Below are 144,179 nucleotides of genomic sequence, written 5' to 3'. Positions count from 1 at the left end.
CAAACTAATACAATGACCAAATTCTAGGACCATGGCTGGCACTGTTACTATTAAAAAATGTAAATATGAGATATCTATAGGCATGCTATAAGAACATTAGGAGAAAAAGAAATGTTGAGAAATTCATGTTACACTAACTTCTACTGTAATTATAAAATGAGGTACATACTACACAACTTATCATAATTGCAAGTACTTCTATGGCAATACAAGGATAAAAGAAACTCAATTATACAAAAGGGATCATTTTACAGCACACATGGAGAAGGACTAAGTTGCTAGGGATGGTTCAGAAAGCGGTACTTTAAATACATACTCTTTAGGATACAAACTTTCCAAAGTGATTTACAGAATTCAATTTTTGTTTTTAATAATAGCATTTCAAGTGATCTGCAGAGGGATTTCCCCTCTACCTCTTCCACTGATAGAACCAAGCCTTGGTCAGATAGAGTCTGAGATTTGAGGGCTACTAAGTCTCACTGGGTGGTACAGGGATTCTTCCTCCACTGGCTAAATGTTCTGGAGACCAATATAGGACCCTAAGGCCAAGACTGAGAGCTTGGCCTTTGGAGATGAACTCCAGGAAGAAGTTTCTTTTACTTACCTTAACAGATGAGCTAAGACTTCCCTATCTTTCAGGCTAGGGAAGAGTCAGAAAACAGAGATCCCTTAGATGGGCCAATAGCTTGTCTTGGTAACCAAATCTGAACCCAAAATTAACTACCTAACAAAAAAGCCACAGCATCCAGAAAAGAATATGTGTGTTAACTATTCAGTTAAAGGAAGCAGTGAACACCTGGAAAGAAAAAAAGAGAGGGAAACAGCAAGCAACTAGACACTATCCATATGCAACATACACAAAAAAGACCACTTTTCCTAGCTTCAAACCTGATTGATATTTAAGCTGAGGAATGAAAGGGGGAAATGGCCATGTAAGAAAGCCTCATTTGTGGAATGGAATAACAAACCCAAGAAAAATCTCTACTCAGACCAGGGGGAAAAAAAGACGAAAATCATAAAAAATGAGAGAACTGGAGGTTAAGATCCAAGACACCTATCATAAATGACTATCTCAGAGGTAGAAAAAGAACAAATGGAATGGCAACAATTACATATAAAGAAAAATGCATGAATTCTTTCATATTTTTCCCTACAGGAACTGGAACTTGAATTACCTCCCCTTGGGTGTGGGCTGGATTAAGAAATTAGCTTCTAAAAGTGGAAGATGCAAAGGAAAAAACAGGATATTTATAGTGGAGAAACCTAGCAGACACGACTTAACCAGGTTATCTAAGTTAACATCACCAGTACTAGGATATATTGACACAATATACCCTTCCTCCCACCACGGGATACTATGAGGAGGATACGTTACCTCTGTGGTATTCTTTCCCAAAACTCTAACTTCAGTTTAACTATGAGAAGACATCACGCAAACAAAAATTGAGGGGCATCTTACAAAATGCCTGACCAGTACTTATTGAAATGTTAAAGCCATGAGAAACAAAAAAGATGAAGAAAGTCACAGCTTGGAAGAGACTAAAGAGTAATGCAACTAAATGTTAATGTTGGTATCCTGGACTGGATCTTGGAACAGAAAACGGACATCGTGGGAATTTCAATGAAATTCAAATAAAGTCTGTAATTTAGCTAACACTATTGTACCAATGTTAATTTCTTAGTTTAGATAAATACAGCATGGTTATGTAAGTTGTGGAATTAGGGAAAACAAAGTAAAGGGAGTAGTAAAGGGTACACAGAAATTCTATACTATCATTGCAACAGTTCTTTAAATCTACAATTATTTCTAAATAAAAAGTTTTAGAAATTTATAATAAAAAGTTAGAAAAATATAACTAGACAAAACTTCCAAATACCAATTATCATATAAATAATATATTGCTGCAGACACATGAAATTACAGAGATGTTTCACAAGGAATTCTTATTTCTCTCTGCACTGTTTAAGGATAAAAGCATTACTTAAATTCCATTCCAAAATGAAACATACCAGACTATATTTTTTATTCAAAAAAAAGAAATACATGGCGTGCACGTTTCAAGAAAAGACAAGGTTATAGATGAACAATGCTGGAGTAGACTAACTGAAGTTTAAACATCTAATACATTCAATTCCTAAGGAAAATTAATGATTGCCAGGAATGAAATCTGCATAGGTGGGCCTACAGGACTGGAAAAACTCACAGAGCAAGGGTAGTAACAGATGGATAAAAACTCCAGCTGAAAAAAGGAAAAAAGAAATCCAGCTGTTTAACAGTCTGAGCATTTGCCCAGAACTGTTGGGCACTACCATATACCAACATAAGCTTCTCATGTGCACTGTTAACAGCAATATGGTAGATCTTTTTGCATTAAGAGAGCAACAGACAAAGAATGTAAAGGAAAACAGACCATTTCTCCCCTGATAACAACAAACTGAAAACCAAATAATCATTAGGAACAGGACAATGATTATGCTTTGGGAATAGAAGTTCTATTTTTGGAATTCCAATTTTTAAAACTTTTGTTTCCATTTTAATGAGGCTTGTGCTGGTTTGAAAAGGTTTATGTACTCTAGAAAAGACATGTTTTAATCCTAACCCCATTTTGTAAAGGCAGCCGTTTCTTCTAATCCCTATTCAGTACTGTATGTTTGAAACTTTAATTAGATCATCTCTCTGGAGATGTGACTCAATCAAGAGTGGGTGTTAAACTGGATTAAGTGAAGACTTGCCTCCACCCATTTGGGTGGGTCTGGATTAGTTTACTGGAATCCTATAAAAGAGGAAACATTTTGGACAATGGAGGCGATTCAAAGAGAGGAGAGAATGCTGCAGCACCATGAAGCAGAGAGTCCACCAGCCAGCGACCTCTGGAGATGAAGAAGGAAAATGCCTCCCGGGGAGCTTCATGAATCAGGAAGCCAGGAGAGAAACCTAGCAGTTGACAATGTGTTTGCCAAGTGCCCTTCAAGCCAAGAAACCCTGACTGTGTTCGCCATGTGCCTTTCCACTTGAGAGATAAACCCTGAACCTCATCAGCCTTCCAAGGTATCATACTTTCCCTGGATGCCTTAGAATGGACATTTCTATAGACTTGTTTTAATTGGGACATTTTCTTGGCCTTAGAACTGTAAACTAGTCACTTATTGCATTTCTATAGACTTGTTTTAATCGGGACATTTTCTTGGCCTTAGAACTGTAAACTAGTCACTTATTAAATTCCCTTTTTTAAAATCCATTCTGTTTCTGGTATTACATTCTGGCAGCTACCAAACTAGAACAAGGCTTTAACATTCTTAATCCTTTACATGATCACATTACAATATGTAACTACTCCAAAGATTCTAGTGCCCAAATATGCATTTATAAAATAAAGTAGTACTTCAGGTTTGAGAAAAGAACACATTCTTAACATATAAATTATTCATTTGTGCCAAACAAAGATCAAATAACCCCAAAGCGCACCACACAAAGCAAAGTTAGGAAGTTCAAATAGAGAAAAGTGGAGAACAGACATCACAAAAAGTTTAGGCCGCTCAAAAAAAGAGAATAAGAACATGGTTCTACTAAATTCATGCTTTGAGTGGTGATTTATTTTCAACAAAATAATATCATACATCATATTACGTTAATTTTTACGCAGAGTTTTGCTTTGGTTTTTATTGTTTCCACTTAATTTCATGTTTAAGTAACTTAATTTCATGGTTAAGTAACAGCATATTAAAAGTAAAAATTTCAAGAAAAAACATTAAGATCAAGAAGCAAAAAATAAGAACAGTCTCTGTCTAGATGGGGTGAATAACTAGAAAATTCTAGAGATGTTCTATTAGAACTACTAGAAATAGGTGAATAGTCACAGGATACATATAAAGGTCATACATATAAAAAAATCAATTCTATTTCTGTAATTTTCAAGCAAACTAGAAAATAAAAACTGAATATATAATTCCATTTATAATGGCACCAGAAAGTACAAAATACTAGGAACAGAATTAACAACAGACATGCCAAGTCCTCAATGCTGAAAACTACAAAACTACAAAATGTTAAGATAAATTACATGTTTATCTTCCCAAGCAAGACAGAGCTCTACAAAGAAAGGGTATTTATCTTTGGGTGCCTCATTAGTAATCCTTAATATCTACCTGTTGAATGAGGGGACACAGTATTATAGCTTCTATAACAGTTTTTTCCATTCCCTAATAAAATATTACTTTGAATCCAACAGAAAGCATATCAATATCAAATTTGCAGAATGTATAAGATACTAGGCAAAACATCTTAAAATACATTCAAAGTTTTGCCAAGAAACAGTAGTCAGTTTTACTCAGAAACTGGAGTACAATATGATTAGTAAAGTCTAATGGGGATTTTCTGCAATGAAGAGATTAACTTAATGTCTGGTAAATGGTACACTAACTTGCTACAAACCACATATGCCAAATTTTATGCTGATTATTTCTTACTGTACTAACAAAATGAAAAAACAAAACAAAAAACCCTAATAAAACAAAGGTTTTTACTAGCATTCACATATCACAGGAAATTGAAAACAGGGATTCACTTATTTCAAAAGTGACAATTCAGAGTACCGTTAACTTACAGACATAAATATGCAACCTCACTATTTATTTAAACGTATAATATCTTATGCTGTAAATGACTACCAAGTCCATCTCAAAAAAATTTACTTCAACTTCTTGATACTCCCCCTAAGTTATATGAATTCACCAGGGATAAAGATCAAATTTTTAAAATTAAATAAATGAGGCTTTACTCTAATTTTTCAGTTAAAAATAAAAAGATTAAAGACATGATAATTATGAACAATACTATCCAGAATCACAAATTCAAGTTACATACAATAACTACTGCCAGCTATTACCTACTTAGTATGTACGCTTTGATGAAGTGAGCTGCTATGTGGGAAATGCTCATGTGGCAAATGACTGAGGACAGCCTCTGGTCAACAGCCAACAAGCAACTGAGGCTTCTCAGTCCTACTATCCTTAACCAAATCCTGCCAACCACAAGCATTTGGAAGCAGATCCTTTCCCTGTGAAGTCCTCAAAGATCCCAGCCCCAGCCTATAACTTGATTGCAGTCTTGTGACTCTGAAGCCTAACACTCAGCTAAACTGTGCCTAGGTTGGTGATCCACAGAAATGGTAAAATTTGTGCTGTTTTAATCTCAAGTTTTGGAGAAATTTGCTATGCAGCAGTGGATACCTAATACAATAATTCACAAGAGACGAGCACTAACTATGCTCATCTGATCAATCAATAGCAATGCCCTCAGTACTTAAATTTTGGCATAAATCCAGAATTCTCAAGGAAAATAACTATGAGAGCTTTCTCTAACTTTGTCAATAATCCTTGCATGAGTAAAGGTGACATACCTTTATAGTAGAGAGCTTTATAGTAAAAAATATTATAAGCCACTCCAAGAAACAGGTAAAGTCAGTTAAGTACCTCAATTTATACTTACTGAAGAATTAATCTGTTCTTCAATAGCTATGGCTTTCTTTTCTTGGACAAACCTATTCTAAATTAAGAAACTGCATGTCACACTTTTAAAATAAACAAGAAGATAATTCACTATCTTAAAGTTTCTTCCTGAAATTTAAGGTATTTTAAATTTACATTTATGCTTAAGTCATCATGTATTTCTTGCAGAAGAAAAATACTTAAATGAAATCATTAAATGCCGTTCAATTTAGCAATGACTGTTTATTATTACAGCACAGAAAAAAATACCTCCAAGAGAACTATGATTAATCTGGTAAATTGGACAGAGCTCATTTATTAAAGGCTCATAAAATTCTTAATCAGCATTGGACAATACAAGCAGCACTAACTCTCCTATGGAGTTTTTTAATCAAAGCACCTCCTTTCCCACCTTGACTCATAAAGAATATTTACTGAGTTCAAAAAAGAGTATTACTGCAACAAAAATGGAAATCATTGACTATTCCAACTAAATACCATTCAGTGTTTTATCAGAGAATAATTCACTTAAACATGTAATGTAAAAGTTTACATAGCACCTTTAAGTGTTTTACATTCTAGGCCCAAAACTATTTCCAGAGAAACATTCTATAAAATTTTACAATGAAAACGGAAAATTAAGATTTTATATACTGAATTTGTTTATCATCATCAACTGTGATCATAGATAAGCTTACCAAAAGGTAGGCAAATAGAGACTTCAACTCTCTCTTGTTCCTAACAACTGTACTCTGACTAGTGGGAACGCTGAAAATGTTCCACTTAAGAAAAATAATAACTGTCATAGAAATGCTTATTGTTGCAGGGATAATTATTGTTAAAATAATTTCTTTTATGTTAACAACAAACATGGGCACTTCAAGAAAGATTTCACATCATCTCAACTTAAAATCAAAGTTATTTCAAATATGCAACAACAACAAATTATCAGGTACAAAAATTTACTCTTTGGAAATTATTCTTAACAATATAATGATCACATACATGATTGAAATAGTTTCTAGAAATTAATAACAATAGTTAGAGGAAGTTTAGCATAATTATGTGTAAGCTGTGTAAGCTGCAGGACTCCATCTCTTTCTGGGAAAAAGGCACCTGCCATGCTTTGGAAGCTCATCATAAAGTTACAAGTAATTGAAAACTCTTAATTATTCTTATGTAGAATTAAAACAGCTCATTAAATGAGAAATGTCAAATGTTTATTGATCAAAAAGGATTTTAAGATGGAGGACTGAATGATGCACTGACTGAGAAGTAGACTGGCAAACAATGGTGTATACATATGATCCAATATTGTGCTGCTACAAAAAGAATGAAATTGTGAGGCATGCAACTCTGTGAATGAATCTGTGGGACATTATGTGACACAAAATAAGCCAGAAACAAGAGTAAACATTGTATGGTCTCATTTAGAAAATACTTCCAAGTAAACAGGGGCCTAGATTGTAAGCTCTTATAGCAGTCAAATTAACTTTGGAGTGGTAATTGTTATTTCTGGACTGTAAGAGGCTGTTTTATATATGTAAAACCTGGTATTTAGAGATAAGAACAAATCAGGTAGGGATTTAATTCCAAATACAGGGGTAAGGAAGACAGGTCTATATTTTAGAACTTTACTCTTTGAGAAGTAGAAAGAAGGAAGAAAGATTTATTTTGTTTAGAACCTAAATTTTCTGTAGCACATAATCTAACTCAACCTGCCTGGATATATCAGTTAAACAATCCAAACACAGGGAGCCCATTATAAGAATGAGGGCCTTTAATCCTGTATAGCTTAATGTAATGCCTGGATACAATTCAGAGTACATTAAGCAGATAATAAAAAACTATTGGCAAAGTCCTGTGAGGGATGGGAGAAAAAGTATGAAACCATTATACTTTACTTCTAGGGGAATCTAATATTGTGTTAAACATTAGTGACCCCAAATCAATAGGTCAAGCCCTTGATCTTGAGGCTTGCTCTTGTAAAGCTTATGTATGTAGTAGAAAAGCTCAGCCCACCTATAGATATGCCTAAGAATTACTTCTGGAGAACCGCTTTTGTTGCTCAGATGTGGCCTCACTCTCTCTAAGCCTGACTCCGCAAGTGAAATCATTGCCCTCCCCCTTACATGAGACATAACATCCAGGGATAAAAGTCTCCCTAGGGGCGTGGGAGATAATTCCCAGGGATGAGTCCAACCCTGGCACTGTGGGATCAACAATGCCATCCTGACAAAATGGGGGGAAAGAAGTATTTCCCCCCATAAAAGGTGAGAGAGTTCAAACAGAGTTGAGAAACTACTCTGGAGGTCATTCTTACCCAAGCTTCAGTTAGACATCGCTACCTAACATAGCTTGCCAAACTCTAACCAGAACCATTCCTGTCAACCCTAAAGAACATCTAGGGCATTATAGAGGATTCTACAAAGGTTCCACGTACTAGGGTAACTTTCCAGAAACCTACAACCTCCAGATGGGTCCCTATACCAGGTAAGTCCTGAAATGCAGAGGGGTCAGCCTTTCTAGAATATCAAATAGTTTCATCCCCCTATTCCACACTACTAACAGCCCCTTCCAATGTGAAAAAGTTAGAACGGGTATAGCCCAAATACCCCTAAGAAGTGGAGGAAAAATCAAAGGTGATGGTGAAGTTATACAGAGAAGGGAGAGTTTAACAAATGGAGTTTAACAAATGAGTACGATTGTTGAATCAATTTATTGATATTTCTTTTAGTCTCCAGTATCTCAGTGCAGCTATAAGTAAAAACCTAAAATTGCGGAACTGTAAACCACACAAAATTTTGAAATCTGTTCCACAACTAATTTCTGTGCTGTGTTTTGAAATTTACTGCTTCTTTGTACATATATTTTTCACAAAAAAGAAAAAAAATTGATTGTGATGATAAATGCACAGCTGTATGATACTATGAACCAGTGATTGCACACTTTGAATGACTACATGTTATATGAATATATAATATATATCAATAAAAAATCAGAACTTTAAAAATAAAACAGTTCAGTTAATAACTGTTTTTTTAAAAAAAGATTTATGAAAATGAAAAGATATTATAGGAGCCAAATGACTCACACTCAGTAAGCAACAGTAAGACTTCATTAAATGAATTATCTAAAATAAAAATAGATTCTAACTGTGACAAAGATGACCTGAATTCATACCGGACAAAGATGCAGAGATTCTACTCATTCTTTCTTTCCTTTCCTTTATTTTCCAATTTTACTGAAGAATACATACATACAAATAATTTTGTCTCTAAGTAAGTTAAAGAGAAAATGTAAAGATCCACTTTCCTCTAATTCTATTTTAACTTCTCTGATGGGTTACTATCAAAATTTAAATAGCATACTAAGAGATAATTATCAATTTAGACACTCAATTCTCCATTGTATATATGTCCTTTATCACACTGAATTTACTTCCCCATTTCTTCTCCCCCTCCTTATACTATTAACCACACTATTTTTCATTCTTCTAGTGGCTGCCCTTACAATTTAAACAAAATGCTTAAGGCACTAATCAATGGTTTATTAACTTTAAACAAGTTCTTATCTTTACTTTCAGAAAGATAAGAAAATTAATACATTTGCCCTTTTTCAAATGGCCTTCTCATTCTACATCACAACATTCTGTTCTAAATGTAATTATATCTTTTATATTCTATTGCCCATTTCTACAAATGGAAAAACAAAACAAAACATGAAGAGTATTTATGTAACTTGAATTATCAAAGAAATAGTTATTAAAGAAAGTACAGTGATTAAACCCATACGGAAGGAAAGCTTCTATAATTTTCAAACTTGGCAAAAGGAAACATTTTTCAAAGCATTTACTCATTTAACAAATGTTTACCGAAAATTCTATTTAAAGTTCTCACCTGCTTTGCAGAGACCTGGGTTCGATTCTTGGAGTCTGCCCATGCCAAAAAAAAAAATCTATTTAAGTGCCAGTTTTCTAGGTACTGGGAATACAGGAGAAAACAAGGCAAGCCCTGCTCATGGAGCCTATTTTTTCCAATAAGAATAAAGATTATCTGGAAATATTTTCTTCTTCTTTTTATTTTTTTAGTTTTCTTCTCTTCAAAGTCAATGGTTCCCAACCAAGGATCCATTTTGTTGGTGAGGAATGAAGGACCATAGTGGTTTTCAGTAGACAGGGTAAGAAATACTATAAGTTCCCAAATGCACCATAGACAATGAGGAGCTGTCTAATTCTGAATGCCCAACAGAGCCCCTGTTGAGTTATACGTTCTAGTATACGCACCTATCGGTGCATTATACACGGTGTTGTGTTTGTTGAATTTCTTTCTTGTTCTTCTGAAATATCTCTTCAAGTAATTTTTTTTTCATGTAAGTTAGGTTCCACATTTGAAAAATTCTTAATTTTGAAGTTCTGAAACTCTCATGCACTCATACTTCACTGATTTACTCTACAATCATCTTTATTGATATGATTCTATAACACACTCCTCCTTCCCCTCAACTTATTTTTTCTTTTGAGTATTCAATTCAGGGTGGTAGAAGACAGAATTCTGTGATGACAGTCTTGAGTTTTCTTTTGTAGATAAATAGTGTTTTTTTTTTTCATTTTAACTATCCTGCTGGTCACATGATGAAGCCCATTCCATCCAAAAAAGTATGCTCTGTAGCTCTAGAAAACTTTCTTTACTAATTTCCCCTTTAATTTTTTTCCCCCTATATTCTTTCTCTTTTTTGGCATGGGCAGGCTCTCCCCTATATTCTTTTAATGCTCCTCCAGTGAGATGCTTGAACACCTCCTTCCTACCACACCACATATTTTATATTTTTCATTTCTATTATTCCACATTTGGGAAATCTCTTTGATTTGAAATTCCAGATTATTGACTGGATTTCATTTATCTGCTTGCCACTGATTTTTTTACTTTGTCAATCACATTTCTAATTTCCAAGAATGCTCCAAAAATTTGCTACCATTTTTACACAGGAAACTTCTCTAAGAACACAAATTACACTTTTGTATTTTAAGTTATCTCCTATTCTCAAATCCTCTATTACACTTACTAGGCTTGTCTGTCTTAATTGTTCTTTCAATTATAATTTACTGAAATATCAAAATTACCTGTTCAAATCTAATAAAAACAAAAAATCTACAAAATTCTAAAGACAACTGGCATGGAGATCCTCTGCAGTTGAATCCCTCACCTAAAACAGAGGGGCTGACATTCTAAGCTTTATTTAAGTGTACAGGACAAATCATGCAGTCCCCTTGATGAGAAATTAATTGGCAAGACAATCCAGGGATCTCTTCCACTGCCAAAATAATCATGAGAAAAAAGTTGGTCCATAGAAACAGAAGCAGTGCTGACAGAACAGATGCAATTAAATGTTTTAAACTGCTTACTTGCTATTATAACTATGCTCAATAAATTCAAAAAAAAAACATGAACATAATGAAAAGAGAAATGGAAGAACGCTACAGTAATCATAGAATAAATAAAAACTTTTAAACTACAAAACTTTCATGAAAAGCCAAGGAAAGAGAACCTTGTCAATATTAAAATGGCAGAGTGAGAAACTTCAGGGCTCCATACACTAAAGAATCTTTAAACAACCAGCAACAGCTGGGAGTAACATCTTTCCAAAAGCTTCAGAAAACAGCTAAGGGACTGCAGTAACAAGTGAGGTGCCAAATAAAGAAAAAGGCCATGGAAAAGCAGTAGAATCTCCTATCACCCTGACTGGTCCCTCCTTCACTCCTCACCAGCTTGAGGTAGAGCCAGCCCATGCTCCAGTGAAGGCCACTGGTGCCAGTTTCAGAGGGAGGAGAGAAACTCTCACGCACATACTAGAAGCATGAATGTCTGGTCCAATCTGCCTGGGATGGCTTTAGGGACTCTCTGTTCCAGAACTCGCCCTGAGTCAGGAAGGCGGCTCACAGAGCTCTCCCACAGAACGTTGTGCGACAGAAGTCAAGTGGCTGCTTGGGAAAAACCACAGGCCATAAGATATATAAATGCAGTGCCTGAAATTGTGAGAAAACAGTTTCCTAGGAAAGAAGGGACATTTTTATCTGTGTAACTGGGGAAATTCCTATACGCACAGGTGTATGCCTAAGACAAGACAAGACACGACACATGCACAAAAAGCGATTAGAGAGGCCCCTACACTTTTGGCCTGAGCTACTTCCTAAATTTAATGTATACATAAGCTCTGGAAGAGAGCACTTTCACAGGTTAATCTGCAAAGCCTGGGAAAGGCATCTTATTTTATTTCTTTTTCTTTAATTTGTTCCTGGTATTAAAGGAAAGCTCTGTCATAACAGGAGCGGCACACAATTTTAAGGAATAGATGCCTTCAAATGTCAATTCCAGTGATAGCACATCAAAATACCAAAACATTCAGGTCTCAACAAAAGATTACAAGAAATAAAAAACAGAAAGTGACAGCCCAGGCAAAGGAGAAGATTAAAGCATTAGAAACCAACAATGAGGAGGATCAGACTGGAGCATACCAAACAAAGACTTTTAAAAAACAGTCTTAAACATACTCAAAGAGCTAAACAAAAAACTAAAGGAAATCAGGAAAATGAAAGATGAACACAAAGAGAACATCAGTAGAGAGATGGAAATTATGCAAAGGAACCAAACAGAGTTGAAGACACAGTAACAGAAATTAAAAATTATCTAAAGGAGTTCAAAAGCACACTGAAGCTGACAGATGAAAGAACCAAAAAACATGACGACAGACAACTGAAATCAACCAATCTGAAGAGATGAATGAAGAAAAGTGGGAATCTGTGGGATACAATCAATGGATCAATGTACAGGTTGGAGGGAGTTCCAGAAGGAAGAAAGAAAGGGCCAGAAAAAACATTCAGATAGGAATATACACATCAAGATGTTCAATGAACTCCAAAGAGGATAAACACCAACAGACCTACACCATGTTATAATCCAACCATCAAATGCCAAAGATAATAAATTTCTGAAAGCTACAGGAGAAAAGCAATGTGTCACATACAAGGGACCCTCAATAAGATTAAGTGCTGATTTCTCATTGGAAACCATGGAGGCAAGAAGGCAGTGGCAGAACATATTTAAAGTGCTGAAAGCAAACAACTGCCAACCAAGAATCAGGAATATAGGTACACATACATATCCAGCAAAACTGTTTTGTATTTTGAAAGGAAAGGGCACTAGACAGTTGACCAAAGTCACATGAAGAAAAAAGCATCTCCAGTAAAGATAATGACACAATACTAGGACTACTGTACAGTATTTTTTGTTTGTAACTCCACTTTTTACTTCCTACAGAATCTAAAAGGTAATGCACAAAATGCAATTACGTATCAGTGGATTGGGACTCACAATATATAAACATGTACTGTGTGACAAGAAATACATAAAGGTGGAGAAACAGAGGGGTACAAGAATCCAGTTTGTGCATACTATTGAAGTTATTTGGGATGTTAAACTTAAGCCACATTTTGACCACAGAGAAAATACCAGAGAACATGCAAACTTATAAAGAAAGTAGAAACAGGCTACCAGAATGTGGGCAAGAACCAAATGGGGAGTTTAATGCAAAATAAAAGCAGAGTTTCAGTTTGGGGTGAAGGAGTAGTTCTAGTAGTAAATGGTGGTAAGGTACTGCAACACTGTGAATGTGATTAATCCCTCTGAATGGTATACTTGGAAGGGATTGGGAAAATACATGTTGCATCTGTTTTCACAATTAAAAAAGAAAAACAAACTGAAGAGATAATGACAGTTAAATGCAAAACATGATACTGGATCCAGGGATCTAAAAACTGAGCAGAAAAGGTTCAAGATCATTATTGGGACATAAGAAAAAATTGGAATATAGAATGTTCTGAAAACGGAGGGAGAGAGGGAGAGAAAAGATGTCAAAATACTAAAATTGTTGGATCTGGGTATCCGGGGGATGGGGATATGATGGAGTTCTCCATATGGAGTCTGTATTATTTTTGCAACTATGATTAAGTTTTAAGTTATTCACAATAAAAAGTTAAAAAAAACATAAAATAAAAACAATAAAAAATAAAATATTAATACTATAAAAAAAAAAGCAAAGGAAAAAATCTTCCCAATCTTGTGGAAGGCAAAGATTCTTGAAGTCAGGTGTTATTTTATTAAAATAAAAAAAAATTTTTATTATTTAAAATTGGGCTGCCCTAGGTCTTTTACTGATCCTAGCTTGTATCCTATACTTGAAAGAATAAAGGATATAAAATTGTAAATCAATTGAGAGAATACTGTAGTGATTTAAAAAAAATATCCTTAATTCATGGGAAATAGATCCTGAAGTACTCAGAAAGAGTCATAATGCATGCAACTTACTTTCAAGTGGTTCAGAAAGCAAACGGCCAAAAATGTTACTAACAGCTGATTCTGCGTAAAAGGCATATGACTATCCTACATATTATTCTTATTCTTCCTAATAAATTTTAAATTCTTTCCAAATAAACAGATGAAGTAAAAAAAGATCCACCTACACCAGTGCACAAAGCTTTAGTTCAATCATTTCCCTATATTACTATATGACCAATATATTTATCCATTCTCCTGCTGGTGACATTTGAGTTGGTACAGTTTTTTGCTATTATCAATTGTACCCCTAAGAACATTTTGCATATGTCTTCTAGGATAAACGAGAAGAGTTTCTCTTGCATATATAAAGGAAGAGAACTGCTAAATTTTAAGGTTCCACTTTATAAGAATATGCAAAAATGCCTTCCAAAAGTAGTCATATCGATTTATACTACCACCTGCAAATGCATGAGACCTTGTTGATCTATCACCTCACCAACAGTTGTTACTGTCAAATTTCTTAATTTTTCCAGCTGAATGGATGTAAAACAGTATCTCACTACAATCCCCTAATTACTAATAAGGCTGAATATCTTTTTTTACACTTATTTGGCAAGATATTTCCTCTCTCATCAAATACGTATCCCTGTCTTTTGTTCATTTTTCAGTTGGACTATTTTTTAAAAACATTATTTCATAAGAGTTCTTTATATAAACTATGATACTAATATTCAGTTAATTGTGTTTCAAAATTCTTTCAGTACCTAATTTGTCTTTTTACTTTTTTAAAACTTCTGCAGCACAGAAATTATGAATTTTAATTTAATCAAATGTATCAATTTTTCTTTAATAGTTACTGCTCTTTGGTGTCTTAAAAATCCGTACTATAGATCTGAACAGTGAAAAAAGTAGTATTTGCAAATTCCCCTTAGGGGAATGGCGAGAAGGGGAAAATTCAACTTCCCTATTTGTAGAATTCCTAATATTCTAGCAATCAGCGGAGACAACCAAATCAACAGGTTGAACCCTCAATCTTGGGGTTTCTTCATATGAAACATATGCCCACAAAGAACAGGCTAAGCCTACTTAAAACCAGACCTAAGAGTAGCCCCCAGAGAACCTCTTTTGTTGCTCAGATGTGACCTATTTCTCTCTCAGCCAACATGACAAGCAAACTCATTGCCTTCCCCCTCTCTCATGGAACATGACTCCCCAGGGGTGTAAACCTCCCCTGGCAACGTAGGACAGAAATCATAGAATGAGCTGGGACTCAGCATCAAGGAATTGAGAAAACTTTCTCAACCAAAAGGGGAAAAAGAGAAATGAGACAAAATAAAGTGTCAGTGGCTGAGAGATTTCAAACAGAGTCAAGAGGTTATCCTGGAGGTTATTTTTATGCATTATAAAGATATCCCCTTTTTAGTTTAAGGTGTATTAGAGAGGACAGAGGGAAGTGCCTGAAACTGTAGAACTGTGTTCTGGTAGCCATGTTTCTTGAACATGAATGTATAATGATACAGCTTTTACAATATGACTGTGTGATTATGAAAATCTTGTGTTTGATGCTCCTTTTATCTACGGTCTGGACAGATAAGTAAAAAATATGGGTTAAAAATAAAGAACAGGGAGAACAAATGTTAAAATAAATTGAATAGATGGAAATACTAGTGATCAATGAAAGGGAGTGGCAAGGGGTATAGAAAAAAAATGGGAAACAAAGGTTAAAATATATGGGTAGTTGGAAATATTAGTGGTTAATGAGAGGGAGGGGTAAGGGGTATGCTATGTATGAGTTTTTCTTTTTCTGGAGTGATACAAATGTTCTAAAAAACGATCATGGTGATGAATATACTGCTATGGAATGATACTGTGAGACTGTACACCATGCATGGAATGTTTATATGTTAAGAATGTTCGTATTGGACTCCCAAGGGTGTGGACCTTTCTGGCAACGTGGGACAGAAATTATAGAATGAGCTGAGACTCAGCATCAAGGGACTGAGAATACCTTCTCAACCAAAACGGGGAAGAGTGAAATGAGACAAAATAAAGTGTCAATGGCTGAGAGATTCCAAACAGAATCGAGAGGTTATCCTGAAGTCATTCTTACGCATTAAATAGATATCACCTTGTTAGTTAAGATGTAATGGAGAGGTTGAAGGGAACTGCCTGAAAATGTAGAGTTGTGTTCCAGTAGCCATGTTTCTTGAAGATGATTGTATAATGATACAGCTTTCACAATATGACTGTGTGATTGTGAAAACCTTGTGTCTGATGCTCCTTTTATCTATCTTATCAACAGATGAGTAAAACATACGGAATAAAAATGAGTAATGGGTGAACAAATGTTAAAATAAATTGAGACTGAAATGCTAGTGATCAATGAAAGGGAGCGGTAAGGGGTATGGTATGTGTGAATTTTTTTGTTTTCTTTTTCTGAATAGATGCAAATGTTCCAAGAAATGATCATGACGATAAATATGCAACTATGTGATGATATTGTGAATTACTGATTATATATGTAGAATGGAATGATCAAAAGTTAAGAATGTTTGCACTTGTTTGGTGTTTTTGTAATTGAAAAAAAATTAAATAAAAAAAGGAATGTTCGTGTTAGTATGTTGTTTTGTCAATAAAAATTAAAAAACAATAAAAGAATCCCTACTATAGTTATGATTCTTGAAAATGATTACATAACGATACAGCTTTTAAAACATGACCGTGTGAAATGAAAACCTTGCATCTGCTCTTATCCAGGGTATGGACAGATGAGTTTAAAAATATGGATACAAAGTAATAAAAGGAGGATAAGGAGTAAAATAAGTTGGGTAGATTGAAATACTAGTAGTCAATGAGAGGGAGGAGTAAGTGGTATGGGATGTATGAGTTTTTTCTCCTTTATTTCTTTGGCTGGAGTGATGCAAAGTTTCTAAAAATAATCATGGGGATGAATACACAACTACGCGATAATACTGTGAGCCGCTGAGTGAACACCATGTATGGACTGTATGTGTGTGAAGATTTGTCAATAAAAATATTTTTTTAAAAAAGATACAAATTGCAGAGGAACTTCAACAACATTTGCAATTGCACATGAATTTGTAATTTTCCTTTAGGATTATTGAAGATGATTTCAATAGCATAAAATGTGTCAATATGTATAATTAAGAAATTAGAGGACATCTTTTTCTCCAAGTACTCTAAAAAAAAAAGAATCCCTACTGTACCCCAACATCTGAAAGACATTCACCTGGGAAAAGGTAAATTTTCAACCTGTTTCCCTTAATTCCACATAAAAACCAACAACCCAGACCTGTGACTGCCTCTTCCAATTTCTCCAAATTTCATTTCTCAAGCTTAGCTAAAGCCATTTTCTTTTTCCTTGGAATGCCCTCACTTAAAATACACTTTTCTCATTTTCTATTAATTATTTCATGACCCAACTCAACTGTCTCATGTCACTCTGATTTTTCCCCAATTTACATTCACTCCCTGTTGATGCTTCCAACACATTTTGCTCATATCTTTATTACAGAATTTATTTAAATACATGGTTTTACTGGCTGTTAGAAAGAATGGTATCAGGACAAAAAAAAATTTCTTATTAATAACTGGACACCTAACAGTGCCAGGTAAATAATTCCTTTAAGTTCGTAGAATTAAACCGCTTATGGTATAATTTAGCAAGAAGCATTTACATGCTCTATAAAATTAAACATAAAATACAAGATTAAAATACTCAACTTCAAAGTTATGATAATAGACCTATAATCACTGCTAAATTGTAAGAAACAATATTGTTTACCAAAGGTTGTTAGATCACACTGATATTTATTAAAAAGAAATCTCAATATGGTTATTAGAAGTAGGATAATAGTATACTAATATACTCACTTTAGATTAGCTATTTGACCTACTATTATTAAGGAGGCCTATTTTAAGTATTTTGTTGCTCTTAATCTTAAGGCCTGTTATAAACATATTCATGTTTTAAAAATTTAACTAAAGCATGACAGAATTACTGTTCTAAAATACTGTCTTTCATCTCAAAATTCCAATAATTCACATCAGTGAGAATCAATGGTCAATGTCAAAAACTCAGTTTAAAACTTGAATCAGTTAACACATATAAATGAACAAACGTAACATTTTCTCATGTTTTATTACCTTACTCTGTAGAGTATGATTATGAATTTTCTCATATCCATTTGTTCATCATTTTTCATCCAATTAACAGAACCCAAGTTAGAATCTATTCACCTGATGCAACCAGATGAAAATACATATAATTTGAATCTTTTCTTGATCACCGTGTTTTATTCTCAGATGTACAGTTGCAGAGCAAAACTAGCAATAGTTTTTTGTCACTAGAATGCATGAATTGCTATTGCTTTATTTAAACAGAATAATGAATTCCATGGTACAAAAGATTAAAGTTATATGAAATCTCAAAGTAGAAACTACGTGAGCAAAAATATTGTTCTTCATAGAGGGATGTTCAGTAATGCTAAATGAAAAATGCTCCAGAACTGAAAAACATTTCTAGAAACTATTCTTTCATGCCTATAAAATATAGAGCCACTGCAAGTGAATACTTAATATATTCTAATTCTATTGATCTTCAAAGGACAAATAATTTAATTTCAGAAGCTGGATGTAACAGCAATATCTTTTTTTTTTTTATAAAAGCTTGACTTTTTTTTGAGAAGTACTTTTGTTTCTTATTATAATTTATCAGCCTTCTACTGACCAAAGTAACTACAACTTTTTTTTAATTTGTATGCACTGATCCACACTTTGGGTGTGGTGGGGGGTGGTGGAAGGAGAACACTGGAATGGAAGAGTATGAGCACGAAAGTTTTTGAAGGTATTACTCAATATATTCACACAGTCCAATCAGCAAATAGTTACTGGGACCCTGCTCTGGACAAGCTGCTTATAACAAGTGAAGCTACTTACTTAAGTGATCTTTTATGAACAGTGTTTGCAACTTTAAATAATCTGATAGAGTATCGTGTGAACACAGGTACTAAAAATGTGCAACAAACTCGCTTGTTCAAGGGCCAGACAAGGTGCTGAATAATTTCATATCTCATTTTCCATTTTAGCACACCTTATAATTTCCATATCATATTAATGATCAACTGTGTACTGGTTTCAACAAACTCAGAGGTTAAGAAATCTGAACACGGTAACATAGCGAGTGAAAAGTTCCAAGTCCAGTATACTTTCCAGTGAGTGTAGCTAGAGGGAACAACAACAAAAAACCATAGAAGTCCTTGTGAGACACCAAAAATAACAATCCATCCTCTGGAAAGCAACTTCTTGGCACAAAGCCTTAAAAACAAGCCCTCAAAAATAGTTACAGTAGATACTACAGAAACAGATATGAGGGTAAATGGGTATTGCCCACGTACACAAAACATTTTAGATTAGAATACTGACTAAAGAGTTTTATATGCTGAAGACTATTCCTTCCATTTACTTGGATTAAAAAATATATTTCTCAAAAAAATAAAAGTGCATTATTCCTGGGCACAGTTCTTTCTGAAAGCTTTCTATTAGAAAAAATTAAATTTATACCCAGCAATCCATTTAAAACGTTCATCAAGGCCTTAGACGTTTTTAGTATTCCAAGGCAAAGTTTCTAACAATTCAATATAGCAATCACTAGCATCAAAATCACTTGGGATGTTTGTTTAAAATGTACACTACCAGATCCCATATCTAATACAATGACTCAGATTTTCCAGGGTTGGGTCTCAAGAATCTATTTTCAAGAAGTACCCCAAGGGATTTTTACATATCCTAAGATTTTAAAACTACTCTTCTAGGATCATTATTTCAACTTGCCTCACCACTGAGCACAGACAGCTAAGAAGGCACAAAACTTATAAAGTTTACAAGCAGACATGAATCAGGTATCACTGACATTTTACATTCAGAGAATTAAGTTTCTGTTTTATCTTATTTTCTATACAGGAGCTTGTCACATAACAAAGGTTACTTGCTAAACGAGCTTCTAACTATACCCCTGCTTCATCTGAAAAGAAAAACCTGCTAATTGGTTACTTACTGTATATCCATTTCTCCCTTTCCTCCTAATAACAGGACCTCAATTTTCTCTTATAGTTTGAGAAAGAAAATATTCCGCAGCCTACCTTGCCCCTGTGTGGACCTATTATCAAATTCTGACAAACCTGATACAAGCATAAATGGTATGTAACTCCCAAGCAAGTCTCCCCAAGGGACTTACAGAGAGTATATATCAAACTCAAAAATCAAACTGCTATCAAATTCTAAACCAATACTCTTCTCAACTCTAAGGTGCCATCCTAAAATAATCAAACCCTCACTTTATTTTGTACAAGTTTTATGACTGCTGAGACTCAATTAAGAATAGGCAGGATACAAATTCAGAATAAGGTTTACCCTGGGAAAGGAAGGGGTAAACAATTCAGAAGGGACATACTGAAGTCTTCAAGGGTGTTTGTAGAATAGTTTCTTAGACTAACTGGATAGTTTCCTGCAAAGTTCTAAACTCGGAATGTAGTATTGAAAGGATTAAAGAACACTAGTCCACATGCCCACACCCAATAAAAAAAACCTACATGCAAAAATAAGTGTATTCTTACCCTACGCATGGCTTCCTCCTCTTCTTGACGCTTTTCATAATGTGCAAAGTCATCAAAGATTGAGGTGGTATGCTTGAAAGTGGCAATTATTTTAAGCACTTGCTTAGCTTTTTCTAGGGGTACCTCTTGAGTGTCCCTTGAATTGGTAACTGGTTTGTTGTCATTGTTTTCTAAACGAATATGCCGTAATTGGTTATTGGGAACATCTTTGACAAAGATCCATTTAACTTCAAATTTGCCCTTCCACTTATCCTGAGACCAGACACCAGCATATGCATTATAGTCCACAACAGACTTCATCTCAGCCACTCCACAGAAATGTCCACTACCATTCACACTGAAGAGTAAATAGAGTGGGCCTTTCCCATTCAGGGAACGGTAAGCTGCATCCAAACGCTTATTACCATGCTCAGTACTACACCAGATAGAGTACTTAATGGAGCGATGTATGTCATCTTCAGAATAGCTTTTGATTATAAACACACGCCCATTCTTCAGGTTCCAATCAAAGTCTTTGGGATTGTAGTTGTTTATGGCCTTTAGCTTTTCCAGTACTGGATGCACTTCCACACTAGAAGGTGAAGCGCTGACAGGAACACCACCTAAACCAAAGTTTTCGCTGCCCACTCCATTGTTCTGGTTGAAGCCTGCTCCCCTGTTTCGAGGAGCTACCCAGCGATTCTGCAGTTGTTGCTGTTGGGGCTGCACTTGGTGAGGCTGGGCCTGTGGCTGAGGTCCTTGTTGCTGCTGTGGTTGTGGTGGCTGAGGCTGCTGTTGAGGCAGTTGGCTTTGTACCAATGGTGGTGGCTGAATTAATGGCTGAGGCTGCTGGATTATAGTTTGAGGAGGCAGAACTGGTTGGGCTGGCGGAGCTTTTACCACTGACCCCTTTTCATCCCAAGTTCCAATATTCATATTGTGTTTTATAGGTGGTGGTGGCACAGCAGAACCCCCAATTCCCACATTGCCCTTGGGTTTAAGTTTCGGTTGAGGTTTGGCAGGCTTTCTGGCAATGGCAGCCCAGGAGGTTGGTTTAGGTGCTGCACTGCTAACGGGGGGCACACTATTGGTTGCAATGCTAGTCATTCCGGTGCTGCTCAAGGCTGTACCTACAGTTTTTGTCACTGCAGCTGTCAGGTCACCACCAATTTTCAGTCCAGTCATGCCTTGCTCAATACTGCTAATGCCAGGCACCTTACTCAAAGTATCATTGCCAAATCCAGCCTGTCCATCAGTAATAGCTCTCCCAAGAGAACTAGGTGGATAGCCATAACTGCTACTGTAAGCAGAATTTTGTGTTGATTGTCCCTGAGATCCACTTGTCCCCCATGTAGAGAAATCAGCATTACCAGGAAAAAAGTTAAATCCATGTTGACCAAGAAATGGAGGTGTATTTCCTAATGCTCCAGGTTGACTAAACACACCATCTGGTATATAATGATGTTCTCCATTACTCATTTGTCCATAAGTTGTCAGATATGGCATGGGTTGGTCTCCAGCTGTGGACCATGCTGCTTCCCCAAGAGAATATGGAAATCCAATAGATGGAGCATAGTAACTAGGCATGTATGGATCTGACATTGGTGGATAGCTGTTACTCTGGAAAACAAAAGAAGGACATCAGTAGCGAAATGTCCTCCTAACAGTAGGGAAATAATCACATGAAAGATTAAAAGCAAGCAGTTTTTTTTTTTTTTTTCACATGAGTAGGCACTGGGAATCCAACGCAGGTCTCCAGCATGGCAGATGAGAATTCTGTCACTGAGCCATAGTCATGCTGTCCCAAAAGCAAGTGGTTTTAAATACATGTTCTACATAAACCGTTCTAGATAAATAGAAGTAAAATTTCAAATCCAATCATATCAAAATAAAAATTAGTTGAGTATTCATATTTTTTAAAATGTTACAAAATTATTTACAGAGATTTTTGGGAGGGAGTGAATTAGGGTTATTTTGGTTTTAAGAGGCAGCTCCTCTGACTTAAAACTGCAACTTGAAAAAAATGCAATTTCTATAAATACTGATTTATAAACTTTGCAGGCACAAATTTATCATTTAAACTCAATTGTATTTGAAGCAACTGATATACTAAAAAATTTACAGGTAAGAATTTTCAAAAACCTGAAGACATCAAATAGAAGAATTATTAAATTATAGTTTATCATGAAAAAAGTTAGAATGAGCATAATCTAAATATCCCTAAAAATTGGGAGAAGTATCAAAGGAGGAGGAGTTATAACAGAGAAGTTAGGATTTAACAAATGAGTATGACTACTGAACTATTACAGTGATATTTCTTTTTAGTGTCCAGTGCCTTGGAGCAGCTAGAAGGAAAAACCTGAAATTGTGGAACTGTAACCCATGGAAAACTTTGAAATCTGTTCTGTAACTACTTCTTAAAATATACTTTGAAATTTATTGCTATTTTGTATATATATTTTACAATATAAAATTTCAAATAAACCCAAATTTATCTATGTGATGGAATCCAGTTCAGCAATTAAACAGTGCTTTCATAAAGAAAAAGTGTGATAATGTTAACACTCTGAGAAGAAAACAGAGATTGAAGATAATGACTATCACAAGATCCCAATTTGTTTTGTTCTGCTTCACTCACTTTGAAAAAGAAACAAATTTAGTATGAAAATCCTTACTATGGTTTCCTAATGGTGGAACATCAGGTGCCTTTTTTCTTTGTACTGGCCTCTACTTTCCAAATTTTTATAATAAACGCATCTTCCTGTCCAAATTAGAAACAGGAAACTTGTGTATCATTTTTTCAGAATCACTGCCGTTAGAACTTTCAGTGAGTAACTATGAATGGTTATGCATCTAATAATCTGCCAAAAATCAAGGCAGCAAATTCTATTAAAAAAAAAAATACAACTCAAATTTGTTACTAACTTTGCCAGTCTGAATCTGTTATACACCCAAGAAAAGCCAAGTTCTTTAATCATCATTCAAGACTGCTAGGTGAGAGCTTTTTGATTGTTTCCATGAAGATGTGACTCAACCAACTGTTAGGTGGTAACTTTTGATTAGATGGAGATTCATCTCTACCCATTCAAAGTGGGGTTGCTTACTTTTACGAAGTAGGTTCCTTTAAGAAGGAACCATTTTGGAAAAAGCTTTAGAGCCCATGAAGACACCTCTGGAGATGAAGGAAAACGCTCCCAGGGGAACCAAGTGAAACAAGACGCTGGGAGAGAAAAAGCTAGTAGACTTCGCCACGTGTCCTTCCAGCTGAGAGAGAAACCCCAAACTCCATCAGCCTTTCTTGAGTGAAGGTAACCTCTTGTTGGTGCCTCTATTTGGACATTTTCATAGCTGTGTCTTAATTCGGACATTTTCACAGCCTTAGAACTGTAAACTTGTGACTTTAATTAATTCCCCTTTTAAAAAGCCATTCCATTTCTGGTATATCTGCAGCTTACAAACTAGAACACTAGCCAATGTAAAAACTATTTTAAGTATTTCCTTTGAAAGTACGTTTCTTATTCCAAATAAGTATCTGATAATAGATTTTCAATCTTCAATTCAGGTGTAATAGTTAGATTCAGGTGTCAACTTGGCCAGATAATGGTGCCCAGTTGTTCTGTTGCTGTGGACTTACAGCAACGGCATATGAAATTCATCTATGGCTGATTACATGTGTGATCGTTAGGGGGAATGCCTTCAGCAGTCCCAGCACACCTCAGTTCAAAGCACAAAACCAGTGCAGACATTTGGAGATGCAGGAAAGACACCCCCAAGGAAAGCTGTTGGAACTTAAAAGCCGGGAGAGAAGCTCAACAGAGGTTGCGATGTGCCTTCTCACATTAATAAATTTTACCTAAATAAATCCCCTTTACAAAAGCCATTTCATTTCTGGTGTACTGAATTCTGGCAGCCTTAGAAAACTAAACATTAGACATGACCTTAAAGCCTAACTTAACAACTTCAGAACTTGTACTTAAGCAAAGCGAAAATTTTAGCTAATATCCAGTCAGGACAACCAGTACTTCCTTGCAAAAGTCATTATCATTTTACAGGCATATGCTTATTATTCACTTAATTTATGCGGACTTTTTTTTTAAGTTCCCTGAAGCAAAGTTCTCAACCCATTTTTCTGTTTAACACTCTTTTGGGACTATTCTGCAGCTGCTTTCCTACTCAAGAAAATGTATCAATCCAAACATGTGATAACATCACAGATAATATCTGGAGTTCATTCTAAATTATTTTTTTAAAGGCTTATCACTGAAAACTGAGATGCTTTATTATTAGTAATAAACCACCAGTGACCTGTTACAAGTGTCCACTGTGAGAAAACTAATATTTTCTCTTGTTAGAGGATTCTGATATAACTGAACTAAAACTAACGTAAAAGAATCAAATAAAGGTTGCTTTTTAAATAAATCTGAGTTAAAAATCTAGAAAGCTGACATTGTTTTACTGGGTACTTCCAGCGGACTTGGACTTAACAAAACAAATACTTCTGTGACGTACTACTGTTTAAAGAAAACGAAGCCCAAGATGAATTTTCAATACATTTGATATTAACTGTATTTTACTGCATTCAAAACTGAGAACGGCTGTGTTGCTAGTAACTAATTTAGTTGAACACGTACTGTATTTGAAAATACATTTTTAAAATGTTCACAACATTAGTATAAAGGGTATATTAGTATTCTCTACTTCCAACAGCAACAGTGGCATCAGTTTTGGAAACTGATTTCTAGTGGCATCAACATTAGAAATACTGAGTGATGTATATACAACTACAAAGGAAAGCCTAAAGGAAGCCGAAAAGTCATTAGCAGTGAGTTTTCAAAGAAAAAATACTCAAGAGAAACTAATACTAAGTGAACCTTAGTAGCCATAAAGATGATATACACATACATTTGTGTGTGTAAATCGATCACTAATATATGATAAACCTATTCATAATCTAAAGTATTCATAATCTAAAGGTCATGACTATTGATCTGAGTTGTTTTAATACAACTCAATTATAACGAACAATCTTTCAGTTATAACAATATACAATTTTACCTTATAAATACCCATCAAATTTCCAAGAACACTACAATATTTTTAAAGATCAATACCACAGGGTAAGGCATTATTCAGCAATAATAGAACTTCTGAACAGAGAAAAATGAAAGCTGTTTTCCATTAAAAAACTAAGGTACTACAAGTTTCTGAACTGACTTCTGAATTAACATCAAAAAGTTCAGTGATATTCATTAGCTTTAAATGTTTATATGTCTTTTCTTCTAATCTTTCAAAAATATCATACTTTGGATAAGTATCACCTGTACATATCTAACCATAAGGATGCCTTAAGGAAAAAAGAGGTGTTTTAGTAATACTCAACCAGAATATTTCATCAACCTTAAGTATTTATCCCCTAATGCTGTTATAAATGAACCCACTCATTCATTTAATACATAATAATTGCTTTCTATATGCCAGTAATAGTGCTAGTATTGGACAAAAAGAGGAAGATCATGGTCTTTAACCTCTTTTCTGAAAAATATGACTGGGAATTTACTTCTTCATAATATATACAAAGACAAGCTGAGCTTCATTCAGGTCTCCCACTTTTTCTTCAAATACATATGTACAAATTACACAGCAACTAAAACAGTGCCAATTAAAATCTGAATTTTACAATCAACTTCAAATTATTCTGACGACCTACAGAGGAAACCTATTTTTAAGGCCTGAAGGACTGACATTTACTTTAACTACTGTAAAAGCACTTCACAGTCTAGTGGGGAAGACATAATTATCCCAATGTAAAAGGTGCTGTAATCCAAGTACAAACAAAGCAAAACAAGCAGTACATTAGTATGAAAGAGGAAAGAACAAACAACTGGGAAATCAGAAAAAGAGTTCATGGAGGAAATAGCATACATGACTACATATATACAAAACATATTTATAAATAAGTTAGATCATGAAAGAAAATATTTAGAAATTTTTCAGAAAAAAAATTATAGTTTCTATATCTCAGAATAAGTTAGAGGGGGAAGCTGAGGAAAAGATGAGGGTAGAGTAAGGACAGAGTCATTTTAACGACCTCCAAATAGTAAATGAATCCACAACAGGAAGCTGTGGTTAATATTTAACAGGACAATTGACACAATCAGAAGAGTTTGAAGAAGAAAATGGATAGGAAATTTTTGCAACAGGCAGATAATGAAAACCTGAACTAAGGACAGTGATAACCGAGGCAGAAAATAACAAAATTTAAAAAGTTACTGTATTTTAAACATTTCTTTAAACCTCTTTTCTGATAAATGTGACTGGGAATTTACTTCTCCATAATATATACAAAGACAAGCTGAGCTTCATTCAGGTCTCCCATTTTTTTCTCCAAATACATATGTACAAATTACACAGCAACTAAAACAGTGACAATTAAAATCTGAATTTTACAATCAACTTCAAATTATTCTGAAGACCTACAGAGGAAACCTAATTTTAAGGCCTGAAGGACTGACATTTACTTTAACTACTGTAAAAAATTACTCCCTAAGAAACTAAACAGTATACAACAGGAGAAATACTCTGCCACAGAAGCAGAAAGACCAAAAAACTTTTTAAGTATCCTTGCATTCGATGCAAAGCAAATCTGAAGTACAGAAAACAATTTAAGTCACTAATGAAAACATTAAACACCTTTCCCTTTAACATTTTCATCTTTGTTATTTATAATTTTAAAATCAGAGGGAGATTTAATTTTAAAGGCATACTGTATATGTAGCTCAAAAAAAATTTTTAATTAAAAAAGTACTTAAACAGTATAAATCTGCACATAATTACTTGACGTATTTCACCAAAAAAATACACCACAGTATACTTCAGCACTAGCAAGAAAAGAAAGGTAGGCTATAGACTAACTGGAATCAAACTTTAAATCTTCTGTTTAAATATCACATGAATGTTGATTCAAATATATGAATACCACATTAACACACTTTATAAATGTTTCTGCCCCAACACAAGCATTTTTTAATGATACAATTTAAAATATCATTTGGGCTCACTATCTTATGCAGAGTTGTAATACATAAAACAGATAAAAAAAATAAAAAACAGGGCAAGGCTGCAGCACAGCAAGGTAGCTAGGCAGCCCAGAAATATGCAGAAAGCCAAAAAACAAGTCTGCTAAGCCTTGTGGTAAGCAGAAATAATTATAAAATACCTGAGCCCAAGAAAAACAAGACGATTCTTTCAGGTAGTCAATTCACAAATTGTATTTTACAGCCCACTAAAATTCCATGAATGCAGAGTTCAAGCAAATAAATTAGAGGAGCTTCATGCTATATACTCCTCTTAAAAATTCACTTTATATTATAATATTGAGATTTTGAAACCAAGTAATAAAGAAACCAGTTCAATTGTTTAACCCAGATAAATTTTCCAGACTTATATGATCAGGGAGTCCTTTCGGGGGGGGGGGGGGAATCTACTCCTCACAATATCAAAATTCCTCAAAAAAGTTGGAAAACAAAGCCATAAGGGATGTTAACTGAGACTACTGTATGGGTCAGCCTGAATATAATAAAAGTATACATCTTTTAAAGCTTGCTTTACAATACACAATAATGAACTTCTCATACTTCCCAGTGATATATTTTCTCACAACTTTAAGTAGAAAAGTAAATAAGTTATTGAGATCATAAAGTTAGATAAGTATCAAATCAATGTTCTAATTTTAAGAGTAGCCTGACTTCTATACATTGTGTCAACAGTTTTAGTCTTTGTTTATTCATTACTTCCGAGTGTATCCTAGGTATGTAAATTAGCAGCAGACAGGAGGCAATGATTAAGGAAAAATGACCAAAAGGTAGATTACATAACTGTATCTCTTCACAATCCTAAAAATTATCCAATATTTTACAAATCAGACACTACTTTTTCTTCAAATATTCTCTACAATTATACTGTTATGTTCTGTAATAATATCTGGTTCCACATTCTTTTATAGTTTTAAAAAATCTAGAGACTAAAATTTTAAGAATATTTTCTTAGATCATTGTTTAACAAAACAAAAGCAGTTTCAGAAAATTCTCTCTAAAGAAACTGATTAACACTGAAAATTTATTTTTAAAATTTCTGATATTTTTATTAACAGAAACAGTCTACATAGATATTAAAGATTAGCATTGTTTTTCAATGTTTAAAGATTCACTGTATACAAGGTTATGTAAGAAAAAAATCCAAACTCAAGAGCCTTAAAAACAGAGTTCCTCAATTTAATAAAAATTCCCCACATCCATCATAAAGAAACAAAAATGCACATAAAGACTTTAATTCCGTTCCTTGAAGTTCCAAGTCATATTAAAACTTTCAATAATTCTTAATACAATTGAAAGTGGAATGCCTTATAAAATAGAAAACACTACATTTAACCAAAAGTTTCAGGCACAAACTGGCATTTCTCCCACAAATTTCTGGGAAATTAAAACTTGTAATTTGCCTTAGCTATGAAGTTATGGCAGTGACATTAAAAGATTAAAGTATTTCAACATTCCAGAAAAATAAATCTAACCATAATACATACAAATAATGTTCACCTCCAAATTTCTATTTCTTTTTTCAGAGTCTAGTTTTCAGTTACCTATAATTTCTAAAGAAGAATGCTTTTTTTTATTTTTTGACATAAACCTGTAGTTTATGTCATTAGTACAAAGACACACTAGATAGATTAACTCATGTTACAGGTTAGTCTCAATCAAGTAAAATATCTATTTGAAAAATCAGTTAATTCTAATAAGAGTTTAATCTTTTGAAATATGGGATAGTCAGAAGACTTACCTGATTTGTCTGGCTACTTAAGTATGGCTCAAAATCATCATCATTTACAGCATCTTTCTGATGAATCGAACCATTTTGTACTGAAACTAAAAATAACGTCTGAATTAGATGTGCTGTAATTAATCTTTTTTGAAAACAACAGTACAAACCAAAGTTTTCAAGATATTTCAAACAAACTAAAAAAAAAGTTATCCTGGATTATTTTCATATTTTCACTTAAGAACCCTTTCAAGTACAAACTTTATTTTGGATACAGTCTACACAAAAACTTTTAAATCATATCATATATAAACCAAAGTCTATAAACAAAAACTTTATATACACTTTTCATTACCAAAAACATGCATATCAACTTTCAACACCATAGTATGTCAACAGTTACATGAAAATATTGGAAAGGGTTCTCTAATGTTATATTTAAATCTGAACTACTACTTCATACAGTGCTATAGACACAGAGATTTCTGAATATTTCCTACTTTTGTTTAAGCCTCTGTATTACTTAGACCAAGCAAGGCAAGAAAGAAGAAATGACTTTTTTTTTTCTTGGTAGCTGAAATTCCAAAAATAAAATAAATGCCTATAGTTCAAGTAGCTAAAATTTACTTGAAACAGTATCACAATGAATATAATTATGAAAAAAATCTAGATAAAATGAGCCTTAATTTTTAAGCCAAAAATTACAAAGACTTTCACATTAAAATACAAATAAAATTAAGACATGAAATAAAACCATGATTACTTACAACACACAGGGAAACGAGACAGAATAATTAATAATGCCATATTTATTCAAAGGCCATTTGCATGAATATTCTATAAAGTTATTCTCTGGATGCTGCATCTCAGGATGCTTTTGAGCAGAATTCCAAAAGTAAGAAGTTTTCGGTTAGAATCCCAAGTCCACCACTCAGGAGCTTGATGTCCATTAAGTGACTTAGCCTCTCTAACCCTTTACTTAGCTGTTCAAGGAAGTTATTAATAGTACCTAACTCATCTCATCTGAGGATTAAATGACAGTGCCAATAATGCTGGGCATAATTACTACAAAAAAATTATAAGATCCAAATAGAATTAAAAATGATTTTAAGACAATATAAACAGAGAGGTTTTACTAGGCTAAAACTTGATGTATTGGTACTATTCTAAGCTACTCTGGAAACACAAAAAAAGGTATTTCTGATGAACGTCAACTAATCTTTTAGAAACAAAAAAAAATCAACACCTGAAGATTTATTGCTTAAAACACACTGTCACACTGTAATTAAGATTGGGGGTGATGGGTTTAAATTGTACGCTCCTCTATAGTATCATACATTTTTTATTATCCCCAAATTTTCCTAGTGAGTTAGCATGACCTAAGATTTATTTTTATGAGTTTATGGCGGCAATGAGAGCAAATAAATGTTGAAATAATTATTTATCTGCTGTCCATTGAAAGTAGTTGCTGCTCAAAGAACTGATCACACTAAGAAGCAACTCTGTGACGTCCTCAAAGTGGATCTCATGATACCGTACTGTCCCCTCTCAAAGGCCACACGACCAACCTGAAAGTCAACTTAATCCTGGCTCCAATGGGATCATTTTACTGTACTTGATTAACTGCAACAGAGCCAGGGTTAAGCTAACATGGTCACACAAGTTTAAATACTAAAATCACTAAGACTAAAAACAAAGAGGTACCCTTAGGTTATTTTTGGTGCCATTATAAGGCTGGTGCTGATCATTTTAGTCCAAGGGATTCTGACATACCTGCTCTCCTTTACCATTCCTTTAATAAAGGCATATTTGGTCTATTAGCTCTCACAAAAAATCTATCAGATTATTACAATAGTATGTATTAGTCTATATCTGAAACAGCTAACCATTTCAAAATTACAACTATCCATCTCCAATATTCATTAGATTCTCAGAAATCTAATGCATACTGCTACTGCGGTAAAAAAAACCTATTTAAAATTTATCTAAATATATATCGTACTGCCATCCTTTCACGTATCCTTTTGTTCTTTTTTCTTCTAACTCTAAAAGGCTGAGACTGAGAACTCAAAATACTCATATACCAAATAAATGCATTTTAATTACAAACATATCTAAAAATGTCCTAATTTTTCAAGGAATAGGTCAATCCAAGGAAGAAATATTTTACTGAAAGCATTTTCTATGCATACTGACAAGCACTTTGCATTAAATTAGAATTAGAACAAAATGCTAGCCCTTGAGTTACAGAAGCATACCTTTAAGAAATTCAACTGTCTTAAAGAATTTAGTCGGTGAACATTACTTAATGATAAGCTAATATCCTTGAGACTGAAAGCCATTAAATAGTATTGAAATTCAAGCCCGTTCCATAATCTAAAAGTTCTTCAGGGAAAAAAGAACAGATGACTTACATGATCCTTCGCCTGTTTCCTCTGCTCTATGTAGCAGAGACAAATCAAGATAGAACATGGGCCTTAGGAGCCAGGTGATTCTTTGCTCTGGTCCTGACTACATCAAGTTAGGAAAGTCAACAGATCTGTGCATCATGTTTTCCCACCTATAAAAACAGGGACAATACCATATACCCTCTATCTCCTTATAGGAATGTTTTGAGGATTAATAATAAAATAAAACCTAAAATGAAAGTTAAGTGCTTTGAAATCATTTCTGGAGAGGGGGCTGGGGAGGGAGTACAACAAAATATTGCCAAAATACAAGGCCTTTCCACTAATTTTCTGAAACAGTAAAACATACCCAACTTTTAAGCTAATTGTTTTAAATTGCAGTTATATAAAACGATGCACATGTCCCTATACTGGAAGAGGATGGGAGAAGAAGCAGCAAAAGATAAATTTCCCTTATATCAGCCATTTATAAAGTTAAGGGATAGGATACAGCAGACAGCAAAGCCTGAGTCTACAAGGAGTATGGGATCTGACACTTCAATCATTGGTACCCTCAGGGAAAGGATTATCATATTTTTATTCCAGCAAATAAATTTTCTACTTGTTAATAAATAAATAAAATTTATATAGTAAATACTAAATTATGGACCAAGAGAAATAATAATCTCTAGATTTCTTCTATCCTCTGGTATCAACTTTCCCAAGAATAATAAAAATAGTTGTAGGGTACATAGGGACAACTGTAATTAAAAAAGAATTCAAACTTATTAACAAGTAAACCTAGGATATTATTATTTACATCACAAAAGTATTTTTGCTTTACAAAGAAACTGATAGAGAATTTCTTTCAAATTATAGCTCCTTTAGTGCATGTAAGTCAATAAGGATATACAGAAAAACCCTTAGCAGGAAATTAGACACAAAGCCAGGTGTTAGGCTATCACTGCAAAGTGAAAATAATTCAGAAAAGAAATCACAGTATCTCTAAAAAATTACATTAAGTCATCTGAAAAAGATTATGCTTTAATACATTTAACTGACACCAACTTCTCAGGGACATACATTTTCATAAAACTCGGTAAGTTCTGAACTCAAATTTACTACTCAAGTTCTTAGTAAGTGAGGCCATAGTTTAAGAAAAATAATTTTGCTTTCTGTTTCATACAAGTAGACAGACTTTACTAGCTTGAAAAACAAGACTGCTAAGACAGTAATTTTTCTCAAATATACAGCACTTGGGGTGGTGCAATGGTGAATATATATATTCACAGCGCTTGTATCAGTTTACTTAGGAGGTGCTCTCTTTCCCTGTAATTCTCCCTGCAGAAATATAAATATAAAAGTAATATATATGTGGCTCTGGGCACTTGTAAATTTATCATTTTAAAGTAATTTAAATGACTACATACTTCCAACCCAATGGTTTTCCCCTCCTGCCAAGACTTTGGCAATGGACTATATTACTGTACCTTAAAAACAGATGAGGGAGGGAGGTGAAAAGAAATTTGGGAAACATAATGGCTATAAGAACAGTGGACTTACAATACCCCTTACAACATACAATGGGGTTTATGGTTAGAATTACTACTTTTATTTAACAGATAGAGGGAAAATTCTGATAAAAAGGTGAAATATGTTCAAGCTCACTAGGCAACTCAGTAGCCACAGGCAATGTTAGAACTCAAGTCTGGAAATTTCAGTCCATCATTCTATCCATGGATGAAATTATGAACTGAACAATAAGAGAATAAAAGAAAATTTACTGGAATAGAGATCTGCCCTAATAAACACCTCCTGTATGTGTCTAAATTCACCTAACTAGAGTATTAATCATGGGTTAAAATTTTATGTAATCAAAATATACTTATAGTCTATAGGTAATGTAGTTTATAGTTTTTTTAATAAAAAATGTCACTGGGACATACTTAGTGAATTGATCATGCCATAAATCAAACTTATAATTATACACCACTGGCTTACAATGTTGAAGATGCTCTATTGTGTGTAGTCTAACAAGTTACTAAATACTTTATGGAACTTGTTTACTTACCTTAAAGCAGGCAACACAAAACACTTAGCATTTCAAATAGCCTTGCAAAGTGCCACCTCCCCACAGATCTAGGATAAAATAATTTATGCTAGGCAATAATGACCATAGATTTCGCATATCTCCAAGCCTACATACTTCCTAACAGACAGACCAGCAAAAAATAAGTTAATGAATTCATTCTTTTTAAATTTACAAAATAATTTTTTAAATTCATTTAAAACAAATCAGCAGCAAATTCTTAGGTTTATGCTTACCACACAGAAAATTCTAAAAATAAAATTAAAATTCTAAAAAGTACAATACCTAAATGTTTATGTACTGCAAGAAAATACATCCTTAAGCAAAATAAAACAATAAATTTATGTTACCTAATACAGCACAATATATCTTGATACGCACAAATTCTTAAATTGTACAGCACAAAAATTTGAACTAAGCTATGTACACAGAATCTAATTCCTAAAAGGGAATATACTTTCTGATAAATTTCAAAGTAACCAAACTTGCAATAGCAAATAAAAACCCTAAGAACTTAAAGAGCACCAATAAAGTCAATGAATTTATATCTAAGATGACTGTAGATCTTTTCTAAGTAATTATACTACTGAAATTTAAAGAAAAAAACAGATAGCATAATTCTAATTAATGAAATTTCAAATCCTATTACGAGGTGTTATAAATACACAATTTACTGTAATGTTATTTAATTGGCACTGTCCCAAGAAAGCAGCTATTGTTCTATATTTATTAATGTCACATGACTAATGTCCTAATGTTTCCATCAGCTGACTGCACCGGTCCATATCAATAATTAGAAAATACACACTTAAAAATACTGCTCTCAACGGTACTAAAACCAAGGAGTAAATCATATAATCCAGGTGAAAAATTTACAAATAATTTCCTTCCCAGTCCTTTTTAAAATTCCAGATTGAGTCAAAGCTCACAAACAGGATTACATAGCCAGATGAAGGGCCTGTTGAGCTTCGATTCTCGGATACTGTTGGCTCATTGCAACTGACTTCAATAGAATCAGTGATTAACAATGGAACGATTTTTATTGTATATGTGACATAGAATACTATGAGGGTTTATGTTCCAGTATAAACAGACATGTCGAACAAAATGTCCTCTTTAAGAACATCACTTTTCTACATAAATATGTAGAAATTTTGTGGTATATGTTACATAATAAAACAAAGGGAAAAAATTAAACAAATATCACGACGTTCACAGAAATATATTCTTAATGGAAATGCAACTAAGAAAATTGTTTCTTGAACCACTTTGATTTCTACAAAAGTGGCTACAGAGTAAGGAACTACTGAAGTTCCGATAATACTTGGCTGCTTTTGTCGTGATGTTTCTCTACTTTAACCCCACACTTTAGAAATAAGGAGGGAGCAAAACAAAATACCATACATTTCAAAGTAATACCAAGTCAACACTGGGAAATAAGGAAAAATATCCAAACTCACCTTTATTTCCTTGCCCTTTAGGTCTCTGTATATCAGGTCCAAAGGTACGGTAAAGAAAGATAAAAAAAAAAAGGAAGAAAGCGTATTAATCAAAAACACTGCCAAAGACAAGTTATTTTAAACAATCCGCGTAGGAGTAAAACCCACCACATCCTCCACATCCTCCACAGCCACCAGTTTCTCAACCACCCCTCAGCTTTAAACCTCCTACCCACCACTCGGGGCCCATCTCCTGGAGCTCGCCTGGTCTCATCCCCACGTCCTCCGCCCTCAGGATGCATTCTAAGGCCCCTACGAGCAATCCTCCGCTCCACGGCGGCACTCCGCCCGCCCGCCTAGCCGCAGGCCCGGAGCCAGGACGCACGCCCCGGCCAGGCGGCAGCACCGCAGCAACTTGCGCCCATAGCACCGTTATGGGGCCGGCAGCAGCGGCGGCGGGGAGGAGCCGAAGCCTCACGCGAGGGTGGAGCTCCCGGGCTCGGGCCTTCGCAGAGCCTGGGGGCCTCTGCTCCCTCACCTGATCCACGCTAGTGGCTGACATTCTTCACCGCAACCCGAGAGCTGCTGCTGCCGCCGCCGCCGCCGCCGCCGCCGCTGCCGCCTCTGGGCCTCTCCCCGTGCACTCACAGCAGTTGGCTGCCGCCCTCAGCCGAGTGATTGTTCCAGCCGCCGCGCTGCCGCCGCTCGCTGAGAAACCAAAAAAGAGGGACTCGCACTCGTTAGTCGGCAGAAGGGGCCCGTCTATTCCACTTGCACTCTCCTCTTCCCCCCTCGCTCTCCGCTTCTCGGATCCACAATGGCGGACAGACTCCCTAGTCTCACTTCCGCTCCGAGCCTCCCTGACCTTCCGCTCTCCACTCTGACGTCCGCGCTCACCTCGCTCTTACTCCCCCGCCCTCCCGCCGCCGACCTTGGCTCCGCCCTCGCCACGCCACGTCACCGGAGACGGGACTGCACGTCCGGCTCCGGGCGCATGCGCGAATTTACAGTGGCGCTTAGTGGGATTCCTATCGTCTGCGCGAGGGAGGTTACCTCTCCGAGGCGGAAGGTGCAGGTTGGCGGCAGTAAGAAACCGGGCCAGAGCCGGACTTCTTTGCACTCTGGGCAGGGGACTGCCTGGTCGTGTGGGAGCAGCTGCTGGAGAAGTTGGAACCGGGGCCGAAGGCGCGGGGGCCCGCGGGATGGAAGGAGGCCGGGAGGACGCCCCCCGGCTAGCGGGAACCTCGGCTCGAATCGCCCGAGGCCGTCCTAAATCGCGCCGTTAGCCTTGGTGAGTCATCTGCCCTCAAGACAGAGTTGACAAGCGTCCCCAAGAGTTTACGCGAGCAGCGAAAGTGGCTGAGTGAGAGCTTTGTACATTGACACTTGTAAAATAAAATAAGTGCGTCGGCTAGGATTCGTTTTCACCACGTCCGGTGGCCATGATAGGGATAACTCGCAATTCCACCGTTATCTCCGTGACCAAACTGCTACCCAATTCGTGAAACGTGTGTTTTGACTTTGTTTACCTCCCCTCAAGCCGTTGGTTTTGTTCGGTTGATTTTTATGAGTGGATAAAGTTGCCTTGGGGAGGATATATACAGGACCTACGAGGCGGTTTTTCGATCTTAAAAGAGGTAAGAGGTTAGAGTTTCAGTAGAAACTAGTGAAGTTACTTTTTCACAAATCTGCAAAATCGAAAGTAGCCAATTTGCAACATACTGAAATTTTCGTTGGAATAAAACGACTTTGCAATGAAAGTAAAGATTCTTGGCCTTACAAGTGTAATGTTTTGGACCCCAATTAAGAAGATTACTAACCAAGTCCTTTCTATGCCTCGAAGCCATCAGATTAATAATTTAGAAAGTACAAAGTTGCTACATTATAGGATGAACTTTATGGTTTACAATCCAACAATATTTTTAGGAGCACAGACTAGTAGAGCTGAAACTTTCTTGAAGGGACACTGTTAAATGTAAATCCCCATGAGGCATTTTTCTGGTCTAAACAGCTTCCCATCTCTCCTGTTCTTTGCGGCAGGTCCCAGGGACTCAGCCTGATCTTTTTGCTGAGGACATTTGCCATTTCCCAAGACTACCCCTCATCCTCCCATTTGTTGCCCTCAATATCTCCAGTTTCCCTGTCCTCCACCCCTATATTGACTTTTTAGATGAGTTAGCTGTTACCTGCCATGAGTGGGGAAACAGAGAGATAACGTGCAAGAGGAAGTTTATGAAATGTTGCAGGCCTTATCTTTGTTCCTTAATTATCTTAGTTAAAAGCATGACTTTGGAATGCAACCAATCTGAGTTTGAATTCTTTCTAGGACTAGAATTAGTTGTACAACCTTGGGAAAATCGCTTACCTTTCTAAGCTTCAATTTCCTCATGAATAAAATAAGGTCGTAAAAGGTCATATATGTATAATTTCTGGCATAGAGTAAGCTTTCAACCAACTGTGTCTAGACACAGCTAGTTCCTAAGCTTTCAACCAATTGTGGCTATATACAGCTAGTTCCCAGTTCCTTTACTAGATGACTCCCAGACTCATAGTTATTGAGTGCTCATTATATGCCACACACTGTAGTAAATATTTAGATCCTCACTGCCTTCTTGTGTGTTAAGGGATCATAAAAACTGATGTTTTTGCATAAAAACTGACTCACAGGCCAAAGAAAAATTGCCCAAAATAACACAGTCACTGTGAGAACCAGAATTTGAATACAGGCAACTGGCTCCAGAGCATGTATTCTGGCCACTGTTTTAGTATTGCTTGATGACATTTTCTGATAAGCTGTGCTTTGACAAATACCTTCCTCCTTAATGGCTCTTCTTCCCAGTAATGAGGTCTGAACTTGGAGACCGGATTGCTATGATCCAATATAAACACTTTTAATTAAAAGTTAACATTTTTAGAGTGTACCTGGGAACTACCTAAAATCATCCCCAATGCTACTAGATATGCAGAGACACTATGGGAAACTGCTGCTTTAGAGTCTAGAGCTAGGCAAAATTGCTCTCTTCTACAAGGTCTAATATCTCAGCCTCAACACTACAATGCTTTGAAGAAAGTCTGCAGTGTGGATTTCAGTTCCCATCTACCTGTCAATTCTCTGAGTCCCTTTATGCATTGAATTCCACTCTAGGCAATTGAAGGCATTGGTGCACCACTTGTACATGACTCTTTGTATCAGTTTGCATTAGGATCTGCTGCAAGTGATATCATGTCCAAATAACAAACTAAAAATATAAGTTTATTTTTCTCTCACATGAAAGAACTCTAGGTATAGTCACTCCCGGGCTTGGGCTGCCACAGTATCAGGTATCTAGCTTCTAGTTTACTTCTCCACCATCCTCATCAGGACTCTTCCACCAATGGCTCATAATCACATTCCCATCAACAGAAAATAAAACATAAAAAGATATATTTCTCTTCCTTTTTATAGCATTTCGTAGAAGTTGCATTCCCCATTTCCGCCTGCCTCCTATTAGCTAGAACATCATCTTCTGAAAAGATCTAGTTGAAGGTAAACTAAAAAATATATTCTGAATACCTTTATGCTCAGCTAAAATCTGGGGGTTTACCACTACAGCAAAGCATGGGGGAATGCATGGTGAGAGACAACTAGTTAGTCGTAAACTGCATAGTATCTTAACAGATTCACTTGGCCACCTTGTAGCATTTGTGTTATCTTTGAGTTTGCTGGTATTTAAAGCCAAAATTTGCAAGGCTTTTTTTTTTGGTACTGAAATAACATGTTAAGAGAACCAAAGATGGAAAATTCAACGCAAGGACTGATTGATGCATTTTTGTAAAGAAGGTATAATTAAATATCATGCCTACAGTGGTTAAGTAAAATAAAATGGCCGTCTGCATTAGGCATTGCTAGGAGAAACCCCTTTTGCGGAAAGGGTTTTTCCAGAAGACAAAAACAATTGACCTGCAAGAGTTTTTCAAGAGAATAGGAGACATCTTAAAGGGTTGCTGCCAAGCAACATCCAATGATAAAACTAATTTCCTTCCAGTAGAGTTTGCTTTCAGAACAGCAAGCATCCCATACTAATCAAATGTATATCTACTCCCCGCTTTGTAAGACCCCCTGATGCAGTTCACAATAGGTGCCAAAATGCAGTAAACCAGAAATGGGCTGGCTTTTAAAAGTAGGCTTACACATTTACACTTCTGAGTCTGTGAAAATGTCCAAAATTAAGGCATCGGTAGGATAATACCTCCTAAGGAAGGGCTGCTGATAATCCAGAACTCCACTGTCACCAGGAGCACATGATGGTGTCTCCTGGTCTTTCCCTGTTGTTCTGGGTTTCATAACTTTCAGCTTCTGGCTATTCCATTTCTGGCTTTCTTTCTGAACTTCTGTGCGTTCTCTTTGCTTCTGTGCCTCTTAGATTCTGTCTGACTCCTCTCTCAGCTTCTTACAAAGAACTCCACTCTCAGCTTCTTACAAAGAGCTCCACTAGAAGAATTAAGATCCACCCATGCTTCAACTGAAATAACCTAATCAAAAAGCCCCTCCCATAGAACTGACACTTATAGAGACCTTTGGAGATTTCGAAAGAAAAACACCCCCAGGGAAGCTATTTTGAAACCAGAAGCCAGAGGACCAGCAGATGCCAGCCACATGCTTTCCCAGCTGTGCTGGTTTGAAAGGATTTATGTACTCTAGAAAGGCCATATTTAAATCCTAATCCAGTCTTGTGGAGGCAGCTGTTCTTTTAAACCCTATTCAGTAGTGTGTGTGTGTGTGTGTGTGTGTGAATCTGTATGTGACTCACCCAATTTCTTGATTATTTTACTGGAATCCTTTAAAAGAGGAAACATTTTGAAGAGAGCTTCAGAACCACTAGAGAACCATAAGAACCCGCACAGCCAGAATCCTTTGGAAATGAAGAAGGAAAACGCCCCTCAGGGGAGCTTCATGAAACAAGAAGCCAGGAGAGAAAGCTAACAGACTTGGCCCTGTGACCTTCCAGCTGAGAAAGAAACCCTGAATTTCATAGGCCTTCTTGAACCAAGGTGTATTTCACTGAATGCCTTAGATTGGGCATTTCTATAGCCTTGCTTTAATTTGGACACTTTTCATGACCTTAGAACTGTAAACTTGCAACTTAGTAAATTTCCCTTTTTAAAAGCCGTCCCCCATTACTTGCAGGGATGTAAACTTCCCTTGCAACGTGGGATAGAAATTCTAGAATGAGCTAGGACTCAGCATCAAAGGATTGAGAAAACCTTCTCGACCAAAAGGGAGAAAAGAGAAATGAGACAAAATAAAGAGTCAGTGACTGAGGGATTTCAAAGAGTCGAGAGGTTATCCTGGAGGTTATTCTTACACGTTATATAGATATCCCTTTTCAGTTTATGGTGTATTTGTGTGGCTAAAGTGAAGTACCTGAAACTCTAGAGCTGTTGTTCTCCAGTAGCCTTGTTTCTTGAAGATGATTGTATAACGATGTAATGATTACAGTGTGACTGTGTGATTGTGAAAACCTTGTCTCTGATGTTCCCCTTATCTACTGTGTGGATAGATAAGTAAAAAAGATGAATAAAAAATTGAACAAATAATAGGGGAACAAAGGTTAAGATATAATGGGTAAATGGAAATACTAGTGGTCAATTGAGAGGGAGGGGTAAGGGGTATGGTATGTATGAGTTTTTTCTTTTTTCTTTTTATTTTTTCTGGAGCCATGCAAATGTTCTACAAAATGATCCTGGTGATGAATATACAACTATGTGATGACATTGTGAGCCATTGATTGTATACCATATATGGAATGTTTGTATGTTAAGAATGTATGTGTGTGTACGTTGTTTTATGAATTTAAAAAAAAATGTATTTAGATTCTCCCTGAGGGTCTGGGGAAAATGTGGAAATATTAAACTTCTCTACCTGGGGAATTCCTGATATCTCACAAGCATCGGGGGCTAGCAATTTAATAAGCCAAGCTCTCAATCTTGGGGCTTGCCCTTATGAAATTTACTCATGCAAAGGAGAAGCTAAGCCTACTTATAATTATGCCTAAGAGTCACCTCCAGAGAACCTCTTTTGTTGTTTACATGTGGCTTCTCTCTCTAAGCCAGCTCTGCAGGTGAACTCACTGCCCTCCCCTTTACATGGGACATGACTCCTGGGGATGAGCCTGGACCTGGCATCATGGCAGAGAAAGCCTTCTTGACCAAAAGGGAGAAGAGAAATAAAACAAAATAAAGTTTCAGTGGCTAAAAGATTTCAAGCAGAGTGGAGCGGTTATTCTGGAGGTTATTCTTATGCGTTATATAGATATCCCTTTTTAGTTTTTAGTGTATTTAGAAAAATTAGAAGGAAATACTTGAAACTGTTTAACTATATTCCAGCAGCCTTGATTCTTGTAGATAATTGTGTAATTATATATAGCTTTTATGGTGTGACCGTGTGATTACAACAACCTTGTCACTGACACTCCCTTTATCCAGTATATGAACAGATGAGTAAGAAAATAAAGACAAAGAAAATTTAATAAGTAAAGGGGGGATAAGGGATATGGGATGTTCCAGGAGTTCTTTTTTTATTTTTTATTGTTTTGTTTTTATTCTTATTTTTATTTTTTTGGAGTAATGAAAATGTTCAAAATTGTTTTTGGTCTGACTCTCAGTCTGCACTCTTGTTATTTTAGTTTTCTTTCTAATTTTTGTTGTGTAACCCATATGCAACACAAAACTTCCCATTTAAACCGCTTTCATATATACAATAAAGTGGTATTGATTACATTCTCAATATTGTGCTATCATCACCGTCATAAAAAAATTGATTGTGGTGATGAATGCATAATTATGTGATGATACTGTGAACCACTGATTGTATGCTTTGAATGATTATATGGTATGTGACTATATCTCAGTAAAATTGCATTTGAAAAAAAACTTGAAGCAATCAGAAGGAAGGCATTTTATCTGTACTTCAACCTATTTATATCCTTGAATGTAAGGTGAGTCTTTGTAGACAGCGTATAGATGGCTCACATATTTTTATTCATTCTTTCAATCTTTGCCTTTGGATTGGGACATTTACTCCATTAACATTCAGTGTTATTACTGTGATGGCAGTACTTCAACCATTTTATCCTTTGGCTTTTATATGTCATATCTTATTTTTGTCTCTGTTTTTACCCTTGTAGTTACCTTTACTGATAATCTTCATTTCTATGCTCTCCTTCAAACCTCTCTCTCCTGTCTTTTCTTTTCAGCCTGTATCACTCTTTAGTGTTCTTGAAGGGTGAGTATGCTGGTTTGAAAGGATTTCTGTACCCTAGAAAAGCCATGTTTTAATCCTAATCCATTTTGTGGAGGCAGCCCTTTTAATCCCTATTCAGCACTATAGGTGAGATGTTTGATTAGATTATCTCCGCAGAGATGATTTCTGGTAGGTCTCAATTAGTTCACTGGAATCCATTAAAAGAAGAAGCATTTTGGACAGTCCGTTTTTAGAGCCACAAGAGAGCCATGAGAGCCCTATGCAGCCAGAGATCTTTGGAGATGAAAATGGAATACACCCCTGGGGGAGCTTCATGAAACAAGAAACGAGGAGAGAAAGCTAATGGGTGTCACCATGTTAACTATGTGCCTTTTCAGTTGAGAGAGAAACCCTGAACTTCATCAGCCTTTCTTGAGTGAAGGTAACCGCTTGGTGGTACTTTATTTTGGACATTTTTTATAGACTTGCTTTAATTGGGAGATTTTCACAGCCTTAGAACTGTAAACTTATAACTTATTAAATTCCCCTTTTCAAAAGCTATTCCAGTTCTGGTATATCACATTTGGACAGCTAGCAAACTAGAATAGTAGTTCTCTTGTTAACAAACTCTCAGTTTCTGTTTATCTGTGAATGTCTTAAAATCGCCCTTATTTCTGGAGGATAGTTTTGCTGGATAGAGTATTCTTGGATGGCAGTTTTTCTCTTTCAGTATCTTAATATGTCATAGCACTGTGATATATTTCTTGCCTTCATGACCTGATGAGAAATCAGTGCTGAGTCTTACTAGGCATTCCTTATATGTGACAAATTGCTTTTCTCTTGCTGTTTTCAGGATTTTTCTTTGTCAGATGTCTTTGGCATTTGATATTCTGATATGTGTTTTGGAGTAGACTTATTCAGATATAATGAGTTTGGAGTACATTGTACTTATACATGAATATCTATGTCTTTCATAAGAGTTGGAAAATTTTCGGCCATTATTTCATCAAACATTATTTCTGCCCTCTTTCCCTTTTCATCCCCTTCTATGACACCCATGACACGTATGTTTGTACTCTCCATGTTGTCAGTCAGTTCCCTGAGACCCTGCTCAAATTTTTCCATTCTTTACTCCATCTGTTCTTTTGTCTGTTCAATGTTGGATGCTCTGTCCTCTAGCTCACTGATCCTTTATCCTCCTTCTTCAAATCTGCTGTTGTAATCTGTAAGTGCATTTTTAATTTTAACTGTTGTGCCTTTCATTCCCATAAGATCTGTTCTTTTTCTTTGCATGTGTGCTTTTTTGAAAGTATTATGTACCCTGGAAAAGCTGTGTTTTAATCCTGATCCAATCTTGCTAGAGCAGCCATTTCTTTTAATTCCTATTCAGCACTGTAGGTTGGAAACTTGATTAGATTATCTCCACAGAGGTGTCTCATGCCCAATTGTGAGTGACCTTTGATTAGATGAAGATGTGACTCCACGCATTCCAGGTGGTTCTGGATTAGCTTACTGGAATCCTTTAAAAGAGGAAACATCTTGGAGAGAGTCAAAAATGAGAAGCCTCAGAAACAGCAGAGCTGACAGAAACTTCAGAGCAGAGCTGATACAGGTGCCAACACTTGGAGAACAAAGACATGAATGTTTGGAGATGCTTGGAGCCCAGCAGACATTGCCATGAGATGTTAAGCAAGCTAGAACCTGGAGAGACCCAAGGGAAGCCAAGAGATGAAAGCCAACCCTGGAGAAGTAAAGTGAGGAACCCTTATAGGAAACAGAGACTGAAAGCAATGGATCCCAGGAGCAAGGTGACCAGTAGATACCAGCCATGTGACTACCAGCTGACAGAGGTGTTCCTGACCCATTGCCCTTTCTTGAATAAAGGTAACCTCTTGTGGTGCCTTAATTTGGACACTTTTGCTTCCTTAGAAATGTGAACTTGTAACTTATTAAAAGCCATTCTAGTTCTGGCATAATACATTTCAGCACCTTTCAAACTAAAAAAAAATCTTTCAAATTCTTTTATTGTCATGAAGCATGTAACGTGGATGGACCTTGAGCACGTTATGCTGAATGAGATTAGCCAAAAACAAAAGGACAAATACTGTATGGTCTCACCGATATGAAAACATTAATGAATGAACTTGGAGAATTTCAGTTAAGAACAGAGGTCATCAGGAGATAGAAATAGATTATATATTGGATAATTCCAGCTGAAGGGATACAGATTGTGCAATGGGACTGATTATAAAACTCCAGGAATGGCTGGCACAGTACTACCTGATTGTAGCACAATAATGTAAGTACATTGAATGAAGCTGACTGTGAGAAGGTTAGAGGGAGGAGGGCTGGGATGCATATGAAACCAGAAGGAAAATTAGGTGATAAAGACTGAGATGGTGTAATCTAGGAATGCCTAGAGTGTCCAGTGATAGTGACTAAATGTACAAGTTAAAAAATGTTTTTGCATGAGGAACAACAAAGGAATGTCAGTATTGCAGGGTATTGAAAACAGATGGTCATTCATATTTTAAAACTTCAACTTCTGTGTGAGACTAAAGCAAAAAAAATGTTTATTTGGTACAAAATTTATATTTTGACTAGTGCATTTCCTGATATAACTTATATGAACAGGTTAATTGAACACCATAAGTACATGGAACCTTGAATAGGGCATGAGATTTAGTAGGTTTGTCCAGTGTGATGCCCTGATAAATCCCAGAGTGATTTGAACAGTGAATAAAGAAGTATTTGCAAAGTTGCCTTGGGGGAATGGCAAGGGAGAAAATTCAGCTTCCCCATTTTGAGAATTCCTGATATTCTTGCAAGCAGTGGGGACAACAAAATCAATAGGCCAGGTCCTCAATCTTGGGGTTTGTTCCCGTGAAACTTATTCCTGCAAAGGATAGGCTAAGCCTACTTAAAATTAGACCCAAGAGTCACCCCCAGAGAACTTCTTTTGTTTCTCAGATGTGGCCTATCTCTCTCTCAGCCAACACGGCCAAACTCACTGCCCTCCCCCTTTCTACGTGGACATGACTCCTAGGGGTGTAAACCTCCCTGGCAATATGGAACAGAAATCCTAGAATGAGCTGGGACTTAACATAAAGGGATTGAGAAAACCTTCTCGACCAAAAGGGGGAAGAGAGAAGTGAGACAAAATAAAGTGTTAGTGGCTGAGGGATTTCAGAGTTGAGAGGTTATCTTGGAGGTTATTCTTACGCATCATATAGATATCCCTTTTTTAGTTTAAGGTGTTATTACAGAGGCTAAAGGGAAGTGCCTGAAACTGTAGAGCTGTATTCCAGTAGCCATGTTTCTTGAAGATGATTGTATAATGATATAGCTTTCATAGAGTAACTGTGATTGTGAAAACCTTGTGTCTGTTGTGCCTTTTATCTACCTTATGGACAGATGAATAAAACATGGAATAAAAATAAATAATAAGGGAAACAAATGCTAAAATAAATTGAGTAGATTGAAATACTAGTGATCAGTGAAAGGGAGTGGTAAGGGGTATAGAAAAAAAATAGGGGGAACAAAGGTTAAAATATATTGGGTGGATGGAAATACTAGTGGTCAATGAGGGAGCGGTAAGGGGTATGGTATGTGTAAGTTTTTTCTTTTTATTTCTTTTTGTGGAGTGATGCAAATGCTCTAAGAAATGATCATGGTGATGAATATACAACTATGTATGTTATTGTGAGTCATTGGTTATATTTCAAGAATGGAATGTTTGTTCATATGTTAAGAATGTTTGTGTTTATGTTTTATTGTCAATAAAAATATTAAGGAAAAAAAAAAAAGAATCTGTTCTAGTTTGCTAGCTGCCGGAATGCAATATACCAGAAAAAGAATTATATAAAATTGTTATTAATTTTTATATTATTAAATATAAAAAGGGGAATTTATTAAGTTGCTAGTTTACAGTTCTGAAGCCGAGAAAATGTCCCTATTGAAACAAGTCTATAGAAATGTCTAATCAAAGGCATCCAAGGAAATACCTTGGTTCAAGAAGGCCTATGAAGTTCAGAGTTTCTCTCTCAAGTGAGAAGGCACATGGTGAATACAGTCACAGTTTCTCTCTCATCTGGAAAGGCACATGGTGAACACGGCATCATCTGCTAGCTTCTTCTCCTGGCTTCCTGTTTCAAGAAGCTCCCGAGAGGTATTTTCCTTCTCCATCTCCAAAGGTTGCTGGCTGATGGACTCTGCTTCTCATGGCTGTGTCATTCTGCTCTACTCTCTGAATCGCTCTCATCTCCAAAATGTTTCCTCTTTTATAGGACTTCAGAAACTAATCAAGACCCACCTGAATGGGTGGAGACATGTTGTCACGTAATCCAGCCTAACAACCACTCTTGATTAAATCATATCTCCAGGGAGATGATCTAATTACAGATTCAAGCATACAGAACTGAATAGGGATTATTTGGCCTTTACAAAATGTAATTTTGATTAAAACATGGTTTTTCTAGGGGACGTACATCCTTTCAAACCAGCACAGAATCCAATAAAAATCATTACATCAATGCAAGTGTGATGTGAGAAGTGGTGTCCCAAAGAAGTGGCAGTGGGGAGGGAGGATAAGAGAGGAAAAACTATTGCGTTTAAATAATCAGAGCTGAGTAATAAAGACAAGAAAACTAATAATATTGGGAGGGGGTAAGAAGTATGGGATGTTTTGGGTTTTCTTTTCTATTTTTATTTTTTATTTCTGGAGTAATGGAAATGTTGTAAAATTGATTGTGGTGATGAATGCACAACTATATGATGATACTGTGAGCCACTGATTGTATACTTTGGTTGGAGTATATGATGTGTGAATATATCTCAATAAAATTGCATTAAAAAATTCTTTTATGCTCACCCAATATCTTCTTAATATCTTTTATCTTTTTGTCCATCTTGTTGAATGTGCTTGTTTGAAGCTGTTAGATAACCCAGAAAACGCCATATTCTTTTAATCCGTTCCTGGGTGCAGACCTGTTACAGGCAGAAAGAACCTTTTGATTAGGTTTCAATTGAGATGTGGCCCACTGAATTCAAGGTGGGTCTTGATCCTTTACTAGAGTCCTTTGTGTAAGGATAAAAGATAGAAAAAAACAGAGAGCTTTGAGAGAGAAGCATCCAGAGGGAGCTTAGAGAGAAAAGCCCTTAAAATTCTAAGAGAAGACCCACGGAAGCTCAGAGAGGAGGCCACTGGAACAAGGAGCTGAAAGCAGTGAAACCCAGGAGTGAAGGACTAGCAGATGCCAGCCATGTACCTTCCTATATGACAGAGGAACTCCTGATGCCAGCAGCCTTTTCTATAAAGAAGGTATCTTTTTCTTGATGCCTTAATTTGGACATTTTCACAGCCTTAGAATTTTAAATTTGTAAGTTAATAAATCCCCATCACTAAAAGCTGGTTTATTTCTGGTGTATTGCATTTTGGCAGTTTTAGCAAACCAAAACATTGAATTTGTTTAGGAAATTTATTTGAATGTCTTTGATTAGTTGTTCCAAATTTTGAATCTCCTCCAGCTTTTTAATTTGCTTCTTTGGCTGGGCCATATCTTCCTGTTTGTTAAAACGGTTTGTAATTTTTTGTTGATATGTGTCATGAATTATCTTGATGAGTTACTATGAAGGTCAGATTCTCTCTCTTGTCTAGGGTTTTGTTGTTGATTGGCTTTGTGTTAATGCTCTTCTTTGAAACTTAGTATTACCCAACCATCGCAGGGCCAGGGACCCACTAAGGAGGCACACACCCCTTCAACAGTGCCTTAGGGGAAAGGGTCAGGTAAAATGGCAAAAAGTCTTTAATTCCACTTCCCAAGGATGCACTTTCCTGGCCTGCCCAGAAGATGACATTCTTCAGCAGCCTTCTCCCCTCAGTCCTCAGAAAGCAAGCTGTCTGTGTGCTCTCTGCCAGATCCCTGGCCAGTGGGTTGAAATCATGGGACCCACTGTTCCATCCTGCCAAAAGTTGGAATGATGCTGAACTGTGACCCAGTCTGTACTTGGGAAAGTGGATTTCCACAGCCATTTTCCCCAGGAGAAGGATATGGGCGCCTGGATCCCGGGCTGAGGGAGTTATAGTCTGTCACTGTAGTTTCTCTCTTTGTTCCACACTTTCCTAGCTGCTGCACAGCACTCCCCTGATCTCCAGAGCCCTAGAACCACTGTTGCGAACAGTTTCTTCCTGTCCCCTCACTGTTTATCTGGGAAAGAAGTGTGCCCTGCAACCCCTGAATCAGCCATCTTCCTGTGAATTCAAGAAGTTTTTCTTTTATCAAGGTAAAACTACTTGTAACTGAATAAAAAAAAAAAAAGGTTAAAAACCAGTTTGAAACAGAAAAGGTTTACAGGAGTGTTGGGAAGATTGAACAGAGAGGGCCTGTATCACCTTCACTCATCTTCCCCTAATGATAGCAACTTATAAAGCTATGGTACATTTATCAAAACTAAGAAATTGACATTAGTACTATGATAGAAGAAATTGTACCAGATTGTGCTAATCAGGCAAGGATAACTTTATTCAAAGTTATATGTAATAGGAAAGAGAGAACAGAAGGCTAAGGATAGAGGGGAAACCAGAAGTTTATGGCAGTAGGGGAGTGGGGCTGTGGTAGGGTTGGAGTACTCAACTCCCCTGAAGTAGAAGGTAGGATATAACCACAGATTGGTTTATAATTGTTATTGTAATGACTGTTTAATTTAATTACTTGTTATTGTAATGGTAACTCCACCTCCCCTTGTTTGACTGCATTTGAGATTTTTCTTTTTCTTACTCCTGATTCCTTTTTTGGTGGCCAGAAAATAAAGCCTTTTCTGTGTCTGAAACACCAGTGTCACTGTATTGATTTCATTGCACATCAGGCAGCACACCTGCAGTTTTTGGCAACAAGGAGAGTTTTAAGGACTGGGGTGAACTAATGGAAAGTACCACAGTGGGGGGAGTGGGGAGGTCAAGCAATGGGGTATGCCATTACAGGACATTATCTCCTAAATTGTATTGTCAGGCCAGGTGGAACATGTTCTGTCTGCATTCTCTTAAGGGCCAAGGTGAGGGAGCTGAGGGGCCTAGATTCAAGGAGAAGCCTGTCTTTAATTGAGTCAAGCTAAGGAGAAGTTAAGGTCTTGGTCAGTAAACAAGGGTGGTAATCATCTCAACCTACACTGCTTTCCAAGAATGCAGGGTTCAAGTAAAATCCAACATTGTCAGTACAATATCTCTGTAGTAACTAAACTAAAGATTTAGTTTATTCAGATTTCCCCAATTTTTCCACTGTTTTTTTTTTCTGTTCCAGGATCCAGTACAGCCTAAGAAATCTATACTTTGCCATCATGTCTCCTTAGACTCTTCCAGTCTGTGACAATTTCTTGTTCTTTCCTTTTCTTTCATGACTTTGATACTTTTAAACAGTACTGGATAGATATTTTTAAGAAATTTGGGTTTGTCTGATGCTTTCGCATAACTAAACTGGGGTTCTGAATTTTGGGTGAGAATATCACTGGGTGGAGTGTTCTTCTCATCACATGTCAGAAGGTACATGTTACCTACATGACTTAACACTAGTAATGTTACCTGATCACTTTAAGGTACTGTCTACCAGATTTTTCCATTATAAAGTTACTGTTTTTCCCTTCCTACCCTCTTTTCTTGGGGGATGAGTCCTTAAATCCAGACCACATGCAAGGGGAACTCTTGGGACAGGGAAACACCTACATACAATATTTGAAATTCCTGTATAAAGAATTTATTTATATTCATATTGATTGATGGTTTCTCATTTTATTCTTTGGGCTATAATCCCAAACTCATTTTTTTTATTTTGTTATTCAAATTGTTCCAGCAGTTTGACCATTTGGACCTGATTGATTTTTGTGTCCTTTCTACAGGCCTCCATTCCTCCTTCCCCTTACCCAGCACTTGAGCACAACACCTTTTCATTTATTTTCGTATTTACACAAAGAAATACATAATGACAACAAAAACACAGCCAAAAAACATCAGATAATTCTCAGATTTCCCTAAAGCAGAGGTTATTAAAGTGTGGTCCCAGTAATAAGAGTACTAGCATCACTTGGGAGATTATTAGAAATGTAGATTTTCAAGGGCCTCACCTCATACTTAGAAAATCAGAAACGATGGTTGGATCTCAGCAGTCTGTTTAGCAAGGCCTGCAGATGATTCTGATGCACACTGAAGTATTAAAACCACTGCCCTAAATTTCCTCAAGGATGTAGGTCAAAAATCTACCCAAAGAATCCCTTAATTCTGGTATTAACCCTGATGAAATTGTTTCTAAAAAACTTCTGATTATTTGCATTAAAAGTAAGGCAAACAAGACATAAACAGACATTTTACTGAGGAAGATATACAGATAGCAAAGAAAAACAAAATGTGCAAAATCTTTGGCCATTAGAAAAATGCAAATTAAATTCACAATGAGCAATTAATATATACCTATCAGCATGGCTAAAATAAAGAACAACAATACCAAACACTAGTAAGGTTACAGAAAAACTGCATCAATCATTCGTTGCGTGTAGAAATGTAAAATTATACAGACCCTGTGGAAAACAGTTTGGCACTTTCCTATAAAACTATCCAGCTACTATATAACCCAGGAGCTGAACTCTTGAGTGTTTACCCCAGAGAACTGAAAACTTATTGTGGTAGGTTAATAATGGTCCCCAAGATGTCCATGTCCTGATCCCCAAGCCTTCAAAAATACTACTTTACATGGCAAAAGGCACTTTCCAGGTGTGGTTAAAATAAGGAACTGGAGATGGGGAGATTATCCTAGGTTACCTGGATACGCCCATTGTAAGAAGGAGGCAGGAGAGTCAGCAAGAGAAAGAGGTGTGACGTCAAACAGTTCAGATCAGTGTGTCCTTGACGCAAGGAATGCTTGCAACCTCTAGAAGAAAAAGACAAGGAACAGATTCACCCCTAGGGCCTCCAGATGAGAGGAAGCTCTGCCAACACCTTGATTTTCATCCCATGAGACATTCTGACTTCTGACCTCCTTAACTGTAAGAAAATAAATTTGTGTTTTAAGGCACTAAGCTTCTGGTAGGTAATTTGTTACAGCAGCTATAAGAAACTAATATAACTTTATGTTCACAGAAACACCTGTACATGAATGTTTATAAAAACTTTATTCAAATGATCATTTGTCCTTCAGTGAGTGGATGGTCAGACAAACTGGTACATTCATACAGTGGAATACTACTCAGCAATAAAAAGGAAAGAACTACTGACACATGGAACAACTTGGATGAATCTCCAGGGAATTATGATGAATGGAAAAAAGCCACTCCCAAAAGACTATATACTGTATAATTCCATTTACATTATATTCTTGAACTGACAAAATTACAGACAGGAGAACAGATTAGTGATTTTAAGGAGTTCAAGAGAGAATTGGGGGCATGGAAGTGGGTGTGGCTGTGAAAGGGCAACAGGAGGGCCTTTTTAGTGATGGAAATGTCCTGTATCTTGTCTATATCATTACCAATATCCAGCTTATAGTATTGTATTATCTTTTGCAATGTGTTGCCTTTGAGGGGAGCTAGATAAAAGGTACACAGCATTGGGAGAGCTTTTATAATGTATGTAAATCTACAGTCATCCTAAAAGGAAAAAATTAACTGTAAATAACAGTCACACCACTAAAAAGCATATGGCAACCACCTCACACCTCTAAGAATGGCTGCTATTACACAAACAGGAACTATACGTGTTGGAGAGAATGTGGAGAAACTGGGACACTTATGCACTGCTGGTGGGAATGTATAGTGGTGCAGCCACTATGGAAGACTGTTTGGCGGTTCCTTAGGAAACTAATATTGAGCTGCCCTATGACCCAGCAATAGCGCTACTTGGTATACACCCAGAAGAGCTGAAAGCAATGACACAAACAGACATTTGCACACCAGTGTTCATAGCAGTATTATTCACAATCGCCAAAAGATGGAAACAAACCAAATGCCCATCAACAGACACGTGGATCAACAAAATGTGGTGTATACACACGATGGAATATTATGCAGCAAGGCAAAATGATGTCCTGAAGCACATGACGAGATGTATGAGTCTTGAGGACATACTGAGTGAAGTTAGCCAGACACAAAAGGATAGTACTATAAGATTTTACTTTTGTGGTCAGCATAAAAGTATAATCAGAGGCTTATAATACAGAATGTAGGGGCCTTAGAAATACATAGAGGCTAGAGATGGGTGAACCATTAGCTAATGAGGTTGAACTCCAATGTAAGGGAATAAATAGGAGCGAAGGTGATTCTCTAGTGTGTCTAGAAGTAATATTACCATATTGAAGATGAACACGATTGAAAGGGGTTGTATAGACCTACGTGTCCCACTGATTAAAACTAGAAATATGAATGAGTTCTCACAAGAGTTACTTCAAAGATGTGATTCTTGTATAAGATGTGTCTAAGTCCAGGGTACAGGGGGAAAACTGCTATTGCATGCTATGAGCTATATTCAAAAGGAAACCATCAGCACTACCACAGCAACAGCAGAGGTAAATAATGGGGTGAGGAGCAAGAGTTAAGAGGAAGTTTAGATCTCCTATTCAGTGAGGGTATGTCTACTGGTTTTCTTTCTCTTGGGAACAATGAAATTATCTAAAATTGATATGTTGATGGACTGTGGACTTTAGGCCCTCTATGTGATGCCCGATGAATGCGGGTGGCTGAGGAATGCACTAGCAGAGAAATAAATTGGTGAACGATGGTGTATACTTATGAATGAAGGTTGTACTGCTACAAAGAGGAACAAAGTCATGAGGCATGCAACGATATGAATGAACATGTGAAACATTTGGTGAGACAAAATAAGCTAGAAACAACAAGAGTGGTATGGTCACCTTTAGAAAATGCTTATAAGAAAACAGGGGCCAAGCTGTGAAACGGTCTACAAAATGTAGTGTTTTTTTTTTCTTTTTTTAACATGGGCAGGCACTGGAATCGAACCCGTGTCCTCTGGCATGGCAGGTAAGCATGCTTGCCTGCTGAGCCACCGTGGCTCACCCAAAATGCGGTTTTAAATGTGTCTGTGACATTGGGGTCAAGGAAAGTCTCAAGAACGCCCAGGTGGAAGGAGCCCGAGGGAGCAGCGGCCAGATGTAATGGGGTGGCAGGCCTTTCCCTGCGAGAACAGCACCCCAGCCTCGGGCAAAATGCAACCAGGCGCAGGGTCAGGCGCAGTGACGTGCCTAGAGCTGGCTTCCTGGCTCAGCCAGCTGCCCGGCGGTCATGCCCAAGGACAGCCCGCACATAGGGCTACACACTGAGGCAACCGGGAGATGGTTTAGGAAAACGTGTGACAATTTTAACATAGGTAAGACTGGTTAGAACATGAAAAGACCTGTGCATATAACTGCTTTATCTCAACAAAGAAAATATAATACATTGTATCAAATGCCTTTTCAAGCCCCTGAAAAAAAAAAAGAAGAAAAAGGGGCCTAGATTGTCTGCTTTTAGAGCAGATACATTAAGTCCAGAGTGGTGATTATTATTTCTGGATTTTGAGAGGCTGTTTTATATGTATAACCCTGATATTTAGAGAGAAAAACAAAGCTGCACAGGTTGGGGTTAAAGTAATTCAAAACATAAAGATAAGGAAGACAGTGTCTATATTTTAGAACCACACATACTCTGAGACCAATGGAAGAAAGGTTTATTTGGTCTGAAACAGAAATTTTCCGTAGTGCAATAATCTAGTTCAACCTATCGGTATAGCTCATTTGCACAACTGAAACACAGGGAGCACAGGATAAGAAAGAGGTCCTTTAATCCTGTATAGATCATTGTAATGCCTGGATACATCCTAGAGTATATTAAGCAGATAATCAAAAAGTATTGGCAAAGTCCCCTGAGGAATGGGAGAAAAATATGGAACTATTAAACCTTACCATCAGGAATCCCCTGATACTGTGTTAAACTTTAGGGATTCCCAACTCAATAGGCCATGCCCTTGGATCAGGAGGCTTACTCTTGTGAAGTTTACGTAGGTAGCATAGAAGCTTAGACTATCTATAGGCATGCCTAAGAGTTACTTCTGGAGGACCTCTTGCTGCTCAGATGTGGCCTCCATCTCTCTAAGCCCAACTCTGCAAGTGAAATCATTGCCCTCCCCACTACATGCGACATGACATCCAGGGGTGAGCATCTCCCTGGCCACATGGGAGATGACCCCCAGGGATGAATCCAGACCTGGCAACCATGGGATCAACAATTCCATCCTGACCAAAAGGGGGGAAAGAAGTGTAATTAATTAAGTATCCGTGGCAGAGAGTGTTCAAATAGAGCCAAAAGGCTACTCTGGGGATTGCTCTTAGGCAAGCTTCAGGTAGACCTTCCTACCTGTCATAACCTGCCAACCCTCAACCAGGCTCATTCCAGTCAATCCTAAAGAATACCTAGGGCAATATATAAGATTCCAGAAGGGCTCCAGGCAGTAGAGTAACTTGCCAGAAACGTACAACCTCCAGTTGGGTCCCTGGTCCAGATAGGTCCTGAAACCTAGAACATCAGATAGTTTCATCTCCCTAGCCCATATTAGTGACAGACCCTTCCAATATGAGAAATTTAAAATTGCCATAGCCCAAACACCCTTGAAGAGAGGGATGGAAAGATCAAAGGTGATGGTGGAGTTATTACAGAGAAGATAGGATTTAACAAATGAATATGAATGCTGATTTATTAAATTGATATCTCTTTTAGTCTCCAGTATTTTAGAGCAGCTAGAAGTAAAAACCTAAAATTGTGAAATTTTGTAACCCATGTCAGACTCTGAAATATGTTCTACAACTAATTGTGGTGCTGTGCTTGGAAACTTACAGCTTTTTGTGTATATATGTTATTTTTTACAAAAAAAAATGTTGATTGTGATGATAAAAAAATGTTTAAGCCCTCTAGCCTCCTATATTCTGGAGCAGCTAGAAGGAAAAATATGAGAGGATCATATGGTAGCCCATGGCAAACTCTGGGATCTGTCCTGTAACTACTTGCTGAAGAGTACTTTGAAAACTTGCTTTTTTCTTCCTTTGCTTTGTATATATGTTATACTATACAATAAAAGTTTTAAAAAAAATGTATGGCAGATTTTACAAATAAATAACATGTTATTAATGAGATCATGTTAGTAAAGGTATTAGAGTTTCAAAAGTCATTAGGCATACTTTTGAAGGATTTAAAAATATGAAAAAATATTTTTAATGTTTAATGAAAAAGCAAATTCCAATCGGTATGATTCCAGTCTTTTAATTTACTCTGTCCATAAAACAACAAAATAAATCCAAATATTAATACAATATTATTTTATGTACTTGCTATTTTCTCTGTGACCTTCTATATTTTCCTGTAAATTCTTCTGTATTTTTTTAAAGTTTATGTGAATTTAACCTATAGATAGAGAGCAAACAAGACTTGCTGTGAGTTTATAATTGTGGAACCGTGGTGAGAAGTATTTGGGTTTTTAAAATACTATTCTCTCTACTTATGTTTGAAATTTTCTATAATAACAGAACTTTGAAAGAAGAATCAGCTCATAAAACAACTGTAGTTAAAGTGCCAAGCACAGTGATTGACATATGATAGTGGTAATTAAGTGTTCCTCTCCTTTCCTGTGGTACAGACTATAATAATCAGTAAATAAAATTTAATATTAAAACCACAGCTCTGTGAGCGAGTTAAATATATTAGAAAACTATGTAGATCAAACAAGTACATCATAGTTGCTTAAAAAATGGTGATTGGGTCATAAAAAGGGGAAATAATCTCCTCACCTATAAGCAAATCAGATTTAATGAATAGGTTTTGAAATTACAAGGTTTTGTCAGTTCCGAGTCCAACGTAAGCTTGAAGACTGATGTGTTGTTTAAGATTTGTGCTTCCCTGAATTTCACAGATGCACCATGTAAAATATTCTAAAAGAGGAAACTGATCATTTTATGGTGAAAATATTGAAGAATTTCAGTTTCATTTTGCTTTTCAGAAGTGATTCCTTTGAAATGGAAACCTCAAATGAAAAATAGTGAAATTTCTGATATATCTAGCATAATCAATGAAATTAGATTTAGATTTAAAAGTACACAGAGTCCATGTCTTTAAATGTTGTCTTTCAAAAATCACAGAAATCACTGGCTTTTTAATGAGTATTAAATTTCATTGTTTAAGAAAATTGAGTGTGGAAAACTCCTGAAACTGACCAAAAGTTTATTATTACTACTCTCTTAGTAGTAATAATATTCTTATTAATCAACAAGTACTTATTTAATGCCTTTCGTGATGTTAGCACATTTTGAGGCGATTTGGGGGGATGCAAAAGAGACATGAGATGATCCTTATCCTCAAGAGAACTTCATGAGTTTGTGAATGAAACATGCCTACCTTGACACTTCAGTTGGATAGTGACTTACAGTTTTCAGGAATGCTTTTGTATTCATTCTTACACTGACAGGAGTGACAGCACATTGAGAAGTAATAAGTGGGTAACTGGCAATAGTTCACACGTGAATAGAGAATTATGCTCATAGCTCCTTCCATAGAGAGATTAATTTAGAGTGTTTGTGAGGGAATTTCTATTGTGGGGGTTAAGGAAATGACTAACAGGGCAGGCAACAGTGGCTTAGTGGCAGAGTTCTCACTTGCCATGCCGGAGACCCGGGTTCGATTCCCAGTGCCTGCCCATGTAAAAAAAGAAGGAAATGATTAATAAGTGCTCTGGAATATTAATTCTAGGAGCTTTCCAGAAAAAACAAAGCTAGAGCTATAACCAGAAGCATCAAGGTCCTGCACACATTTTGTCTAGATAGGGGCTAATTTTATATGTTTGAAAACCAATAGACAGAATTTTAAAATACTGGAAGGAGATGAGATTTCCTTGGGATTTGTGAAGACATGAGATGAAAGAATATTAACTAAAAGAATGAAAACTTATGTAATGAAAGAGGTGAATGAGAGGGTAGAAATAAAAATATATTGAGGTGACACCTAGAGTTACACTGTCACATTTGGTAGTGACTGCATGTAGCTATTTAAATTTATTACATTTAATTAATTAAAATTTAAAACTCAGTCTCTCAGTTGCACTACCGTATTTCAAAGTACTCAAGAGCCGTATATAGTTCGTGGCTAGCATATTGGACAGCACAGATACAGAACATTTTCAACACCACAGAAGGTTTTGAACACTGGTTTAGAGCCTTTCTTCTCTGTGTACTCCACAGACCAGGGATGTTAGCACTGACCAGAGCTAGTTAAAAATGGAGAATCTTGGGCCTCACCACAGATCTGAATCAAAATCTGCATTTTAACAAAATGTTTCACATGTACATTGAAAACTGAGACACACTGATTCAGAGTAAATGTGAGAGCAGAGCATATTGATGCATCCTGTGGGGTTCTGGCATGTTTTTGCAACATACTAGAAAAAGGGCTGTGTCAAATTGCTAAACAGATAGTCAAGATACAATTCAAGGACAGAGACCGTGTGGCTTAAGAAAAGAGATAGGAAAGGAAACTTTCTCTAGTCCAGGCAAATTTGTCCCCAGTGTCACTGCTATTCCATTCTCTAACCTGGTCAATAGGTGTCTGTCTCCCAGCCCTTATTCCTCTAGCTCCACCCTTGAGAAGGAGAAGAAAATTAACAAATTGAAAGCCAATTATGTAGCTGATACGTGCTGGGTGATTTACGTATTTAATTTAGCCCTCACTGCAAATGTGTATCTCCATTTTACAGATGAGAAAACTGGGTTTGGGAAATATGAAATAATGTGCTTAAAGTCTCTGGATAGTCATTTATTGGTTTGTGATGTGCCAATAAACACTCTGACATTGGTTAGGAATGGTTTAATGAGAACTCAAGCTGCTGGGTACTACAATGAAGAGGACTTCGAACTGGAGACTGTTCAGGAAAGCCTCACCAGATTAAGGAGGCAGTATATAAGTAGCTAGGAGGTCAGGCTCTGGAGAGGGACCACCCAAATTTGCATCCTGGCATTTACCAGCTATGTGACCTTTAGCAAATTCTTTATAATCTCTGTGTTTGGTTTTGTACCACTCTTAGTGTTCATGGAAAGAACACGTGCCCCTGGTACATGATGAGGAGACAATAAACTCTTAGCTACCATCATCATCATTAAATATTTTCAAATGTGCTCTGATGGTTACGTTCATGTGTCAACTTGGCCGGGTTATGTTGTCCATTTGTCTGGTCAAGCAGGCACTGGCCTGATTGTTTCTGTGAGGATATTTCATGGACTTTACTCATCAGTAAATTGATTGCATATATGGCTAATTATATCTACTGTCAACTGAGGAGATTGCTTTCAGCAATGAGTGCTATCTCACCAATCAGTTGAAGGCTTTAAAAGGAGATAGGATGGTAGCTGAAGGAGAAAAATACCCCCAGGGGAGGGAGCTTCATGACACAAGAAGCCTGGTGAGAAAGCTAGCAGATGTCACCATGTTAGCCATGTGCCTTTCCAGTTGAGAGACAAACCCTGAACTTCATCAGTCTTTTTGAACCAAGCAGGGATGAACCATGGTCCCTATACTGTGCTCCAGGAAGTTGGAGAGTGAGCCCTGGAGAGACTGTGCTCCTTCTGCAGATTTCATCTTCACGGACTCCTCAGAACAACGCCCTCTCCCTCCTGGCTACAACAGTTGGCCACAGCTTGAGACAACTTGATTAGTTATGAGAGAGAGAGGAATATAAAAGCAAGTTTGAAGATTGACTTGACAAGTGAAGGAATAAATGACAAAACCCAGTAACCTTATGAAACATGAATTAGGACGCAGGAGCTGTCGCTGAGCTTGCTGATCTGACTGCCGTCTTCCTCCATGCTCGGGGAAAGGAAGAGTTGTGTCACTTCAATGGGCCTGAGCTTTTTGAGGTTGAGACACTTGAGCTTTTGAGGAACTTGGAGCACCTACATGTGTGAGGGGTCCTCACGTTCTCTCCTCACTCTGAGTCATGTCCGTAGTTTCAACTGGGTGATGACTAAATAGCTTTTTAACATGAGAGGGAAACCGACAGGCTCTGGGTCTTGTGTTTCTGAAGGAATTGGCAGTATCTTTAGTAGATTTGAATTTAGCAACGTTTAGAAGGAACATAATCATCAAAAACATTCCTTTGACCGGGAATACAGTCTCTTGACCAGATTCAGCAGGTGAAATACTGTAACATGGGTGTTTTGTTAATTTCCTTGTGCCTGGCAAATGAAAGATGTTGTTTGAATAATTTAATTTTTGAATTTTGCTTATTGGTAAAAAAAAAAAAGAGAGAGAGAGAGAGAGACATGATGATTTCAGCAATCAGAAGGAAAATCTAGCATATAGCCAGCCCGCTTCTGGGAAATTCATTGAAAACCCTCTTTGGAGTTCCCAGCTTTGATCTGCCCTATGGAATTTGGAGTTGCGCATCCCAACAGTCACATAAGACAAGTCTTAAAAAAGTCTAATAATAATCACGGATATCTCCTGTCGGGTCTCTTTTCCTAGAGAATCCTGTGTAATGACATATGTCAAGATGTGAGGCAAGAACTCCAGAAATTTACTAAGAAATTCTGGGTTCATGTCCTAACTCTACCTGTTTAAATGTATGTTATAGGCAAGGATTTAACACTCTCAATTCCAATTTCTTAATTTTTAATTTAGAGGAAGATACATTAGAGTTGTTTTGAGGGTTAAGTGAAGAATCACACGAAAAATACTGTGAAATGATTAAATACTTTACACGTATGTTGTATAATATATTGAGTATGAACTAACTATTTTTTTCAAGTCAGGTATTTTATATACTGCTTACACACTTAGGTTTAAAAAATTGCTAATTTTGTAATTAGCAAAATCAAAGTAAAAATCACTTCTGTTGATGAAAAATGTGAGCTATTTGGGATGGTAATGACCAGTGACTCTTCTGTTTAATCTGTGATGATTCAATCTCAGTTCTTAGAACTTGCCTTATGAATCTCTTTGAAGGATGTCAGAGGCAGAAAATCCTCAGGTTGTTGTGTGTGGGGTCCAAAGAGCCCAGGAGATCTGTTCCTTACATATCAACTCCAGCTAGGCAGGGGGACCCAGAGACAGGAAGTGGCTGTGTGGCGTGATGTGCAGTTGCAGGCTTTGTCGGTTTTAGAGGAGTTCTCCTGGATCCCTGTATGGTACAAGGTAGTAGAATGAGTCACATGGACCCCCAACTGGAGAAAAGTAGAGGAGAGAAACCCTGGCCCAGAAGGGTGGTGCAACAGGAATAAATATGTCAAATGAGTGAGGGGACAAATGACATTGAGGATAAGTGACATTCATCTCAATACCTTGGCTCTACGCAATTGTGAGAGAAAGAGAGGGAGAGACTCTGAAATGGCAAGATAAACATTTCTGCCAGTGTGGTAAAATGATGCTTTGAGATAGAAATTAAGTTGAATTGCAGAAATTTAGTTACATTCTTGCACATCCAAGTTTGTGAATGGAGTTTCTGCCCTGACAGATTTGACATATACTCACCTCAATTTAGTTCAATTAATGTTTACTGAGTGCCAGTCACGTGCCAGGCGGTGAGCCTGCCACAAAAGGTTTACAGCCTCGTGGGGAGGCAAGTTTTAAAACATAACTGCAAATCAAATAAATATTACCCTAAGGGAAATTCATGGAAACCTTTGGCAAAAGAATTTGAGCTGATTTAGTGGTGCAGTAAATGCCTCTTTGAGGAAATTGTGTTTAAGCTAAAATATGAAATATTAATAGAAATGCCTAAATGTGCTGATTTGAAGCTATTATGTACCCCAGAAAAGCCATGTCCTTTAATCCTCATTCAGTATTGCTGAGTGGGATCTTTTTTATTGTTTCCATGGAGATGTGACCCGCCCAATTCTGGGTAGTAACTTGATTAGATGGTTTCCATGGAGATGTGTCTTCACCCATTCAAGGTGGGGTTGCTTACTGGAGTCCTTTAAGAGGGAACCATTTTGGAAAAAGTTACAGACCCAGCAGAGCCCACACAACTAGAAACCTTTGGAGATGTGAAAGGAAGGCGACCCCAGGGGATCCTTATGAAATGAGGGGAGAAAGCTAGCAGACATTGCCGGGTGACTTCCCAGCTGAGAGAGCTGTTCCCAATAGTATCAGCCTTTCTCGAGTGAAGGTAACCTCTTGTTGGTGCCTTAATTTGGACATTTTCATGGCCTTAGAAACTGTAAACTTCCAACTTATTAAATTCTCTTTTTAAAAGCCATGCTATTTCTGGTGTATTGCATTCTGGCAGTTTACAGACTAAAACACCAACTAAGGTGTAAGGGAAGAGAAGTAGAGCAAAAGCAGAGGGAAAAGCATGTTTCTGAATTAAAATTCAGTATTACTGAAGCATAGAAGGCAAAGGAAAAATATTAGTGGCCAGGGCTCAAAAAAACTATGTTTATATAGTATTTCTTTGCCAGGTAAATTGGCTGGAAAATAATGTAAAGGAACATATTTAGGCCTGACATTAAAAGGGAAAGAAGTATGGCTATTATTTAAAGTAGTAGTCTATCATGTGTTATAAATTGGCTTGCAGTGACTGATAGTTTGAGAGTAAAAATATTTTCACTCCTACACCCTGTGTCTATTTCTAGACTTTTCTGTAGCTTTATACTATGTCCAGAAGGGGGTTTTCTTAAGATTTTAGAGACAGTGCTTTTGTCATCATGTCACTATCTTTCACAACATTTTAGGATGTTTACAACTATAATTGAATTCAGAATTTTAGACCACTTGTATCAGAACTCATTGCATCTCAAATGTTTCTTTTAATCAGAATAATTTGATTTACATTTGGGTTGGCAGTCTCCAACAAATTTATGGTGTTTTTTTTTTTGGGAGGGGGAAGCTGAGTTGGAAATTTAGGATTTAAAACACAAATTCTTCCATAAAACTAATACTTTATAAATGGTGGTCTACACAAAGATAACTATCCTGTATATTTCTGAACTAGTCTATTCTTCACTGCTGTTTTATTTTGGCCATCTGGTGTCATTTCCTCGCACATTATTTATTCTCTTCTTTTTGTTTCACTACTTCTCCTCTTTTGAAATAATAAGCTTAATTTTTAGAGTGGTTGTAGGTGTTTAGAAAAAATTGTACAGAAAATAAAAAGAGTTCCCATATTAACCCCCTACAGGTGTATAAACACGCAGTTTCCCCTATTATAAAACATCTTGCTTTAGTGTAGTATCATTGTAACAATTGATGAACTATGATATGTTATTAGTAACTAAAATATCATAGGGTTTTCACTCTTTATATTTACAGTTCTCTGAGTTTTGACAAATGCATAATGTCATGTATCCAGCATTTGAAATCACACAGAATAGTCTCACTGCCCTGAAATCTTCTATTCCTTTTCATCTACATTCCACAAAGTGTCACTTTACCCACCTCTATCAATTCTATCTTCTCACTGCTGCTCAGTTCTGGCTCTCACAAACTCTCCCCTTAACTAATGCCTGTGAACTGCCTCCATGCTTGTACCCTTCAATCCATTCTCCACCCTGCTTCCAAAGCTCTAGATCTTGTTACCATACTTCCCTCTTGGTTCCCCTTCACCTAGAGCAGTTATCTCAAAACTTCATTGAGCCCCTGTCCTTGCCAGAAAAAAACGGTTTGGAGCACTCATCTCCAAAATAGCCAAGTTTGTTTTTTATAATTTATATGTTTGTATTACTAACATTACATCTAATAATAAGCGTTACATCTTAAGAAATTTGTAAAAGATGAGTGAAAAATAAACATAAATAAACATTATGATTTTTCCTACACTTTCACTAATCTTGAACTGGCCCACTTTGCAGATCCACCTTTTCATATGCTGCACCACCACCACCACCACCTCCTACCAAGTACATAAACATGCTCCTACCTTCTAGCCACAATATATCTCTTAGAACAGTCTGAAGGTACTGCAATTCACTCTTGGCTCTAAGTCTTTGCACAGGTTTTCCCACTGTGCCTGGAAATCCTTTAATACCACCATTCCTCCATCCTCTTTTTTGCCTAATTCCCTCTTCCCTCAGGGCTTATTTAAATTACTATCTTCTGGGGTATTTTACTGCAGGTCTTTATTTCTTTATGCTGCTTTGAACCATTGTCTAGTGTCCTTTCCTTTAACATTGCTTGTAGCACAGATCTAGTGCTGAGGAACTCCCTAAGCTTTTGTTTATCTGAGAATGTCATAATCTCCTCCTCATTTTTGAAAGAGAGTCTCCCTAGATATAAAATTCCTGGCTGGGAGTTGTTTTCTTTCAGCACCTTAAGTATTTCAACCACTCCTTTCTTGCCTCCATGGTGTTTTGTGACGAGAAATTGGCACTCAGTCAATTGGAACTCCCTTGTATTTAGCACATTGCTTTTCTCTTGCAGCTTTCAGAACTCTCTCCTTGTACTTTACCTTGATCGTGTAATCAATATATGGCATGTTGCTTCGTGTTTATCCTGTTTGATGTTCTCTGAGCTTCTTGGATGTGCATATTCATGTCTTTCGTTGTGTTTGAAAAGTTCTCTATTGTTATCTCTTTGACTATTCCTTTTGCCCCTTTCTCCTTTTGGGACTCCCATAGCTCCATAGCTATCTTAGGCTATTTTAGCTTTTTTTCTTTCTGCTCCTCAGCCTGACTCATTTCAAGTGTCTTGGCTTCAAGTTCACTGATTCTTCTGCCAGCACCATTCTGCTTTTGAAACCTTCCTGTGTATTCTTTCATTTCAGTTATTGTGGTCTTCAACTCCAGTAGTTCTGTTTGGTTGCTTTTTAAAATTTCTGTGTCTTTGTTTAGACTCTCATATTGCTCATTCATTGTTTTCCTTATATCCTTTAGTTCTTTCTCTGTAATTTCCTTCATATCCTTAGGCATTATTTTAGATCAGTTTTTTAAAAGACTTTGTTCAGTATGTCTACATTTTTGTCTTCTTCATTTGTAATCTTTGTATTTTTATCCTCTCCCTTTGGATGGGCCATCATTTCTTGTTTCTTTGTTCTGTCTTGTACTCCATTGCACACAATACATTTTAATATTTAAAAATGTTGACTCTTGGATTTATTCCCTGAGATGTCTGTTTCTTGGTTTGTAACTGGCAGGTGATAAGACAGTTTCCTTAAGCTTTAGCCCTCCTATCAGGAAGTTCTTCCCAAGATAAATGCAGTGTGCAAGATTTTCCCCATCTTTCTGCGCCTCTGTCTTGTCCTGAGGCTTTTGCTTATTAGTCGTTGTAGAATTTCCCTGTTTACAGGAGTTTGGTTTTCCACTCTTTTCCCAAGGAGAACAGACCTCCCTTTTCTGGGTGTTTGCTGCAGACAGGTCTTTGTCCCAGACTGTCTGCCTCTGTAGTTTTTATGTTCCTTTCACTGCCTCAAGCTGCTTTTGCCTGGAGGGCAAATTCTGGGAGAAGGGTCACCCCAGACAGAACTTTCCCAAGTCAGTATTTCCCAGTATAAACAGGATCAGAGACCCACAAAGGGAGTTCATACCGACTCCAAAGGGAGGGCCTCAGGAAGGAGGCCTAAAGCTTCTCCATAACTTCTTAAAGCTAAGTTTTGTGGCCTGCTTCAGCTAGCTGCCTCCCACAGTCCTGAGGAAGAGCAGCATTTATAAGTTTCCACTGCCACCACCCCTGTCCAGGGAGGGTTGAAACATTGGCTGCTGCCACCTTTGTCTAGGTGTGGGTTGAAACAAATAGCTGGTCTCAGACTGGATCCCCAGTGATCCAAATTTGCTAATCAAGAACCGTGAACAGTGCTCAATGATCTCCACTCCTGTTCTTTGGAAAGAGTGTTTTTATGTCCCTTTCTGTCACCAGTGTGCTGGCCAGGGACTAGACCTTAGGGCAGCCTGCCATGAGAGTTGTGGATAAATGCCAATTGCCACTCTTGCACAGAGAGCAATTTACTATCTTTTACCATAGTTTATCAGCCTCTTCCTCCTGCCCTTCCCTGGATGCTGCACAATGTTCTTCTGGCCTCCAGAGTTTCAAAATAGTGGTTTCAGACAGTTCCTGCCTCTTTAACAGTCATTTTAGTAGAAGAACTGAGTCCTGGAGCTCCCTACTCTGCCATCGTCCCCAGAAGTCTTGTATGTTTTGTCCCTTTATGTCCTTTTATGGACAGATGGAGCCTTGCATAAGATGTGGATTCTTGGCTGTCTCATTCCACCTGCTGTTCTTGGACTTGCCTAGACCACTTGTCAAATAACACCAATTTTAGTTTCTAAATGTGAGCTCTCAGGGAGGAAGAGGGCAGCCACCGTTAGGTACAGAATTTTATTGTTAAACATTTATGCATCACAAATTTTCTTTTATAGAATCCATACATGCATAGATATATGTGTGTTTATGGAAATGTTTGTCTCTGAGTAGGTCATTCCTTTCAATCCAGTAACCGTTTATTGTAGCTTATTTTGTATCAGATGTTTTACTTGCTCCTGAGGATAGAGAGTTGAACAAATTACAGCCTTGTCTTATAGAACCTAGATAGGCCACTAATGTCCCCAAGAGAAGATGAGTAATTGGTAATCACTATGAACTGTGTGGTCATAGATACAAAGTGCAACAGTAGTTCAGAGGAAGCAACATTAACTTAATGTAAGAGAATCAAGGGATGCTTCATAAAGATGGTGAGAGTTTTGAAGGATAAGCAGGGGATCACCAGGCAAATGATGAGAATGAAGGCATTCCTGGCTTGAGAAAAAGTCTGTGCAATGGCAAAGAGGTGTAAGATTGTGGGACAGTTTTAGAGTACTAAGGTTAATGTGTGAGTACCTCAGGAGATGGCCAAGACATTCTATCAGTATCTGGAACATACTGAAGTTTCTATTTAAAGAGAGATGCTAAATCAGTCTATACTGAGAGCTATTTCCCTGTCTTATTAGCAAAACTCCTAACATTCAGCATATTGTTTTCATGAAGTTGTAAGAAACACTTTTTCACTGCGCTGGTGGAAAGGCAAATTGGCATAACCCCTACCAGAGGCATTTCTGAAATATCTACCAAAATTACAAATGCACAAGCCCTTTGATACAGCAATGCCCCTTTCTGATAATTTATCTAATGTGAGTGTGTGTATTCTTTTTCACACTTGGAAAATGGTATATATATTGTAGGTTATTCTTCGTAACATTGTTTGTAATACTTTTGAGATTTGTCCATGCCATCACGTGTATCAATCAACATTTCCTTCTTTAGTGCTGAGTATTTCATTTTATAGATGTAGCACAATTTGTTTATCCATTTGCCAACTGATGACCTTTGGATATTTTCCAGATTTTGGCTATTATGAATAAAAGCTGCTCTAAAATTCATCTACAGGCCCTTATGAATATAAGTTTTTATCTCTCTTTAAGTATTAGGAATGTGATTGCTGCATTACACTGTATGTTTAGTATATGTTTATGTTGCTTTACACTGTATGTTTAGTATATGTTTGTTTTATAAGAAACTATTGAACTATTTTTCTAAACTGGTGGTACCATTTTGTGTTCCCACTAGCAGTGTATGCGAATTTTACTTTCTCTGTTTCTTCACCAGGCATTTTCATTTTAGACATGTTAATGGGTGTGAAGTAGTAACTCATTGTGCTTTCTTTGGGGAAGTTCTGTTCAGTTACTTTCCCCCATTTTGGGGGATTGTCTCATTATTGATTTGTAAGAATTCTTTATATATTCTATATACAAGTCCTTTATCAGATATGTATTTTGGGAACATTTTCTCTCACTCTGTGGCTTTCCTTTTCTTTTTCATGGAAGTGTCTAATTAAGTTTAATTCATCAGCTTTTTTTTTTTTTTGCTTTTTTGTTTTTTTTTTTTATTTTTTACATGGGCAGGCACTGGGAATCGAACCTGGGTCCTCTGGCATGGCAGGCAAGCATTCTTGCTGCTGAGCCACCGTGGCCCACCCATTATCAGCTTTGTTTTTTATGTCCACTTATGCTTATTATGTCCTACTAAGAAATCTTTGTCCAAAACAAAGTCACAGAGATTTTCTTCTGTATTCTTTATAGACGTTTTATAGTTTTAGCTGTAACATTCAGGTCTATTATCTGTTTGCAATTAATTATTTATTTTTTATTTTTTATTTTTTTGCATGGGCAGGAACCGGAAATGAACCTGGGTCTAGGGCATGGCAGGCGAGAACTCTGCCATAGAGCCACCCTGGCCTGCCCTGGAATTAATTATTTATACATGGTGTGTATATTTTAGTTTTCAATAAAAAGTAAAAAAAAAAAAAAAAAAAAAGAAAGGTCCCAACTTTGCTATCCTTTTTTGCGATGTATGTATTGTTATTCCTCCACCTAGTGGATACTTAAAAATACTCACGTATTAAATCTGTTTCTTTGACATTTTAACAAGAAATATAAAAATCATTGCTTTTCAAAAAAAAGCGAAAATATATAGAAAACAAGTATTTGGAAATCATGTCATTTTATTTTTGAAGTGGATATAAATTTATCACATACAAAAATTTTCTTACCATTACACACTTAGGAAACTTGGAAGGAGATTTTTCTAACTTATTTTTAAATCTTCTTCTTTAAAATGAAGCACTTCAAAAAGATTCAACCATTGCTGTTTTTTTTTTAACTTTTTTTATTGTGAAATATAACATATACAAAAAAGCAATAAATTTCCAAGTGCATTTTGACAAGTAGTTATAAAACAGATCAAGCACTGTTTTAATATTTAACAGTGTAGCACCTTCCAATTACTTGTCAAAACCAGTTAATTGAAGTTAACTGATCATTTAGTAACTAATTTTCAATAAAAAACCTTGAATAAATGGGTGGAATTGAAAAATGAGTATCATATCTACATATCTTTATGAAGTATCTTTTTTTAATCTGAGAATTTTATGACCAGGTATTAAAATAAAGCTGAACTTACAACTCAACTTTTGAAGAATTGCTGTATCAAAAAGTGATGACCCATAATTTTTTAAAATGGTGATGCATATTCAGTTAGGGCTCACCAAAAATAGTAAAAGCAAAAAGGGTTTTTTTTGGTACCATTAATAAGATAAAATGATTTTAAGGTGTTTATTTCTTCTTTATATCATACTTTAAAAATGCTTGTCTATTGTATATAATAATTAAATGTGTCCTTGAAAAATTGCTCAATTGCTCTGGTTTTCTGCATTCTCATCTGTAAAGTGAATGATTTTGATTACATAATTCAGTCAACTTGCTTGAAAATACTTGGATTGCGTAATTCTACTCCTAGAGATCCTTTTTTCGCCTGTACGTCTACATTCTTAAAATGATCGGGCTTTTTTCACATCGGGCTTTTTTCACAATCTTGAAAATATATTAAAACTCAGAATTTTCTGTGAGATACAGATAACTCCCTCTCCCTGCCCCAAGTTCACCCTCAATATTACACAAGTATCCTTTCAAGTAAAATTAGATTTTTTTTTCCCTTGGAGATCGCTGGGGGCAAGGAAACCAGTTAGATGGCCCCACTGTGACTGTTTAAGGAATGAGAAGAGGGACTTAATAGAATAAAAAAAAAGTAAATGAGAGACATTTATTTTGAGAAAGAAATAACAGAACCTGGTGACAGGTTGGTGACATAAAGGATGCTGTAGAGAAAAAAAAGTTAATTTAGAAGATTCCAGCCTTAAAGATTAGACAAAGGATAAAATCATTGACAGAAATATAAACATTAAAAAGATGCCAAATATGGTAGGAGAATGTTGAGCTCAAGTTAAATTTGAGGTAATTTTGGTTATGGTTTTTCTCCACTTTTTATTAGAAAATTAATCACAGGTGGGGAAAAAGAGGTTAATACCCTTAATGGATAACAAGAGAGTACTGATCAGCAGGAGAAAAAAACATTGCTAATAGAATAGGCAAAGACAACGGCCAGTAATTCACAAAAGAGGACACCCAAATAACCAATAAACTTGAGTAAAATTCTCAACCTCATAAATAACTTAAGAAATGCAAAATAATGACAACTTTTAATATGGAATATCAGGATATGCAGTAACCAGAATTAGGTTACTGCTTTGGAGAAGTAGTTATTTTACAGAATTAGACTTGAATGCATTTTGAATGTACTTAGCAGCCATGACTTATATACTCTGGGTTATAGAAATGAGAACTCAAGAAGGAAGAGGGAGGCACAAGCCCTAGCTGAAGCACAGAAGGATGATGTGACTTGACAGATGAACTAAGGATGTGCTGAGAAGAGCTAGCAATTGGAAGAATTATTGGTGACTACATCTAATGAAAATCTTTTAAATAGAAAAGATAGAATTCCTTTCCAAAGATGACAAAAAAATGAAATTATATCACCTTAAACCAGCTTTCCAGGATCTCATTAAATAGTAATCCAGTATCTGGGGTAGTTGAAAAAGTACCAGAGAAATATTGGAAGGTATAGAATCTTAAGCAAGTTGCATGTGAAGTATATCAATACAGAATGTGAACTCTGGCAATTGCATTTCAATATTTTGTTTGAAAATCCAAGAAGATGACCGAGAAATTCGGAAGAGAATGATAGTTCTCTGTTAGAAGAAAACTCAGGAGAAACAGCAAAGTTGCCCTGACTTCACTTAGAATCTGTAGAAGAAATTAAAAAAAAGAAATTTCACTAAAATTCCATTTGACCAGCTTCATGATTATTTTTGGTGTGTGACTTAATCTTGATTATACTAACACTGTTAATTTGCTAGTTTCCTGTGTATACTGCAGATATATGTCTTTAGTGACTACTTGCTTTTCCAACCGGGAAGAGCTGAAAATCCTAGGAGTGCCTCCTTATTTTGCAGGCTGGAGTTTTTCAGGCCATCCTATGTATAGGGAGGGGAATTTCAGGGCCTGCAAGCAAAACATTATCTAAGGAGAATATCAACGTGACCTTCAACCTACTTCATTGCCTCATCTATCTCCTCAAAGAGATAGTGGGCTTTATTCAAACCCAATTTTTTGTTAAGCATCTCAGGTTTCACAGAGGATGTCAAACTTCTGAATTGATTGTTTACACATGAGTCTATATTTAACCAATATTATAGAAAATCTGCAGTTCAGGTAATGGTAAAGCATGAATTATCAAGCTTATTGTTTGCTGAACTTTATTGAAGAAATAATATTTGGGGAAGAGTGGCCAGAGAACTTATACTCTGTAGTGGATGCTGTGGTGTGCTGCCCAGACTCTCCCCTACCCCCATCGGGACTGAGGTGCTTATTTCCCCAGTTGCTGCTGCTGCCTTACAGTCCCTTTCCAGTAATTGCCCAAGGTTACGACCCCTCCCTAGAGACAGCTGGCATCCACTTGCAGAGGGCGCACAGGCCAGATCCCCTTCGCCATCTCTGAAAGGAGATCCAGCTCCAGAGGTTGCTGTGCATTTGCTGGAGGCCTCTCCTGCACCATCACATCAGCAACCTTATAGGAAATAATAGGGGGTGTTCTAGTTTGCTAGCTGCAGGAATGCAATATACCAGAAACAGAATGGCTTTTAAAAAGGGGAATTTAATAAGTTGGTAGTTTACAGTTCTAAAGCTAGAAAATGTCCCAATTAAAACAAGTCTATGGAAATGTCCAATCCAAGGCATCTAGGGAAAGATACCTTGGTTCAAGAAGGCCAATGAAGTTCAGGATTTCTCTCTCAAGTGGATGGGCACACGGTGAACACAGTCAGGGCTTCTCTCTAGGCTGGAAGGGCACATGGCGAACACGGCATCATTAGCTAGCTTCTTCTCCTGGCTTTTTGTTTCATGAAGCTCCCTGGAAGGCATTTTCCTTCTTCATCTCCAAAGGTCGCTGGCTGGTGGACTTTGCTTCTTGTGGCTATGTTGTTCTGTTCTGCTCTCTCCGAATCTCCTTCATTCTCCAAAATGTTTCCTCTTATAGGACTCCAGAAACTTAACAAAACCCACCCAAATGGGCAGAGACATGTCATCACCTAATCCAGTTTAACAACCACTCTTGATTAAATCACATCTCCAGGGAGATGATCTAATTACAGATTCAAAGATAAATACGGAATAGGGATTAGGAGAAACGGCTGCCTTTACAAAATAGGATTAGGATTAAAACATGGCTTTTCTAGGGGACATACATACTTTCCAACCTGCACAGGGGATAAGTGTTAAAATAAGTTGCGTAGATTGAAATACTAGTGGTCAATAAGAGGGAGGGGTAAGGAGTATGGGATGTATAAGTTTCTTCTTTTTTTGTTTTTTTGTGGAGTGATGCAAATGTTCTAAAAATGATCATGTGATGAATACACAACTAAGTGATGATATTGTGAGCCATTGATCGTGTACCATGTGTAGACTGTATGTTTGAAGATTTGTCAATAAAAATGTTTAAAAAATCTAACTTATAGGTTTAATTATTATTTATTGATCATTTGTGTGCTAGTTATTTTATTTGCACTGTGTCATTTGTTCGTATCAACCTTATGAAGTTGGCCTTATCTCCATTTTATTGAGAAGAAACTGACATTCAACAAATTTAAGCACCAACCATGACTGCATAGTTAATACATGCAGTGGTTTAGATTCAAACTCAAGACTGTCTTCTTCAAAGTTTTTGCTTTTCCTAATTTGTCATAGTAGATGTTCAATTTATATGTATTGTAAATGGATTTCATTTTAAATGGCTTTGTCCATGAAATATGTTATAATAAAATTAATATAACAAATTATAATATAAATATAATAAATATTTAATATCTTGATGTAAACAAAGTTAAATGAAAACAGTACATACCACATTTGAAATATAAATGTGTACTCATTGACACAGAAAAATGTCTAAAGTGATATACAATCTTGAGTAGTGGAATTATGAATGACTTTTATTCTAGCACGCTTTTTCATTTTGTAAAAAGCCTACAATGAGTATGTCTCAATTTATAATCAGAAAAACTAGTATTTTTGTAAATATAAAGTTTCTTCCTATGTGAAATGAAGCATATTAGTCTTCTTGATCACCTTGGGAAGTGCAGTTCATATTGAGCTACCTTTTACTTGAATCCTGGTTTATTTCTTTACATTTTACCTTGTATTCAGGACTGATAAGGAGGAAAATGATTTATTCTAAAGCTCCAGTAGGTGGCACTACAGTGGAATTTATTTATTATTATTTTTTAAATCCATTTGATCTCAAGCTTTTGATCCTGTTTTGGAGTTTAAAGTGTCATTCATTTCCCCCACTCAATATCTTCATCTCGTCACTATCGGTTAATGAAAACAATCAACTCATTGCAAGTCTAGTGCTTATTTGATGCAATACTAAGGAAGTGGCATCTATTAAGTATTATAGAAAATTAACTGATCTATGCTATGATATTATAAACATCAAAAAGACATGTACCCACCTGATTACCTTGAGATCCTTGGAGAACTGGTGGTACCTGCACCATACTAATTTACAGTAGAGTACTTTGGGAAATTTGAAATAGAAATGAGAGTTCAGAAGTAAACCCACATATCTATGGCCAAAGTAATTTTTGACGAAGTTGACAAGTCCATTCGATTGGAAGAGAATAGTCTCTTCCATTTCTGGAAAACTTGGATATCCACATGCAAAAGAATGCAAGTGGACGCCTACCTCTCACCATATAAAATATTAACTTAAAATGGATCAACACTCTAAACAGAAGAGCTCACATTATGAAACTCTTAGAGGTAAACATAAGGAAGTATCTTTGGGATCTTGTATTAGGCAATGGATTCTTAGATTTTACACGAAAAGCACACATAACAAAAGGAACAATAGATAAATGGTACTTCATCAAAATGAAATGCATCAAAAGGCATTATCAAGAAAATGAAAAGACAATCAACAGAATAGGAGAAAATATTTGGCAATCATGTATCTGTTAAGAGTTCAATATCTGTAATATATAAAGAACTTCTATAAGTGAACAACAAAAAAGGCAAAGAACCCAGTTAGGAAAACAGGCAAAAGAGCAAGAGAGACATTTCTCCCTGGAAAACAGGCAAAAGAGCAAGAGAGACATTTCTCCCAATAAGATATACAAATGGCCATTAAGTATATGATAAGATGCTCAACATCATTAGCCATCAGGGAAATGCAAATCAAAACCACAGTGAGATACCTACCACCTCATACCCACCAGAATGGCAATATTTAAAAATGGAAAATAAGAGATTGCAAAGATGTGGTGAAACAGGAAGACTTGTACATTGTTGATGAAATGTAAATTGCTGCAGCCCCTGTGAAAAACAGCTTGACATTTCCCCAAAAAATTAAACATTGAATTACATATGGCCTAGTAATTCCACTCCTATGTATATACCCAAAAGAATTGAAAGCAAGGATAGATATTTGTACACCAGTGTTTATAGTGGCATTATTCACACTAGTGAAGTGAGTGTTAGGTAAGTTCCCACTGACAGAAGAACAGATCAACAAAACTTTGTATATACTTTCAATGGAATATTATTTGGGTATCAAGAGGAATGAAGTCCTAAGTTCTGATGCATGCTACGTGACCCTTGAGGATATCATGTTGAGTGAAATAAGCCAGACACAAAAAGACAAATACTATATGATCTTGCTTATATGAAATACCTAGGAAAAGCAAATGTGTTAGAGACAGATGATAGATTATAGTTTACCAAGGGGTGGGGTGGGGGGAAGGGAAGAGGGAGTTATGGCTTAAGGGACATAGAGTTTGTTTGATGAAAAAATTGGGGTAATAGATATTGGTCATGGAGTGGGGCCTTGCCATCTTCATTTTTAGACTACCTTGCTAGCTGGCTTGTGGTTGATTTCTACCAACGAGATACTAGGAGGCCATTGGAAGGTGGGAAGAGAGGGAAAGGGCCTCCCTTATCCTTTGATTCAGTCACCATCCCTTCAGCAGCAGCAGTCGGCTATGGCATCTTTTAGCCACACCATCATCCACTGGGCACATCCACCTCCTCAGTGGCTGCATCGGTGCTCAGATGCCCTCCATGGTGCTAGCACGTGCTAGGCAGCTTCTCTTCTTGGATTCCATCAGTGCCATGTGATCCTCCTCTATCCTTTGGTGGTTCCAGCACCAGCTAAAGGCCCCTTCCTCTATGGTTCCAGTACCAGCCCACATGGCATCTCTCCCACAGTTCTGGACATAGGTTGCACCACCTTTTCCTATGTTCTCCTAGTTCTAGGGTCGTAACTGCTTCCTGCGGTTACTGATCTCTGAATTTCATCCCTATACTCCTTTTTGCTCTCTCAGTTCTTGCAACACCTGGGCAAGCAACAACTGGCATTAAATTTCCAGTGTTTGAAATGCCTAGAAAAATGTCTGTTTTCCTGCCTGGTTCCTGATTCCATGTATCACATTTATTCGCATCCGATTGACCAAAATCTAGTCACTTGACCCATCCAACTGTAAGAGAGAGGTAGCTGGGAAATGTGGTCCAGCCATGTATCCAGAAAGAAGAAGTCGCAAATATGGGTGGTACATTGCCAACAAGGCACACAGCAAGTTGACTGTAAACTAGACAATTAAGAGACTAAAAATAATAATAAAGAGGTACAACTGTCTAAAGAAAACCTAAGTATATATACCCAAAGACCTGAAACAAGCCATATAGCAAAAGGCCTACATTGCGTATTGGTTATGTGTCTTAGTTTGCCTGGGCTGCTATGACAAATGCCACAGAGTGTTTGGCCTAACAACAGAAATTTATTGTCTCACGTTTTGAGGGCAGAAGTCCAAAAACAAGATGTTGGCAAGGCACGCTATCTCCCAGAGTTGGTAGCATTCTGGTGACGGCAATCCTCTGTCACATGGCGAGCTCTCTCTCCTCTCTCTGGCTTCTTTCTTTGGCTTTCCCTGACTGCATCCAAATTTCCTCTTTTTAATGCCTATGGTCATATATGGATGAAGGCCCACCCTGATTCAGTTTGGCCAGACCTAAATAGGATCTTCAAAGATCCTGTTCACAAGTAAGTCCACACCTTAACTGATCATAACATCTTCAAAGGTCCTATTTACAAATGGTTCACATTCACAAGAATGCAGCTTAATATTTGAACGTGTCTTTTGTAGGAGACATGATTCAAATCCCAACAGCGTTGCTCTAAGTGTCCTGGAAGTTAGGGCATAAAAAGAAACACACTGCCTTCCACAGTTTTTAAAGTGTGTTTGAAAGTTTAAATTAAGCTTTAACCTGAAATTAAACACAAGCAGCATTTATCAAGTTGATTGCCATATAATAGATACTAGAATAATGCACAAAAATCATAACATGCAACTAACTATGTATGTTCATAAACCTCTCCTGCTCATAAGTATTCTCACTTTAGAAAAGTATGAATTGTTAAGACAATAATATATTTACATTCTTAGGTTATTTTCTAATGCTTAAGATGTCATACTACAAGTGTCTGTAGGGAAAAAAATCTCTTCAAAACTTGAATAAATGATACTTTTACAAATTTTTTTCAATAATGATATTAGTTAATATTAGTGTCTAGAATTTTCAAATTGTAACTATTTTCATTAGCATAAAAATATTTAAAATTCCAAAACTGGGTAATGTGATCTATATGTAACAAAAATCAATTTACTATGCTGTTACAAGTTATTCTAAAAATAGACCCTGACATCTGTGACCCTAGAGCATAGAATCATTTCTGGCACATAAGAGGTACTCAATATATTTGTTGAATGAACAGTTGGATCAAAAAATGTTAAATCTGTGATTGCCAAATGTGTAATTATAATTATAAAGCTTATAATTAAAAAAAAAAGCTTATATTATACATGCAATTCCCATATCCAGTCATCCTCTGTTCATAGACACACATTAGGTCATGTTATATTATTAACTGAGTCTGCCAATCCCTCAGAAAGGCCTTCACCACCCGCCGAAGTATTTTGCTAGGGCACAGAAAACTTGCATTCACAGACGGTGGAGGCTGTCCATGCAGGTGCCTCTAGTGCTTCAAGCCAGACACTACTGCCTCCTCTGCTCTGCCTGGAACTCTGTCCCCACAAAGATGCTGAACTCTGCCTATTCCCCAGAGTGGCTGTCCTGTTTGTCTCATGGACGACACAGCTATCTATGTCGACTCGCCTGAAGCGAGGGGAATGCTTCCTCTCGCTTGTTATGTTCAGTCCAGGGATCACATGGCAGCATCTTACGACTTAACGTTTTAAGAATTGAGTGAAAAAATTTTAAGCTCACCACCCCGTCAGTGAACCTTTGCATGTGGACCTTTGAATTCTTGGCTCATTATTTCCTCAGGATAAATCTCCGGGTCAAATTGCATGCACTTGTTTTTAGAGTTCTTGAATGCAGATTACCAAACAACCTGGAAAGTTAGCAGTAATTTATTTACCCTCCCAGCTACTGTGTGCCAGAGTGTTGGTTTCCTAAGACCCTTGCCAACAATAATCTTAATCTTTCTTTTAAACCAGTTGCAATTAGTATTGCTTTCTTTCTTTCTTTTTGGGTTACATAAGCATTTCAAAAGTGTGTGAATATGGAGTTCTGTGGAGAAAAGCATTTTGAAAGTGTTTAAATTGTGACAATGCCAGGTTGCTGTAGTACAGACTTAAGCGAACAGCATTTTGAAGTATTATTTGAACCTGGCAAATGAGAGAAAAGTTAATTTGCATAACTGAGCTCCTGAACTAACTCAAAGGGCAAGGCTAAGTAAACACATGCCTGAGTTGGTCCTTGGATGTTTACATTACGGGGTGGGGTACTCAAGGCCAGCATTGAATAAACAGAGTTCAGATGCCTGATTGTGTCACTCCTTCAAAAAAACTTTGCATACTAACATTTATTTCTAATTCCAGAGTAAAACAATCTCATATAAATGATTTTTACATAACAGGAAAGTTATGTGTTAACATTTACCTATGGAACAATGCAAATTGGCACTTTTCATATTCTTATTCTGATGCTAGATAAAACTGTAGCTGTAGCGCAGGAAATGATTTCCTTTATATCTGTTAAAATTCCTTGCTGCCATCACCCTTCCTGGTGTGGACTTGGGAGGGGCTTTTCTTTGTGATCATATACACGCCACGTGCTATGTAGATGTCTCTACTTATGTCCATTTGACTTTTCTACTATACAGACGCTCTTTCAGGACAAAGATTTTTAGACTTCCTAACAGATGTAATGTCAGCCATATAAATGCCACCATTTTACATAGTACAGGAGAGAAAACAAATTTTAGTTTCCTAAACCCAGAATTTTTTAGAGGTAGGAAGTTGACACCTGAGAGAGTAGTCCATTTCCTCGGCTCTTTAGAGGAGGAAGAGAAAGTGAATGATTTCTCTTACATAAGTTTTGAAATAGATGTTTAGCTTGGTTATTCTAAAAGTTCCGCATAGTCTTGCTCAATGTACAGCACACAGAAAACATTTTATAAATATTTACAAAATAACTCATACTGCTGGCCACTGTTTACACAATTTCTCTGAAAATAGACTGACAATCTGTAAGAGATATGGTATATAAAGTACAGTCCCTGGCTCGTAGTGTTATGTACATGTGTAATGTAAAATGCAGTCCCTCAGTCCAACATGCACAGGGCACTAGGCTACATGGCAACTACCTGGCCTGCATTCCAATGGTGTTGGACCACAGCACACCTGATTTCTCAAGGAGTTGATCAGCTAAGTGTGGGAATCGCCCCGTCTCTGCTATTAATCAAAATTATAATTTGCACCTGAAATTGGTCACTTTACTAAGAAACAGAGCCAGGTGAGCCAAAGCTAAGAGCTAGATTTCCTAAGAGATTTGATGGTTCCTTCACCCTATTGTGGTTTGCAAGAAATTCCTCATAGGTCTCTGTAGAAATGAAGTTTAGGGTGACCCCAGCTGCAACAACCAGAAAACTCCAACTTTATATTGAGGGACTTACAAAACAGTTCATGTGCTGTATGGACAAAACTCAGGCCACCAGAGATTACATTAAGAAGTGCAGACATGATATTATTCAATCACCACTTCCTTAACTAGGGGCCATTTTAACAGACCAGAATTAAAAGTTACCCACAAAACATGTGAGTTCATTGATCTAAGCTAAGTGAAACTTAGAAAAGTTAATTAAAAAAATTAAAAAAAACAGATGGTCTGCCCATGCCAGAAAAAAAAAAATTAGATGGATTGAGCAAACCTCTCTTGAAGAGTTCAGACTGTTCCCTGTTTCTCCCTGATCAACATGACAGACTCATGAAGATAGAGAGTTGATATCACCCAAATTTTATTTTTATGAAATGTGTAGGTGAGGGAGATAGAATAGATTATCTTGAGTTAGTGTTTCCCAAATTTGCTTTATCCTCAGAATCCCTGGAATGCCTATTAAATAGCTGGATTTCTAGATTTCTTTCCTGGAGATTCTGATTAGTAGGTCTAGAACGGGGCTAGAAATCTCTTGTCTTTAACAAAACCCCCGGTAAAATATTCTAATGGTCGGGCAAGATGGGAAAGACTAACTAGAGCATACTTTGCTAAAAAAAAAAAAAAAACTGGACTAAAATTGTCTGGCTCAAAAATCATTAGAGCTTGCGAAACTTAGTTCATTTCTTAAACTTAGCCACAAAATAGAACATCCATAACCACCTGCAACCACTAAACATCTTAAATGAAAGAATTGGTGAATTCAAACTGTCAGGACTCAGTGTTGTCCCACTTAAATATGAAGTCAAAACCAGGGATATGGGCACTGGTAAGTAGGAATTAGATTCATAATTTAAGTCCAGATAGGGCAGTGACCAGAATCAGGAGTCCGGGTAAAGCTATTAACAGTATTTTATCACAAATGATGACTATAAATTGCACTATTATCTTATGTATTACTTAGAAAGAAAAAGCATTATGATATAAGGATTTCTTACCACCTATTTTATACTTAAAGAAGGAGCTCTTTCAGACTCAAAGATTTTTAATCATATATAACTAAAAAACTCTCATGAATGCATAAAAAGGAAAATACTGTATTTCAGTGAGTTTAGGATATATTCTTTCCCCACATTTTTATGTTACTGAAATCGAGAGGTATCTTAAAATCAGTGGTGCCTGAACATTGTTTTCATAATTTAATTGGCAGAGTTTTTACTATCTTAATAAATACTTGAAAAATATTATCTTACAAGGCATGACACCTTAGGTTCAATGAAAAATGGTATTAACAAAATATTTTAGTTAGTATATGTATAAAACTTCTTCATATCCAGCGACCAACTCTTTTGTATCACTCTCTAATTCAGAGTCATCCACATGCATGTTTTTCTACACAATATGAGCCCTTTTGGCCATCAAGATGCTGATTCTGTTATGAATCCTCTATCGAGCATCATTGGTTCTGGACTCATAAGCTGTTTTTTTAATTAAGTAGAACTACCTTATTTTGACATTGGGAATGTTGATCATTATATCTAATTCACCAACTCCACCACCCCTTCCCCATGACCTTTTGATTTATACACACAAACTTTTGGTTCATAGAGATAAAAGATTGCAACACTGTTTTAACTCTGGATTTGCTTCTATGTCACTCACACTCTCGCTGCCAGTCCACTGGCACTTTTGATGTATGCAAACAAAGTCAACTGTGTCACATCTGTGGCCTCACCGAGAGCTAATCGTTCCTTGTTGTTGCTTTTTTTTGCTTGTTTGTTTGTTTCATCTGTGGCCTCACCAAGAGCAAATTGTTCCTTGTTTTTTTTTTTTTTTTGCTTGTTTGTTTATTTTAAAGGAGAACTGTTATTTCTATGTACAGAAAAAAAATCAACTCTGTACATTTAACCCAGTTTAATGTCAAGTCTGTTAGCCTCTGCCTTTTTCATCTTGGCAATTGGAACCACAGATTTTGGACCCAGGACATTGCCTCCTCAGTGATGGCAGATCTTATCATAGCAGTCATTGGAATTGGTCCTCCTAGCTTCCACCAGTTTAGCTGGAGCTTGTTAACCTGTGTGAAGGCCACGACGGCATGGGTCTTTCTGTAGACTCAACATCCCTGTTTGGCCTTTCCCTTGTTGATGCAGCAGAGAACCCTCACTGTGCAACACATGGCAGGCAGGAAGACAACCAGCTCAGTAGGGACCATATCACGTAGAATCACCACCACCTGAGCCTTCTTGTCTTCCACCAAGGTGGTGACAGTTTTCACCCCTGCTCCAAGAACAGGCGGCTTGTTAGTGGGGCTGTATCCTTTGCCAGAAGCTTTCTTCCCAGCCCAGGCCAACAGCCTCGGCTTCTTTTCTTGCTTTATCTCTGGTTTGTATTTGCAGGCCAGCTTAAGCAATGAATAGCTGTTGGGAGGGTCCAAGGCTGATGGTGAGGGACACTTTCAGCTGCTCATAAAGGATGGCCCTTTGCTGCTGCAGCCAGATACAGCAGGGCCATTTGACGAAGTGGTTGAGGTCCCCTTTTGGTTGGATGTCCAATGCCAACATTCCCAGGCCTTTTCTCAATCAGGGGATTTGCCACCTTCTTGGCTTCCTGCTTCTTCACACCAGGGGTTGGGCCACCTTCTTCTCTTTTGGCTTCTTGGGCAGCCAGACAAGCTGCTGCTAATTCTAAGATATGTTCCAATTTCAGAGACCTAAAGTGTGGGAAAAATGTGCCCCTCAGAGGCAATGAAATGAGGTTCAGTCAGGGACAGGGGAGGGAGTTAGGCATCACTGTTTAAGATCAGATAAGGACAGTAATCAAAATGGAGTCCAAGTGACACTAAAATCAATTCATCCGGGGACATGGGTACAAAAGTCATAGACCCAAAGTTAACCAATTGAAATTAGTAGTCAGCTAAATTCGAGGTCAAAATTAGAATCACAAAACAAAAAATGTGGGTGAGCATTTCAGCATGTCAAAGCAAAACATATATTATGAATCTACCTGACAGGAAAAGATCTTGAGGAAACAAAAGATTGGTTGTTATCCTAAATCTGTGGAGTATTTACCTCCAACATCCCTTCACATATATTCGCATTTGATTTGACCCTCACAACATCTTTATGAGGTAGATAGAAGCCCCTTTCAGAGAGGAGGTTAACTGAGCCTCCTGCATATATAACTGCATATAGCTATTTCCTTAGAGTCACTCATCTGGTGAGAAACAGAATCTAACTCCAAAGCTGACAGCCTTTTGACCTCACCGGAGGAAAGATGGAATCATCAGGTAACATTTAATAGAAGAGCCCATCAGTAATTGGGTTTCGTGAGTTGAGATGAGCCAAGTGTGTCCTCTTAACTAACCAGAGGTATTCCTCTGGATTCATCTTTACTGTTGGATTTTAAATGAAACATGTTCCAGAGGGAAAAGTCTAAAAGCTCACAGTGTCCCTAACATGCCAGCTGCTTGGGTATACACTGAGCACCACTAACTCCTGATGCCAGCAACTGGGTTTGATCATCTTAGCCAGCACATATGAGTGAGTAGCATTTGGTTTTATAGCAATAATCTCCTAAACCCCAATTTCCTCATTTCTAAGTAAAGATAATATTACCCACCTTGTGGCACTGCTGTGAAGATTAGAGACAGTGTATATAAAACATCTAGCACAATATCTGACAAAATAGTAAGTATTAGTAATACTTTTATTCAGTGGTTTTATTTTTACTCACAATAACAACCCCATTGCCCAGATCTGTCAATTTGTATTAAAATGATATGGGTTCCACAATTTAAATTCACAAGGAAAATACTTGCACATTTGAGGCAACATAGCTTGGTAGTCAAGTGTATAGATTCTGGAGTCCATTCCCAACTGAGCTGATTATCAGCTGTGTGATTTGGGGCAAGTTACTTAGCTTCTCTCTTCCTCGATTTCCCCAATTGTAACAAGGGAGTAATAAAATCTAACTCATAGGATTGTGGTGAAAATCAGATGAGTTTATTGCTTGGCACAAAGAAAATTATATACGTTTATTGCCTGGCACTATATATATATATATATAATATATAGGGTAAAGAAAATTTTATGTAGACTATAACACATGCAACTTTAAAATGAATACTTGGATAGCAATATGTGAAATAATATCTCACAGCAGAACCATTTTTATTGTTAGTGGTTCACATAATTCTTAATGCACAGCTAAAGCATGGCAAGCATGGTTCAAAAATGGACAAACAAGAACCCAGTTTGCAGACCTAAGCTAGTTCACAAAAGTGGAGCTTCTTGATTGAGGGGGAAGCCAAAGTCCCTTTGAGTACATTTTCTGCAACAGGTGTGTTCTGTGAACCTTCCCCCAAACTAATCCCAGAGGGATCTGCAACCATTTATCAGGGTGACAGAGCAATAGGGAAAGAGACATACCCAGAGCTTCAGAGCAGATATTGACTCTGAACTGAAGCTAATCCCCAGAGCCCCCAAACGCCATCATGGTCTAGGTCAGAGTGGGGCTTATCACATGATACATGGAATCTTGGCCTCAGTCTGTTTTACAATGATCTGATAGGATAGAAGACCAACCCTGTGGCCATTTCCTCACTCACGGAATATGTAATGGGAATAAATTCCTGTAGTAATAGACAGAATCCCCATCTTGGTTCCCTGATCCTTGGAGTAAGTGCTGCTTTAGTAGGAAGAGCCAAATAGAGACCCTTAAAACTGACCACCAAAAAATTGCCAGCCTCCTCTATTCCCTTACCCACCAGAGACAGTAAGCCAAGAGCAGTGCTACATCTCTGGGTAACTGCAGAGATTGGGGTGAACTTGCCCCTTTGGCTAGCAAAATCCAGATGGGTCTTAGAATATGACTGTGAATTAATGCAAATTCAATCAGGTGGTGATGCCAACTGCAGCTAAGGTTCTAGAGGTGGTTTCTCAAGTGGAGCAAATGAATGTGACACTGTTAACTTACAAAAGGTTCTTGGATTCCTGTCAGTATTGAAAACCAGAAGAGTTTGCCTTCAGGTGGCAAAGACTATGACCTCACCTCAGGGTTGTGCAAACTCTCCTGCTCTCTGGCAAAATATAGTCCAGAGAGAAATTGATCGTCTTGCTATCCCATACTGGTTGGTCAGACAGGGTTCTGGCCAGAAACAGATGATATACTCAAACTGGATAATTCATGATAGTCTAATAAAGGGACTGTTTATAACAGGGAAGGTGTGATAGATTGAATTATGGATCTCAAATCAGACATGTCCTTATTCTGCATTCCTGTGGGTGTGAACCTATCCTAAAGAGGACCTCTTGAATATGCTAGTTGTAGTTAGGGCATGGCCAAACTGAATGAGGGTGGGTCCTAGTCCTGATTACTGGAGGCTTTATAAGGAGAAAACCACAGGGAGAAGCCAGAAGTTAGCAGGAACCCAAAGAGAAAGGAGAGGACATGATGTAACAATGGGAAGCAGAGATATAAACCAAGGAACCCTAAGAATTGCTAGCAGCCAGCACCAGAGAGACTTTGGGGAGACAGCATCACCTTATTAATGCCTTGATTTTGAACTTCTGCTAACCTCAAAACCATGAGCCAATAAATACCTGTTGTTAAGCCAAAACCAGTTTATGGTATGTGCAATAACAGCTCAGGAAATCAAGTAAGAAGGGGTGTGAAGTACAAAGTCACTATTACCCTTAGAGGTGAAGGGACAAGGATAGGGGTAGTTATGGAAGACTAGGAGGTGTGGTTTTTGATAGAAGGGTACAGCCAACCAGAAGCAACACCAGAGAGAGCTGCCCTGATGTCAAATTCCGCCTGTCTCTTGCCATTGCCTCCCATTGGCCAAACCCAACTGGAAGCCAGAGGGCAAGGAAGGGCACTGATGAAAATGATACAGGTCAGCCTTGGATACACAGAGAAGGGTGGAGAAGGGTGGAGGGTGCATCTGGAGGGGAAAATGGAAAATATTCAGTATACTGGCCTGTTGTTGGGTATGGCAAGCAGACTACAGCCAATAAATGAGATGCTTTAGTAAGACACAGCACACCAAAGGATAGAGGTGAGCCCCACAGTAGATCAAGGCTGCACATCAATAAGATTTCAAGCCTGGGGACTGTTGATATATTCCCTCTAAAGTGAGACCTGAGTTCCTGCACCTTGTATTTCCCACTGCAAAGGAAGCACACCATCTGATTGGCCCCCTTTGGATTCTAGAGGCAGCATATTACCACATTTGAGCTTGTTGCTCCGATGCAGTTAGCATCTGGCTATGAGGCCACAAGCGTCAGGGCTCTGTGGTAGGTTCAGGCTGCAGTATCAACTTCCCTGCCACAGGGTCTTATGCACCACCCAGTGGTGCTGGAAAGGTCTGTGTCAGACAGAAATGCCCCATTAGGAAAGTCACGGCACATACCTATAGAATTTTTGAGTAAAACCACACCCTGTTCTACTCACAAGTCTTCTCATTTGAAAGGCTCCTCCTGATTTGCTACTAGGACCTTGGTAGAGACTTAGGTCTGCTCACAGGACACCAAATAATTATGGTCATAATTATTTGACACCTGAATTGCCCGTCATCATCTGATCTATTAAATTGTAAAATTGAATGTGTGCGGCTGACACATTCTGTTCTTAGAAGAAAAGATTATAAATGAGACCAGACCATAGCAGATCAGAAAGCACAGGTAAATTTCATAAGCCCATAGCCCCAAACCCCATTGTAGTTGATCTTACTGCTTTTCCACCTCTGCTCTAACTCACAGATACAGACTTCTGGAAGAATCCTTAGGTTCTAACTAATGAAGAAGGGAAAAGCATGGCCCAGTTGATGAAAGGTCTGCACTATGCTGGTACCAGCTAGAAGCTGACAACTCTCCATGACATCCCTACTCAGGTTTATCTCTGAAAGAAGGTGGTGAAGAGAAATCTTCCCAGTGTGCAGAACTTCAAGTGATACATCTGCTTATCTACTTAATGTTGGAGGAGAGAAGACCTGAAATGCAATTTACTCAGATTTATAGTAGTGGCCACTGGGATGTCTGGATAAGGACTTGGAAAGAGCAGATCTGGAGCACTGGGGATAAGGCAGACTGGTGAATGTACATCCTGAGATGGGTGCAGACAGTGACTGGAAATTCCTTTCGATGACAGAGTTCTGGTGGAACAGTGAAGATAAATGCACACAAACAAACCTCTATCCTCTTAATAAACAAGAGGATAAGATAAGCCATTCTCTGGATGAATTTTACCCTTTGCCTAGCCATCTTTTTGCCTATGTAATGGGTCTAGTTGCAAAGTGGCCATAGTGGCAGGAATACAAGCTATATGTGGGCTCAAGAACAAGGCCTTTCTTCACCAGAACTTATCTACCTATTGCCTTTACTAAGCACCCAATTTGCCAACAATATGAGCAACACTGAGTCCCAAAAGGGCACTATTCCCTATTCAGTTGCTGATCCATTGATTACACTCAACCATTTCATCAGAGAAGGGCAGTGATATGTCCTTATAGAAAAGAAACATATTTCAGATATTGATATGCTTTCCCTACCAAAATAGCTCCAGCAGCACCACTATTACTGAACTGACAGACAGCTTATCCATCATTGTGGTATCCCACACATAACCGCCCCCTCACTAAAATTCATGTTAGGCATAGGAAATGTGGCAAAGGGCTCATACCAAGATCCACCAGTCTTACCATCCTCCCCATCACTTAAAAGCGATTGACTTGAAAGAAACAACTTAAGACACAGTTATGGTACCAGCTAGGACACAGCATCCCACAGGATTTGTAAACTGCACTACAGGATGTAGGATGTACTTTAAACTTGTGGCCAATATATGGCACAGCAACATCACTGCTATAAAGCCAGGGTATATGATATGAGAGATGAAAATGATTATCATTCCTCTTAATATTATATCTAATAACCTACTTAAGGAATTTTTTTGGTTACCAAGCCCAAAAGTTTTGGTTCACAGTGTTTAGAGGTCTTACTGCCCAAGGGAGAAATTCCTTCTTCAGGGAATGCGATAACGGTGCCAATCAATTGGAAGCTGTTCGAGTTTTCTAGCTGTCAGAATGCAGTATACCAGAAATGGAATGGCTTTTAAAAAGGGGAATTTAATAAGTTGCTAGTTCACAGTTCTAAGCCGAGAAAATGTCCCAGTTAAAGCAAGTCTGTAGAAATGTCCCATCAAAGGCATCCAGGGAAAGACACCTTGGTTCAAGAAGGCCAATGAAGTTCAGGGTCTCTCTCTCTCTCTCTCTCATTAGGAGGCACATGGCGAACACAGTCAGGGTTTCTCTCTCATCTGGAAAGGCACATGGTGAACATGGTTAGGGTTCCTCTCTCATCTGAAGGGCACATGGCAAGCACGGTGTCATCTGCTAGCTTCTTCTGGCTTTCTGTTTCATGAAGCTCCCCAGGAGGCATTTTCTTTCTTCATCTCCAAAGGTCGCTGGCTCGTGGACTGTCTGCTTCATGGTGCTGCAGCATTCTCTGCTCTCTCCAAATCTCCTTCATTCTCCAAAATGTTTCCTCTTTTATAAGACTCCAGAAATTTATCAAGACCCACCCAAATGGGTGGAGACATGTCATCACTTAATCCAGCTTAACAACCACTCTTGATCAAATCACATCTCCAGGGAGATGATCTAATTACAGTTTCAAACATACAATACTAAATAGGGATTAGAAGAAATGGCTGCCTTTACAAAATGGGATTAGGATTAAAACATGGTTTTTCTAGGGTCCATCCATCATTTCAAACTAGTACAGAAGCTCCAGCCATCCCCTGGCCAGTTGTGACTTCCCTTGCCTCCGAATCAACAGTCAGAAAAGGGGTTGGGTGATGGTACTGCCCAGAGTGATTGATCTGAATTATTACATTTTCTGCTACACAATAAGAAGCAAGTAGGACAATGTTTGCAGCTCAGAAAATACACCAGGGAACTCTTTGTTTAGTGGTTTTAATCAATAAAACCCCATAAACCCAGCAAAGATAGGACCACCAAGGACTCAGAGCGTGTAGGAATGAAGTTTGGACAAAATATTGGTAAAGGATTCCGTCCTGCTCATAAAAGGTAAGACCACAGAATGGGTGTTCGAAAGTAGCTGACCATCAGTTTAGGGTATACGAACTGTGTAACCATTTTCTATTGCCAAGAATGCTGCAAAACAACTATCTTCAACATGAAAAAAGTTAGAATGGGCATAACTAAATATCCCCAAAGACTGGGAGAAGGATCAAAGAAGGAGTTATAATTGAGAAATCAGGATTTAGCAAATGAATAGGACTACTGAATCATTATATTGATATTTCTTTTTAGTCATCACTGTCTTGGAGCAGCTAGAAGGTAAAAACTGAAATTGTCCAACTGTAACTCATACATTGAAATCTGTTCTATAACTACTTCTTAAATGTACTTTGAAATTTATTGCTTTTCTGTATATATATTATATTTCACAATAAAAATGTTAAAACAAGTATACAAACAACTGCAACAATAAGCTGTGCCGATCTTGGCTGTCTGAGAATCAGCTGACTTCCAGGCTCATCTGGAACAGCTTTATCTAAGCCCATTGGGCACTCAGCTCTGCTGCATGTACCACTCATCCTCCAGTAATAGGCTGGCATGAGCATGTTTTCATGGTGAGGGCAGAGAAGCAAGAAAGCAAATGAAAACACAAAAGGACTCTGTGGCCTATGCTCGAATCTGGTGTATCATTGCTACCGCTGTTTTCAACTCATCAGCTCAGATTCAAGAGGACTTCACATCTTTCATAAGAGGAACTGGCAAGTCATATGGTGAAAAGCAGGGATATAGAGTGGGATGAAGAATCTGTGCCACAATTGGAGGTGGTTCTCTCCTAAAGCTTCCATAACTGTTCCTTCCCCTTATTCCTTCAGGTTTGGGACCCCTAGTGGGTCCCACTGTATTAACTGATATGTTTCTACCCTTGGTGGTTTTCTCTGCCACATCAGTTGACTAGTGCTCTTCTTCAAGCTCCATTCAAACACTCCTTGAGTTGCCCATCTGTTTCCTCCTGAGACCCTGATTTATACACCCTCAGATATTAAGTAAAGCATGGTACAAAAAGTATTTATATTATTTTATATTTTATGTGAGAAACCAAAGAATATAACTAGCTGTGCATATTTGTTTTCATTCTCAAAGACAGAACTAGAAGCATCAATCAATGCTTAAAAAAATACTGAAGAAGGACAGAGTGGAGAGGATAGATAAAGTTCAATTTCTCTGACTGTTCCTTCATTTATATTTTTTGACTCTGGAACTAGTTAATGTTTAACATAATAAAAAAAAATCAACATTAAATTATAAACAGTAAGAAGTAGTCCCTCAAACTGAAAAAACAACAACAGTCTGAAATAGATGAACTTACTGTCCAATGGGTTACATAAGCCTACGAAGAAAAACATTTCTTCAAATGAATTTAAAACACAATATTTTGACTATGTACCCTTAACAGGATATTTTCAATATTCATCTTTATTATTCTGCATGAACATGCAAGGTGTTCTGGGCCAGAGACAGGTTTCTTTTTTATTTCCTATGTCGCAGTAAATCAGTGTGCTGACCCCTCTGCAATAGCCCTTACCCGTAGGGCGATGCGATGAGAGACGGCATAACCATCCCAACTAACTTTTTCTGGCATCTTCCCCTTGGCGTTGAACGCCTCTATCTTTCTCTCTGAGGAAAGGCTCGGCTTTTTGCCTAAAGTTTTCCGACGACATGTGGCACCACGGGGTCCCCACCCGTAGCTTCCCTTCTAGGCGGCAGCTGTGGCCCAAGCCTCGGGGCGGCCTGGTGGGGCCGGGGTGGGTGTGCGCTTGGCAACGGCCGCGGAGGAGGGGCGGAGGGCGGCGCAGTGGCCGCGCTTTTCCCGGGCGGCTGGCGGCGGCCGCCCAGCCGGGGCAGCTGGCATGGCAGAGGAGCGGCGGGGACCGGCAGCCGGGCTGCAGCTCAACGCGCTGCCGGACCACTCGCCGCTGCTGCAGCCGGGCCTGACGGAGCTGCGGCGCCGGGTCCTGGCGGCGGGCATCCCGCTCGCGCCTCACCCGCTCTCCGATGCCTTCCTGCTGCGGTTCCTGCGCGCCCGGGACTTCGACGTGGACCTGGCTTGGCGGGTAAGGGGCCTCCCCGCTGCGCCCCGCCTGACGGCCGGGGTGGGCGCCTCGGGCTTCACTCGAGCCCCGGCAAGCCGAAGGTGCAGGGAGGACCCTGCGACCGAGCGAGCCCCAAAGCAGTAGGCAGCGCGCGGCGGGGCGCGGAGCTTGTGAGAAATTAGGAGCCGGTCGGTGCAGTTCCTCCGGGTCCTGGCAACCGGAAAAACCGGACAGTGCTGGAGCCTGCTTGGGTATGGTCTGTTTGACCCCAAACACTGGAACTCGCCGAACGTGGCAACTGTCAGAAAGTGCCCTAGATGAGTCTCCCCAGCCTATTAAGTTTGGAAGAGAGCCTATGATACACAACAAACTAACAGCTGAAGAATTGGAAGCTCAGACCTTGCTCATTTATTTTAGCAAATTAACTCCTAAGTGCTGGGGTGAGAATGAGATTGCCGGGACAACCGAAGTCTTGAAGCCATATCCTAGCAAAACAATATTATTGATCCTGATATTTAAGTGTCAAGACAGTAAAGCTGCCCAGTATATTTTGAGTCTCGGGGAGAGATGAGGCTGGTTTTGTGTGTGTGTGTGTGTGTGTGTGTGTGTGTGTGTGTGTGTGTGTGTGTGTGTGTTTCCCGGTATGTTACAGCCGGTTGAGGGACGCAATAATGGGCAGGGATCAGAAAGGGATTAAACTCTGAGTTCCCCATTGACTGATTGTGTCACGTCGGACCCAGCATAGTCGTCTCTCTTAGCACGAGCAGTGCCTACTTCAGTCCACTGGTTGCAGGAACTGAAAATGAACCAATTAAGATTGGAACAGATCGTGCCCAGCGCAACGCCTGGCACATAGTAAGGGCCCCTGAGGGGGACCTGAGCCAGCCCTTATCCAGTGACTTGCTCATTGTCATCCAGTCGGTTGGAAAGCAGGGAAATTATTATGGTTCAGAATTCCAATGTGTCTCATCATGAGATTTTTGTTGTTAACTAATTTTTAACTGAAACAGTAATGAGTACAGGTAGTAAGAAATAATCAAGATAATACAAAATGGTGAAAAAGGAAAAGTTTCCCCACTCCAAATCTTGGCTTGCCAGAAGTGGTTACTACTAGCAGTTTCTCGTATGTCTATGCTTATACAAGCATGTGGGTGGGTTTTACACTGCCTTTCTTACCTGACTTCTCCTGGGGTCACCTTACATCAGCATGTGTGATACCCCACAGAAGTGCTGGGTTCCCTCCTGATGAGCATAACAACCAATCCATGACCCCAGGATTTCAAAGAGAGCAAGAGTTTAATACTGTGCCTGAGGCAGGAGATCAGATGGCCTGTCTGCCCCCAAATCTGTCTCTCTGAGTTTAAGGAGTTTAGGGATTTTATGGATTAAAACAAGGGGGGATGGAGTTGTTACTCCTAAAATAGAAACTATATACAGAGCCAAGACTAGACTAGAATAAGCATTACAATAGTAAATATAAAACACAGTGTTGAGACGAGGCTATAGTACTTACAATAGTAAGTATAAGCAAGGGTGAGACTAGCTGAATTTTAGTAATTTTAGGTATTAACTTTTGCCAATACTACAATATAGAAAGAAAAAGGCAACTATATCATGATTCAGTAAACATGATCATTTGTTAATTCTTAATTTCTTAGTTACATGTATGCATATATTTTATTCCATTGGTGGACTGCATATTATTCCATCGTATGAATGTAGTACATTAAAATTTATCTGACCAATCTCTTGTTATTGGACCTTGGGGTTGTTACCAGCCAGTAGTGCAGCTGTGACTGTTGTTCATTACCTTACACAATTATTATTATCTTTAATAATAATAACAATAGAAAGCAACCTTTGTATTTCTTTATGTAAGGGCCTGTGCTAAGAATGTTACATGTACTGCCTCATATATGTTACTAGGAATAACTTTGTGTTGAAAATATCTTCCTTAATTTACAGACAAGGAAATTAAACACATAGGAAAACTTGTCTCGGCTTGGAGAGAGTCACCTGCTGGAAAAGAGTAGAATAGGGACTCATAGGAAACTTGCCTAAATTAAAAGGCTGCCTTCTAATAAATATGACTTGTTTCTTCTTGACAACATTCAAAACTATATTTAAATATGAAATATTGTTGAGGAAAATATGAAATTTCTTTTAGTTTCCTAGACTGCTCAAGCAAATACCATGAAATGGATTGGCTTAAGTCATGGGAATTTATTAGCCTACAGTTTTGAAAAAAATGTCCAAATAAAGTCGTCTTCTAGGCAATACTTTCTTCTAGAAGATCAGCTGACAGAGATCCTAGGCTCCTCTGTTACATGACAAACACAAGGCAGTGACTGCTGGTCTTTCCCTTCTCTTCCAGGTGTCATTGATTTCAGATTCTTGCTTCCATGGCTTTTTTTCTCTCCTTGAATACTTTCCTTTTATGAAGGACTCCAGTGCTAAGATTAAGACCCATCCTGATTGGAATGGGTCACACTCTCACTGAAGTAATCTCATCAAAAGATCCTACTTATGGGTTCATGCCCTCAAGATGCATTAGATTTAGTTTTTCTGGGGCACATACAGCTTCAAACCACAATATTTAAAAATGCTTCCTTTTAAAATTGTAAATAGGTATGCACATATTTTGAAAATACACTTAAGAATAAGAACCCCTTAGCTATTGTAAGGGAAGGACTGTTAACACCAGTTTGCTCTTTCACATTCAAGATTCTAGGAAGGTCTGTTTAGCTACCATGTCTAGATTTTCAGCATGTTCCCTTCTCCTAAAATCAGTGACTTTTTTAAAAATTAGAACCTTTTTGCTTTGAATTACTTTCAAATTTACAGGCCAGTTACAGAAAGAATACATAGGGCATACATAGCACTGCAACATGCACCTATGGCCACAGATACCTAGTTCTCCCAATGTTAACATCTTGCCACATTTGCCATATCATTCTATCTTTCTCTCCATCAACCTATCAGTCCATCTATCGATCTATACGTCTATGTATTTATCTAGCTGTGGTCTGGCTATCCATCCATCTATCAATCCATTTTCTGAACTCTTGAGTGTAGGTTGAATACATCATGTACCTTGTACACTTAATACTGCCATGTAGATTTCCTGGGAACAAGGATTTTCAAGTATGTATCCACCTTAAATGAAGTTATCAAATTCAAGAAATTTAACATTGATGTAAAGTTTATAGTCTATATTCCAATTTTTTCATATGCCTCAATAATGTCCTTTTTTATTTTTTACTTCCTTTGCTAGATCTCCAGGATTATGTATTTCTTTTAGTTCTCATTGTCTCTTTAGTTGCTCTTTCCTTTTTTTTTTAGTTGTGGAACATAAACTTTCCCATTTCAGCCACTCCCAAGCATACCATTCAGTGGAATCAATCTCATTCATTGTGTTGGGGTGTCCTCACCAACTTTACTAAACTTTCCCATCTTACCAAAGAGAAACCCTACACTCATTTTGCATTAGCACCCCGGCCCCTGGCAACCTGTACTCTAATTTCTTCTCTATGAGCTTGCTTATTTTCTGATATTTTCATTGTAGTTGGGGCTTAAGTTTAACATCCTATATCTACAAAAATATCATTTGCTTTGATATTAACTTCAGTGGTGTACAGAAACTCTGTTCCTATACCTTTCTGTCCTCTCACCTTTATGGAGTTCTTATTACAGATTACATGTTTATAGATTATGAATCCAAATCCACTGATTTATCATTACATTTTATGTGTTTGTCTTTTAGATCCTGTAGGAAGTGAAAAGTAGAGTAACAAACTAAGATATACAATAGTACTGGCATTTATAATTAACCCGTCATTACCCTTACCAGAGATCCTTATTTCCTCATGCTGCTTCACTCTATTGTCTATTTGTCCTCTTCTTTCACCCAGCAGAACTCTCTTTAGCATCTCTTGTAGGGCTAGGTTAGTGATGATGAAACTCTCTCAGCTTTTGTTTATCTGGGAATGTTTAATCTCTCCCTCATTTTTGAAAGACAGTTTTGCCAGATAGAGAATTCTTGGTTTTGCAGGGTTTTTTGCTTTCAGCACTCTAAGTCAGTGATTATTTTTGTAACTCCTACAATTTGTCTGGCAGATACACACAACCACATACAGTAAACCGATGAATGCAATTTCTACCATCATAGAACAGACATTCTAATGGGGTAGTGTGTCCTTGTACATTTGTTTTTTGCGTATAAAGTAATATATCCTTATATCCTGGCCTGCACAATTGATGAAGTGGGATGCACATTTTTCAACATTGACAATTGTATCAAACTGTTATCCAAAGAGTTTGCACCAGTTTTCACTCCGATATTATCACCTACATCATGTCATCAAGCTTGCTGTCAGTCTGCTTGGTGAGAAATAGTTTCTCACTGTTATTATAATATGCATTTATTTAATTACATGATGTTAATCATCTTTTTTTTGTATGCTGTATGATGGAGGTTACATTTCGTTCTTCCATGTGACTATCCCATCACTAATTCATTTGTTGAATTTTTTGTGTGTGGGGGCGGTGAGTGCTCAGGTCAGGAATTGAACCTGTGTCTCCTGCACGAAAGGTGAGCATTCTACCACTGAACCACCCGTGCACCCTAATTATCTTTTATATATTAAAAAACATTAATTCTTATCCTAATCATCTTTTATATATTAAAAAAAATTCTTTTCTCGTTTGTCTGTGTTTGTCATCTGCTCATTTTTATGTTGGGATAGTATCATCTTTTATTGATTCATATAATATCTTTATGTATTAAGGAAAATAGCCTTTTGTCATGGCTGTTTGTTTTTTTGACATTGTTTATACTGTTCTCTTTCTGTGCAGAATTTAAGTTTTTTAATGAGACCAATTGTAATTGATTTGATTGCTTCTTAATTGCTTCTGGGTTTAATAAACTCTTCCCCTATCCCAAAATTTCTTACAGTAATTTAAGGATTCTTTTTCTTAAAACTTGGAATCTGCTACTACCTGGATTTATTAGTTTGTTTTAACCTCCATATTTATTTGTTCTTTTATGTATAAATGTTTAAGGATATGAATTTTCCTCTGAACATGGCCTTAGTTTTGTGACGTAGGGTTTTTTATATTATTTAAAGTTTTTATTGTGATAACATATGAACATCATGACATTTCCCATTTTACCTGAATTTATTTTGATGTAATAAGTGACATAGGAATCCAGCTTTATTTTTGTTTTGTCAGATGGATGCCCAGGTGTCCACAATCATGAGTAAGACTAATATTTACTCAGCAGCTACTGAATGAGTAGACAGTCTTAGATTCTATGAAGAGTACATAGACAGAGGCCTTAAACATTTATATGTATAGCAATAGCTAATAATAAAAAGTATATAATTTACTGATTTCATTTTGGCTGTTTTTTGAAAATATTGCCTAAATAGAAAAAAATATAATTTGCCTCCAACCTCTATGATATATTTCTTTCTAATATAGTATTCTTTATTTTACTGAATTGTTTTCACTGCACCATGCCTTTTAAGAATTGGCTAGCAGGACTGCGTCTAAACCCACTGGATAGAAATCAAGTTTCTGTGGATGAATTCTTTTCCCTGCTTTTCTGCCAACTGGGAAAATAAGGGAAAGGGTAGGAGGGCAAAACTGTTTTCCTTTTCCTTCACAAAGGCAGGGAAACCCAAACTCTCATTTTTCATAATAAAAAAGAAAGTACTATAGTTTCAGTGTATGAAGAAAGCTTAATGAATAGTACCTCAGTTATAATGAGATTTCTTGTTATTCTAGTTTTTGTGTTAGAAGTTATAATGAATTAATGAAATTGTATTATTCTAATAACCAGTATGCTCATGAAGTGCTGGGCACAGTAGTTAAATAATGTGTTTGTGGATTACATCATTATTTCTCATTTTAGAAGAAACTGAAAAGTAAAGAGTATATCACTTGTCCAAAATCATATAGTTTTCAGACCACCACCTGCTACACAACAAATATTTTTTCTAAGAATCCTGGTGTTACAGAATTGACTTTCATGCTTGTACTGGTTTTAAACTATTATGTACCACAGAAAAACCATGTTTTTCTAATCCAGTCTTGTTGGAGCAGATCTATTGTTGGTGGAACCTTTTGATTAGATTGTTTCCATGGCGATGTGACCCACCCAATTGTGGGTGGGACCTTTTGATTAGGTGGTTACCATGGAGATGCATCTCTGCCCATTCAAGGTGGGTCTTAATCAGTTTCCTGGAATCCTTTGAGAGGAAGAACTTTTGGAGAAAGCACAAATACTTGGAGAGCTGACACAGAGAGCAGAGAGATGAAAACAGGTAAAGGATGCTTGATGGACCCAGAGGAGCTGAGAGAGCCATTTTGAAACCAACCCAAGAGAAAGGGGCCAGCAGACATCATCATGTTCCTTTCCTTGTGTATGGAGCAGCCTTACCAGCTCAGTGTTGCAAGCTCAGTGTTACAAGCTCAGCGTTGCCAGCTCAGTGTTGCCGGCTCAGTGTTTCTAGCTCCGGTCAGTTTTTTGGGCATTCATCTTCTGCAGTATGGCAGAAGCTCTTTCATTTCTTTCTCATGAGAAAGGGCACTCACAGGAACAAGCGGCGAGCAAGTGCCAAGCATGGGAGCTTGCAGGCTCCTTTTGTCTTAGTCTCTAACACAAAGTAGTCCCTCCCCCGGTTCTCCATTGGCTGGCTACTTAGGAGTTACAATCTAGTCTCAGAAACCAGTCAATTAAAAAATGAGTTTTCCAAGCTGTGGTATATATGTGTATATATATATATATATATATACGATGGAATATTATGCAGCTGTAAGACAGAATAAAGTCTTGAAGCATGTAACAACATGGACAGACCTTAAGGACATTCTGCTGAGTGAGATTAGCCAGAAACAAAAGGACAAATACTGTGTGGTCTCACTGATATGAACAAACATTAACGAATGAACTTGGGGAATTTCAGTTAAGAAAAGAGGTCAGCAGGAGATAGAAATAGGGTAGGTATTGGGTAATTGGAGCTGAAGGGATATAGATTGTTCAACAGGACTGATTGTAAAACTCCAGAAATGGATAGCACAATACTACCTGATTGTAGCACAATAATGTAAGTACACTGAATGAAGCTGAATGTGAGAATGATAGAGGGAGGAGGACTGGGGGCACAGATGAAACCAGAAGGAAAAGTAGGCGATAAAGAATGAGATGGTATATATCCTAGCAATGCCTAGAATGTACAGTGATAGTGACTAAATGTACAAATTAAAAAATGTTTTTGAATGAGGAAGAAATGAAAAAGTGAGTTTTCAACACCTTATTATCATAATTATTCATTTGTCTTTGACCAACCACAGATGAAGGTATGTTGAGCCCTTCATTTATGCATTTAACTGCCCTTAGAGAGGACCAATCAGGTATGCCTCATACCTGACCAATCATAGATGAAGGGATGTTGAGTCCTTCATTATCATATGTTGTTTTGGGGGGATGTGGGCCAGGTTAGAAGGTCGAGGCTTAAGTTACTTCCTAATTTGAGTGTGAAGGAGTCCACCATCCCTGACACATGTGACACAGGAACCCTGGACATGGTTTGCCTTTCTTAAGTGAAGGTATCCTCTTGTTGATGACTTCATTTGGACATTTTCATGGCCTTAGAACTGTAAGTTTGTTGCCTAATAATCTGGCAGCATTAGCAACCAAAAAAGTGCACATCGGGCGAAAGAGCCCACTTGAGTGGTAAAAACATCTAAATGGCAGAGCAAGAATTTAAACTTGAGTTGAGCCAGAGTGTTTGTTCTCAGCTGTGCTACCCTTACCCCTGCAGTTTAAAGCGTGAACTTAAAAAGAACTGTTAGCCTATCTGTTCAGCATATTTTTATGAATTTGTTCTTTCAAAAATGAATAGCAGAGTTCCTACTATTTTTGATCCATGAGACAAGATTTTTTTATCCTTTAATTATTTTCATGGTTTTCCCAAAGACTTCTAAATTTTCAAAATTCCGTTGACTCCTCCTGCTAATTTCTCTCTAAATGTAGCTTCCTAAATACAATTAGCCTGGCATGTGGCAATTTTTTTCTTCACTCTGCTGCTGTTAATTATTGCCCTTGAACAAATGTGTACCAGCTCTGAGCAATAGTTTTCTTATCTGTAAAATGGGGCAACAATAGTTACTGCTACAGGGCAGCTGTGAGGAGGAATTGAAACAATGCCATTGAACCCTAAAAACAGCACCAATATGGTGGTGGTTATTTTGTTTGAAAGTGAATGACATGTAAGAAGCAGCCCAGTCTGTTCTAAATATTTGTTTACTCCTAATTGTACAAAACAAGTACCTTCCAATCATGAATATTAATTTGCAGCCAATTTATTTGTTGTTGTTTGAGGACATTTGGTGGTTGGTTTGAGAATTGCTCAATAGCAATCAGTTTATGTCATTTATGTCATTTAGTTGCACAAACTGAACCTTTGAATTCACTTATCAAATGAAAAAGAAATGGCCAAACATCCAGGTTTAGATCTTTCAGTTTGGAAAAGTTAAGTGTCAAAGGTATGAGAATGATTTGTGCAGCTTTACAAAAATTACTGTTTCAAGTATATGGAACCGGTTGGTTTATCCGTGCATTTATTTATTCTCTCATTCAACACATGTACCAGCCACCTGTGTAACCAGCATTCTATAGAGAAGAATAAACTGAAGACCCTGTCTCTATTACCTAAAGACTCCCTACGAAGGAAGCCACATTTAACATTAATGACAAATAAAACCATTATTTCTATATTGAAACTAATATGCAACTCCCAGCGTTTTATTTGAAACAGAATTAAAAGGACTTTTTACATCTGAGAGGCCTATCAGAAAAATACAGAGCATTGTAAAATGCTGTGAACCTTATTTTTCTTTTTATATATTTTTATTGATAGATCTTAACATACAAACGTTCCAAACATGGTGTACAATCAACAGCTCATAATATCATCACATAGTTGTGTATTCATCACCATGATCATTTTTTAGAGCATTGGCATCACTCCAGAAAAGAAATAAAAGGAAAAAACTCATACACACCCTACTCATTGACCACTAGTATTTCTATCTACCCAATTTATTTTAACCTTTGTCCCCCCAATTATTTATTGTTATTCATACTTTTTACTCATCTATCCATACCCTAGGCAGAAAGATACAAAAAATGTCTTTGTACCACTAGCATACCTCCTACTAATTACACAAAGCACACTGACTTCAATTCTTGTAATGGCATGCCCCCAGAGTACACCTGTAGCAAGACTGCAGCCAGGGGAAGGAAGAGAAATTCATCTTATAGAACTGAAAGGATTATATCAGAATCTACAATGGGCCTTTTGTTCTTATTGCTTTTGGAAACTGCTATTTAGGTCACCAATTATTTCTTTGTTGACAAGTTTATTGACTTCTTTTTTTTCTTACTTCTCTGCTGCATTAACTCTTAGCCACACTCTCTTTTGTAAATAGTTAAGAAAAGTTTTTTAAATGCAGAAATGAAAGGACAAGAGAGAGAGAAAGAAAGGGAGACAAAATGAGAGAGAAGACCAGTGCACGCTTTTGTCTGCCCTTGCTTCTTTCACACGGTAGGGCTAGTGCCGATCAGCTTCTCCCTCCCTCCAGCAAGGGACGTTTCTCACGACTCAGAATATTCCACCCTCTTCTCCTTTTCTTTATCATTTATAGTTTTCCTTCAGATCGCCACCACTTTTGTCATTACAGTTGTATCACGTTTCTGTTACTACTACTCTGAAATATAAAATCTGTGTTTTCCTCTCATCTGAACTTCAGTTAAACATAGGAAGTCACAGAGTGTTTCAAACTCAAAACAAATATTTTGTTATTTTCGAAAAATTGGGAATGCAGAAAATCATAACAAGTATAAGTTGTGTAGTTTTGCTCTTAGGATTTTCCACAATACATTGGCAATGTTCGTCTTGTTTGCATGTGTCGATCAATGATTTTGATGATTCTTTTGGAAGAAAAGTAAGTGAGATGCCTTAAGTCATATTTTGCCTATCTACTATCCAGGTGGGCTGTTACTCAGGTTCTCTGAATACATGCCACTTAAATAGTTAAAGCCAATTTTTGTGTGTGTTGTTAGCAGGAAGTATGTCAATGGTATAGAGGTATACATTTATGTCTTCGCTGTCGCTCCTTTTTGTAGCAATGAAACTATAAATCAAAAGATTTAAGTTATTTTTAATATAAAACTGGACTAAATACTTGGATGAGTAGTTAATCCAAATATTACTTTTCCTATTCTAATAAAAGCAATGCTAACTATCACTCATTGTAGGATACCCATATATATACTTTATACATAACACTATAAGGCAGGTATTTGCATTTTATATTAGAGGAAACAAGACTCAGAGGAGTTAAATACTACCTGAGATCACATAGATAATAAATGGCAGAGCCAAGGTGTTTTCTGAAGAAGTCTGAGAGCTTTATATTACACAGCAAGGCCTTAATAAGGCAGTTGGCACTAACTGGTCAGCCCCAATGAGAACAGAGATTTTATTCTGTTCACTGTTGTGATTCAAATGCCTAAGGTGAAGCCTGGAACATTGTAGGTGCTCAAAAAATATTTGCTCTATTAATTCATTTGATTTATATTTTTTCCTTATTCTAGAGAAGACTAAAGCTGGTGCAACAGTTATTCACTTGTTAAATAACAAGTCACCCCCAAACCTGGTAGTTTAAAATACAACTGTTTATTTGCTTGTCATTCTGCAGTTAGGGCTGGGGTCATTGAGGATGGTTCAGTTCTGCTTGGCATGGTCTCAGCTGGGAACTTGGCTAAGGCCAGAATAAAAACCTGGTCTCTCCTCTTCCAGGGCTCTTGCCACATAGGCTGTTATTGATGTCTCCTCCCCAAAAGAGTGAAAACAGAAGGTTCCAACCTTTTTAAAGGTTCGTCTTGGAACTGACACAGTGTCACTTCTGCCACATTTTGTTGGTCCAAGCAAGGTACAAAGCCATCTAAAAGTCAAGGGCAGGGGAGAAAGATTCCACCTCTTGATGGGAGGAATGACATGTGCATACCAGGAAGGTAGGAGTTGTTAGAGACTTTGGAGACTATCTAACCATACGTGGCAACTGAAAATTACTCAAGCTTGAATCTGTGATTAACTCCTATCCTTGATAAAGGGAACTTTGGGTTTTTACAGATAAAAAGATATCCCAGAGGAAGATCATGACATAATGATGTCAAATTTCATTCATGATATCAAGACTTTTCTCCCTTTTCACAAAATGTTTACTGGTATGCTAAAACCCACCTGTAGATAATTCTTACTTTATTTTTCAGTTACTAAAAAACTATTCTAAGTGGAGAGCACAATGTCCAGAAATAAGTGCTGATCTACACCCTAGAAGTATCCTTGGCCTTCTGAAGGCTGGCTACCTTGGAGTCTTAAGATCCAGGGATCCCACTGGCAGCAAAGTTCTTATTTACAGAATTGGTAAGTAATACATGGCACTTCTTCTTTTTCTTCTTTTCTATTGGCCTGTAAAAACCTTGAGTGAGCCCATATTTAAGAATTAGAGTTTTAAATTTTTTCCCCATTTCTTAAAATTCAAGAACTTGAAAGTTTACAGAAAAATGTGCATAAAGTACAGAATTCCCATTCACCACCCTATTAATAACACTTTGCATTAGTGTGGTACATTATGTTACAATTCATGAAAGGACATTTTTAAAACTGTACTATTAATTATAGTCTATCAATTACATTGTTTTTGTTATACAGTCTTATGGTTTTATTTTTAAATTTTTATTCTAGTAACATATAACCTAAAATTTCCCCTATCTAACTACATTCAAATATATAATTCAATGCTGTTAATTATGTCCACAGTGTTGTGCTACTATCACCACCATCCATTACCAAAACTATACAATCAACTTAAATACCCTGCACGACTTAAGCATTAATTCCTTAAGAATTAGGTTTTAATGCATGTCCTCCAAATATAAAACTTTGGCAGTTGTGAGAAAGTTTAGAAAAGCCAGTGAAAACCCTATTCCATTCTTCTTCACAGTCTGCTACATGAAATAGAAGGAAAACAAAGAAGATGAGTTGGGTGAAAATAAAAAAGATCAAGGGAAAGTATTTTTAAATTGCTTAGCAGGAAATACGAGTAAGAATTCTGAACTATGATAATATAAATTCTACTACAGCAGGGATTTTTGTGTGTCCTCTTCACTGATGTATATCAAGCACCTAAAACAGGATCTGGCACATGGTGCGTACTCTTTAAGTAATTGCGGGATGAGAGGATGATTAGTTGAGTAATGGCCCAGGCTAAGGAGCAAGCAGCTCACAGCTCTGAATGAAGCAGGGTGCAGTGGGAAAGCAGTAGCCCTGGGAATTGTCGAAGAAGCTGTGTTCTATTTGCACCTCTTTCTTTTCATGCCTTCCCCCTTTTTACCACTAGATTTTTCTCTTGTTTCTTGTAGGTTAGTGACCTATAACTTCTGAGACCCTTCCTCAGACAGGTGTGTGATTGAAACTGATGTGTATATGGGAAGGGCTCACAATGCTACTAGCACCCTCTCGTGGCCCAGTTGAAAGGGCAGAGATTACCAGCATTTCATGAGCAGAATTTTGGGAAGTAAAGTCTTACAGAAATGTTTAGATATTTAAAGATTCTAGAGTACTTTAAAATAGCTGTATAGTTGTGTTTCCTGCATGTTTATAGATAAGATACCAGCCTGTAACACCTTAATCACTTGCTATCTTGTGAAGACAACACTGTATTTAATTATTTAAAGGGTAGCAGAAAATTGAGGAGAATGATTCTGATTTTTTGCTCCAGCTTATGTGTAAAAACTGGGTTAATCATGAAATTGTCTATAGAACACAAAAGATAATGTCTTCTCTGTTTTTTTATTTTTACACCAGTGTGATAGGATGTTAATGAGATAATAGTAGTGAAGTTTCTTGAGTTCCTTAGGGATAAGATTTTATTTAGTGAATAAACCTATATTTTATCAAAATATAGGATGATGTTTTAATTTGCCAGGTTGGCTCTGAGAAATAACACAAATTGATTGACCTAAACAACAGGAATCTATCGTCTCACAATTTGGAGGCTAGAAGTTCAACATCAAGTTATTTCTGGTCATTTTTTCTTCCACAGTCTATAGTGTTCTGAATCCAATGAGTCTCAAACAGAATAAACTGAAGTAGAACCACATTCAAACACAAAATAGTAAAAGTGTCATGTGCGTCGGACAGTGAAAGAGTTCTGAAAGTAGCAAGAAAAAAGCAATGCACTATTCACAAGGGAGTCCAGATAAGATTAAGGGCTGATTTTATGCCCACATGATTTTTGACAAGGGTACAAAGTCCATTCAATGGGGAAGAACAGTCTCTTCAACAAATGGTATTGGGAAAAATAGATCTCCATATGTGAAAGAATGGAGATGTACTCCTACTTCACACCACATACAAAATTTAACTCAAATGGGTCAAAGACCTAAGTATATGAAATAAAACTATAAAACTAGAATAAAATATAAGAAAGCACCTCAAGAGATTGTGTTAGGCAATGGTTTCTTACACTTTACACCAAAGGCACAAGCAACCAAAGGAAAAATAAATAAATAGGACCCATCAGAATTTAAAACTTGTGCATCAGAAGACTTCACCATGAAAGTAAAAAGACAACTTATGGAATGGGAGAAAATATTTGGAAACCACATATCCAATAAATATTTAATATCTAGAATATGTAAAGAAATCCTACATCTCAACAACAAAAGGACAAAATTTCGATTAATAAATGTGCAGGGACTTAAAAAGACATTCCTCCAAAGGAGGTATATGAATAGCCAATAATCACATGAAAATATGCTTAACATCATTAGTCATTAGGGAAATGGAAATCAAAACCACAGTGAGATACCATTTTACACCTGCCAAAATGGCTACCATTAAACAAAGAAAGATTACAAGTATTGGACAGGATATGGACAAATAAGAACACTCATTCATTATTGGTGGGGTGGTAAAATGGTGTAGCCATTGTGGAAAAGTTTGGCGGTGCCTCAGAAAGTTAAGTATTGAACTATCATATTGATCTAGCAATCCCATTTCTAGATATATACCCAATTTGAAAGTGGGGACTTAAAAAGACATTTGCACAACAATGATCATAATGGCATTATTTCACATTTACCCAAAGATGAAAGCAACCCAAGTGTCTATCAACAAATGAATAGATAAACAAAATGTGGTATATCCATACAATGGAATATTATTCAGCCATATAAAGGAGTGAAGTCCTGATACATGTTGCAAGATGGACTAACCTTGAAGACATCATACTAAGTGAAATAAGGCAGATACAAAAATACAAATGTATATTATGATTTCAGTGATATGAAATAATTAGATTACGCAAATTCATAGAGTCAGAATTTAGAATGCAGGTGTATAGAAACCTTATAGAATTTAGAATGCAGGGGCTGGGGTGGAGGTGAGGAATGGGAAGTAAATCTTAATTGGTACAATTCTTTTGGAGGTGATGGAAAAATCTGAAATAATGGATGACGGTGATGGTAGAACATTGTGAATATAACTAATACCACTAAATTATATATTAGAATGTGGTTTAAAGAGGAAATTTTAGGTTATTGTATAAGTTTTACTAGAATAAAAGTTTTTTAAAAGCCCATAGGTATGTACAACACTACCAGAAAACCCTAATTTCAGCTATGGAACATAGTTATTAGTATAATTATAATAATATTTTTCATCAATTGCAACAAAGCTTCCCTACCAATACAAAGAGTTAATCATTAGGAAAACGAGGTGTGTGAGGGGGTTATATAGGAACTTTGTACTTTCTTCATGATTTTTCCATATACCTTCCACATCTCTAATAAAAAGTAAATTTTAACAAAAATTTTAAGGCATGTTTTTTGCCTTAAAAGAGCTTGAAGTCTATTTCAGCACTGTCTAATAGAGTTTTCTGTTTTGATAAAATTGCTGTATGAGGCTACTAATCACTTGAAATGTGGCTCAATTTAACTTAACTGAATATTAAATTTTTTTAATTTTTAATTAATTTAAATTTAAATAGCTGCACAGAGCTAATGCCTGCAATATGGCAACACGGGTCTGGACACCCAGGTTGACTGGCTCAGAAAATTTAACTGCTTTCTCATCTGAAAACTTTCAGTTGTCCTGTTCATATTTTTATCAGTGTAGCATTCAGCCAATGTCTGAAGTAATAAAATATTTATGAGCAGGGTTATCCATGGGTTGATTATTCAAATTATTGCCAAGAATCTGAGACTTCTAAAAAGTGAGGGCGAGCGCACTATGCCTTTTTAGGAACCTTATACTTCTGATTATCCCTATCGTTTCTATATCTTCAGCTTTTTCTTTGCTACTAGATACTACCCATCAACATTTAAATCTCTCAGTGATCTCTTATCTAAAACAAAACAAAAACCCCTCCTCAATCCCATTAGTTCCTCTTGGCTCCCTCTCTGCCTTCTCTTGTACTTAGCCAGATTTCTTAGGTTCATTATATTCTCCATTCATATTTTCTCAGCGTTCCTCCTCATCTCACTCTTGTCTGGTTTCACTCCTATCTCTTTACTGAAAGAACCTTTAAAAATCATCACTGACCTTTTTTCACCAAATGCAGAGGATGTGTGTTCCTAAGTTAATTGACCTCCATTTTTTTTCTTGAAATACCCACTTCCCTTGGCTTTTCTGATGCCTTGTTACCCTCAGTTTTTATAACTGGCCACTCCTTCTTTCTTTTTTTAAAAAAAATTTTAATTTTACTTTTTTAAATACCAAAAAGCACCAAGCAAATGCAAACATTCCTATTTTGATCATTCCATTCTACATATATAATCAGTAATTCACAATATCATCACATAGTTGCATATTCATCATCATGATCATTTCTTGGAATATTTGCATCTATTCAGAAAAAGAAATAAAATGAAAACAGAAAAAAAATTTATACATACCATGCCCCTTACCCCTCCCATTCATTGAATACTAACATTTCAAGCTAAATTTATTTTAACATTTGTTACCCCTATTATTTATTTTTATTCCATATGTTCTACTCATCTGTTGACAAGGTAGATAAAAAGAGCATCAGACAAAAGGTTTTCACAATCACACAGTCACATTGTGAAAGCTATATCATTATACAATCATCTTCAAGAAACATGGCTACTGGAACACAGCTCTACATTTTCAGGCAGTTCCCTCTAGCCTCTCCATTACATCTTGAATAACAAGGTGATATCTACTTAATGCATGAGAATAACCTCCAGGATAACCTCTTGACTCTGTTTGGCTACTTCTTCTTGTTCTCCTTTGTGGGAGAACTCACCTTTTAAATTCTGAAGCTTCTCAAGACATTGTCCACAGGCTCCTAGTTTTCTACTACTTTATCTCTATACCAAATCATCAGACAAACATGAATCTAAGACATTCCCTGTTTTAGTTCAACACATATGTACAAACAGCTCCCAGTTTTATCTCTTCACTTCTGTCTTCTCCTTGGGAATCAGGACCCACACAACCAGCTCCTCATTTCCAGCTCTACCCAGCCGCATGTCTCACAGCCACTATGTTAACAGGTCCAAAACTTTTGATGATCTTTTCCTTCAAAATCACTTATCTGCCAGTGTTCCTTATCTTAATAAATGGCACTGCTTGTTCTACCCAGTTGTCCAAGCCAGAAACTTTGGTATTTTGATATTTTACTATTATTTAGTTATATATATATATATTTAACTCATTGTGTTAGGTGTTTGTTTTGGTTTGTTAAAGCTGCTGGAATGCAATGTACCAGAATTGGTATGGCTTTTAAAAAATTTTTTATTAATAAAATCAACATACAATATGAACATTCTTTTTTTCTTTTTTCATCATATAGCTGTATAGTCATCATCATGACCAATTCTTAGAACATTTGCATCAATTCAGAAAAAGAAATTTTAAAAAAACAGAAAAGAATTCATACATACCATACCCCTTACCCCTCCCTTTCATTGATCACTAGCATTTCAATCTACTAAACTTATTTTAACATTTGTTCCTCCTATTATTTATTTTTAATCCATATGTTTTACTTATCTGTCCATAGGTAGATAAAAGAAGCATCAGACACAAGATTTTCACAATCACACAGTCACGTTGTGAAAGCTATATCATTATACAGTCATCTTCAAGAAACATGGCTACTGGAACACAGCTCTACATTTTCAGGCACTTCCCTCCAGCTTCTCTGTTATGCCTTAACTAAAAAGGTGATATCTATTTAATGCATAAGAGTAACATCCAGGATAACCTCTCAACTCTGTTTGGAATCTCTCAGGCATTGACACTTTATTTTGTCTAATTTATCTCTTCCCCCTTTCAGTTGAGAAGGTTTTCTCAATCCCTTGGTGCTGAGTCCAGCTCATTCTAGGATTTCTGTCCCCATTGCCAGGAAGGTCCACACCCCTGGGAGTCATGTCCCCCATAGAGAGGGGTAGGGCAGTGAGTTTGCTTGTCGTGTTGGCTGAGAGAGAGAGGCCACATCTGAGCAACAAAAGAGGTTCTCTTGGGGGTGACTCTTAGGCCTAATTTTAAGTAGGCTTAGCCTATCCTTTGCGGGGTTAAGTTTCATATGAACAAACTGCAAGATTGGGGGCTCAGCCTGTTGCTTTGTTGTCTCCACTGCTTGTGAGAATATCAAGAATTCTCCACTTGGGGAAGTTGAATTTTCCCTTTCTCACCATTCCCCCAAGGGGACTTTGCAAATACTTTTTTATTCACTGTTCAAGTCCTTCTGGGACTTATTGAGGCATCACTTTGGACAAACCTACAAAATCTCATCATGCCTTACTCAAGGTTCCATGTACTTATGGTGTTCAACTAAACTGTCCACATAAGTTATATAAGGAAATGCACTAGTCAAAATATAAATTTTGTACCAAATAAACATTTTTTGCTTTAGTCTCACACATAAATTAAAGTTTTAAAATATTAATTACCATTTATTTTCAACACCCTGCACTATTCGCATTCCTTTGTTCTTCCTCATGCAAAACGTTTTTAAATTTGTACCTTTAGTCACTATCTTTATATGCTCTAGGCATTCCCAGATTCTATCATCTCAGTCTTTATCGTGTATCTTTCCTTCTAGTTTCACATGTTTTCATGTGCCTTTTGACCATTTGTATTCCCTCTTCTGAGAAGTGTCTGTTCAAGTCTTTTGCCCATTTTGTAATTGGGTTGTCTGTCTTTTTGTTGATGAGTTGAACAATCTCTTTATATATTCTGGATACTAGACCTTTATCTGATATATCATTTCCAAATATGATCTCCCATTGTGTAGGCTGTCTTTTTACTTTCTTGACAAAGTTCTTCGATTCACAAAAGTGTTTAATTTTGAGGAGTTCCCATTTATTTATTTATTTATTTAATGCTCGTGCTTTGGGTGTAAGGTCTAGGAAACTGCCTCCAAGTATAAGATTTATAAGATATTTCCCTACATTTTCTTCTAACAGTTTTATGGTCTTAGATCTAATGTTTAGGTCTTTGATCCATTTTGAGTTAATTTTTGTATAGGGTGTGAGATATGGATCCTCTTTCATTCTTTTGCATGTGGATATCCAGTTCCCTAGGCACCATTTATTGAAGAGACTGTTCTGTCCCAGGTGAGTTGACTTGACTGCCTTATCTAAGATCAATTGTCCATAGATGAGAGGGTCTATATCTGAACACTCTATTCCATTCCATTGGTCAGTATATCTATCTTTATGCCAGTACCATGCTGTTTTGACCACTGTAGCTTCATAATACGCCTTAAAGTCAGGTAGTGTGAGACCTTCAACTTCATTTTTCTTTCTCAGAATACTTTTGGCTATTCAGGGCACCCTGCCCTTCCAGATAAATTTGGTTATTGGTTTTTCTATTTCTGAAAAGTAAGTTGTTGGGATTTTAATTGGTATTGCATTGAATCTGTAAATCAATTTAGGTAGAAATGACATCTTAACTATATTTAGTCTTCCAATCCATAAATATGGTATGTCCTTCCATTTATCTAGGTGTTCTGTGATTCCTTTTAACAATTTCTTGTAATTTTCTCTGTATATGTCTTTTATTTCTTTAGTTAAATTTATTGCTAGATATTTTATTCTTTTGGTTGCAATTGTAAATGGAATTTTTTTCATGATTTCCCCCTCAGATTGTTCATTACTAATGTATAGAAACACTACAGATTTTTGAATGTTGATCTTGTAACCCGCCACTTTGCTGTACTCATTTATTAGCTCTGGTAGTTTTGCTGTGGATTTTTCAGGGTTTTCGACATACAGTATCATATCATCTGCAAACAGTGAGAGTTTTACTTCTTCCTTTCCAATTTTGTTGCCTTATATTTCTTTTTCTTGTCTAATTGCTCTGTCTAGAACTTCCAACACAATGTTGAATAACGGTGGTGACAGTGGACATCCTTGTCTTGTTCCTGATCTTAGGGGGAAAGTTTTCAGTTTTTCACCATTGAGGATGATGTTAGCTGTGGGTTTTTCATATATTCCCTTTATCATTTTGAGGATGTTCCCTTCTATTCCTATCCTTTGAAGTGTTTTCAACAGGAAAGGATGTTGAATTTTTTCAAATGCCTTTTCTGCATCAATCAAGATGATCATGTGGTTTTTCTGCTTTGATTTGTTGATATGATGTATTACATTAAATGATTTCCTTATGTTGAACCATCCTTGCATAGCTGGGATGAATCCTATTTCATCATGTTGTATAATTCTTTTAATATGCTGTTGGATTCAATTTGCAAGAATTTTGCTGAGAATTTTTGCATCTATATTCATGAGAGACTGGTCTGTAGTTTTCTTTTTTTTGTAATATCTTTGTCTGGCTTTGTTATGAGGGTGATGTTGGCTTCATAGAAGGAGTTAGGTAGCTATCTCTCTTCAATTTTTTTGAAGACTTTGAGCAGGATTGGTACTAATGCTTTCTTGAATGTTTGGTAGAATTCACACGTGAAGCCATCTGGTACTGGACTTTTCTTTTTGGGGAGCTTCTAATGACATATTCAAATTCTTTACTTGTGATTGGTTTGTTGAGCTCGTCTATTTCTTCTCTAGTCAATGTTGGTGTTCATGCCTTTCTAGGAAGTTGTCCATTTAATCTACATTGTCGAGTTTATTAGCATAAAATTGTTCATAGTATCCTCTCATTACTTTCTGTTTTTCTGTGGGGTCAGTGGTTATGTCTTCTCTTCCATTTCTGATTTTATTTATTTGTATCCTCTCTCTTCTTCTTTTGTCAACCTCACTAAGGGTCCATCAATCTTATCAGTTTTCTCATAGAACCAACTTCTGGCTTTGTTGATTTTCTCAATTGTTTTCATGTTCTCAATTTCATTTATTTTTTCTCTAATCTTCATAATTTCATTTTGCTTGCTTTGGGGTTAGTTTGCTGTTCTTTCTCTAGTTCTTCCAAGTGGACAGTTGAGTCCTTGATTTTTTATCTTTCTTCTTTTTTGATATAGGCATTTAGGGCAATAAATTTCCCTCTTAGCACTGCCTTTGCTGCATCCCATAACTTTTGGTATGTTGTGTTTTCATTTTCATCTGCCTCGAGATATTTACTGATTTCCACTGTAATTTCTTCTTTGACCCACTGGTTGTTTAAGAGTGTATTGTTGAGCCTTCATATATATGTGAATTTTCTGGCCCTCTGCCTATTATTGATTTACGACTTCATTCCTTTATGATCTAAGAAAGTGTTTTGTATGATTTCAGTCTTTTAAAATTTATTGAGACTTGCTTTCTGACCCATCGTATGGTCTATCCTTGAGAATGATCCATGAGCACTTGAGAAAAAGGTATATCCTGCTGTTGTGGGGTGTAATGTTCTATAAATATCTGTTAGATCTAGCTCATTTATTGTATTACTCAAATTCTCTTTTTCTTTACTGATCCTTCTAGATGTTATGTCCATTGATGAGAGTGGGGAATTGAGGTCTCCAACTATTATGGTAGATGTATATCTTTCTCTGTGTTTGCTTCATGTATTTTGGAGCTTTCTGGCTCAGTGCATAAATATTTATGATTCTTATGTCTTCTTGTTGAATTGTTGCTTTTATCAATACATAGTGTCCTTCTTTATCTGTTTTAACTGTTTTACATTTGAAGTCTACTTTGTTGGATATTAGTATAGCTACCCCTGCTCTTTTCTGATTGTTATTTGCAAGAAATATCTTTTCCCAACCTTTCACTTTCAACTTGTGTTTATCCTTGAGTCTAAGATATATTTCCTATAGACAGCATATAGATAGGTCCTGTTTTTTAATCCATTCTGCCAGCCTGTGTCTTTTGTTTGGGAAGTTTAATACATTAAATTTAGTGTCATTACTGTACAGGCAGTACTTTCATCTACTATTTTGCCTTTTGGATTTTATATATCATATCTAATTTTCCTTCTTTTTACGTTTACTGATAGTTTTCACTTCTACATTCTTCTCCACACCTCTCTCTGCTGTCTTTTCATATCTGTCTCTAGTGTTCCATTTAGTATTTCTTGCAGAGCTGGTCTCTTGGTCACAAATTTTCTCAGTGACTTTTTTGGTCTGAAAATGTTTTAATTTCTCCCTCATTTTTTTTTTTTTTTTTTTTTTAGGGGAGTCCCTCATTTTTGAAGGACAATTTTGCTGGGTATAGAATTCTTGGTTGGCAGTTTTTCTCTTTTAGTAATTTAAATATATCATCCCACTGTCTTCTTGCCTCCGTGGTTTCTGCTGAGAAATCTACGCGTAGTCTTATTGGGTTTCCCTTGTATGTGATGGATTGCTTTTCTCTTGCTGCTTTCAGGATCCTCTCTTTCTCTTTGACCTCTGACATTCTGATTAATAAGTGTCTTGGAGTACGTCTATTTGGATCTATTCTCTTTGAGGTATGCTGCACTTCTTGGATCTGTAATTTTAAGTCTTTCATAAGAGCTGGGAAATTTTCAGTGATAATTTCCTCCATTAATCTTTCTCCCCCTTTGTCCCTTCTCTTCTCCTTCTGGGACACCCACAACATGTATATTTCTGCACTTCATATTATCATTCAGTTTCCTGAGTTCCTGCTCATATTTTTCCATATAATTTCTTTTTCTTGTTGGATTTCAGATGTTCTGTCCTCCAGGTCACTAATCCTTCCTCTGTCTCTAGAAATCTACCATTGTAGGTTTACATTGTTTTTTTTTCATCTCTTCTACTGTGCCTTTCATTCCCATAAATTCTGTGATTTGTTTTTTCAGACTTTCCATTTCTTCTTTTTGTTCATTTCTTGCCTTCTTCATATCCTCCCTCAATTCATTGATTTGGTTTTTGATGAGGTTTTCCATGTTTGTTCATATATTCTGAATTAATTGTTTCAGCTCTTGTATCTCATTTGAACTATTGGTTTGTTCCTTTCACTGGGCCATATCTTCAATTTTCCTGGTGTGATTTGTTATTTTTTGATGGTGTCTAGACATTTCATTACCTTAATTAGTTTATTCTGGAGATTGCTTTCACTTCTCTTACCTAGGGTTTTCTTGCTGGATGAATTTATTGTCTATTTGTTCTTTGACATTCAGTTCAGCTTTTTCTGGACCTCTAGCTTAGGTTTTGTTTAACAGAGGATAATTTTTAGTTCTTGTTTTCTTGTTTCTTGCTCTGCTTGTATGGTGCCTTTTCCCCCACCCACCCTTAGGAGGATCTACATAGGTATTATAGACCCCAGCCAGGTTTTCCAGGACTAAACTGGCCTCCTATCAGTGGGATGGAGTCACCTGCATCAGTTTTCCCTGAGGGTGAGACCCAGCAGGTTGAAAGACTTTGCTGTGAAGTCTCTGGCCTCTGTTTTTCTTATCCTGCCCAGTATGTGGCACTTGTCTGCCTGTGGGTCCCACCAGCATAAGATGATGTGGCACCTTTAACTTTGGAAGACTCTCCCTGCTGGGGGCGTGGTGGAGACAGAGGAGAGGTTGTAGGCTGGTTTTAATGGCTTCAAATTACCAAGTCCTGGGGTCTGAATTCCTTGAGGGAGGGATTCCACCTGAGTTGGGCTTCACCTCTCCCCTGGGAAAGGCATAGGCTCAAGACAAGCCCTGAAAGGAGCTTGTTTCTGCCTAAGCCTGGGGCAGTTGCAGCCTGAGAAGTCCTGCCACTGAATCCAGAGGCAGTCAAGCCTTGTAGAAACACAGCCACAAAAACCTCTGTTTCTTTTCTTTTTTTCTTTTTCCATTAGCCCAATGAGTGACCTCCACTTTGACCAGGTTCACCTGAGCTGGGGGCCCATTTTTAGTAGTCAGAATTTGTTAATTAATGCCACGATTGGTGTTTGGTTGGACTCAGCCCTTGCTGCTATTTAACTCTCTTTCCTTTCTCCTCTGGGAAGCAGCCTGTGGGGGAGGGGTGCCAGTCACTGGCCACGGTGGCTTGGGGAACTCACGGTTCTGGGGAGGCTTGCAGACGGTCCAGCTGTCCAGACTGGGATACGCTGTGTGTCTGGTCACTGACGTGGCTCCGGGAGCTGTTCTATACTGTTTCTGGTTATTTAGTAGTTGTTCTGGAGGATGAACTAAAACACACACATTGATTGCTAAGCCACCATCTTGGCCACACCCCTCCATGGATTTTTTATTTTGTAATTTTTATTCTACTATCACTTATACAACTTAACATTTCCCCCTTTAACCACATTCAGATATATATATTTAAGTGCTGTTAATTGCATTTTCAATGATGTGCTACCATTGCCACCATCCATTACCAAAACATTTCCATTGTTCCAAATAGGAACACTTTACATTTTAAGTCTTAACTCCCTTTTCCCTATGCATACCCTGTCCCCTGGTAACCTATAGCTCTAATTGCCTATTTCTTAATTTTTCTCTTCATATATATATATATATATATATCAAAATTCCTGGCTTTCTTGGGCTGAGTTCTGAGAAACTTCTTTAGCTTGATCTTCCAAACTGCTATTCATTTGTTGGGTATGTCTTTTCTGTCATTTGTCTCATCAGCTGAGTTTTTTTTGCTTGAACTCTCTTATTTTTATTTCTAAGATCTCAACTGATTCTTTTCAGCAAGAGCTTGTCCTTATAATAGGCATCTGCAGTATCTTTTTTCTCTCAGAAGCTATTGTATTTCTTTTAGAGTTTATTGCTTTATTAATTGTACTTTGGCTATTGAGTTTGGGTCCTCTCCTGTTTGTTGTTTTGTTTTCAATATCATGATTCTTAATGCATACATTCTTTTTTTAAGATTAGCTATTGGCCTGTCCATTATTGTCCTTTCTGTGTGCTGTGTCCTGTCCCAGGAATGGTGAGGAAGAGTAAGATACATGGATCAGAATGTTAGCAACTCCTCTTCTTAGCATATGTGGTATTTCTGTCTCCTGGTTGTGGGCAGCTTTTGTTGTCTCTTTTGTCCAAAGCCTACCCATCCTATTTCAGCCTGTAGGCAAATGATTGCCATGTGTGACTTGTCATTGAGGGGTTTCAGGGGTGTCAACCTGCCTGCCTACTCCTCATTCATTTCTTTTAGCAATCTCTTTGGTTACTGTAAGACCTAACTGCTCTTGGTAATCCAGACCTCCTCTTCTCCTTTTCCATAACCCTAACTTGGCACATGCCCAGAGGCATTCCCCTCTCTAGGCACAGCCCTTTCCTGCTTGTTATGGACTATGGGTCCATCTCCAATCATATCCAGCCTGTATCCATTCTTATTTCCCCAATTCTTAAAACTGTTCTTGTCTAGATATTTGAGGAAGTAGACACATGTTCTTGGCCCACCAGTTTGATCAAATATTCAATTTGTGAACTTTGTACATGTTTTTATTCTTGATCCATTAAGTCTAAAAAGAATTAGTTTTTATTTGTAAGTATTTCTGATCCCTTAGACAATGCTGAGAGATGATATTCTTTATTTTTTTTAGCACATTGGGACCCAAAAGTTTTCACGGCTTATGATGTATTTCGCGTAAGTCTAATCACATCAGAACTTATTGTACAGGAGGTGGAAACTCAACGGAATGGAATCAAGGCTGTCTTTGATCTGGAGGGCTGGCAGTTTTCTCATGCTCTGCAAATTACCCCCTCTGTAGCCAAGAACATTGCTGCAGTGCTTACAGTAAGTATTCTATGAATATTTTTATATTTTAACTATTAGGTATAATATTTCCAAATAATAATTTCTAATTTCATTGTATGTTAGGCAAAGAGAAGCAATATTATGTTTATTAAAAAAATTAAATGAAATCTTTTAATTGACACAGAGAATTCAATAATGTTAAGAGGAGGTAAAATGTCAAAGGACGTTAATTCATAAAAGAAAAAAATGTTGGTACAAACACTATGAAATATGTTTAAAATTTGTATCCACAGAATTTATCCATTTAAACAACTGCAAGAACACTTCTTTCTGTTGTTAATTTTTTTTCCTGAGTGAAAAAATGACTCAAAAATAGTATTTATAGCAACAGTACGATAAAACTGCTACACCTAAGTCTTGATAGGTTCAGATTGCACCCTTTCTTTTGGAAATAAAAAGGTTTAAAGACGGTCATCATCTTTTACCCATGAATTGTACTTCTGGAAACCTAGCTAAGGAATAATCTTTAATAACATAAAGGGTTTTATAATAATAGCAGCCTATTATGTACCAGGTACTTTTCCCCATTATGGTCAGGATGGCATTGTTGATCCCATGGAGCCAGCACCAGGCTCATCCCTGGGAGTCATCTCCCACATTGCCAGAGACTTTCACTCCTGGATGTCATGTCCCACACAGTGGGGAAGGAAAAGATTTCCTTGCAAGGCTTAGAAAGAGAGAGGCCACATTTGAGCATGAAACAGGTTTTCTGGAAGTAACTCATAGGCAGATTTCGCTTCTCCATTACAGAAATAAGTTTCATAAGAGCAAGTCTCACGATCAACGTCTTGGCCTACTGGCTTGGGAGTCCGTAATATTTGAGATGGTATCAGGGGTTTCCCTGGAGATAAATCTTAATCATTCCATATTTTTTTCTCCCATACTTCAAGGGACCTTGTCAATACTTCTAAATTATTTGCCCAACATACTCTGGATGTCCCCAGGTCTTACATTAAGCTGTACAGAATTACAAGCCCTCATTCCCATCCTGGGCTCCATGTATTTGGGTTGTTTAAATTAGCTATCCAGACAGGTTGAGTTAGATTATGTGCTACAAAAAATTTAAGTTTGGGACAAAATAAATCTTTCTTCCTTTGGTCTCATACAGTAGACGAAGTTCTAAAATATAGACTATGTCATCCTTACCCTTGTATTCTGATTTACCTTAGTCCCAGCCTGATCCGCTTTGTTCTTATCTCTAATTGAGGCCTGGTCTATTTTCATTGGCTGTTGTATATGGCAATGCTGACTTTCAGAGCTGCAGAACACCTACTATGAATCTTAGGTGTCACATAGGTACCCAGAGTTCCAGGGAAATATCAAGTTATACATATATAGCACAACATTTCAAAATCTAGAAATAACAATTACAGCTCTGGACTAAATGTGAACTGCTATGAGAGCTTACAATCAAGGCCCCAATTTTCTTATAAGTACTTTCTAAAAGAGACTATATCATATTTGTTCTTTTGTTTCTGGCTTCTTTTGCACCACATCATGGCCCCAACATTCATTTACCTCATTGCATACCTCATAACTTTATTCCTTTCTGTAGCCTCACAATATTCCATCATATGTATACACCACAGTTTGCCATTCTACTGCTCAGTCAACTGGGCATCATGGATAATGGATATCCATTGGGTATCATGGATAATGTCCAAAGTCAACAACCCATGTCTCACATTATCCTCTCTTAGTTTAGTTGTACAATCATCAACACTCTCAATTTTAGACAATTTTCATTGTCCCAAAGGGGCATCACTTTTAAAAGTGGAAAATTGGAATCAGATTATGTAACCAGAAATGGGAAAATGGTTTCTTAAATTATGGCACATTATTTGATGGATTAATGCTATAGCATTCAAACTCATAATGTTTGCAAAAGCTGTATTATTTCAATGGGCCAAAACAGGATGCAAATCATAGAAAGAGCATATTAGTAATTATGTTTAAAATAAAATTATGCATAAAAAAGAAGGAAGAACTGCAAATTAATGACATCGCTAAAAGCTATGCATAGGGCAAAGCTTCACATGAAAGAATCTGGAAGGAAAATGTTCTGTATTAATAACACATCTTGGGCTAGGGAAACTTGTTTTTTTGTCTTTCAATTTTTATTAAACCTTCTAACTAAACCTATAATATTTTGTCATTAAAAACTCATGCGAAAAGTTTTAAACAGTGTGTTTTTATTGTAGTATTCTTTCAACTTTTATGAACATTTGGTTTTTTTCCAAAATAAAAAGTTAGGCGGGAGAAATATAACATGAATGTTCAAATTGTACATTGGTTCCTTAAAAGAATATTATATGTGATTGAAGAAGTGACTTCTTGGGTCTTATTTATGAAAAGTTTAGGTCTTTCTTAAGATAGTTTTTCTAAACCATAAAGAGAAAACTTTTCAGGTAACTTTTATTAATCTAGTGTCTATGAATAATAAAGGAGACTGTTATTTGATGGAATAAATAGTTTTGAAAATAAAATCACATTTTAGATCCTGCTAGTATAGCAAGTGTTCAAAGAGGGACTTGCCTTAAGGAATATAATTGTAATATTTCTATTTTATTAGAAGTAGCATATTTTCTTTTTTTTTTTTTAAAAAGGATTCCTTTCCATTGAAAGTTCGTGGCATCCATTTGGTAAATGAGCCAATAGTTTTCCAGGCTGTCTTTTCCATGATTAAACCGTTCCTGACAGAAAAAATTAAGCAGCGGGTGAGTAAAAACATATTCCAGTCGCTCTTCCTCTACACCAAGGATTCTGTTTTAGTTCGCTAAAGTTGCTAAAGTGCAATAATACCAGAAATGGGCTGGTTTTTACAATGGGGATTGTAAGTTTACAAGCTTAGAGTTCTGAGGCTGTGAAAATGTTCAGATCAAGGCCTCAGCAGGTGATCCTGTGATCCGGCCTCCTCTGTCATATGGCAGGACCCATGGTGGCACCTGCTGTCCTCTCTGGGCTTCATTGGTTTTGGCTTCTGGCTGCTCCACTTGTGGCTTTCTGAGCTTCTTCTTGCGTGCTTCTCTCTTAGCTCCTGCACTTTCTCTTTATTTCATGCTGTTATAAAAGACTCCAGTAAGAGGATTAAGACCTGCCTGAGACATGCCTCAACTGAAATAGCCTAATCAAAAGGTCCCACCCACAGTAGGTTTGCACCCCAGGAATGGATTAGCTTTGGAACATGATCTTTTCTGAGGTCAACAAAATCTCCAAACCATCACAATCCTTTCTTGTTTAAGAGTTGCCTTGTTATTTCCCCCATTAACCTGATATTCTGAATATATATCTAAAAAGCCAACTACTTTATTAAATTAAAATTTACTTTTATGTTTTAAATATCAATCATATAGTGGATGAGTGAAGCGGTGGGGAAACAAGTACAGAATGATTCATTCTCTATAGAAAGTAATGTGAAAACTGTTGTTAAAATTATAGTATTTGCACTTCTGGGAATTTATCCTACAGATATTATTGTACATAAACAAAATTACATATACAAGGGTGTATCAGTCAGGGTCCTTTAGGGAAACAGAACCAAGAGGAGATATCTGTAAATATGAGATTTTATAAAAGTGTCTCCTTCATGAAACTGTGGAGATGTACAAGTCCAAATTCCACACAGCAGTCCACGAGTTGGCAACACCAATGAAGGTCTTCAATGCATTGTCCAGGAGAGGCTGGCCAGCTGGAGAGAGATTCTCTCTTCTGACTTCTCTTTCAAACCTTCAACTGATTAGATTAAACATCACTCATTGTGGAAGGCACTCCCTTTATCACACTGCAGATGTAATCAGATGCAGTCAATGTGCTGATGATTTAATAAATCAGTTTTCTAGATTATCAACCTGCCACAAAATGTCCTTGCAGTAATGGTTAGACCAGTGCTCTCTTGATCAGACGACTGGGCACCATCATCTGGCCAAGTTGACGTATGTACCTAATCATAACAAAGGGATTCATTGCAGCAAGAGTTTGGAATTTAACACGTGTGCATCAGTAAAGGACTGGTTAAATAAACTGTGGTACATCCACAAAATGGAACGCAACATTTCCAGATGTGCTGTAAGCCAAAATAAGTAACATTTAGAATACTGCTTTTGGTTTGCTGCCTTTTGTATAAAAAGGGAAGAAATCAGAATATATAGTTATATTTGTATACAAATTGCTAAATAAATATACAAGAAAATAATAGGAAACAGAGTAGAAGTGTATTATGGAATGAAGTAGGATAGGGTGGAAGTAAGATGTCTCAATGTGTATCTTTTTAAGTGTTTTGATTTCTAACTGTGTGACTGTATTATCTATGCTTAATGCATGCGTAACTGAAAAGCAAAGTACCTGAGATAGGTCAGTTAATGTCATGTCGGCTAAAAGCAAAGAAATTTGATGTTTTTACCTAACCTGTGGAGCCCTATTTCAGATGAATATTTATCTCTTAGGACATTTGAATTGTTGAAAATAGAGCCTGATTTCTCAAGAATGGTAACCATTCTTCTACATTAATCTGCAGAGGAAAATTTTCAGAGCATTTATTCAGACAAACATTGACAAACGCAAAACAGTTTCCAAAAAGTTTTGAAAATTTAAATTTAAATTTCAGAAATTATTTAAAAGTAAATAGGAATAATATGCATTATAAGAGCGTATTCAGAATTTTAGGAAGTATATTGTTTCAAAATAAGAAAATGCAACATCGTGTGTACCTGGTCAGAAAACTATGATCCTAGAGTTTCTTTTGGGTGGATATTTCTCTCTGTCTCTCTGTCTTCAAGACAAACCACCCTAAGATTATCTGCTCTAGTGAAGATGATTCAGTTACTTTTCATCTGGTATTTTTTTAAAAGTCCATTTTTTTTATGAATGCTCTTTTTTTTTTCTCTCTCTTTGGTGTAGCTTAATAGTAGCTGGCTGCCCTCTGTTTAATCCAGAAAGATCTAAAAATAAGTAATTCAATTTTTTGTTATATTCTAAACAGATAAATACAAAAACAAGAATAAAATGAATGTAATAAATAAGAGAATGTGAGCAAAAATGAGAAAAGAAATAAATTAGATATGGCCTTTTGGTGAAAGTTGACAGGAAATAGACTTGCCAAAACAGGAAGAACAAACCAATCTAACTGCTTCCTCTTTTTTCAACTATTTGGTCTATAAATGTTCTTACTTCCCCCTTCTTGAAGAGATAGTTGAATTTCTCAATGAATTGACAATATTTTGAACGTTTCAGGAAAAATCAGGAACAGGGACTCTAAGGTTCCTGTGTGTAGGAAACTTGTTTCATTTATCTTTCAATCCCCATATCCTCACACATTGTAGATACCTATTAAATGATTTTTTAATGCATAAATAAGAATTTTGTCCTAGCAAATGGAGAAAGATTATTATTATTATTAGCGAGATGTACTTTTGATTAAAGTTTCCAAATCTTCATCTTAACTTCAAAGAATTAAATGATGCTTTTTTCATAATCTAAAATACCTGAAAATTTGAGGTTTGCAACCATCATAATTGCCTCTTAATTTTTGTACTGGTCGAGAGTATCCATCTCTGGCACCACATAAATTATTCCTCAGTACACCTAATTGTTCTCTCAGATATATGCTTCTATTTCATGTGAACTAATAGCAGGCAATACATTTTTGGCGTCTACAGAATAGTCCCAGGATATCAGATATTTTGCTAAGAATTACTTGTATATAAGGGGTTAGAATTTATACAATAATTTTATTTAGAATTTAAACATCTATTTTTGGAAGAAGAACAGAGTACCTTTTTATAAATCTTGTGCAGTTATAAGAATACAAATCTAAGAAAATAGTAAGATTAAATTCATAAGCAGCAGCACAATCTAAACATCAGTAAAATTCTTAGATTCATAAGCAAGGAATAAAGGATATGCTACCTAAATATGCCTTCCTGTCTTCAAAGTTATTAAAGCAGCTGGTTTTTGGTGTTGATTTTCCACTGGAAATGCATCTAATATATTGAGAAGGGCCAGGGATACCTTCTAAAATGTTTTGGCTCTTTCAGATCCATATGCATGGGAACAATTACAAACAAAGCTTACTTCAGCATTTCCCGGACATTCTTCCTCTGGAATATGGCGGCGAAGCATTCTCCATGGAGGACATTTGTCAGGAGTGGACAAATTTTATAATGAAATCTGAAGATTATCTCCTCAGCATTTCTCAGACTATTCGGAAAGAAGAAGATATTTAAGTGAATGGCATCCTAATTAAAAACATGTGCATGGGATCCTGCCTGGTTTCATGAAAGAAGGCAAAGACAGACTTAAGACTAAATAATGCTTGTCTGATTGACCTTCAAAAATGTAAAAATCTTCAGGAATGAGCAACATGGGTATTTGGGATATTTTCTGTTTGTCAATGCATTTTCTTCATCTTTGGTCAATTAAATAGGAATATTCCTTAAAAGCACAGAAGAGATTCCTGATTTTTGCACTTGAGTGATTATATAGAAAGTTATTTCTAAAGTAGCTTTCTATGTGTGACTCACGTATTTCTGGAAAGTTTCATTTTAAATAGTTCTCTGATTACATTGGTTTAGTAATAAATTTATAATATAGATCCATTGAAAGAACTATTAGCAAAAGTCGAGTAATGATTTTTATCAAATCGTGAGTGTCATATTAGATTAAAATTCAGATTAAAATCTGAATATAGTTTTACAGAATTATTTCTATGACCCAGCAAGAGAGTTCATCTTAGCAAAGTTCTATTTTAGCACATTTGCACAATAGAAACTTTTGATTATGAAGTCTATATCCTATAAATAACCACATGTAGTATCTATAGGTCTCTATGAAATTACTCATGTTGAGTCAATCGAATTTGGAAAATATTTAGGCACAGTTGATGGCTTTTCAATACTGTTTTTGCATTTTCAAACAAATCAAGAATGTAATTTTGCTTCTGTATAGGGTTATTCTTATCATTACTATGGGGGATCTAGAGCTGGAATTGAATAGTCTTATATGTGAACCCTGCTAGTAACTGAGCAGTTACACAACTATAGAAGGGAAAGGAAATGTTTACATTTTTTAAATCACTGTTAATTGTATGTGGTATTTTTCAAATTATGCATGAAATAATTTGGTCTTTGCTATTATATCAGAATATTCTAACCAAATCCTGTAATTCATATTTATGTTAAAAAAAAAAAGTAGCTAAATGTGCTGTTTGTACTGGAGTTTATGTCTAAGAACATTTCATTTATTGAGGAAGATATAATCGCAACCATCATATTCAATACAGCTTTCAATTTATGACATGACTTTATACTTAGGGTTATGCAATTTTTTTTTTTTCACATGGGCAGGCCTGGGAATCAAACCCAGTTGTCCAGCATGGCAGGCAAGAACTCTACCAGTGAGCCACTGTAGCCCACCCACAATTTCTTAATTTTATTTTAACTGTGACAATGAAAGAACAAGGGATTCAACATTTGTTCAGCTATTTGAGTTTCACTATTAATTATGCAATAGTATCTTTGTGAAATGATATGTGAAGGGTATTTTCTTTATAAGAAAATTGATTAATCAGGTGATCTGATACTTAGGATTTTCTGTATATAAATCTATGATAAAATTAAAAGCAATGTTGAATGTTCTTTAAAGAATGAGTTTGGTTTTGGCTTAGCATTGGGAAGCTAACTTTAGTTATTGTAATTTTTGTATAAGAAAGATCCTGCTTAATTTCCTTAAAAACTTGAAATATCTTCTTTTGTAAAGAAATTTAAAATTGTATTATTAAAATAAGAAAACAAAATCAGTTTAAATAAAAACAACAACAAAAACCTCTTTGGTTTATCCAATGTTCATTCTTATAAGAAGAATTACATCATGAAGTTCTACTTCATTTACATTTGGGTACTTAAAACACTTATAACTCTGTGAACAAACACAAATGATTAGTTTACAATAGGAATAAGGAATAATATTTTTAGGTGTCATTTAAATTTGATTAAATGTGATTAATTAATAGTAAATAGAGTTAAAACAAATTTTTAATGAATTTTTATGATGGGACTTTGAAATGTTTATAAAATTCAACAATTCACTGAAGAATACTGAAAGAACAATGTGAAAAGAGCAGGTAATTTTATAAGGTGGCAAGTTAAATCTCTGTCTAATCATCTATATTATTTTACTCTGATTGCACCAAAAGTGCCTTTTTTTTTTTTTTTAAGAGAGAGGGAGGAAAGGAAGGAAAGACAGAGAAGGAAGGAAGGGAGGAAGAAAGGGAAACATTTTTAAACATTTTCTTGTTTTATTATATTTTGTTTGTTTGTTTGTTTTTTACATGGGCTGGGGCCGGGAATCGAACCGGGGTCCTCCGGCACGGCAGGCAAGCACTCTTGCCCGCTGAGCCACCGCGGCCCGCCCAAAAGTGCCTTTTAAAAGGTTAATCCTATGGTGTGCTCATTGTGTTACTGAACTGTCCAGTAACTTGTTTGTTTTAATTATTTTCAAAAGAAAATAAACATCTTTCACATTAACCATGGTATGTCATTTCTTTTTAATTTTAAAATATGAAAAATAGGTGTTCTTTTAAAAAATCTGCTAAGAATTTTCCTTACAGAAATATCTAAGAAAAGATTTTACCACATCTGATTATCTATTACGCAATGCCAATTTTTTTTCTTTAAAAGTGTTAATAGCAGGCTGGTTTTCTCTGCTTCTTAGTTCGACACCAACTTCCCTCAATGTTATCTGCTTTTGGTAAAGGGACCACAGATAATTGCATAAAGCTAAGCCATGAATACTTAAGAAGGTAAAACTTCTAAGGGGGGGAGGTCGGGGAATGGAAGGGGTTGGGGGTGGGTTGGGAAAGCCACAGTGCACCACTTAAACAGATAATTTAATTTTGAAACAATCTGCTACTTGCCTAGATCCATGACTTTATTTTTCAAACTGCAGATTTTTCTTATAGAAATAGCGCTGAAGTCCTAGAACAAGTATCATCTTTGCCACTCTTAATTAAGTCTGCGCATGACAAAATAGGTCAAACAAATAAACAAAAAAACCAGGAAACTAGCAAGAAGAGGTTTTCTGAAGCCTTTTTCACTGGCCTTATATGTTGAATTTTGCCATAAACTTTTGTGCTGTGGAGGAACTTTCAGTTACAAAGAAAGGACTGGAAATGATGTCAATAAAATTAAATTGGCAACTGTGCATTCCCACTAATTTTCTGGTTAGCCAGAACATATGCAGTTCTCTTGCCACCCACATAGCCAGCTCACAAGTGTCTGTTCTTTCTTCTTCTCTGCTTGGGTCAATCTGACTATTAAATATCTACTTTCGATAACTCAGTATACTGAACTAAGTACTATAGTGAGTAGGTAAGTTAATCAGATGCTACCTAGGAAAGAGAAAATATATGTGTAAAATAGCCAGACAAAGAGTGGTGTATTCTAAAGGTTGTAAGAATAGATCTGAATGAAGCGCTTTGGAAGTTTAACAGAAGGAAAGATACTTTCCAACTGGGATAACTGAGTATAACTTCTTAGCGGAGGCACTGTTTGAAGCTGAGCTTTTAAGGTGAATTAGCTTTACCTAGATAGAGATGAGAAATGAGGAGAGATATAGGATATTTCTAGAAAAGAAAGAGCCTCAGCGAAGACTCAAGGGATGAGAAAGAAAAGAGCCTGGGTGAGAAAGAGTAAATAGCCCTATTTCTTTGGAGGGATGGGATGGGTACTGGAGAATCAGTCCTTTTTTCCTAGGCATTTTGCCTAGAAAAATCAATGTGGCTCAAATTATGGGGGGCCTTGAATGTCACCTGAGGGGTGCTAAAAGTGTATGGATTACTTATTTGGGGCCAGGAACCATATTGGATTTACATATATTGCTTCATTCAATCTTTGCCAAAGAAGGGGTAAGTGGCATTAAGCCCATCTTTATAGGAGAGGAGAAACTGAACTCCAAGTTTCCTTTCCTTGTTCGGCGTCTCCCAGCTAGTTCAAGCCAGAATCAGATTGAACCTGCTGGCCTGGCTATAAAGTCCACATCTCATGACACCTCGATGCTCCCAGGAGACCTCATTCCACAGCCCATGGGGCTCAGTGGCCACTAGATACTATCAGACCTGCCGAAAGTCAGCAGTACCCCATACAGCAACTGTTTAAAAAGTTGAAAAAGTGATCAGACTTCAACTAGCGATATGACTGAAGCTGATCTGGGTAGGACTAAGGTAAATCAGGATACAGGGTAAAGGATGATATGGTTCATATTTTCAATCAACTTCTGTGTGAGAGCAAAGGAAGAGGCGTTTATCTGATGCAAAATTCATAGTTTGGGCAGCACATTATCTAATGTAACTTGTATGGTCAATTTGAACACCATAATTACTCGGAATCTTGAAGAGGACATACGATCTTGTTGGTTTGTACAGTTTAGTGTGATGCACCAATATGTCCCAGAGTAATTTGAGCAGAGAATTAAAAAAAAGTGTTTGCAAAGTCCCCTTAGGGCACTGGGGAGAAAGGAGGAAATATTCAACTTTCCTATCTGGGGAATTCCTGATATTCTTGCAAGCAGTAGGGGCAACCAATTCAATAGACTGAGTCCTCAATCTTGGGACTCAACCTTATGAAACTTATTCCTGCAAAGGATAGTCTAAGCCTACTTAAAATTATGGCTATGAGTTACCCCCAGAGAACTTGTTTTGTTGCACAGATGTGGCCTCTCACTCTAAGCCAGCTTGATGGGTAAACTCTGCCCTCTTCCCTTACACAGTACATGACTCCCCTGGGTGTAAATGTCCCTGGCAATGTGGGACAGAACTCCCAGGATGAGCCGGGACCCAGCATCATGGGATTGAGAAAGCCTGCTTGACAAGAAGGGGGAAGAGAGAAATGAGACAAAATAAAGTTTCAGTGACTGAGAGATTTCAGAGTCAAGAGGTTATCCTGGAGGTTATTCCTTTCTTTTCTGGAGTGATGCAAATGTTCTAAGAAATGATCGTGATGATGGATATACAACTATGTGATGATACTATGAGTCATTGAATATATACCAAGAATGGAATGTTCATATGTTAAGAATGTTTGTATTTTGGTTCCGGAGAAGATGGCAGCTTAGTAAGATGCACAGGTCTTAGTTCCTCCTCCAGAACAGCTACTAAAGAAATAGAAACGGTACAGAACAGCTCCTGGAGCCACAACAGAGACCAAAAAGACAGCGTACTCCATTCTGGAAAGGCTGAACCAGCAGGGAGAATCCGCTGCAGTGAGATACCCAAGGGGGGCGCGCTTCCCCGGGCCAGGGTGGCTGGTGGCCAGAGTCCCTCCCTCCCTCCTTCCCAGCCCGGCTGGGAGAATTGGACAGGTGGTCCCCTCAAGCCGCGGCAGCCAGCCCCCCCACCATGTGCGGCCACCCAGGCAGGCTGGGAGAATTGGATAGGAGGTCCCCCAAGCTGTGGAGGCCGGCGACCGGGGTCCCGTCCACACATGTGGCTTCCTGGTCTGGCTGGGAATGTTGGAACGGCACTCCCCCAAGCCACGGCGGCTGGCGCCCCACGCCACGCTTGGCTTCCCGGGCTGGCTGGGAGATTTGGACCGGCACTCCCCTAAGCCATGGAGGCCGGTGCCCCCCACCATGCACAGACTCCCGGGCCAGCTGGGAGATTTGATTGGAACTCCCCCAAGCTGCTTCGGCTGGTGACCCTCCCCACAGCGAGAGTTTTCCAAAGTTAAAGGCGCCACAGCATCTTTTACTGGTGGGATCCGCACACAGACGAGCGCCACGAGTGCCACATACTAGGCAGGATAAGAAAAACACAGCCCAGAGATTTCACAGGAAAATCTTTCAACCTGCTGGGTCCCACACCCAGGGAAATCTGATTAAATGCCCAGACGCCAGCAGAAAATAATGGATCATGCTAGGAAAATTGAAGATATGGCCCAGTCAAAGGAACAAGCCAATAGTTCAAATGAGATACAGGAGCTGAGACAACTAATTCTGAATATACGAACAGAAATAGAAAACCTCTTCAAAAACCAAATCAATAAATTGAGGGAGGACATGAAGAAGACATGGGCTGAAAAAAAGAAGAAATAGAAAGTCTGAAAAAACAAATCACAGAACTTACAGGATTGAAGGACAAAGTAGAAAAGATGGAAAAAACAATGGATACTTACAATGGTAGATTTAAAGAGACAGAAGATAGAATTAGTGAACTGGAGGATGGAACATCTGAATTCCAAAAAGAAACAGAAACTATAGGGAAAAGAATGGAAAACTTTGAGCAGGGGATCAGGGAACTGAATGATAATATGAAGCACACAAATATACATGTTGTGGGTGTCCCAGAAGGAGAAGAGAAGGGAAAAGGAGGAGAAAAACTAATGGAAGAAATTATCACTGAAAATTTCCCAACTCTTATGAAAGACCTAAAATTACAGATCCAAGAAGTGCAGCGCACCCCAAAGAAAAGAGACCCAAATAGGCATTCTCCAAGACACTTACAAGTTAGAATGTCAGAGGTCAAAGAGAAAGAGAGGATCTTGAAAGCAGCAAGAGAAAAACAATCCATCACATACAAGGGACACCCAATAAGACTATGTGTACATTTCTCAGCAGAAACCATGGAAGCTAGAAGACAGTGGGATGATATATTTAAATTACTAAAAGAGGAAAACTGCCAACCAAGACTTCTATATCCAGCAAAATTGTCCTTCAAAAATGAGGGGGAAATTAAAACATTCTCAGACAAAAAGTCACTGAGAGAATTTGTGACAAAGAGACCAGCTCTGCAAGAAATACTAAAGGGAGCATTAGAGTCAGATATGAAAAGACAAAAGAGAGAGGTATGCAGAAGAGTGTAGAAAGAAGGAAAATCAGATATAATATATATAATACAAAAGGCAAAATGGTAGAGGAAAATATTATCCAAACAGTAATAACTCTAAATGTTAATGGACTGAATTCCCCAATCCAAAGACATAGACTGGAAGAATGGATTAAAAAACAGGATCCTTCTATAAGCTGTTTACAGGAAACACATCTTAGACCCAAAGATAAACATAGGTTGAAAGTGAAAGGTTGGGAAAAGATATTTCATGCAAATAACAACCAGAAAAGAGCAGGAGTAGCTATACTAATATCCAACAAATTAGACTTCAAATGTAAAACAGTTAAAAGAGACAAAGAAGGACACTATCTACTAATAAAAGGAACAATTAAACAAGAAGACATAACAATCATAAATATTTATGCACCGAACCAGAATGCCCCAAAATACATGGGGAATACACTACAAACACTGAAAAGGGAAATAGACACATATACCATAATAGTTGGAGACTTCAATTCACCACTCTCATCAATGGACAGAACATCTAGATAGAGGATCAATAAAGAAATAGAGAATTTGAATATTACAATAAATGAGCTGGACTTAGCAGACCTTTATAGGACATTACATCCCATAACAGCAGGATACACCTTTTTCTCAAGTGCTCATGGATCATTCTCAAAGATAGACCATATGCTGGGTCACAAAGCAAATCTTAACAAATTTAAAAAGATTGAAATCATACACAACACTTTCTTGGATCATAAAGGAATGAAGTTGGAAATCAATAATAGGCAGAGTGCCAGAAAATTCACAAATACGTGGAGGCTCAACAACACACTCTTAAACAACGAGTGGGTGAAGGAAGAAATTGCAAGAGAAATTAGTAAATATCTCGAGGTGAATGAAAACGAAAACACAACATATGAAAACCTATGGGATGCAGCAAAGGCAGTGCTAAGAGGGAAATTTATTGCCCTAAATGCCTATATCAGAAAAGAAGAAAAGGCAAAAATTCAGGAATTAACTGTACACTTGGAAGAACTGGAGAAAGAACAGCAAACTAACCCCAAAGCAAGCAAAAGGAAAGAAATAACAAAGATCAGAGCAGAAATAAATGAAATTGAAAACATGAAAACAATAGAGAAAATCAATAAGACCAGAAGTTGGTTCTATGAGAAAATCAATAAGATTGATTGGCCCTTAGCAAGACTGACAAAAAGAAGAAGAGAGAGGATACAAATAAATAAGATCAGAAATGGAAGAGGAGACATAACCACTGACCTCACAGAAATAAAGGAGGTAATAACAGGATACTATGAACAACTTTACGCTAATAAATACAACAATTTAGATGAAATGGACGGGTTCCTGGAAAGACAGGAACAACCAACTTTGACTCAAGAAGAAATAGATGACCTCAACAAACCAATCACAAGTAAAGAAATTGAATCAGTCATTCAAAAGCTTCCCAAAACAAAAGTCCAGGACCAGACAGCTTCACATGTGAATTCTACCAAACATTCCAGAAAGAATTAGTACCAACTCTCCTCAAACTCCTCAAAAAAATCGAAGTGGAGGGAAAGCTACCTAATTCATTTTATGAAGCCAACATCACCATCATACCAAAACCAGGCAAAGATATTACAAAAAAAGAAAACTACAGACCAATCTCTCTAATGAATACAGATGCAAAAATCCTCAATAAAATTCTAGCAAATCGAATCCAACAACACATTAAAAGAATTATACATCATGACCAAGTAGGATTCATCCCAGGTATGCAAGGATGGTTCAACATAAGAAAATCAATTAATGTAATACACCATATCAACAAATCAAAGCAGAAAAATCACATGATCATCTCAATTGATGCAGAGAAGGCATTTGACAAGATTCAACATCCTTTCCTGCTGAAAACACTTCAAAAGATAGGAATACAAGGGAACTTCCTTAAAATGATAGAGGGAATATATGAAAAACCCACAGCTAATATCATCCTCAATGGGGAAAAATTGAAAACTTTCCCCCTAAGATCAGGAACAAGACAAGGATGTCCATTATCACCACTATTATTCAACATTGTACTGGAGGTTCTAGCCAGAGCAATTAGACATGAAAAAGAAATACAAGGCATCAAAATTGGAAAGGAAGAAGTAAAATTATCACTGTTTGCAGACGATATGATACTATACGTCGAAAACCCGGAAAAATCCACAACATTTCTACTAGAGCTAATAAATGAGTACAGCAAAGTAGCAGGCTACAAGATAAACATTCAAAAATCTGTAGCATTTCTATACACCAGCAATGAACAAGCTGAGGGGGAAATCAAGAAACAAATTCCATTTACAATTGCAACTAAAAGAATAAAATACCTAGGACTAAATTTAACTAAAGAGACAAAAAACCTATGCAAAGAAAACTACAAAAAACTGTTAGAAGAAATCACAGAAGAGCTAAATAGCTGGAAGGGCATACCGTGTTCATGGATTGGAAGACTAAATATAGTTAAGATGTCAATCCTACCTAAATTGATTTACAGATTCAATGCAATACCAATCAAAGTCCCAACAACTTATTTTTCAGAAATAGAAAAACCAATAAGCAAATTTATCTGGAAGGGCAGGTTGCCCCGAATTGCTAAAAACATCTTGAGGAAAAAAAACGAAGCTGGAGGTCTAGTGATGCCGGACTTTAAGGCATATTATGAAGCCACAGTGGTCAAAACAGCATGGTATTGGCATAAAGATAGATATATCGACCAATGGAATCGAATAGAGTGCTCAGATATAGACCCTCTCATCTATGGACATTTGATCTTTGATAAGGCAGTCAAGCCAACTCACCTGGGACAGAACAGTCTCTTCAATAAATGGTGCCTAGAGAACTGGATATCCATAAGTAAAAGAATGAAAGAAGACCCGCATCTCACACCTTATACAAAAATTAACTCAAAATGAATCAGGATCTAAACATTAGGTCTAAGACCATAAAACAGTTAGAGGAAAATGTAGGGAGATATCTTACGAATCTTACAACTGGAGGTGGTTTTATGGACCTTAAACCTAAAGCAAGAGCACTGAAGAAAGAAATAAATAAATGGGAGCTCCTCAAAATTAAACACTTTTGTGCATCAAAGAACTTCATCAAGAAAGTAGAAAGACAGCCTACACAATGGGAGACAATATTTGGAAACAACATATCAGATAAAGGTCTAGTATCCAGAATTTATAAAGAGATGGTTCAACTCAACAACAAAAAGACAGCCAACCCAATTACAAAATGGGAAAAAGACTTGAACAGACACCTACCAGAAGAAGAAATACGGATGGCCAAGAGGCACATGAAGAGATGCTCAATGTCCCTGGCCATTCGAGAAATGCAAATCAAAACCACAATGAGATATCATCTCACACCCACCAGAATGGCCATTATCAACAAAACAGAAAATGACAAGTGCTGGAGAGGATGCGGAGAAAGAGGCACACTTACCCACTGTTGGTGGGAATGTCAAATGGCGCAACCACTGTGGAAGGCAGTTTGGCGGTTCCTCAAAAAACTGAATATAGAATTGCCATACGACCTAGCAATACCATTGCTAGGTATCTACTCAAAGGACTTAAGGGCAAAGACACAAACGGACATTTGCACACCAATGTTTATAGCAGCATTATTTACAATTGCAAAGAGATGGAAACAGCCAAAATGTCCATCAACAGACGAGTGGCTAAACAAACTGTGGTATATACATACGATGGAATATTATGCAGCTTTAAGACAGAATAAACTTATGAAGCATGTAATAACATGGATGGACCTAGAGAACATTATGCTGAGTGAGTCTAGCCAAAAACTAAAGCACAAATACTGTATGGTCCCACTGATGTGAACCGACATTAGAGAATAAACTTGGAATATGTCATTGGTAACAGAGACCATCAGGAGTTAGAAACAGGGTAAGATAATGGGAGCTGAAGGGATACAGAGTGTGCAACAGGACTAGATACAAAAACTCAAAAATGGACAGCGCAATACTACCTAATTGTAATGTAATTTTGGTAAAACACTGAATGAAGCTGCATCTGAGCTATAGTTTTTTTGTTTGTTTGTTTGTTTGTTTTATATATATATATATTTTTAATTTTTATTATTATTTTTTTTATTTTTTTCTCTATATTATCATTCTATATCTTTTTCTGTTGGTTTGCTAGTCCTTTTCCTAAATCGATGTAAATGTACTAAGAAATGATGATCATACATCTATGTGATGATGTTAAGAATTACTGATTGCATATGTAGAATGGAATGATTTCTAAATGTTGTGTTAATTTTTTTTAATTAATTAAAAAAATAAAAATATCCCCGCCCGCCGCGCGGCGCCCACGTCCTGCAGCAGTGGACCCGCCCGCCCTCCTCTCCCCTCTTTTGTCCGCCGGCCTGCCGCCCGGCACCCACGCCCCGCAGCAGTGGACCCGCCTGCCCTCCTCTCCCCTCTTTTTCACCGGCTCCTCCGCCACCAGCCTCGACAGCCTTGCCACCCTCACCTTTCCTCCTCCAGAACAGCTACTGGGGGAGTGGAGATAATACAGAGCAGCTCCTGGAGCCACGAGGGAGATCAAAGGGATGACGTACCCCATCCTGGAATAGCTGACTATCTGGGAGAACCAGCTCCGGTGAGATCACCAAGGGGCACGGGCTTTCCTGGGTGGGACGGCAAGCGACCGGAGTCCCTCCCTTCCACCTTCCCCGGCCAGCTGGTAGAATTGGACAGGCGGTCGCCTTAGGCCATGGTGACTGGTGCCCCCACCACGCGAGGCCCCCCAGACCAACTGAGAGAGTTGGGTCGGAAATCCCCAGACTGCGGAGAACAGTGACCGGGGGATCCCTTCCAAACACGTGACTCCCCCGACCGGCTGGGAACAGTGCACTCTCCCGGGCTGCGACAGCTGGCGCCCTCCCGACACGCTTGGCGCCCCGGGCCAACTAGCTAATTCGGCCGGACGCTCTCCCATGCTGCGGCGGCCGGCGACCCTCCCCGCATTCGGAACCCCAGGCCGGTTGGCACTCTTCCAAGACGCTTCGGCTGCCGAACCTTCCCTACAGCGAGAATTTTCCAGAGTTAAAGGACCCACAGCAACTTTCACTGGTGGAACCCGTAGACAAATGTGTGCCACGAGCGCCACCTACTGGGCAGGATAAGAAAAACAGAACCCAGAGATTGCACAGAAAAATCTTTTAACCTGTGGGGTCGAACACCCAGGGAAATCTGACTAAATGCCCAGACGCCAGCAGAAGATAACGGATCACGCTTAGAAAATTGAACATACGGCCCAGTCAAACGAACAAACCAATAGTTCAAATGAGATACAGGAGCTGAAACAACTAATGCTGAATATACGAACAGAAATGGAAAACCTCTTCAAAAACGAAATCGATAAATTGAGGGAGGACATGAAGAAGACATGGGCTGAACATAAAGAAGAAATAGAAAAACTGAAAAAACAAATCACAGAACTTATGGAAGTGAAAGATAAAGTAGAAAAGATGGAAAAAACAATAGATACCTACAATGACAGATTTAAAGAGACAGAAGATAGAATTAGTGATTTGGAGGATGAAACGTCTGAATTTCAAAAAGAAACAGAAACTATCCGGAAAAGAATGGAAAAATTTGAACAAGGTATCAGGGAACTCAAGGACAATGTGAACCGTACAAATATATGTGTAGTGGGTGTCCCAAAAGGAGAAGAGAAGGGAAAAGGAGGAGAAAAACTAATGGAAGAAATTATCACTGAAAATTTCCCAACTCTTATGAAAGACCTAAAATTACAGATCCAAGAAGTGCAGTGCACCCCAAAGAGATTAGACACAAATAGGCGTTCCCCAAGACACTTACAAGTTAGAATGTCAGAGGTCAAAGAGAAAGAGAGGATCTTGAAAGCAGTGAGAGAGAAGCAATCCATCACATACAAGGGAAACCCAATAAGACTATGTGTACATTTCTCAGCAGAAACCATGGAAGCTAGAAGACAGTGGGATGACATATTTAGGTTACTAAAAGAGAAAAACTGTCAGCCAAGACTCCTATATCCAGCAAAACTGTCCTTCAAAAATGAGGGGGAAATTAAAACATTCTCAGACAAAAAGTCACTGAGAGAATTTGTGACCAAGAGACCAGCTCTGCAAGAAATACTAAAGGGAGCACTAGAGTCAGATACAAAAAGACAGAAGAGAGAGGCATGGAGAAAAGTGTAGAAAGAAGGAAAGTCAGATATGATATATATAATACAAAAGGCAAAATGGTAGAGGAAAATATTATCCAAACAGTAATAACTCTAAATGTTAATGGACTGAATTACCCAATCAAAAGACATAGACTGGCAGGATGGATTAAAAAACAGGATCCTTCTATATGCTGTCTACAGGAAACACATCTTAGACCCAAAGATAAATATAGGTTGAAAGTGAGAGGTTGGGAAAAGATATTTCATGCAAATAACAACCAGAAAAGAGCAGGAGTGGCTATACTAATATCCAACAAATTAGACTTCAAATGTAAAACAGTTAAAAGAGACAAAGAAGGACACTATCTACTATTAAAAGGAACAATTAAGCAAGAAGACATAACAATCATGAATATTTATGCACCGAACCAGAATGCCCCAAAATACGTGAGGAATACACTGCAAACACTGAAAAGGGAAATAGACACATATACCATAATAGTTGGAGACTTCAATTCACCACTCTCATCAATGGACAGAACATCTAGACAGAGGATCAATAAAGAAATAGAGAATCTGAATATTACTATAAATGAGCTTGACTTAACAGACATTTATAGGACATTACATCCCACAACAGCAGGATACACCTTTTTTTCAAGTGCTCATGGATCATTCTCAAAGATAGACCATATGCTGGGTCACAAAGCAAGTCTTAACAAATTTAAAAAGATTGAAATCATGCACAACACTTTCTTGGATCATAAAGGAATGAAGTTGGAAATCAATAATAGGCGGAGTGCCAGAAAATTCATAAATACATGGAGGCTCAACAACACACTCTTAAACAACAAGTGGGTCAAAGAGGAAATTGCAAGAGAAATTAGTAAATGCCTAGAGGCAAATGAAAATGAAGACACAACATATCAAAACTTATGGGATGCATCAAAGGCAGTGCTAAGAGGGAAATTTATTGCCCTAAATGCCTTTATCAGAAAAGAAGAAAAGGCAAAAATGCAGGAATTAACTGTCCCCTTGGAAGAACTGGAGAAAGAACAGCAAACTAACCCCAAAGCAAGCAAAAGGAAAGAAATAACAAAGATTAGAGCAGAAATAAATGAAATTGAAAACATGAAAACAATAGAGAAAATCAATAAGACCAGAAGTTGGTTCTATGAGAAAATCAACAAGAATGATTGGCCCTTAGCAAGACTGACAAAAAGAAGAAGAGAGAGGATGCAAATAAATAAGATTAGAAATGGAAGAGGAGACATAACTACTGACCTCACAGAAATAAAGGAGGTAATAACAGGATACTATGAACAACTTTACGCTAATAAATACAACAATTTAGATGAAATGGACGGGTTCCTGGAAAGACATGAACAACCAACTTTGACTCAAGAAGAAATAGACGACCTCAACAAACCAATCACAAGTAAAGAGATTGAATTAGTTATTCAAAAGCTCCCTAAAAAGAAAAGTCCAGGACCAGACGGCTTCACATGTGAATTCTATCAAACATTCCAGAAAGAATTAGTACCAATTCTCCTCAAACTCTTCAACATAATTGAAGTGGAGGGAAAACTACCTAATTCATTCTATGAAGCCAACATCACCCTCATACCAAAACCAGGCAAAGATATTACAAAAAAAGAAAACTACAGACCAATCTCTCTAATGAATACAGATGCAAAAATCCTCAATAAAATTCTAGCAAATCGAATCCAACAACACATTAAAAGAATTATACATCATGACCAAGTAGGATTCATCCCAGGTATGCAAGGATGGTTCAACATAAGAAAATCAATTAATGTAATACACCATATCAACAAATCAAAGCAGAAAAATCACATGATCATCTCAATTGATGCAGAGAAGGCATTTGACAAGATTCAACATCCTTTCCTGCTGAAAACACTTCAAAAGATAGGAATACAAGGGAACTTCCTTAAAATGATAGAGGGAATATATGAAAAACCCACAGCTAATATCATCCTCAATGGGGAAAAATTGAAAACTTTCCCCCTAAGATCAGGAACAAGACAAGGATGTCCACTATCACCACTATTATTGAACATTGTGTTGGAAGTTCTAGCCAGAGCAATTAGGCAAGAAAAAGAAATACAAGGCATCAAAATTGGAAAGGAAGAAGTAAAACTATCACTGTTTGCAGACGATATGATACTATACGTCGAAAACCCGGAAAAATCCACAACATTTCTACTAGAGCTAATAAATGAGTACAGCAAAGTAGCAGGCTACAAGATAAACATTCAAAAATCTGTAGCATTTCTATACACCAGCAATGAACAAGCTGAGGGGGAAATCAAGAAACAAATTCCATTTACAATTGCAACTAAAAGAATAAAATACCTAGGACTAAATTTAACTAAAGAGACAAAAAACCTATGCAAAGAAAACTACAAAAAACTGTTAGAAGAAATCACAGAAGAGCTAAATAGCTGGAAGGGCATACCGTGTTCATGGATTGGAAGACTAAATATAGTTAAGATGTCAATCCTACCTAAATTGATTTACAGATTCAATGCAATACCAATCAAAGTCCCAACAACTTATTTTTCAGAAATAGAAAAACCAATAAGCAAATTTATCTGGAAGGGCAGGTTGCCCCGAATTGCTAAAAACATCTTGAGGAAAAAAAACGAAGCTGGAGGTCTAGTGATGCCGGACTTTAAGGCATATTATGAAGCCACAGTGGTCAAAACAGCATGGTATTGGCATAAAGATAGATATATCGACCAATGGAATCGAATAGAGTGCTCAGATATAGACCCTCTCATCTATGGACATTTGATCTTTGATAAGGCAGTCAAGCCAACTCACCTGGGACAGAACAGTCTCTTCAATAAATGGTGCCTAGAGAACTGGATATCCATAAGTAAAAGAATGAAAGAAGACCCGCATCTCACACCTTATACAAAAATTAACTCAAAATGAATCAGGATCTAAACATTAGGTCTAAGACCATAAAACAGTTAGAGGAAAATGTAGGGAGATATCTTACGAATCTTACAACTGGAGGTGGTTTTATGGACCTTAAACCTAAAGCAAGAGCACTGAAGAAAGAAATAAATAAATGGGAGCTCCTCAAAATTAAACACTTTTGTGCATCAAAGAACTTCATCAAGAAAGTAGAAAGACAGCCTACACAATGGGAGACAATATTTGGAAACAACATATCAGATAAAGGTCTAGTATCCAGAATTTATAAAGAGATGGTTCAACTCAACAACAAAAAGACAGCCAACCCAATTACAAAATGGGAAAAAGACTTGAACAGACACCTACCAGAAGAAGAAATACGGATGGCCAAGAGGCACATGAAGAGATGCTCAATGTCCCTGGCCATTCGAGAAATGCAAATCAAAACCACAATGAGATATCATCTCACACCCACCAGAATGGCCATTATCAACAAAACAGAAAATGACAAGTGCTGGAGAGGATGCGGAGAAAGAGGCACACTTATCCACTGTTGGTGGGAATGTCAAAGGGTGCAACCACTGTGGAAGGCAGTTTGGCAGTTCCTCAAAAAGCTGAATATAGAATTGCCATACGACCCCTCAATACCATTGCTAGGTATCTACTCAAAGGACTTAAGGGCAAAGACACAAACGGACATTTGCACACCAATGTTTATAGCAGCGTTATTTACAATTGCAAAGAGATGGAAACAGCCAAAATGTCCATCAACAGACGAGTGGCTAAACAAACTGTGGTATATACATACGATGGAATATTATGCAGCTTTAAGACAAGATAAACTTATGAACCATGTAATAACATGGATGGACCTAGAGAATATTATGCTGTGTGAATCCAGCCAAAAACTAAAGGACAAATACTGTATGGTCCCACTGATGCGATCGGACATTCGAGAATAAACTTGAAAAAATAAAATAAAATAAATAAAATAAAAATAAATGGATAACAGGGGGAACAAATGTTAAAAGTAAGTTTAGTTTGAAGTGCTGGTGCTAAATGGGGGCGAGGGGTAAGGGGTATGGCATATATAATCTTTTTTTTTCTCTTATCATTTTATTTCTTTTTCTGTTGTCTTTTTTATATTTTTCTAAATCGATGCAAATGTTCTAGAAATGGTGAATAAGCAACTATGTGACGATATTAAGAATTGCTGATTGTATATGTAGAATGGAATGATATCTTACTGTTTTGTCTGTTAATTTTTTTTAATTAATAAAAAAATTAAAAAAAAAAGAATGTTTGTATTTGTATGTTGTTATATTTTGTCAATTAAAAAAAAAAAGGTTTGGCCGTAGGTTAAAGGCACTTCAATGCTTCAAAGAGTTTACCTTGTCATTTGTTATCTGAAATGAGTATCAGAACTTTACATAACTGTAACCAAGAGAACAAAAATGCTAGAAGATCGTTATTTACTGTCCTTTTAACCAAAAACTAAGAGAAAAATTAAACATGCACAATAATGCAAAAGTGCCAAGTCTTTCTGATGTGGTTTACAAAATTAAAAACTGAATCTTAAAAGGAAATTATACAAGAAAACCTTCTGAACTTTGTATGGGTTTGTTGAAGAAAACATGCTTCTGGATTTCTTTTTTTAAAGTGCTTATTATCTAGAATTTACTCTTAAATCAAACTTGGGTATATTAAAAAAAAATCTATTGCAACCAAACAGGTCTGATTCAGGTGAGGCAATAAAATGAGGAATATGTGGATATGAATCAGGTTTTATAAAAGAATTAACATACGTAGATTTCCCTTAGTCTTTCAGTGTAAAAGCCATTGTTATGAGTATGGTAACAAATTTTAAAAGTCTATAAATTAGATGTCATTTTTACACAACTGGCAGCTTTTGCTCACGGAGCCTGTTTTCATGCCAATCAGTTTATAAGTTTATTAGTTTGCAAATAATTGCAATATCCTGTTAATAAAATGGATATGTAAGATCACTTAGTATTTTAAATAGCTTCAAGCGCTCTTCTGCAGTTCTTCATAAAGGATATTGAACTGACAAGTAGCAGATTCAACCCAGGAGACTCTGATGCCCCAGTGAAATGACTACTCACAAGCCTTAAATGGCACAAACCTGCTTTGCCTGTTCTAAAAAGTACATTACAAACTAATTAAGGGGATATTTTCAGGAAGCAGTTCATATTTTCACTTAGCCAGAAAAAAGTTTAATTTAATGAGTAGGTTTCCTGTCATTATCTTGGCAATTTCATAAAATAGTTTTAAATTAAGACCTGAAAAAGCTACTGCGATTTTAAAGACTTTAAATTTTCTAAACTAATATTAAACAAAGTTTAAACTTTTACTGGCTCTACATGAAACAATATATTACAAGTTGTCATAATCCCGGGCTCAGTATAGGAAAGTTATCCAAAATGAGTCACCACTCTAGAACCTTGATGTTGACTTGGCCACTTAGAAGGTTTCATTTTTCAAGAGTGATGTAAAGAGTGGCCAGTAGTTGTATTTATCAGGAAGAAATACAGTCAAGCCCTCACTGCTCTGTCCAAAATACCTAAGACGAGCAAAATGAAAGGCTGTAATTTATATTGGATGCCTGTTGACAGATGATCCACTAAAATATTGATTAACTAACGTCTTCAGAAACTGCTGCTATAGTGCCCGCAAATGGAAATATTTTATTTACAGCAACATTGGTCCAAATATACGACAGTCGACACATTTAGCCAACTTCCTTAGAAGGGTGTACCAGCCATTTTTCTCATCTGTACAATGGAATTATAGGATTGTTGAGCTTCTTGCTAGATTATATTGATTCTTATTTGCACCAACCTGCACTCTGGCTTTGCATTTGACTGCGATGGCACTGATTTGCATGATGACTGATTATACTGAGCAGGGACTGCTCCAGCCCTGTTTTGTGAGAACTTCCACGTGCTCCTCCACCCAACACGTCCCCTCCCGAGAGAACAGGTAATACTACTTGAACTAATGGAGGATCAAATTTTTTATGCCTAAAGAATTTAAGCAAAATATATTCTATACCTCCCCCCCCTTTTTTTTAAGATCTGCAGATCACTGAACAAAGGATTATCAGAATCAACCTTCTGAAGTTCAACATTTCAGTCATATAAACTGTCATTTATGAATTCCACTGAATAAATCCTGTGATATCTATAGGTCCCTGAACTCTTTCATAAGCCTACCTGAAGCTTGCACTGACCCAAACACTGCACTATTTAGATGGTCTTGTCTTTGCCTCTTCCTAATTTATTCTAATGTTGTCAAATTTTCTTTCTCACTTCCTTCATCCTCTGACTTTCTTTTCACTAACAGGCTCTTCTTCCTTCATCTCATAGTGATCCAAGTCACCTGTATCTTCAGCCATCTCTTCCTCCTCCTCGGAAGTCGCTTCTTCTGCTGCCCCATTCTCCCTGGAGGGTAGGGGTTGACCTAGTATCTCAACATCTCGGTGGTTAGGGAGGTTTCGTAATCGGCGAGTTTACATATCCACCACTTCAATTGCTGATAGTGACTTCTAGACTTTCAGCACTGATGTCACATTTGGGTCATAGGAATCCACAAACCATATTGGTGAAGAAGATGGTTAAGATTCCATGACAGCGACACCAGGAATGGGCAGTGCAGCTCTCCCAGCCTCCAGCTGACACTGCAGAATCTGAATTGCTCACGGTTCCTGTCAAAGATGGATGCCAGGAACTTCGGCTCAGCCTTGAGGCCTGACATGGACATCTTCCCTTCATCTTTGATGGAAGAGGTGTGCAAAGGGAGCCGGGCCATGCTCTTTGGCATAAATTGTTAATACACACTTTTTTTTCTTTTTGTATGGGCAGGCTCCAGGAATCAAACCTGGGACCCTGCATGGCAGGCGAGAACTCTGCCCCTGAGCCACGGTTGTGGGGCTATGCTCTGGCCACTCAGCCTCTACCCCTCTTTTATGCACAGCAATTTACTCTTCAAACTTCTTCAATTGTTGTCTCCACTCATGTTAGTCCCCCCCTTCCCTCCCCTGACCTTTAGCAAAACCAAAGATTACTTCCAGGATCCACACTCCTTAAAAATTATGGAAATAGGCTGGAATACTTTGACAGTAACTAATTCTGGTTTTATGCTCTCTTAGTTTTGCAAGTTTTTAGCTCATTTTAATCCTAAATTTTGTTCTTTCCAATCTATATTACACATTTTATAATTTCAAATTCCTGTTTCCCCTTTTTTAACCATTTCTAAACCTTTGATTCCCTTCCATATGTTTCCAGTGGATTTGGGGCAAACGGCATTGATTTCCAGCCACCTAGGGGATATCATACTAGAGGACTTACAAAGATATGCTTCTGGCCTGACATTAGCAGGAAGCACTTGGTTTTGATATCAACCAAAAGCGGTGGATCCTCTGCCCAATATGCTTAAATGACAGAACCCTGAAACACCAGGGTTTCAGGAAGACGTGACTGCTAAGTACTGAGCAGGAGATCAGATGACCTATTGGCCTAAAAATCTCTCTCTGAACTGCAGTAATTCTGATAGTTTTATAGTATTAAAAGATGTGTAAGTTTTAGAATAACGATGTAATTATTAGTGACGTATTAGTGATCTAATTATTGAGTGTGTGAAGATCGACTATATGCTTAGTCACAGAATGTATATAAGAAAATGGCACCCGTAATATGATGATGGGCCATGATTTTTAATATGATAATGAGCTATAGATGAATTTATAGGTTAAAATCTAAGCTACTGCACATGTCAGGTGGGCTCATTTTGGTTAGATCCAGCTTCAGTTACTAAGATAGCTTTGAAATTGGGGTGGGATGGTTCTGGGCTGACCCAAGCCTCTTCATTAATAAACATTAGGGGCTTCCTTTAGTGATCACAAGACTCCAAAGTAAAAAACAAATAATATGAGCATAAGTGAGGGACAACTACAAGGTTTTTACAATCACAAGGGCACAAGATAAAAGTTATTATAGTCATTATCAGAGATCAAGGCAGTTAGATTTCAACTCAGAGATTTCAGGTATTACCTCTACTCTAATACACCAGAAAGTAAAGATGAATATCTACATAATGATTCAGTAATCATAATTATCTCTGAAACCTTAACTTCTTGTTTACAGTTTCATCATTCCAGTAGATGCTCATAGGAGGCGACAGAGTAGAGATTCTGAAGCCAGATTCTGAGCACTTCTGCTGTCTCATCTTATTGAACTGTGATGGCTTGTTTCACCTTCCTAGTAGGGTTATAGGGGAAAACCCTTAAGATTTGCTCCTATCAGGGGTTTGCTCCTACCAGCTTTCTCCTGTCCACCACAAAACCAAAGAAAACCAACTAGGGCACAGTTTAGTTCATGGAACTAGTAGTTGTCCCTCTAGCTGGTGGTTCTCCTAAATCTTCTGATCCTATTTGTAGTAAATAGAGCTCTGCCTGGGACGTTGAAGAGGTCCCTTATATATTTGTCCATAATGGTCCATGGTCTGCCCCCAGATATGTCCTCTCATTTTTTCCCTAAGTGTTGTTACTACACTTAGCTGGTTCCACTAATGGCAATAAATACTGTACTGAAGAGGTCCCAGTATCTGAGGAGTGACTTGATTGAACCTCTGGTGTGTGTCCCATTGATAATGCTCCTCACTTTCTTCTGCTGATTTCCTCAGTGGAGCCTTGCTAAGTGGGGAGCTTTCCCTTTAAGGAGACCGGCCATGCAATCGTAATAATGCAGCATGAGACAGTGACGTTTCCCCCAATCTTCTTCGAGGATGAGACCAGAACACTTGCAATGAAAAGACTGTTTTCTATTTCCCTGGCCTATGCAAGGATGAATGCTGGGGTGGTCCTTTCCACAAAACCACTACTGCTCCAGGTCTCCAGGCTTTCAAGAAGCAGAAGCAGGGGAGAAGACTAAAGATATAAACAGGGAAGATCAGAGGGGGCTAAGCAAATTCCTGGGTACAACCAAGCCCTCTTCTTCTAGATGAGCCATGGGTAACACACTATAGCATTATGTGAAAAGCTAGACTCCATGCTTTTCTATTCAGTGGTGTTTCCAACAGCAACAAATGGTCTGCAAACCTGTGGAGTCAAATATTGTTGCTAGTGGTTTTCCCCAGAGGAAATAAAGAGCATAAACTTGGTCAATGGTAGAATCCTTTCCTTGATCTTGTAGCTAAAACATTGTTTGAGAAACTCACACTTTTATTATTTTAGGTAAATAGTTGATACAAAATTAGGATAAGACATCCAGGTAAATAATAGATTTATATTTACAGAGAAATAAAGGGTTGCCCTTCTTGAGAATGGGAAAAATACATCCTTGGCCCATTCAGAGGCGATAATACTGCTAGGTTATTGAAGAAAAATGAATGAATGAAAATGGGCTTCATCATTTTGAGAGGTCCTTAAATAGCTCCAAAGATAAAAGTTCTTTCTGGAAAAGTTGTTTATCACAGCTAAATAACTTTATGGTATGAAGGTCTAGGTATCAGTCAAAAGTGACTTGGGATCTCAGCTATGCATTTGGCATTTGTACTAGATTGGCAAACCTTGGAAAAATTTGTAGAACTTAGAGCCTTTGTGTAATTAATTCACCAAGTTCATATCCTGAGAACCAGACTTACTTCCAGCTTTCAATTGACTTCTGTTGGCCTACTGAAAACTCTGACAAGACAACCAGTAATGGAATTGGTCTTATCCTTAGTGCTATTTTTTTTTTATATTTTTAAATGCAGCTTTATTGAGATATATTCACATACCATATAAACCATCCCAATAAATACATTTTAAAAGACAGATTGTTTTGGGTTTTATAGGTTAGAAGGGAAAAATGAAAACACATATGTGATATACACATATATTTAAGTAAACCATATTATTTGCAATTGGCAAAAGTACTAAAAAAGGTCAATGTACCCCTTATTATTTATTTTAACATAACTGAATTATCATCACAGTCAATCACAACTTTTCTCTTGCTAAAGTCCAGTTACCTTGGAGCTCTCAAGAATCCATCAAACTAGATATTAATGTTCCTATGCTTCTATAATCACTGGTATTTTGAAAATGTATAGTTGTGTATTGCAGTATTTGTATAGATAAAGTTGATAGCAGAATTGTGTACACTGGTTTCAAGTCAGTTTTGTGACTTTTATTTGGACGTGACTTTAAGGCACATTATCAGCCCCACATCTAAAGTTCTACAAATCCTGATTCTACCTGTCAGATCCTTAGAGCGAATTTTCTTAGTGCTACTTTTCGATCCTTAAATAAAATAACCACCAGTACCATTCTCTTTCTACTACTTAAAATCCCTAACAGTTCCTTCGAAGAAGACTTCTCAAAGAATTCTTTATTGGGTGATCCCTTGCCTGGCAAGTCAATAAACTCAGCTTTTTGTTGTTGTTGTTTGTTAGCTTTGTTGGCTTTTGTTTCATTCTTTAAAATTCCAACAGTGATTTGTTTTTGCTATCTCCCTGATTTTTCTTTATATTTAATATGCATTACTCTATGTATCCACTTTTTTAAAAACTTTTTTATTGTATAATATATA

The 144,179-nt window shown here is 37.2% G+C and overlaps 3 protein-coding genes and 2 pseudogenes across 16 annotated transcripts in view; 2 read left to right on the top strand and 3 right to left on the bottom strand.

Annotated features, from left to right (window-relative positions):
- The window catches only part of YTHDF3 (YTH N6-methyladenosine RNA binding protein F3), a 46,927-nt gene extending 10,883 nt beyond the window's left edge, over positions 1-36,044 (bottom strand). Inside the window, exons 1-5 of one of the 12 annotated variants that reach the window (XM_077166869.1) lie at positions 35,699-36,044; positions 35,182-35,206; positions 31,660-31,805; positions 29,267-29,352; positions 20,456-22,054 (exon numbers count right to left, since the gene is read on the bottom strand). In XM_077166869.1, coding sequence (XP_077022984.1) covers positions 20,456-22,054; positions 29,267-29,352; positions 31,660-31,717 — 1,743 coding nt within the window. In that variant the 5' untranslated portion in view covers positions 31,718-31,805; positions 35,182-35,206; positions 35,699-36,044. The other 11 variants (XM_077166871.1, XM_077166872.1, XM_077166875.1 and 8 more) reach the window with 11 other exon arrangements.
- Positions 35,610-49,301, top strand: LOC143688673 (uncharacterized). The gene is made up of 2 exons (XM_077166879.1): positions 35,610-36,797; positions 48,508-49,301. Exon 1 carries the CDS (start codon positions 35,978-35,980, stop codon positions 36,431-36,433), a length of 456 nt encoding a protein of 151 aa, XP_077022994.1. The 5' UTR covers positions 35,610-35,977; the 3' UTR covers positions 36,434-36,797; positions 48,508-49,301.
- Positions 49,302-80,153: 30,852 nt separating this feature from the next.
- Positions 80,154-88,903, bottom strand: LOC143686790 (large ribosomal subunit protein eL8 pseudogene; annotated as a pseudogene).
- A 247-nt stretch (positions 88,904-89,150) lies between these two features.
- Positions 89,151-122,788, top strand: TTPA (alpha tocopherol transfer protein). Of its 3 annotated transcripts, none has more exons than XM_077166862.1 (5): positions 89,172-89,403; positions 100,727-100,880; positions 114,383-114,576; positions 117,204-117,314; positions 120,630-122,788. In XM_077166862.1, exons 1-5 carry the CDS (start codon positions 89,200-89,202, stop codon positions 120,816-120,818), a joined length of 852 nt encoding a protein of 283 aa, XP_077022977.1. In that variant the 5' UTR covers positions 89,172-89,199; the 3' UTR covers positions 120,819-122,788. The 3 variants fall into 3 exon arrangements, with proteins under 3 accessions (XP_077022979.1, XP_077022977.1, XP_077022978.1); XM_077166863.1 differs by lacking the exon at positions 89,172-89,403 and adding an exon at positions 95,785-95,905; XM_077166864.1 differs by lacking the exons at positions 114,383-114,576; positions 117,204-117,314 and having other exon boundaries at positions 89,151-89,403.
- Positions 122,789-139,299: 16,511 nt separating this feature from the next.
- On the bottom strand, positions 139,300-140,370 carry LOC143686789 (ubiquitin-conjugating enzyme E2 Q2 pseudogene; annotated as a pseudogene).
- Between the last annotated feature and the right edge of the window lie 3,809 nt (positions 140,371-144,179).

Source organism: Tamandua tetradactyla, chromosome 6 (genome assembly GCF_023851605.1).
Source record: "Tamandua tetradactyla isolate mTamTet1 chromosome 6, mTamTet1.pri, whole genome shotgun sequence".
Taxonomy (NCBI): domain Eukaryota; kingdom Metazoa; phylum Chordata; class Mammalia; order Pilosa; family Myrmecophagidae; genus Tamandua; species Tamandua tetradactyla.
This window is presented reverse-complemented; position numbering and strand designations above follow the sequence as displayed.

Excerpts from the sequence above, each read along its gene's own strand:
- TTPA (XM_077166862.1), top strand. The coding sequence starts at position 89,200 with ATGGCAGAGGAGCGGCGGGGACCGGCAGCCGGGCTGCAGCTCAACGCG. Across the intron at positions 89,404-100,726 it reads ACGTGGACCTGGCTTGGCGG|TTACTAAAAAACTATTCTAA; the intron begins GTAAGGGGCCTC and ends TTTATTTTTCAG. Across the intron at positions 100,881-114,382 it reads AGTTCTTATTTACAGAATTG|CACATTGGGACCCAAAAGTT; the intron begins GTAAGTAATACA and ends TATTTTTTTTAG.
- LOC143688673 (XM_077166879.1), top strand. The coding sequence starts at position 35,978 with ATGGCGGACAGACTCCCTAGTCTCACTTCCGCTCCGAGCCTCCCTGAC.